Raw genomic sequence first — 123,508 nt, 5'->3', positions numbered from 1 at the left:
TTAAACTCCTAGCTCAGAAGACGCTGTTTACTGTTCCTTCCCAGGGCTTCCCATCTTCAAATGTTGGGCTTCATCCCAACCACAGACCTCAGCTCAGCTCCCCTACCCTCCCCCTCGACTCAGTGGGTCTTCTTCCTACATGTCTCCAAGTCAACACGGATATGTTTTCATTGTAGCATGTAACAGAAGTTACAGTTCTCTTGTCTGCTCCTTTCTGACAACTGCTGCCCTCAGTAGCCTCTAAACTGAGGGTACACACATTTCATTCGTTTTAGCCTCCTCTGGCACATACCAGCTACTCCATATACTTTATTGAATGAGTGAATCATTGATTAAGATAAAAATCAGTGAGAAAATCAGGATGAAGATAAAATAAGAGGAGAAAATATACCATGAATTCAGAGGAAATGTCAGAGTACAAAATGCAAGTGCAAGATGCTTTACCTTCGCTAAGGGAACATAAGTTTGGCCTTGAACTTTCTCACAGCTCATGTACAGAGCAGTACTCTCAGTTATGTGATTCAGGCCCCTGAGATAAAGATCAGACCTTTTACAATCAGGAGAGATGCAATTATTCCTAGAAATTGCCCCTGAGAGAGATTTCTCTTGGGGGTCAGGTAGAGCCTCGGGACATCCTAAATCAATATATTAGCGCTTCAGTGAAATTTCTGCTTAATTGTAGCTGCTTTCTGCTGAAAGCATCTTCCCATGTAAGCCCCTTGAAGAAGGACCATATTTATTTGTTGTTATTTATTTTAATTTTTCCCTAAATGGAAAAGTAATGTATTACTATTTCTGATTATAAAAGTTATTCGTGTTCACTCTAAAAATCCCAAACCTTTGAAAATGTATGAGTTTTGTTAGCTATTCTCCTACACCTATTAAAAAGGGGATTATTCAGCAAATTCTGTTATGTGAACTACTTTTTTCTCCCAGTAATGTTTTTGGATATCTTTTCTTGCCAGTTCACATAGATCTCCATAGTTGTTTTAATGCCTGTATCGTATTCTATTCTGTGGTTCTACCATAATTCATATGACCAATCTAATTTTTGTCCAGATATTTTGCTCTTATAAATATCCTAATATTTTTTGCTATTATAAAGGTATAATATTATACCTATAGCTTTATTCACGCGTCTAATTATTTTCTGAGGATGTGTTTTTCTTTCTTTTTTTCCTTCATTTTTTTGAGACAGAGTCTCGCTCTGTCACACAGGCTGAAGTGCGGTGGCACAATCTTGATGCACTGTAACCTCCGCCTCCCGGGTTCAAGTGACTCTCTGCCTCAGCCTTGTAGCTGGGACCACAGGTGCCCACCACCACACTCAGCTAATTTTTGTTGTATTTTTAGTAGTGGTGGGGCTTTGCCATGTTGGTCAGGCTGGTCTCGAACTCCTGGCCTCAAGTGATCTACCCACCTTGGCCCCTCAAAGTTCTGGGATTACAGGAGTGAACTATCATGCCTGGCCTCTTTTCTTTCTTTCTCCCTTCTTTACTTCTTATATTTCTTTCTAGCTACTCCTTTGGCACCAGTTTGAAAATTTTTCCTAAAATTAATTCTAGGAAAAGGAACTGGTAGGTCAAAATGTGAGTATAATTAACATTTTAATAAATATTTCCAAATTACCTTCCCTAATGATGAATCAGTTCATACACTCACTGGTTGTGACTGAGAATTTTCATTTTTCAGCAGTCTCCCAAACACCACGCTTTTTTTTTTTTTTTCATTTTGCTTTTTACAGCTTTATTGAGGTATAATTGACATATACTAAACCACACATATTTAGCGTCATTCTTTTAAACTTTTGCCTGGTTGATGACAAATGATATGTTATTGATGTAATTCACATTTCTTTATTTACAAATGAGATTTAGCATCTTAGCATATGTTCATGGAACATTATTTTGAGTGTTGCCTGTTCTGTGGCCCATTTTTCACTTAATTTTTAGTCTTTTTCTTAAAGATTTATGATTGAAACTCAGATTTGGATTTGCCATTAAAATCAAGTTAAAGTTAAAATCTCAATTTGTCCCCCAGTGACTTGGCTGACGTCTGTGCCAGTGCCTGCCTTATCTGATGCTGTGACATCACTAACCACCAGATAAGTAAGGGTGGAAAAAAGGAAAATGACATCAGTTGCATAGAAGGCTACTCTTGGTCACTGGTTTGTGGTGTGCAGGTCTATGCAAACCAACCCGCAAAGGCCAAGGGAACTGAGAGGCTGAAGAAAGAGGCTGGGAAATCTAGTTTCTCAGAAGCATTTAATAGGGACTTATGAACAGAAACAATGTCTTGGGCAGCCGTGAGACAGTGAATCCCCGTGCCTGCCCTCCAAAAAATATCATTTATATAGCAATCTTTTAAGGTAGAGACACATGCAGCTGATCATATCTCAGACTTTCTTGCCAGGACTAATGACCACTAGGGAGGTTAGATGAGCATCTTTATGAGGAATTATCTACGCCGCAGGCATTGTTTAAAGACCTTGCTGAAGATCACCTTGGTCTGCAGGAGTCAAATATCTGCCATCATGGCAGTTCCACTTCAAGATGGCGTCACTCTTGTCATGCAACAGGCTGTTTTCCTAGAGTCAGTCAGGGTTCTATCAGAGAAACAGACCTAGTAGGACACACACATACACGTTCATTTGTTTGTTTGTTTGTTTCTTGACTGATTGCAAGGAATTGGGTTACATGCATGTGGGATTGACTAGCCAAATCTGAAATCTTTAGGACAGGCCATCAGTTCTTCTTCCTCAGGGAAATCCCAATTTTGCTCTTAAAGCCTTTCACTGGCCAGAGCAGGTCCACCAGACTATCCAAGATAATCTTCTTTCCTTAAAGTCAGTTGATTGTGGATGTTAATCACTTCTACAGAATACCTCCACAGAAACACCTACACTAATGTTGGATTAAATAGCAGGGTATTATAACCCAGCCATGATAACACATAAAACTGACCAGCAGAGTTGTCAATCCTCAATCATCTGAGAAAAGAAGCATGAGATTCTCAACTAAGGAGGAATCTGGGTAGGAGGGTAGGGTCAGGACCAAATGGTATGAAGATGAGAGGAGAAAACAGGGTTTTCATAGCTCTTGTAGAGACAGCAATTAAATCTGCAAACCACTGGGAAAATCTTGAATTTAAGATGTTTTCTGAATCACTCATCTTTCATCCAGGACATCAGAAAGCACCAAGCCACTGGAAGGAGTTATACTTTCCTGAAACACAGATATCTTTTATTTCTTCCTTCCACCTCTTTCTCATCTCTTCCTTCCCCACATTACTTCCTTCTTCTCAAGAATTTAATATCTTACGTGGACGGCTGGTTGATCTTAGAACCAGAGTAGCATCCTAGAAAAAAATAGAAGGAACCCAATGGAGCCAGCTCTGTGAGGACAAATACCATCATCTTCATCAGAATGTTCCATCATCTATCTACTGCTGGCAGTGTTTTTTCTTTTCTTTTTTAAAGTATAATAAGAATTGTAATACACTTTGTATCAGATTTTAAAATTTTGCATAGCATTTTTATATGCACACTTTATTATATATTTCATACACAGTTCACAACAGCTCTGTAAGATTAGATTTCATTATTTCCATTTTACTGTTGAGACAACTGAGGCACAGAGAGATGCCTGCTCAATGTCATCCAGCTAAAAAGTAGAAGAGGAAAAAGAGCACACATGCAGGTGATTTATCCCTTAATTGCCCTCCGTCTACTGTGTTTCGTGTTGGAATATTTATATGCTCTATAATTTACTTTTTAAGGCCTTTAGCTTATTCAAAATAAAGGGTTTAGCTCCTTGGATGAAAAGCCTTTTAGCTATTTTGACATAAAATAATTGAATAAGGCCTGGGTCAGTCCATTTTGTGTTGCTATAAAGGAATACCTAAGGCTGGGTAATTTATAAGGAAGAGAGGTTTATTTAGCTCATGGTTCTGCAGGCTGTACAAGAAGCATGGAGCCAGAATCTGCTTCTGGTGAGGCCTCAGGAAGCTTTCTTCATGGTGGAAGGTAAAGGGGGAGCAGGCACGTCATGTGGTGAGAGAGGGAGCAAGAAAGATCCCATGATCTTTGAAATAACCAGCTCTCCCATGAACTAATGGAGTGAGAACTCACTCATTACTACAGGGATAGCACTAAGGTAATCATGAGGGATCCACCCCTGTGACCCAGCCACCTCCCATTAGGCCCCACCTTCAACACTGAGGATCATATTTCATCATGGGATTTGGAAGGGCCACACAAACAAATCATATCCCCTGTCTATACACCATAATTTTATTGCATGCACAGGACACATTCTTCTACTGAGCAGGTATTCTAGGAAACCAACGTGTTAATCAGATAATTGCTTGCATTGTTGAAAATTGACTAGAAGGAATGGAATGATATTACATGATATATCCGTGGAGTTATAGAATCTTATGCAATTTTTTCTATTAGGGATATTTGTGTCTAAAATAGAGAACTGGTTATTTAGAAGCAAGGTTCTCCTCCCATAAATGGACCTGGGGTCCCACTGACAATAGTATTGGGTTTTTAGGGGTACAAATTAGTTGTAGTCCTGCCTTCCACACTGAACTTGGAAATAATTGAGAGACACATGAATCAGACAGATATTACTGATGGAACACATTGCTGAGAAGGCTTAATCAATCTTCAGCCTTGAATTAAACAGACCCTTTGAGTTCCAGTCTCCTGCCAGCCTCCATCTCATGGCAGAGCCTGCCCAGTAACCTTTGGCGTATGGGAGAGGGAAGCAGGCAGGCTGACATCAGAGAGAAAGCCCAGGTGGCTCACTGCAGCCATCGAGTTCCTTCTCCCAAACTCACCCCAATGACAAGTCGTTCTTCTTCCTCCTGGGTCAGCCCCTACACATGAGTGTGGCTGTACCAGTGGTGACAATACTGGAATACTTCCATGCTGCTGAGAAACAGCATCCTGTGTCACCTCCAGCCCCTCCTTCCGACTCATAGACCTCCCAGCAACAGCACCTGGCAGGAGCACCAAAGACCCCCTCCAGGTGGCATCTTTTCTGATTGGTGGTGACCATGCTTCACTGGTTGTTAAATGTCCTGACTGTCATATCCTAGGTGTGGAGAAAGGGGCCAGGAACATCCCCCGCCTCCTCTTTTCTATCAGGGAATCATGATTCCCTGCTTGGTATGAAAACCTGAGGTGTAGGAAAGTGTTTCCCCCAAATAATGTTACTTTCCAGCACTCCTTTTCCAAAATTCAACGATCAACCATTAAAAGCCTTTATTTGTGTAGCAGTGGCTTATTATAGAAATGATCGTACATTACAGAAATATTGTTTAGTTACAGCGTTTAGTAATCAAACTGCTATCTCTGAAAGCAATTCTAAACCCTTTAGAGACCTGGAGGAGACACCCAGTCTTAAGAGTTGTGTGTTATCTAGGCCAGGCACGGTGGCTCATGCCTGTAATCTTAATACTTTGGGAGGTCGAGGCAGATGGATCACCTAAGGTCAGGAGTTCGAGACCAGCCTGGCCAACATGGCAAAACCCCATCTCTACTAAAAATACAAAAATTAGCAGGGTGTGGTGGTGAACGCCTGTAATCCCAGCTACTCAGGAGGCTGAGGCAGGAGAATTGCTTGAACCCGGGAGGCGGAGGTTGCAGTGAGCCAAAATTGCACCACTGCACTCCAGCCTGCGCAATGGGAGCAAGACTCCATCTCAAAAAAAAGAAGAGTTGTGTGTTATCTCCTGGAAGTGAAAGTTCTGGGGAGAATTTCCATAGTTGCTCTTTCTCCTGTCCATTAGTTGGGTTGATTCTCCTTATCTCAATCAGAATCCTTCCTGAACTTGCCCCAAGATATGGGATGAGCCATCAGTTGGGCCAGCAGCCCAGTGAAGACATTGCAAGTCCTTGATTCTCTCTCCCGGTCCAGACTGAGAAATTGTTGGAAATCCATTATTTTAGCTCAGCATAATGCAGACCATGGTAATACTCATCAGCTTAACCTGACTTTTATACGTTCTTGCATGTTTTCTTTCTACTTTTTAAGCTTCAAAGTTCTGCATGTGCTGCAATGAGATACCACTGTACACCCTCTCAAACGTTCACAACTTGAAAGACTGACAATACCAAATGCTGGCGAGGATCTGGAGCAATAGCAGCTCATGCATCACTGGTAGAAATATGAAATGGTAGAAACACATTGGGAAACAGTTGGTCATACACTCACTACATGACCTAGAAATTCCACTCCTACATATTTATCCAAAAGAACTGGGAAAAAAACCCAAAGTCCATTAACAGAATGAATAAACCAATCTTGTTATATTCACACAATAGGATACTACTGGCAATAAAAAGAACAAACTGCTGATAAATCCAAAAGCCAGAAGCAAAAAAGAACATACCGTATGAATCCATCTACATGAAATTCTTTAATACGCAAATCAATAGTGAAGGCATATCTTGTAATCACACTCTAAACTCTCAAATTGGATACTCCAATTATATACAATTTATTCTCCAACAAATCTTCATGATGTCCATGTGGATTTCCAAGTGACTTTTTTTCAGAAATCACGTAGAGAACTTTAAAATCAACTGTATTGAAGTATAAGTTGTAGAACATTTAGAATCTGTGTGTGTGTGTGTGTGTGTGATGGAGTCTCACTCTGTTACCCAGGCTGGAGTGCAGTGGCGAGATCTTGGCTCACTGCAACCTCCACCTCCCAGGTTCAAGCAGTTCTCATGCCTGAGCCTCCCGAGTAGCTGGGATTACAGGTGCCTGCCACCATGCCCGGCTAATTTTTGTATTTTTAGTAGAGATGGGATTTCGCCGTGTTGGCCAGACTGATCACGAACTCCTGACCTCAAGTGATCCGCCTGCCTGAGCCTCCCAAAGTGCTGGGATTACAGGTGTAAGCCTCCGCACCCAGCAATATAGAACATTTCTGTCATCTAGCAAACAAAGTCCTAACTGGAACCCCAGAGGATCTCGTTAAAGAAGCAGGGTTAAACTAAGTTAGGCTGTGGGTTCCATCCATAGTGCCCTCTTTCTACACACACACAGTTGCCCCTACAGTTACCCACACCCTGCATCCCTAATTTGTACCCACAAATGGCCGGGTGCAGTGGCTCACGCCTGTAATCCCAGTACTTTAGGAGGCCTAGGCGGGCGGATCACCTGAGGTCAGGAGTTCGAGACCAGTCTGGCCAACATGGTAAAAGCCCATCTGTACTAAAAATACAAAAATTAGCTGGGCTTGGTGGCAGGCACCTGTAATCTCAGCTACTCAGGAGGCTGAGGCAAGAGAATCGCTTGAACCCGGGAGGCGGAGTTTGCAGTGACTGGAGATCGCACCACTGCATTTCAGCCTGGTGGACAGAGAGAGCCTCCATCTCAGGGGGGGAAAAAAAGGCAGTAGTAACCACACCACCTATTGCATAGGGATGTTGTGAGGGTTAAATTAGGTAACGTCTGAGATGTTTGTAGATCAGCACCCAACACTTAGGAAGCCCTCAATTAAACATTAATCATTATTATGAGTGTTGCTACAGTTTTGTAATTTCAAGGTATTGTGGGTTTCAGATCTGCCCACAAGAGGGCACTGGTGACACAGCTCTGCCTCAAAAGGTTTCCGGTTGAAAGACCAGGCAGCTTTGCTTGTGTCTAAGGAACTAAGGGTCCGATTTCTCATGAACTGCTGAACCACAGATTTTAGAGCTGAAAGACACACTGCAAGTGATCTAATCCAATCATCAGATGTTGCAGTTATAAGCCACAGGGGGGTAAATGTGGACCAGGTGAGTACGACTTACAAAACCAACAGTCACAGGAAAAGCAACTTCACATGCGTTCTCTGTGGAGTTGAAAGGTAGGACAGAAACACCATCTTTCTGGGAATAAAAATGCACCAAAAGTGTTAACAGCAGTGCCAGGCTGAAATGAAAAGAAGGCAGTGAGGCGTATGTATATGTGTGTCTGTGTGTGTGAGAGAAAACCAGAGAGAGAAGAGAGAGGTCATGGAGATTTTTTTTTTTTTTTTTTTTTTTTTTTTTTTTTGAGATGAAAACAACAGATACCGGTTCTTTCTTCTGGACTAGCTCAGGAGACCAAAATATTCAAGATTGTCTTTGACAGGCTAAGCCTGAGAATGTCTTCCACACCCTTTCTCTTCTAAGGGGGAACTGTCCCACTTGCAGCCCCTGCAACTCAGCACCTGTTGGATCCCTCCCGCTCCTCTTCAACCGCACCTGACCCCAGGGTTCCCTTTCCTTAACCTGGCCTGGGACATTCAGCTCATCACCTGGTCTGAAAGATGCGTTGGGCCAGTGAGATCCCTGCTTTTCAAGATCTAAAGGATCAGAAGATGGCGTGGTGAGCAGTGAGAGCACAAACTAAAACTTCAAGGAGCAGAAAGGCTGCAGGGTGACCTGGTGGCCTCACACAGGCCAGCGCATGAGGGAGCCGGCCTAGGTGTCAGCCATAGAGGAGAATAAGCCCACCGCAAGAAGCAGAAGGGCTGCGAGCCGAGACGAGACTGCATGCCCCTGGGTGAACTGGAGGAGGTAGCAGGGCACCTAGTGCATCCCTCATTCCCCTTTTTGAAGCAACTTGTTTGGGTCTCTAGTTTCCCACAACTGAATTCCATACAGAGAAAGTTGTGAAAGCGTGATCCGATTGAAAACCACGTGGCAAAGGAACATTGTGTTTATGTAGAGACATCTCATTGTAAGAGAGCCTGCAGGGGTGTGTGTGGAGAGGGAAGAGAACAGGAGATGCTGCTGCTGCTCCTCCTTCCCCTCTTCCTTGTCCTTTTCCCTCCTTCTCTTCCTCCTCTTCCTTGTCTTCTTTCTCCTCCTCCTCCCCTCTTGTCTTTTTCTTCTTCCTTCTCTTCCTCCTGTTTCTCTCCCTCCCCCTCCTCTTTCTTGTCTTCTTCTCCTCCTGTTTCTTGTCTTTTTCTTTCTCCTCCTCTTTCTTATCTCCTTCCTTCTCTTCCTTAACTCCTTCTTCTTCCTCTTCCTCCTTCTCCTCCTCCTTTTTCTTTCTTTCTTTCTTTTTTTTTTTTTTTTTTTTGAGATGGAGTCTTGCTCTGTCTCCCAGGCTGGAGTGCAGTGGCGCGATCTCAGGTCACTGCAAGCTCCGCCTCCCGGGTTCACGCCATTCTCCTGCCTCAGCCTCCCGAGTAGCTGGGACCATCGGCTCCCGCCACCACGCCCGGCTAAATTTTTTTTTTTTAGTAGAGACAGGGTTACACCGTGTTAGCCAGGATGGTCTTCATCTCCTGACCTCGTGATCTGCCCACATTGGCCTTCCAAAGTGCTGGGATTATAGGCGAGAGCCACTGCCCCGGCCTCTTCCTCCTTTTTCTTCTGCCTCCCCTCTTCTTCTTCCTGAGCTCTAAGAGGAATTAGAAAAAAACTTTTTACTTTAAAATCATTTCATAATTAGAGAAAGTTGCAAAAGTAGTACAGAGAATTCCCATACCCTTTTGCTCAGATTCCCCAAATGTTGACATTTTTATGATTAAGGAAATTGTGAAATATTTGTACAATGCAATGCAAACCGTAATTGGCCACATTAGCTAATACAAACCCTAATGAGCATATGGCTAATTAGCATATGGCTAATTAGGGTTTGTATTCTATTGTACAAATTTTAACACTTGACAAAAGTTAAAAACAAAGTTGAGCAAAAGAGTTGAATCATGGAAGACATTCAATAGCGATCACTTAACATAAATTTCACAGACAAAGCCAAGCATTACGTTGTTTACACTAGAGATCTACCCATAGGTGGTAGAAACATTTTTTGTTTTTGTTTTTCAAAGCAAGTGAATGATGAACCTAATGCAACATAGTGGTTGTCACAGGTGGAGGGTGGAGGACAGGATCAGGGAGAGGCACTCCAGATCTTTGAAGGTACTGCTGATATTCTTTATTATTGACTGATTTGTTGGTAATTTAAAAAATTTACACATAGTAGTATATATTTTAGGGGTACATAATGATGTGATATGTGTAATATATAGTGATCAGATCAGGGTTAATTAGCATATCCATCATCTCAAACATTTATTATTTCTTTGTGTTGGGAACATTTAATATCATCCTAGCTATGTGAAGCAATATTGTTAGCTACAGTGATTCTACGATGGTATAGAACACTAGAGCTTGTTCTTCCTGTATAGCTGTAGTTTTGCATCCTTTAACAAATCTCTTCCCCTCCCTCCCTCACCTCTACCTCTCCCAACTGCTAGTATCCTCTGTTCTGCTTTCTACTTCTGTAAGATCAACATTTTAAGCTTCCACACATGAGTGAGAACATGTGGTCTTTAACTTTCTGTTTCTGGCTTATTTCACTTAACATAATGTCCTCCAGTTCCACCTATTGTTGCCACAAATGACAGGATTTCATTCCTTTTTATGGCTGGATAGTATTCCATTATGTATATGTGCCATGTTTTCTTTATCTGCCGTTGTCCACCTAGGTTGACTCCATATCTTGGCTGTTGTGAAAAGTGCTACAATAAACATGGAAATGCAGAAGTCTCATCAATATACTGATTTCCTTTCCTTTGAATAAATACCCAGTAGTGAGACTGCTGGAGCATATAGTAGTTCTATTTGTAGTTTTTTGAGGAACCTCTACACTGTTCTCCCCAGTGGTTGGACTAGTTTACACTCCCACCAACAGAGTGTATGAGTTCCCTTTTCACCTCATCCTCAACAGCATTTGTTATTTTCTGTCTTGTTAGTAATAGTTATCCTAACTGGAGGGAGATGATGCTTCATTGTGGGTTTGATATGCATTTCCCTCATCAGGGAAATTAGTGATGTTAAACATTTTTTCACATATTTGTTGGCCATTTGTATGCCTTTCGAGCAAATATCTGTTGAGATCATTTCCTCATTTATTAATTGAATTGTTTAGTTGAATTAGTTGAATTTTTGCTGTTGAGATGTTTGAGTTCCTTGTATATTCTGGATATTAACCCCTGTCAATGAATACTTTGCAAATATTATATCCCATTCTGTAGACTGTCTCTTCATTCTGTTGATTGTTTCCTTTTCTATGCAGAAGCTTTTTAGTGTAATATAATCTCAGGTGTTTATTCTTGCTTTTGTTGCCTGTGCTTTTGAGATCTTATTCATATAATCTTTTCCCAGATCAATGTCGTGAAGTGGTTCCCCATTGTTTTCTTCTAGTAGTTTTATAGTTTCATGTCTTCCATTTAGGTCTTTGATCCATTTTGAGTTGATATTTATATAGGGTGGGAGGTAGGATTCTAGGTTTTCTTCTGCATGTGGATATTCTCTTTTCCCAGCACAATTTGTTGAAGAGACTGTCCTTTCCTTAGTCAATGTTCTTGGTACCTTTGTCAAAAATCTAGTGGCTGTAGATACATGGATTGATTTCCAGGTTCTCTATTCTATTCCATTGGTCTATGTGTCTGTTGTTACACCAGTACGATGCTGTTTTGTTACTATAGCTTAGTAGCATAGTTTGAAATCTGGTAATGTGATGCCTCCAGCTTTGTTCATTTTGTTCGGGATTGTTTTGGTTATTCAGGGTCTTCTGTGGTTCCATACAAATTTTCGAATTTTTTTTCTATTTCTGTAAAGAATGTGACTGATATTTTGATAGGGATTGCATTGAATCTTTAGATTGCTTTGGGTAGTACAAATGTTCACATTTGTGTGAACTTCTTTCTCTCTGTGTTGTATATGTGCGTGTGCATATTGTACTTCTGAGATGTCTGAGTTGAGGATATGAAATGAAGTTTCTTTACCTCCAAATATTTTTATATTTCAATGAGTATTGCTGAAAGATAAGATATTCTTTTACATAATGAGACTTCAGTGATCAAAATCAGAAAATTAACACTGGTATGATAGTATTATCTTTTTAAAAATCTATACATTATTCAAAATTTGCCACTTGTGTTCTAATTCAAAATTTGCCACTTCTAATTCAAAATCAGACGTCGTATTTTTTGTCATAACCCTTTTATCTCCTTTAATGATCCTTCAGCGGTCCCCTTGTATTCTAAGAGTTTCTGGACCTGACTTCTCATGCTTTTATCTTCCACTAGGTTTCTACACCTGTGTGTGCCACTGTGCTTTGGCCTTGTATCAGATACAGGCATGAGGCTCATCTCTGTCACCATTCCCAAAAAAGGAATATGAACATACCATTTGTGAGTGTAGGAAGCTCACTGCAGATGTGAAATCCCATGAGAAGAGACCACATGGCCCATTGCCTGGCCTCCTGCCCATCTGGGTCCAGTGTGCTTGTCCCTTCACACAATGCTGCCTCTTGAAGTTTATGCATGCTACCATTCAGGCTTACTTACCTATATGAACTGTCATTCATTCGTGGAAGCTGAAGACTAGGAGTCGGAGTTGGATCAGGCAGCAGGTGTGGTGGGTGGTGGGAAAGGTGGCTCTGTGGTCAACCAACGTGACTGCTATACAAGCAACTTGTTAAGCTTGTCCAGACCCTGCACCCATGTGGGTGACCGCCCCTGCCCTGCCTTCTACTTTATCAACCTCATTGCCTGTAGTATTTTGTTTTTCCACATACCTCATCCATGCACTCCTGAAATCACACACTCCTGAAATCGTGATATCGTCATCACCAATCATTGCATCATCTCTGAAACCTCAACTCCAAGCCTCTCACCGTCTGAGCACTATCCTATTACCTCCAGCCCATTCACTCTTCTCGCCTCACTCAGGCGATTTGACATTTTGAGCCCTTGATATCTTGAAACTTGTGCTCTCTCACCATCAATAGCCCTATGTATTTCAGCCCCTCCAACCTCATTTTTCTCTACCCTGCCCTGCTTGCTTTGTTCCAGCCATGCTGGCCTCTCTTCTACCCTGGGAGGCGTCTAGCTTGTCCCATTTTATGGCCGTCGTACTTGATGTCTCCTCTGCCCAGAATGTTATCCTTGCATTGTTTTGGTTTTGGTTAAAAACACTTTTAAACATCTAGTTAATAATTAATCCATACATTAATGAACTAATTATTAATCCATAATTATAACTTATAATAATAAAATAATTTATATTCTTATTTATAATAATATAACATAAGCTAATCATATTATTATATATAAAGACAAAAAATAATTTATAATAAATATATTTATAATTAATGAATTATTAATCCGTTAATTTATGAACTAATGCTATATTTATAAAATGCACATCACGTTTAGAGAACAACAACATATCTTACATTCATGGACCTGCTAACCATTTCAGTCATTTACCACAAACTCTGTGAGTTCCTTCCTGATCTCAGCCCCTCTCCTACTTAGTCTGAGACAAACATTAGCCTAAATTTTGTGTTGAGATTCTCTTGCTTTTCATTATAGTTTTACCACATCTGTTTCTATCTCTAAGCAATATGTTGTTTGGATTGAATGTTAGTGGAATCACAATACTTCTGCCACTTGCTTTTTCACTCTGCTTTATGTTCTTAAGATTCATCGTGTTTGTGTGTAAAGCTGTAATTCATCCATTTTCACTGCTGTGTAGTATTTCATTACATCAAAATACAATTATCTGTTCTACTGTTGATGGACATTTGAAGTTTTCCAGCTTTTTGCTATTACGATAAACTAAACTTTCTGAAACATATCTCCTAATACACATGTGCAAGGTTGATTCCGTATAACTAGGTATAGACTTGTGGGTTCTAGGATGTAAGCATATTCCTTTTCTCTAAGTAACATAAAATTGATTTCAAAATGGTTATACCAATTTACAATCTTATCGTCAATGAGGAAGCATTCCTATTGCCCTATACTCTTGTCAATATTTGGTATCACCTAACTTTTCGAGTCTTGCCAGTCTGGTAGTTATAAATGATATCTTGTGGTGCTCTCACTTGCATTTTGCGATTATTTGTCATGACTTCTGCAGGGCTAGCTGCTTCTTGTCATTCAAATTTGAGCTTAAACACCTGGAGTCATCTTGTCCTTCTTAACTATGTCAACCTATTTTAATTCCTACTATCTGATATTTTCCTTCCTCTCTTTTTCAAAAAATGTTTGTTGGTCTATTTTAGTTCCTCCTCTACAAAGCTTGCAGATAGTGGCTTCTCGATAGATACTTATTGACTATTTATTGAATAAATAAAATGTGCTAACTTTAGTTCTGTTCAGATCAATACTTGCTTTCTTCCTGCTTGGTATATGTTCTTTCATCTTGCTTTCAGTTTCATCTTATACTTTCTCAATTGTCTTTTACTCTCCATTAATGTCTACTTTTGTGTTTATTCTCATTCTTGCTAACTTCTTTCTTCCTAGAGAGGTCTCTCTCTTGCTTCCATGCTTGTTGCCAGACTTGAAACTTCAGGAGAGCTTACTCATATTTTTCAAAGTCAGCTTTTCAATTTAATAACCCCTGTACCCAGCTCCCACCCCGCTACTTGCCACCCCTGGGCCTTGGTCAGTCAGAAGCAGCCTGACTCTAGAAGACACAGGAGACAAGAGCCAACAAAAATCATCAGTCATTCAAATCATCTGCCAAGGATCCTAAAAGAAAGAACCCTGAGGGTCCCTAACTTTTGTTAGAGGTGCTCAACTCTAGAAGCAAAAGGACGTCTTGTCTAGAGCTCATTTCAATGTAGCCTTCCCTCACGTTTCCTGTCAAATTTCACAACTTTGATATTGCAATAGCAGCAAATTCGGGTAAATATGTGTGGAAGATAGAACCACATATCACCCAACAAAGTTTTAAAGATGAATGAGGCAAAAATATAACTTATCTTCTGAAATAGTGAAAGTAATCTTTTTTGTGATACCTTTTATGAAATATGATCTCGTGTTACTTCTATATTTGAAATTATGTAAGACAAAAATTCCATTTTCATCATATATTTAAATATTTTTTTAAAAAGATTGTTTTATGTTGCATAAGCATGGCAAATTAACTAAATGTGCTTTCCCCCTCCCTCCTAGAACTTTAATAAAATATCTGTAAAGGAAGTAAAAAAAATATAAAAGTCCAAGAGGACAAAGTGGATTGAATATGAAACAGCATCTGGTGAGAAAATTTTCAACAAAAAATTTGATTGATGGAAGATTTGTAACAATGTTGGTGTCTATAGAGGGGAAGTTTGATGGGAAATGAGTGATTCCTCTTCAGAGGCACAAAAAGGCTTAAAACAGGTGTGAGATACCATGAGTCAAAGGTGGGAATGGGGGCATTTTCTGGAAAGCTGTATGTGGAGTGGTTAGACATCCCCCCCTGTCCTCATGAAGCTAGGCAAGTGCCGTCTCAGAGCCCAGGCAAGTGCAGTGACACGATCTCAGCTCACTGCAACCTCCACCTCCCAGGTTCAAGCGATTCTCCTGCCTCAGCCTCCTAAGTAGCTGGGACTGCTGTTGCGTGCCACCACGCCTGGCTATTTTTTTTTTTTTTTCTGAGACAGAGTCTCACTCTGTCACCTAGGCTGGAGTGCAGTGGTGCGATCTCAGCTCACTACAACCTCCATCTCCTGGATTCAAGTGATTCTCCTATCTCAGCCTCTTGAGTAGCTGGGATTACAGGCACATGCCACCACACCCGGCTAATTTTGTATTTTTAGTAGAGATGGGGTTTCACCATGTTGGCCAGGCTGGTACCAAAGTCCTGACCTCAAGTGATCTGCCTGCCTCAGCCTCCCAAAGTGCTGGGGTTACAAGCAGGAGCCACGGCGCCTGGCCTGGAGGTTTATTCTCTATGGAAACTGAACTTGAGAAACTCAGGAGAATCTTGATGAACGTGAGTGAGAATAGATGGGTACAAGTTGAAAACAAGAAAATTAACTTACAATCTGCACATTGAATAGTAGACTCTCAATACCCTCCCACAACGCTCTGTTTTAAGGAAGCTAGCAGTCAGGCTTACAATTCTCCCCATCCCTGGGGAGATTGGAAGCATCTTCTCTAGACTATGTGAATAAATCTAGAGAAAACATCTCAGGCACCACCATTTGGAGGACCCTCTGGCGATGAAGAAGTTGATGCTCCAACTGATCTCCCTGTGGTGGGTCCTACAACCATGCACAAGCTGACCCTGCAATTCGCTTCAAGCTTGAATATGATTAATAGTCAAGACTGCCAGACATTTGTAGGTAGCTTCCAAAATGAAAGAGCACTAGAAAAAAAAAAAAAAAGGACAGAAAAAAATAGAACATGAAGAAAAAATATCAGGCTGAAAACAGAAAAAAATACATTGATTTTTACTGTGGTGGGGGGAGTGAGGGTGAGTCTGTTAAGGGATAGCATGAGGGAGATCTTTGTGGTGATGACACAGCCAGGTGGGAAGGGGTCCCCAAAGCAATCCCAACTGACTGGTGCACTGGAGTTCCGCCGTGTGCATTGGGGAGGAGCTTGGCCCCTCCTCTTCCTGGGTGGAATCTGGAATTCAATCTGCGAGGCGGGAAGCACACTAGCAGGGACTCTGGATTTGCGGAGAGGCCCTGTTTCCCTTTTTTCCTTTTTGCCCAATAAATTCCATTATTCTCACCCTTCAAATTGTCTGTAAGCCTAATTTTTCATGGCCATGTGACAGGGACCTCGTCTTTAGCTGAACTAAGGAGAGAGTCCTACAACAGTGATGTAACATAGAAATATACATGCGCATTGCCCCAGTATCAACTTCCTGATTTTGATATTGCATTATAAGTATGTAAGATGTAACCATTGGGGGAAACTGGGTGAAGGGTACTTGCAACCTCCCTGTTCTATCTTTGTAAATTTGAATCTATAATTATTTAAAGACAAAAAGCTAAAACAATAAATATCCCCAGTACATTAAGATATTGCATCTAGAATAAGAACCACTGTTGGATGTGGTTTGTTAATACTTTGTTGAGGATTTTTGTATCTATGTTCATCAGGGATATTGGTCTGTAGCTTTCTTTTTTGTTATGTCTTTGTCAGATTTTGGTATCAGAGTGATGCTGGCTTTGTAGAATGAGTTAGGGAGGAGTCTCTCCTCTTGCATTTTTTGGGAATAATTTCAGTAGGAAATTATTTTTTTTGTATGTCTGGTACAATTCAGCTGTGAATCCAACTGGTCCAGGGCTCTTTTTGGTTGGTAGGTTTTTTTATTACTGATTCAATTTCAGAACTCAATATTCATCTGTTCTGGTTTTGATTTCTTCCTGCCTCAGTCTTGGGAGGTTGTGTGTTTACAGAAATCTAGAGATTTCCTCTAGATTTTCTAGTTTGTGTACATAGAGATGTTCATAATAGTCTCTGAAGAGTCTTGGTATTTCTATGGAGTTGGTTTTGATGTCACCTTTGTAATTTCTGATTGCACTTATCTAGATATTCTCTCTTTTTTTCTTTGTTAATCCAGCTAGTGGTCTATTGATCTTGTTTGTTCTTTAAAAGAACAAGCTTTTGGTTTTGTTGATCCTTTGTGTGGATTTTGGGATACATGAAAAATAAAAAGAAATATTTCTTTGAGATTAAAAATGAGACATTTCTAAATAATGAGAGGACTGAAAGATAATATTGAAGAAATCTCATGTAAAATAGAAGCAAAGTTAAAGTGATAGAAAATATGAAAGGAAAGAAAATTAGAGGATCAGTCTAAAAAGTCCTATAGGAGCTAATAGAAGTATCATAAGGAGAAGTAAAAAAATTGGAGGAAAAAATTATCAAACAATAAAATGAGATCATTTCCTGTAATTGAAGTCTTGAGTTCTAGGTGACAGGACTCACCAAGGGTCCAGCACAACAAATGACAAAAGACTGTCAAAACTTGCCATTATGAAATTACAAAACACAAAAGATAAAGATTCTAAAAGCTTCTAGAAACAACAACTCACAAAAGAGTGTGAGTCAGACCAATAGCAGACTGCTGACATCAAAAGTTAGGAGACAATGGAGGCCTTTCTTCAAATTCTGAGTGACAATGATGTTCAATCCAGAATTCTGGATTCTAATATACCACATACACTGATATTAGAATCAAGGCATTTTCTGACATACACGTCCTCAAAACAATGTTCTCCCATTTACAAGTTATTGATAAGTTACTGGAGGATGTGTTCCACTAAGACAAAAGAGTAAGCCAAGAAAGAGGAAGGTAAAATAAAAGATCTAACACAGGACAATGGCATAAGAAAAGTCCTGAGATGACAGTGAAGGAAAGTGACAGGATAAAACTTGTATAACCAACTTGGGAAGAAAACAGTCCAAGCTGAAGCAGGAGGACAGAGGACCCCAGAGAAAACACAAAAAGTTATTGATACAGTTGAGTATCTGGAAAATATTACCGATGAGTATATAACAATGATAAAAGAACATTAAGAAAAATTAGCCACCGGTGCATAAAGTATCACAGATGAAAACAAGCAAATGCTTATTCTTAGTAAAATGGAGGATTATATGATAAAGAGACCTAGTCATAGTTCACAAGTCATGGACGGGGGATGATATTTGACTTCACCAAAAGCTGTGTCATAACTATACCAAGGTAATGTTAGGAGGGGAATTGGGAGTAGGAAATGTAATGGGTAAGTTTTTTTCTACCATGACAGAAAGTCAATAAATACTACCTAAACCAGATAGAACAGAACATTTATAGTTTAAGCATATCATTTGGAAATATCGAGGTAAATACCAGTAGAAAGAGCCAGAAAAGTCGAGAGTGGTTGCTGCTGGAACAGGATGTGGGGAGACAGGGCATATGGCTATGGATTTCATTATAAGACTTTTTTTTTTTTTTTTTTTTGAAGACAGAGTTTTGCTCTTATTGCCCAGGCTAGAGTACAATGGTGCTATCTTGGCTCACTGCAGCCTCTGCCTCCTGCATTCAGGCGATTCTCCTGCCTCAGCCTCCCAAGTAACTGGGATTACAGGTGTGTGCCACCAGGCCCAGCTAATTTTTGCATTTTTAGTAGAGACAGGGTTTCGCAATGTTGGTCAGGCTGGTCTTGAACTCCTGAGCTCAGGTGATCCACCCCTCTCATCCTCCCAAAGTGCTGGGATTAGAGGCGTGAGCCACCACGCCTGGCCAGCCTTTGAAATTTTTTTTTTTTAAGTTTTAAAACTATGGATCTATATGTATTTTAAAAATTAATATTGATAATGTCACCAAAATCTGTATAAGTATTGTGTGTAATTAAAATTAATAAAATAAAAATTAAAATCACTTAAAATTAAAATGAGGTAAAACCTCATGTTTCTATTGCGTTGCTATAAAGAAATACTGGAGGCTTGGTAATTTATAATGAAAAGAGGTTTAATAGGCTTACACATCTGCAGGCTGTGTAGGAAGCATGGTACCGGCATCTCCTCCTGGAGAGGGCTGCAAGAAGCTTCCAATCCTAGTTGAAGGTGAAGGGGCAGCAGGCATTTTACATGGCTAGAGAGTAAGCAAGAAAGAGAAAGGGAGGACATACCACATTCTTTTAAACAACCAGATCTTGCTTGAACTCAGAGCAAGAACATGCTCATTACTATGAGGAGAGCACCAAGCCATTCATGAGGAATCTTCCCCCATAACCCAAACACCTCCCACCAGGTCCCATCTTCAACATTGGGGACCACACTGCAACATGAAATTTGGAGAAGACAAACAGCCAAACCATATTCCCTCAATTACTCAATTAATTTTCACCGGAACTTCAATAAACATTCTTTTTATCTCTGTACGTGAAATATAAAGGAATGATAGAAATTAAAACCAAACAGCTAATCCAAGAGATTGTATTTTTAAACAGCAATTTCCTGAAGAACCTTGTGGGATCGTCAGCCCAGCTTCCCCTGTCTTCTTCTCTATTGTATTAAATCTATGTCTTCAATGAGATTAGTTTTAAAATTTTCAGTCATCAAGAAAACTCCAAGTATGTTCAATCTATTTACTTCAGAGAACAGACCAATACATTTAAGACTTTAAAAATATCAATAGTTGATATACTATTGATATTTTAGGGGCCACATCTATCTTATGTGTTTCTGTAATCCCAGGTCTAGAACTGTGCCTGGTGCATTGTAAACACTCAATAATTTCTCATTGGGTCAATGATTATTATGAACCAAGGAAGTCATTTGACCAGAAGATCCTATTCTCTTTGCATTCCACTTTCTCAGACTTTTAACAAATGCACCAAAGTGACATTCCATATTTCTGACTTTAATACAGGTTTGGTTTTTGCCAATTAAAGAAATTATTTCATTTTTAAAGATTACAACAAATAAACCACTAATCTGTCAATCTTCAAAGTCCTCCTGAAAATAAGACTAGTTTCTCTTGCACGTGCATTGCCCAAGTTTCATGCTACAGAAATCTGCCCTCCGCAGCCCTGCAAGTGTGAGTCAGTGGAGCACCAGCCGCATCCTATGGCATGCCACACTTATTTTCTGGCATCTGCTAATCTGATGAGAAAGGGAACCTGACCTGAGGGAAGGCAATCCATTGGCCAGCCAGCAACCTCTGGTACATTAAAATGAACTGAGCCAGTCGAGTGCTCTGTCTTAAAAACTTGGACTCAGATAAGGAGAAATGTAGTCAATTTGTGCTAGTGACAAACACGGAAAAGATCACAGGACAAACACGGAAAAGAATAGAGTAGGGACCATAAGAAGAAATGGCTGTGTTCCAGTCAAAGTTACAAAGAAGCGGAAACTAAGTAAGTAGAGCAGTTAGTACTAGGACAAGAATAAAAGAACCCAGATTGTAGATAAAGTCGCATCAAAATTAGAGCCCTAGAGAGTATGCCAAGGTGTAGGAATGTCTGAGTGGCAGCTCAAGTCCCTAGAGCAGCCACAGATCTAGAAACCCTCTCTCAATCTAGTCCCTATAACAGTTTTTGTTTTAAAATTTCAGAGACAGTTAATCTTTCCTATTTGTATCTTCATATAAATTCCCTTAACTTGAGCTATCTGGAAGAGTTTATGTTGCTTGCAACCAAATGAGTCTTATCAGAAGTAACTTGGAATACGTTATTGAGGCTGCGTCATTTTGATGTTGACAAATATATTTTTGTTATGGGTTTCATACAAATAAAAAAGGATAGCAAATGCAAATGCATATGCAGATAATACTGTAGTACAAAGAGGACAGCCAGTACAGAAAGTATTGATTTCCCTAGGCAAGTGAATGGTAGGTATTCTCTTTCTGTATCACAGGAAATCACATCGATTCTCTCCTAGGTTGAGGGAGATATATACTCTTTCACTGTTGACTCCAGGTACCTGGCATAATGCCTCACACGTATTAGTTGCTCAATAAATAGTTGGGGAATGAGTGAATTCTGGTGTGTCCTGACTTCATGTTATGAGAAAACAGGTGCAGCAATATTTATTTGCTGAAAAGAAAGAAAGGGGGCCGGGCGTGGTGGCTCACGCCTGTAATCCCAGGACTTTGGGAGGCTGAGGCGAGTGGATCACCTGAGGTCAGGAGTTCAAGACCAGCCTGGCCAACACGGCAAAAACCCCCGTCTCTACTAAAAATACAAAAATAAAAATTAGCCAGATGTGGTGGCAGGTGCCTGTAATCCTAGCTACTTGGAAGACTGAGGCAGGAGAATCACTTGAACCCAGGAGGCAGAGATTGCAGTGAGCTGAGATCACACCATTGCACTCTAGCCTGGGTGACAAGAGTGAAACTCCATCTCAAAGAAAAAAAAAAAGAAAGAAAGTAAAAATTCACATATAGGCCGGGTGTGGTAGCTCATGCCTGTACTCCCAACACTTTGGGAGGCCAAGGTGTGAGGATCGCTTGAGCCCAGGAGTTTGAGGCTGCAGAGAGCTATGATTCCACCACTGCGCTTTAACCTGGGTAATAGAACAAGATCCTGTCTCAAAAAAACCCCCAAAAACAAAAAAAGGACATTTGTCAGGAGACATTGCAATGGTTGCTCATTAACTCATTATTTATTTATGACACAGCTTAGGCTGGTACTGTGTTTGAGGCTAGGGCTAGAGAGCAAAAAAGCCACCAGTGGTCCTGGTCCTCAAGGAGCCTATGACCAGTAGGTATCACAGAAATTGAATAAATGATTACACGGGCTCTGAGTATGTAAAGGAATGAACAAGGTGCCACAGAAGCATCAAAAGGGGAAGTTCTAATCCAGTCAGGAGGCCAGGGAACTTTTTTCAAAAAAATTTTGTCGGTACACACCCCATAGCAAGTGTATATGTTTATGGGGTACATGAGATATCTTGGTACAGGCATAACAATGCATAATAATCACGCCACAGAAAATTGAGTATCCATCCCTTCAAGCATTGATCCTTGGTGTTACAAACAATCCAATTATATTCTTTCAGTTATTCTTTAATATACAATTAAATTATTATCGACTATAGTCTCTCTGTTGTGCTGTCAAATACTAGGTTGTATTATTTCTATTTTTTTGCACCTATTAACTATCCCCACTTCTCTCCCCCTCCCCCTGCCACCTCCCCACAACCCTTCCCAGCCTCTGGTTACCTATGTCCATGAGTTCAGTTGTTTTCATTTTTATATACCACAAATAAATAAATGAGAATATGTGATGTTTGTCTTTCTGTGCCTGACTTATTTCACTTAACATAATGACCTCCTGTTCCATTCATGTTGTTGCAAATGACAGAGTCTCATTCTTTCTATGGCTGAATAGTACTCCATTCTTTTTTATGGCTGAATAGTACTTTATTTTCTTTATCAATTCATCTGCTGACAGATATGTAGGTTGCTTCCAAGTCGTGGCTATTGTGAACAGTGCTGCAGCAACACACGGGAATGCAGATGCGCCTTTGATATACTGATTTCCATTCTTCTGGGTATGTACCCAGCAGTAGGATTACTGGATTGTATGGTAGCTGTATTTTTAGTTTTTTGAAGAACCTCCAAACCGTTCTCCATAAGGGTTGTACTAATTTACATTCCCACCAACAGTGTACAAGCATCACGGAATGTTTCTTTGAGGAAGTTATGTTTAAGCTGAATCGAACAAATTAGTTAACTGAAGTCAGGCATGGTGGTTCACACATGTAATCCCAGCAGTTGGGGAGGCCATGGTATGTAGATCACTCGAGCTCAGGAGTTAGAGACCGGCCTGGGCAAGATTGCAAATCTCCATCTCCATGGAAAAAAAAAAAATGTAGCTGAGTATGGTGCACACCTGTATTCCCAGCTACTCTGGAGACAGAGGTGAGAAGATAGCTTGAGCCCAGGAGATAGAGGTTGCAGTGAGCCGAGATCACACCACTGCACTCCACCCTGGGCAAAAAACAAACAAACAAACACACACCAACGAAAAAAGAAAATTAGTTAGCAGAGGCATGATTCCAGCATGTGTAAAGGCCTGGGAACTGGAAAAGTGTGGCCCATGTGAGGAAATGGAAGAAACGCAGAATGATGCAGTCATAGACTATGAGATGAGAGTGGCGTGAGATGAGGCCAGATGAGGCTGAGCTGGAGCCAGAACAATCATGCTGAGAAAAGGTGTTCGAAACCCACTGAATAACTTTTTACAACAGAAACTGTATTTTATTAGGTATTTTAAAACATTTTATTCAAAAGACATGTTTATTTATTTTTAATTAACACATAATAATTGTACATATTTATGGAGTACCTAGTGATATTTTGATACATATGATGTGTAGTGATTCGATCAGAGTAGTTAGCACATCTGTTATTTCAAACATTTATGATTTATTTGCATTGGGAACATTCAAAATCCTGTCTTCTAGCTATTTGAAAATATATAATATATCATTGTTAACTAGAGTCATCCTATACTGCTATAAAACACTAGAACTTGTTCCTCCTATTTGGCTATAATTTCACGTTCTTTAACAAGTCTCTTCCTCTCCCCCTCTTCTCTTTCCTATAGTAACCTCTGTTCTGCATTTTATATCTATGAGATCAACTTTTTTTCAGTTTCCACATATGAGTGAGAACATGTGGTATTTAACTTTCTGTTTCTGGCTTATTTTACTTAACACAATGTCCTCCAGTTCAATCCATGTTGCCAAAAAGGACTGGATCTCATTCTTCTTATGGCTGAATGTATTCCATTATGTATATATCCTACATTTTCTTTATCCATTCATCTGCTGTTGTACACCTAGGTTGATTCCATAGCTTGGCTACTGTGAATAGTGCTGCAATAAACATGGGGGTTCAGCTGTTTCATCAGTATACTAACTTCCTTTCCTTTGGTTAAATACCCCGTAGTGAGACTGCTGGATCATATGTTAGTTCAGTTTGAAGTTTTTTGAGGAATCTCCATACTGTTCTCCATAGTGGCCAGACTAGTTTGCATTCCTGCTGACTGTGTATATGAGTTCCCTTTTCTCCTCATTCTTACCAGCATTTGTTATTTTTTGTCTTTTTGATAATAGCTATTCTAACTGGGTGAGATGATACTTCACTGTGGGTTTGATTTGCATTTCCCTCATCAGAGGAATTAAACTAATTAAATTAAACTTTTTTAAAAAACAAATTTGTTGGCCATTTGTATGTCTTCTTTTGAGCAATGTCTGTTGAGATCATATGCTCATTTATTGATTAGATTGTTTAGGGGATTTTTGTTGTTGAGATGTTTGAGTTCCTTATATATTCTGGATATGAATCCCCTGTTGATGAATAGTTTGCAAATACTGTATCCCATTTTGTAGACTGTTTCTTCACTCTGTTGATTATTTCCTTTGCCATGTAGAAGATTTTTAGTATGATATAATCTCAGATGTTTATTCTTGCTTTTGTTGTCTGTGCTTTTGAAGTCTTATTTATAGAATCTTTATCCAGACCAATGTCCTGAAGTGTTTCCCTATTGTTTTCTTCTGTAAGTTTTATACTTTCAGGTCTTCCATTTAGGTCTTTGATCTATTTTGAGTTGATTTTTATATAGGGTGAGAGGTGGGACCCTGGTCTTTTTCCTTCTGCATATGGAAATTCTGTTCCCAGCACCATTTATTGAAGAGACTGTCTTTCTCCAGTGAATATTTTTGGCGCTTTGGTCAAAAATCAGTTGGTTGTAGATACATGGATTAATTTCTAGGTTGTCTATTCTGTTCCATTGGTCTCTCTGGTTTTATGCCAGTACCATGCTGTTTTGGTCACTATAGTTTTATAGTATATTTTAGTGTCTGGTAGTGTGATATCTCCACCTTTGTTCATTTTGTTAAGGATTGCTTTGGTTATTCAGAGTCTTTTGTGGTTCCATATACATTTTAGAATTATTTTTTCTATTTTTGTGAAGAATGTCATTGGCATTTTAACAGAGATTCCATTGCATCTGTATATTTGGGTAGTATGGTCATTTTAGCAATATTCTTCTAATCTATGAATATGGAATGTCTTCCCATTTTTTAAATGTTCTCTTCAATGTCTTTCATAAGTATTTTATAATTTTTCTTACAGAGAGCTCTCATTTCCTTGGTTAAATTTATTCTGAGGTATTTGATTTTCTTTGTAGTTATTGAAAATGGGATTGCTGTCTTGATTACTTTTTCAGGTAGTTTGTTGTTTGTGTATAGAAGTACTAGTGGATTTTGTATGTTGATTTTGTATGCTACAATTTCACTGAATTTGCTTATCATTTCCAAAATTTGTTTTGGTAGATTCTCTAGGTTGTTAAATATATAAGACTATATCATCTAGAAATAAGGATAATTTGACTCTCTCATTTCCAGTCTGCATGCCTTTTATTTCCTTTTCTTGCCTAATTACTTTGGCTAGAACTTCCAGTACTATATTGAATAAGAGTGGTGAGAGTGAGCATCCTTGTCTTGTTCCAGTGCTTAGAGGAAAGCTTTCAGCTTTTCTCCATTCAGTATGATGTTAGCTGTGGGTATATCATATACAGCCTTTATTGTTTTGAGGTACTTTCGTTCTATACTTAATTTACTAAATATTTATTATGAAGGGAAGTTGAATTTTATCAAATGCTTTTTCTGCATCTATTGAGATAGAAATATGGTTTTTGCCCTTCATTCTGTTGCTGTAATGTATTACATTTATTGAGCTCAATCAACATTTGCATATGTTGATGAGGCACAGTGGCTCATGCCTGTAATTCCAGCACTTTGGGAGGCCAAGGCGGGTGGACCACTTTGAGGTCAGGAGTTTGAGACCAGCCTGGCCAACATAGTGAAACTCAACCCCATCTCTACCAAAAAATACAAAAATTAGCCAGGTGTGGTGGCAGGCACCTGTAGTCCCAGCTACTTGGGGGGCTGAGGTGGGAGGTTCCCTTGAATCCAGGAGGAAGAGATTTCAGTGAGCCAAGATCGTGCCACTGCACTCCAGACTGGGTGAACAGAATGAGATACTGTCTCAAAAAAAAAAAAAAAGGTTAACATTTACATATGTTGAACCATCCTTGCATCCCTGGAATGAATGCCCCACTTGGTCATGGCGTATGATGTTTTTTGACATGCTGCTGGATTCAGTTTGATAGTATTATGTTCAAAATTTTTGCATCTATGTTCATTATGGACACTGGTCTGTAGTTTTTATTGTGTCTTTATCTAGTTTTGGTATCAGAGTTAAGTTTGCCTTTTAGAATAAATTTGGAAGCATTTTCTGCCCTTCAATTTTTTAAAATAGTTTGACAAGAAGCAGTCTCATGTCTTCTTTGACAGTTTCGCAGAATTCAGCTGTGAAGCCATCCAGTCCTGGACTTTTCTTTTTAGGGAGACTTTTTATTGCTGATACAATATTGTGACTCATTATTGGTCTGTTTGGGCTTTCTATTTCTTCTTGGCTCAATTTTGATAGGTTATATATGTCCAGGACTTTCTATATTTCCTCTAGGTTTTAAAATTTATTGGCATATAGTTGTTCATAGTAGTCTTCAGTGACCATTTGTATTTCTGTGGTATCAGTTGTGACGTCTACTTTTTCATTTCTGATCTTGTTTATTTGAGTCTTCTCTCTTTTTTTCATAGTTTGTCTAGCTAATGGCTTGCCAATTTTATCTTTTTAAAAAATCAGATTTTTGTTTCATTGTTCTTTTCTGTTATTTTTAAGTCTCAATTTTATTTCTGCTCTGATCTTCATAATTTCTTTCCTTATAATTTTAAGTTTGATTTGCTCTTGCTTTTCTTTGAGATGCATCATTAGGTTTTTTTTTATTTTTTTAATTTGAAATCTTTCTTTTTTTTTTTTTTTTTTTTTGAGAGAGTCTTGCTCTGTTGCCCAGGCTAGAGTGCAATGGTTCGATCTTGGCTCACTGCAACCTCTGCCTCCTGGGTTCAAGCAATTCTCCTGCCTCAGCCTCCTGGGTAGCTGGGATTACAGGCATGCACCACCACACTGACTAATTTTTGTATTTTTAGTAGAGACAAGGTTTTGTCATGTTGGCCAGGCTGGTCTCCATCTCCTGACCTCAGTTGATCCACCCACCTTGGCCTCCCAAAGTGCTGGGATTATAGGCATGAACCACTGCACCTGGTTTTTTTCTACTTTTTTGATGTAGCTATTTAATGCTATAAACTTGCCTCTTAATCCTGCTTTTGTTGCCTCCCACATGTTTTGGTAGGTTATGTTACTATTTTCATTGATTGCAAGAATTTAAAAAGTTTTCTTTTTAATTTCTTTCATTACTCTTTGGTCATTCACAAGCATGTTGTTTCATTTTCATGTATTCATATAGTTTCAAATGTTCCTCTTGTTATTGATGTCTAGTTTTATTCCAGTACTCAGAAAAGATACTTGATATGACTTCAATTTTTTTTAAATTGAAACTTGTTTTGTTTCCAAACACATGGTTAATCCTGGAAAATATTCCATGTGCTGATGGAAAAAATGTGTATTATTTAGCTATTGGGTGAAATATTCTGTAAATGTCTGTTAGGTCCATTTGATCTATGATGCAATTTAAGCCCAATGTTTCTTTGTTAAATTTTGTCTAGATGATATGTCTAACACTGTGAGTGAGATGTTAAAATGCACAGCTACTGTTGTATTGGAGTCTGTATCTCCCTTTAGATCTAATAATTTGCTTTATATATCTAGACTATCCAGTATTGACTGCATATATATACAATTGTTATATGTTCTTTCTGAATTGATCCTTCTATTATTATATAATGTCCTTTGTTTCTGTGTATAGCTTTTGAATTAAAGTTTGTTTTATCTGATATAGGCATGGCTACTCCTCCTTGCTTTTGGTTTCCATTTTCATGACATATCTTTTTCTGTCCCTTCACATTAAGTTTGTATTTACAGGTGAAGTGAATGTCTTGTAGGCAGCATATAGTTGGGTCTTCTTTTTTTTTCAATTTGGCCAACCTATGAGTTTTAACTGAATAATTTAACACATTTACATTCAAAGTTATTATTGATAGGTGAAGACTTACTCTTATCACTTTATTGATTGTTTTCTGGTTGTTTTGCATATTACTTATTCCTTACTTCCTCTCACTGTTTATTTTTGCAGTTTAGTCATTTTCTGTAGTGATAAAGTTTGATTCCTTTTTTTTTCTCCTTTGTGACTACTAAATGAGTTTTAAGCAGGGCAATAATGTGATTAACTTTACATTTTGGAAAACTGACTCGTGTTTGTTTGTTTGTTTTTGAGATGGAGTCTCGCTCTGTCGCCCAGGTTAGAGTGCAGTGGCACAATCTTGGCTCACTGAAAGCTCTGCCTCCCAGGTTCACACCATTCTCTTGCCTCAGCCTCCTGACTAGCTGGGACTACAGGTGCCCACCACCACACCCAGCTAATTTTTTGTATTTTTAGTAGAGACAGCGTTTCACCGTATTAGCCAGGATGGTCTCGATCTCCTGACCTTGTGATCCGCCCACCTCGGCCTCCCAAAGTGCTGGGATTACAGGCGTGAGCCACCATGCCTGGCTCTGACTTTTGTAAAATTATATAGAAAGTTAGCTAGAGTGGGGGAAGAGTTGACATATATGGCCATACCACTTAGTAAATTATCACAATTGTCCAGATAAGAGATAATGATGGCCTGGAATGGAATAGTGGCAGTGGAATCAGAGACATTGGAAAGACATGTAAGAGGTAGAGGTAGAACTGACAGGACTTTGTAAGTTATTGGAAGTGGAGCATGGCTATGAAAACATGAAACACCTGAACCATTAAACTTAATCCAGGGTGTGTGTGTGTGTGTGTTGGAGGAGGTGGGTATACTCTCAGCAATAAAAAATATATTTGCTTGGGGGTAAACAATGCTACTTTCATTGACTTCATAATAGCTGTAGTTTCTGCTTTGCTTTTTGAGGTAAAGCAGTCCTGACTGGGCCATGAGGCTATTGAGGTAAAAGCTTTGTTGTACTTACTGATACAAAGAAGAATGCACTAGTAATTAGATAGATGCAAATCAAAACAACAATGAGATGCCATCTCACACTGGTCAGATTGGCTATTATCAATAAGTCAAAGAATAACAGATGCTGCTGAGGTTGCAGAGAAAAGCGAATGCTTATATACTCTCGGTGGGAGCGTTAATTAGTTCAACCATTGTGGAAATCAGTGTGGTGATTGCTCAAAAAGCTAAAAACAGAGCTACAATTTGACCCAGCAATTCCATTACTGGGTATAAAGCCAAATGAATATAAATTGTTCTACCATGAAAACACATGCACATGTATGTTTATTGCAGCACTATTCACAATAGCAAAGACATGGAATCAACCTAAATGCCCATAAATGGTACAGTGGATAAAGAAATGCAGTACCTATATACCATGGAATGCTATGCAGCCATAAAAAAGAATGAGATCATATCCTTTACAGAAACATGGATGAAGCTGTAGGCCACTTTTGTAAGTAAACTAATGCAGGAACAGAGAACCAAACACCACATGTTCTCACTTATAAGTGGGAGCTAAATGATGAGAACACATGGACACAAAAATGGGAACAACAGACACTGAAGCCTACTCAAGGGTGGAGGTTGGAAGGAGGGAGATAATCAGAAAAAGATAATGATTGGGTAGTAAGTTTAGTACCCAGGTAACAAAATAATCTGTACACCAAACGCCCACGACACAAGTTTACCTATATAAAAACTTGGACATGTAGCCCTAAAACAAAAGTTTTTTTTTTTTTTAATAAAAGATGAATAGAAAATACAAACAAACAAACAAACAAACAAAACAATGATAGTGTAAGTTAGAGCCTGTAACAGATAACCTCCATTTACTCCTCCATATCTACTCACTGCCTCCTCTCCACTCTGCTGTCTGGCCGAGGAGGTAAAGGTGTAAGTTCTGTGTCGATAGATCCCTACCCTTATAGCTTTCAGGAGGGTCTGGATAATTAGAAACCCTGAAAGGAGACCTAAGAAAGGAAGGAGAGGGAAGTCATGACAATTGTTCACCCTGGTTTTTACTTGTGAGGCTGCCTTGGGATGGTCATGCTCCTTAACCGAAGGTCTCAGCATCTCTCAAGGTAGTTATTCTACATAGATCTCTCTACTTTTGGGTTTTGGAAACTTTCATTCCTCTCATCCCTTCAGGCTAGGGAGTAGTGAGAGTTCTGCTGCTGCTAGTCCAGGTTCCTCCAGCATCTCACGATCAACTGTTCCCTGTATATACCTTTGTGAGCACACGACATTTATGTCTGCCTCCCTACCTCTAAGTCTCCAATCCTGTTGCTATGGATGATTTGCAGAGAAGTGTGTGCTCCTGCTGTGGAGCTGTACTCATGCCACATACAGAATGTGGTGAAACTGAAGGAACAGTCCTGTGGGAGCTTGAGGAGCTGTGGACCCAGCCACTGCCCATACATGAAAGTGAGTCAGTGGATCCATGAAAATGTACATGAGAGGCAACAGGGTCTGACCTACATCAATCTTCAGAGAGGAAACATGGCTAATGCCTCATGCCAATATCTCTTCTGGCCATCCCTAACTAGAAATATACGGGAAGAGAATTCTGAAAAATAGAGTTCAGCTTAGCAAACTTGACACATAAAACCACCACAGGAGTGCTGCCATTATTCATTTTTAACTTTCCTCATAATATTTCTAAGACACCAAACTAAGATGATGAATTAAGGTTAAGAAAATGTTTGGTTTTAACAAAACCTTAGAACTGTGAAGGAAGTGACCGGAGGCTGCCAACTCTGGTGAGAGAACTTTGGGATAACAAATTTTCAAGCCTCAAACACAGCAGAATCTGGATTTTACCTTAAGAGAGAAAAATGTAGGAGCAAAATCCAATACACATTTGAAAAATTTTGTCCATTTGCTTGAAGAAGTTGTGAGAACTTTTACCATATCTTTGGGCACATGGGAAAAAAAAATCATCTGTGAAAAGTAAAAACCCTGTACATTATATCGAAATATGTCCTGTTTGCATGCATTGGGAAACTCAAGCCAAGAGATGAACATGCATAATGAGCCACAGCCATTGATATTTTTAGAGTTCTGACCAAGTCATATGAAAGTTTTTCATCACTCAAGACTCATAGGACTACCATGGAAAAAAATCCCTACTAAATATGAGTACAATAAAAAAAATCGCTAGCCGAAACAGGAAATCATCCACTATGAAGGAGAGTCAGCATACATATCAAACAGGAGAGCAGCACATTGAGAATTTGAAATAACAGGATAATCTGAAAGGCACTATAAAAGAAGCATATTTATAATGATTAAATAATTTTAATAGGATTAGAAATCATAATAAAAGAATAAGTGCTCTGAAAAAGACAGGGTTGAGAAAGAATCAAATAGAAATTTGAGAAATAAAGTCATTAAAAACAAGAATTCAGTGTGTGTATTAAACATCTTATTAGAAACAGCTGAAAAACTGGAAGATAAATATAAGGAAATTATCTTGAATCTAGCACACTAAAATAAATAGGTGGATATGTAAATGAGAAGGTAAAAGACATGGAAGACTAAAGAAAAGGCTTCAAATTACATCTAGGAGGAACTCTAGAAGGAGAGCATAGAGAGAATGGGGGAAAAACTAATGAAGAGCCATTAGCTAAGAATTTTCAGGAAAGAAACAGAATGCAGCTTTAATTTGAAGAAGCACACTAAATACCCAAGCATAATAAATAAAATTAAATTCACACTAAACACGTCATGGTGAAACTTTAGAATGTTAAAGACAAAGAGCAAATATTAAATGCAAGGAGAAGATGCACAGGTTTCCAAGAAAGGAATAATAATGAAACAAAAAAAGACTTGTTATTAATAACAATAGATCCCAAAGATGAATGTCAAAGTACTGAAATGAAATAGCCATCAGCCTAGAATTCCATTCTCAGCTAAATTATAATTTTATAGGTGAAGTGAAATAAAGGCGTTTTGTACATAAACACCTGTCACATAAGATAACTTTTTCCTGTATTGAAAATATATTTGTTTTTAAAATTAGTTTTCTCCCATAATATGCTTTATACATATTAGTATTGCTGATTTAATTCTCTGAAGAAAATAAAAGCTGAGATAAACAACACCAACTTTCCCAAGTTTACCAAACAAATTGAAGATAAAAAACCTTGGATTATTATGTTCTGAACCACAGATATAAAAATATCAGAAAGAGCTTTCCTTATCACAGATATACAACCTGTATTAGTCAGCATTTGTTAGGTTAGGTTGCAGTAACAAAGAATTCCAAAATCTCAGGGACAATGACAAAGGATTATTTTTTGCTTACAATACATGTCAGCTAGAGTTGGCTGTAGCTCTGCTCTACATGTCTTCTTCATTCTGGTTTATAGGCTGAAAGATTCACCCCTACCTAGGAAGCCCCCTTTCTTCCCCCCCAACCCCCACATTTTTAAGAAAAGAAAAAAAGCCATCGCTGAACTATGCAATGATTTTGTTGTTGTTGTTGTTGTTGTTATTATTGTTGTTGTTGTTGTTGAGATGGAGTCTTGCTCTGTCACCCAGGCTGGAGTGCAGTAGTGCAACCTCCACCCCCTGGGTGCAAGCAATTCTCCTGCCTCAGTCTCCCTAGTAGCTGGGACTACAGGCACGTGCTACCACACCCTATTTACCACACAGCTAATTTTTGTATTTTTAGTAGAGACAGGGTTTCACCATATTGGCCAGGCTGGTCTTAAACTCCTGACCTCAAGTGATCTGCCCGCCTTGGCCTCCCAAAATGCTAGAATTACAGGTGTGAATGACTTCTAAAATTTCTGCTGAGACATGGTATAAGTTATCTGATCACATTCCATTAACCAAGGCAAGTCCTTGGACTCAAGTCTGATATAAATAGTGGGAAGAAATATATTCCACAGGAAGGCTCATGACAGTAGACCTGGATGTATAATTTTCTTACAGGGAGAGTGTAAATAATCTGGAAAAAATACTGCAGTCTATCACAGATCCCAAATATAGTTTCATCATTTGTATTTTTACAAATACTTACTGGATACTATTCCTGTCTGTGAGGCAACAACAACCAGCTGTCATTCTCTAAAATTTTTCTGATATTAAACACATATTCACCTCTGAACTTTGAAGTTTTTTCTACGTCAGCATTATTCGGAATCTCATCCAGGAACTACTTGCTAACAATCTGCAATGAGATGAGAAGATTGTGCCAGGAAGTCAATCAACACACTGCTTCCTTCATCACAAAAGCCTTGCTACAAAAAATCACGTGGCAGCAGAACTGAACAGCGCACTTACTGATGTAGTTGGTTAACATTTTGGTTTAAGCTCCTTATCTTGCCATGGACAGGTACCAAATACTCTGTCGACTGACAGAGGTCGACAAACTATGCTTTGAGTGGCACTGTTCTGCAGCACGATGGTTTTACCCATAAGACCATTCAATTACAGAATTTTAGAACTGAAAAGTGTCTTAGACACCATCTAGTCCAAGTTCCTGGTTTCACAGCTGAGGATCCTTAGAACCTGAAAGTTTTAGCAAACTTCCCAAAGTCACGTTGTGGTTGTGATGCAATAAGAAGTAGAGGCCAATTGTCCTTACTCTTTCCGATCACCAGCGTGCCCTGAAAGTCCTGAAGGAAGAAGAATTTCCTCTGAGGTTCCTGCTGAGTCATATGCAGGTTCCATCTGATGTAGAGATTCAGTAGAAGGGGCCAGTTTGCCTCCTGATGGCGGCAGTGTGTGGAGGATGAGCCTGGGCTTACATGGCAGACAGATCTGGTCATGCTCCAGCTCTATCTCCTACTTGCAGAATGTCTTTGGGAAAATTACTTACATTCTCAAAGCCTCAGATTTTTACTTTGTCAACATTCCTTCAAGACTGCTGTGAGGATGAGATATGCTAAACTGAAGACTCTGGTGTTCCCTTTTGTGGTAGGGAGAATAATAGCCCCCCTAAGATATCGACATCCTAATCCTTGGAACCTGTAACTATGTTATGTCACATGGCAATGGGAGACTTGAGGTTCCAGACTGAATTAAGATTGGTAATCAGCTGACCTTGAGATGGGGAGACTATCTGGGATCATCTGGGTGGGTCCAGTGTTATCACAATGTTCCTTATAAGAGAGAGGCAGGAGAGAAAAATCAGACAGACAGCAGCATGAGGAAGGCTCAGCCTGACATTGCTGGCTTAGAAGATGGAGGAGTGAGGCCATGAGCCAAGGAATGCAGGAAGCCTCTAGAAGCTGGAACATGTCCCTGCTGACACCTGGACTTGCACCAAGTGAAACCCATTTCAGACTTCAGACATCCAGAACTGTGCAGTAATAAAGCTGTATTGTTTTAAGCCACTGATTTGTGGTAATCTGTTAGAGCAGCAATAGGAAAGGAATTCACCATTCATCTGAACATTGTTATTGCCTCCCTAGAGCAATTGTTACATCATCTTTTGGAAGATACAGCTTTTTTGAGGACACATTTTATAGTGGTATTATTTGGCAGAATCTGCTCTAACACAGGCTAGCCAAGGTAGGAAGTCTGCTTCTTTAGAGGGCATAATTTCTCTCTTGCTGTTTCTCAATCTTTTTTAGCTATTTTAGTCATAGCTGGTCAAAAACAATGGTTTGCTTTTAGGGGTCATTGCACTCGGGAATTTAAATGTACTCTAAAATAGCTGATAATCTGATTTTTTCATCTTGCTTGATCATCAATTTTAGTTAGAGCCGCAGTCTTTCTAAAAGTGCTGCTCTTTTGCACTGTGTCAGACACTATTTGCCAGGAAAGAATTGAGGTTACATGGTGCCTGGCAGTGGTGGCAGACAGTTTGTGGTCTCCATACCTTGCAACACTCATCATCCTGTTTGATGCAACTCTTTGACGCAGTGTGAAAAGGCACTGCAGCAGGAGGAGGCGTTTCTGTTTGACCTATTTCCTCATATTTGAGCAGAGGTATTAGGATTTGAATGCTTGATAATCACATATTCACTAAGTTGCATAAAATTCTCAGCATGCACTGACACAGTAACATCAGTGATGAGTCTGTTAGAAGAAGAGAAAAAGCACAGAGTGAGGCTCAAACCAGCTTTGACACATACATATCCACATGCTTCCCATCACGTGTTCTGGACTCTTAGCTTCTCTTGATAACACAGGTGCTAGCGCTGAAGCTCTGACAGTTGAGAAGAGGAACAGAGCAAGCTTCTTTCTGGTTCCTCAGAGTAAAGAAGCTGTTCCTTTTTCTGGAACAAACCATAGAAGTGTGGGAGGGTCTGACACTGTTAGATTTTCCCTTTTCTAAGTTTTTCTTTCCTTTTTTTTTTTTTTTTGAGACGGAGTCTTGCTCTGTCACCCAGGCTGGAGTGCAGTGGCCGGATCTCAGCTCACTGCAAGCTCCGCCTCCCGGGTTTACGCCGTTCTCCTGCCTCAGCCTCCCGAGTAGCTGGGACTACAGGCGCCCGCCACCTCGCCCGGCTAGGTTTTTTTTTTTGTATTTTTTAGTAGAGACGGGGTTTCACCGTGTTAGCCGGGATCGTCTCTCGATCTCCTGGCCTCGTGATCCGCCCGTCTCGGCCTCCCAAAGTGCTGGGATTACAGGCTTGAGCCACCGCGCCCGGCCTTTCTTTCCTTTTAAAAATAAAATACCTATGTCCATTTCCAGGAAAAATAGTGAAGCATTTCCTCTTTTTATTTAGGATTTATGCCATGCTTACTGCCTACAAGACTCAGAAGGACTAGAAAATCGAACAACTGGAAAACAGAGAATTTAAAACAAAGACCATTAAAATAACCACAAAAAGACACTACTTTCCCATATGAAGGCATTAAATATTTCAGAAGACAATCCTTAATGTCTTGCTTAGTATGCAGTGGGAAGAACAAGTAGGTAGCACGCTGGGAATGTACACTAGCAGGAACACAGTTTTCAAAAAACAAATTGGCTTCTCGTATGAAAAACCTTAAACATGCTTACATTTATAACCTTGAAATTACACTGTGTGGAATCCACTCTTTTTTTCTGAGATGGAGTTTTGCTCTTTTGCCCAGGCTGAGTGCAGTGGTGTGATCTTGGCTCACTGCAACTTCCACCTTTTCAAGCATTCTCCTACCTCAGCCTCCCAAGCAACTGGGATTATAGGCACCCCCCACCACACCCAGCTAATTTTTGTATTTTTAGTAGAGACGGGGTTTCACCATGTTGGCCAGGCTGGTCTCGAACTCCTGACCTTGTGATCCACCCGCCTTGGCCTCCCAAAGTGCTGGGTTTACAGGCGTGAGCCACCGTGCCCAGCTGGAATCCACTTTTTCTTAACTCTACTTGCTTCAGTTTACTGACCTATAAAACAGAGATATTAATAGGAGCCATTTCATAAAGTGATGTGAGAATTAGATCATAGATAACTGGCACAGTGTGTGCCCGACAAATGTGAGACATCACTATTAATAAAAAAGTAAAAATATTCTTAGGCAAAAATGATTACAGCATCGTGGCATAGAAATTTAGGGCACTGATAGCTCCATGTTCTGGAGTGAACCTGCAGCCCAGGTTCCAGGGGTTTTGAGGTCCTTGGGTATACACTGTGAAAAAGTACCCACTTGTTACTGCTGCACCTTGAGTTCCTGTTTCAAAAAGTCCCAGAAAGAAGCTCAGCCTCTGCAAAACAAAAACCTGGTTGAATCGGGAGATGCCTGCTGTGTTGGAGATGAAATTTGGGGAACTCTCCTCATTCCCATACTTAAAAAACCTGCCCAGGGAGGAGCCTGTTTGCCATTTTCTGAACATGCAACATTATTTTATTTTATTTATTTATTTTTTTGAGACGGAGTCTCGCTCTGTCACCCAGGCTGGAGTGCACTAGTGCGATCTCGGGTCACTGCAATGCCCACCTCCCAGGTTCAAGCGATTCTCCTGCTTCAGCCTCCCAAGTAGCTGGGACTATAGGCATGCCCAGCTTTAATAGAGACGAAGTTTCACCATGTTGACCAGGCTGGTCTCGAACTCCTGACCTCAAGTGGTCTGCCCGCCTCAGCCTCCCAAAGTGTTAGGATTACAGGCATGAGCCACCGTGTCCGGCCACATGCAATATATGGAGAAGCATGAACAGCGACTGTACCTGTGTGGCCTAGACTCCCCCTTTACTTACAGTAACTCAACTATCCAGCCCAATTAAAGCCCCGTTTTCACTTTTGTTATGAAAGGCACTGTTTTGGGGAACTATCCCGGCTGTCTTCCTTACCTGTTGCAAGTAATAAAATCCCCTTGTTAAATCCTCCATGATTGTGGTCATTGGACGGCCACCCACCAAGAGATCATACGTGCCCATTGTGTGGGTAACAAACATAAAACCATTTGAAAAGAGCTCCGGCTGTCTTGTGAGCTTTCCACCCACCCACTTCCCACTAAGTTCTGGAATAGGTCTCTTAAGACGTCTGAAAGTTATGTAAATTGGTGATCACAATTTAATTCAGAGTTATAAAAACAGTTAAGGACATCTTTGATATAAGAAAACTACACATGTTATTTTTATGGATTGCTTTGGGGGCATACAGTGTGCTTCTGAGGGAACATTCTAGGGTGGACTCTGTTACCTGGAATTGTGTGGTTAGTGTGGGCTTATCAACCTTCACAGTGGGCTCTCTTGTAGAAGTCTATTTCTCTTGTATGAGTCTGAGTCTATTTGAAAGTTTTCAAGGGCTTTGAAAATGGAAGCTTCTTGGTTCTTAAGGAAAGGGGGTCCAGATTGTTTTGGGCTAGCCATGATTGGGCTGTGGTGATTGGGCTGTGGTGTAGACGAGCAACTCAAGCTCTGTTGTGAATGAAGGGAGAATACAGCTGTTTAGGAAAGCTGTGAGAAGGGCGTGCAATGGAACCCACAGGATAGAGAGGAGGGAGATGCACCAGTGGTTGTAGGATGGAGACCTAGTTTTCTGACACTTGAGTGAGAGGGAATTGTCGGAATGGGGAAAGACGCTGTCCGTGCAGTGCGGGAGTGGGGCAGCATGTTGGGAAGGGTAGACTCACAAGAGGCCTAATGCAGGGTCCTCTTCTCACACGCTCAGGAGCTACTTTGAGTGGTGTCTTCGTCGCTGACCTCCCAGCCTTCATGCATGTGGAGGTCTCCCTCTCCTCCTCCTGACTACACACGGACCTCGGCTCCACCCACCCCTCTGCCTCACCAGTTAACTGACTAGCAAAAGTGACCCCAAGCAATGCCACAATCTTCGTCATGTGGACAACTACCCAAGATATCTACAAACCCAAAGGGGACCCTCATAGCTTAGTGTTCTCAGAGTTCCCTGTCCTGTGCTTGGGCCAGAAGTCCTAGTGAATTGAGCAAAATTTAGACCCTCAAGTTGGGACAGTGCTTAACAGGATTCCATCACCTTTTTAAGGTAATGCTGTTTTTTTGTTTTTTTTTTTTTTGTTTGTTTATTTGTTTGTTTTTTCTTTTTTAGAGCTAGGGTCTCCCTCTATCATGTAGGCACAATCACAGCTCACTACAGCCTCTACTTCCTGGGCTCAAGCAATCCTGCTGCCTCAGTCTCCCAAGTAGCTGGGACCACAGGAATGTACCACTACACCTGGCTACTTTTTTTTTTTTTTTTTTTTTTTTTTTTTGAGACGGAGTCTTGCTCTGTCACCCAGGCTGGAGTGCGGTGGCCGGATCTCAGCTCACTGCAAGCTCCGCCTCCCGGGTTCACGCCATTCTCCTGCCTCAGCCTCCCGAGTAGCTGGGACTACAGGCGCCCGCCACCTCGCCCGGCTAGTTTTTTGTATTTTTTAGTAGAGACGGGGTTTCACCGTGTTAGCCTGGATGGTCTCGATCTCCTGACCTCGTGATCCGCCCGTCTCGGCCTCCCAAAGTGCTGGGATTACAGGCGTGAGCCACCACGCCCGGCCCTGGCTACTTTTTTATAATTATTTTTTGTAGAGACAGGGTCTTGCTTTGTTGCTCAGGATGGTTTCAAACCCCTGGTCAAGCAATTCCCCGGCTTTGGCCTCTCAGAGTGCTGCGATTACAGGCTTAAACCACTGCAGCTGGCCTTGTTTTCATACTTTTAAACTTATTTGTCTTACACAGGACATCTTTTACACTTGTGTCCACTGAAGACTGCAAATAGCTGTAATTCCATTTGCCCTGTATAAAGTGGGGGACAAGGAGATAAACCTAATAGTTATGATGATAAACACCTCTAGCAACATCATGAGAGGAATTCAGGCAGAATCAAAATACAAGAAGAGTTAAGGGTTCTTTGAGCTTTGCTAAAAGGAATACCATAGATCATTTCTTTTCTTTCTTTTTTTTTTTTTTTTTTGAGACAGAGTCTCACTCTGTCGCCCAGGCTGGAGTACAATGCTACGATCTCGGCTCACTGCAACCTCCGCCTCCCGGGTTCAAGCGATTCTCCTGCCTCAGCCTCCCGAGTAGCTGGGACTACAGGTGTGTGCCACCACACCTGGCTAATTTTTATATTTTTAGTAGAGACAGGGTTTCACCATGTTAGCCAGGATGGTCACGATCTCCTGACCTCGTGATCCGCCCGCCTTGGCCTCCCAAAGTGCCGGGATTACAGGCATGAGCCACTGCACCTGGCCCCGTAGATCATTTCTGAGTCTCTTTTTTGGTGTATTGCCAAACAGAAAAGGAAAATAAAATTGTAAAGTTCCAATTAGGCAATTTGTTCTGTGATGTATGACGTTACAGAGAAATGCCCTTGTCGGAATGCTGTTTCAAGGATAATCTATCATCATGCTTTCTGGGCTAAGAGAATGCCCAGTTAAGGTCGGCGGGAAATCTGATGTCCCAGCAGATATTTCCAATTAGATAATGACTTTGTGAAACTGTCTGTATCTGGCCCAGGCCTTACGGAGACTATTGATCTGCTCGTTGAGCCAAATTTTGCATTACTATAAATTACTTGGGCAATGCTTACATCTTATTACCTCACTCCTGAATTAAAAGTGTCTGACAGAAGCAAGAGTGACCCAGGGATCAAAAAGTATAATTGGTGAGCATCTCTTTTTAGTTAAAAAAAAAAAAAGAATACAACCCATAAGCTATATGCAATTGGGCGAGGGAAAAGTACAGGAAGAAAATCAAACTGACTATTATTTGTACAGTTTTGGGTAAGCCCATGGTTCTCACTAAGCTTTTTATAATTACGGCAAATGGCTTGTCTGAGTTCCCGCGGAGTATACCAATTGGCCTCAAGAAGTTTCAGCTTTAAAGAAATCTAGTAGTAATAGTTTTCCGGAGACACCTCTAACTTCTGCAGAATTTCCTAACATCAGCTTTCTTTATTTGAAACATAGTGAAAATGTAACTTGTTTAGATTTTCCCAGTCATCAAACAAATGTATGTGGTGTTGTTGAAATGTTGTGAAGGGGGTCAGACGTTCCAAAACTGATGTGGCACTGTTGAGTAGACTGATTCTTATTCTTCTCATGCTCCAGGCATCAGGAAATAGCCTTTCCCACATTGAGGGGCAATCGTGGAGGAATTTCCTCAAAACGGACAGGTAGCTCCAGTTCCTGGGCCCACACATTGCCTAGGGGCCACATGGGGACTGAGGGAGAACACAATGTGGCTGCTATTTTTTTTAGCAAGTAGGACCTAAACAGGGGTGAGGCATGGGAGGCAGAATGGAATAACTTGGTCCTTTGTCTCATGGCCCTTTATACCAAAGGCCAGTTCCTTCCCTGCCTCTGCATGAAATCTCTGGTAGAGCGCAATGCTCTACCTGCTTTTTTGTGTCATAAGAGCAGTATCATTGCAGCAACAAAATGTCCAGTCCAGTGTAATAATCACACTCCAAGCTCTTAAGCAGGTGAGACCAGTACTGAGTTGGACAGGAAACCTAGAGTGGGGTAGAAGTGGTGATCAGCTGCGTCTGTCCCCCCTCGCTCCCCAGTCCCATCTTGCTCACCCATTGGCTGGCTGTAGTTTCTGACCCTTTCAGAGTGGTGCTCCAGGGGCAAAGGAGATTAGGAGAAACTGGCACAATCTTGCGTCATGATCTGGCATTGTGTCATTTGGGTCTGGTGGATGCTCAAGGCCGATTGTCTCCGGACAATCCTGTGGGTTTCTTGAAGAGTCTCCTAAACTCACCCCACCAGGAATCTCCCACTGCAGCTCCCACCATCCTGGTGGTACTTCCTTCAATTGCCACTTTCTGTCCCCTCCATTAAGCCCTGCACCTCCAGTAGTAGATCCCCCTGTAACGTTTGGCTCAATCTCCAAGCAGACCTCCTAAAGAGAACCCTCTCAACGTGACCCCAGGCCTGATCCTCCCTCTGGTCCACCTGACTCAAGGGAAAGCTGACACATCCTTGCCTCTCTTTGGGGTCTTGCTGCTTGTGCCTAAGCTGACCTGGGTCTGTTCTTTTTAGTTGGCCATCTTAGGCCAATAGCCACAGTCTCCTCCCTTTCGATTTCTGTGTATGTCCTGCGCCAGTGCCATGTTCCTGAGCTACAGGGAACACATTAAAAACTCATCAAGCAGACCTTTGAAGTCTCTCCCACTTGGCTGAGGGCAAGGGGAAGCAACCACCGTGATTCCTGGAGCTTTAGTTCTGCAACTGTTCTCTCTAAAGGAATTAATTTCTGTGTTTCTTCGGGTCTTGGTGGACCTCCCACACACCTCTTATGTGTTTTTCAGATTTCTGGAATATATGTTTTTATATATATATGTGTGTGTATGTGTATATATACATATATATATATGCCACACACACATATATACACATATATATGACTAACTCACAAAACTAGTTTTAACCACCTTCTTTCCAAGTTCTTTACAACATATCATTCGTGAAACTTATCATCTTATTTTAAGCATTTGGCCCCCAACTAAAATGAAGAGAATGCAAATCTTATTTTAGTATCCTGTTTGAGTTGCTAACCATTACCAAACAAGAGCTCAGTAACCTAAAAAGAGGTCGTATAAAATGCATTTGTAAGCACTAACATGTAAACAAAGAGAAGCTTAGTCTGATAGGTTATACTGACAAAGATTCAGGGGCACATCAGGGCCTAGCAGGCAAGAGTGTCAGGATTGATTAGGAATGTCTATAGTAAGCTGGAGAATATGATGATACCTGGCTAGAAATTCACCATCCCAGTAGATGTTGAGAGACTCAATAACAAATCAGATTTTGCATGCAGTTCCCAGGTTTTCCTGGTTTGCTGATTTAGGACTTTTTTTTTTTTTTTTTTTAAGAAGTATACAGAGATACAAAAAGGAAATATAAGTTGACCAGAAGTGGTTGATTTCTCCCTGGCCAGTAGGTCATACAGACCCGTGTCAGGGGAGGTGGGAGAGCTCAGCCCCCTGCCCCATCCCACAAGTGAGATCACAAAGAAATCAGTTTGCTCAAGTTTTCTCCAGCCTCACATGTAAATCTGACTTACAACAGGTTTAGAAGATAGCCAAGAGCCACTGGAAGGGAAAAAGGAGTGAGTTAACAACAGATTTCTCCAGTAGGGGGAGTCTAACTCTTTGCTGGTGTCACTGATTAGTGTCTAAAGCAGTATCTGTGAGGATTAGATTTGGCTGGATAAAACAGAGACCCAAAATACCAGTGACTAAAACAAGATAAAAATCATTTTCTCTCACATGTACAAGATAGGGAATACCAGGTCTGATACTGTGGCTCTGTGATGCCATCGGGGGCATAGGCCTCTACTCTCTTTATTTGCAAGGTCACCTTGTAGTCCAAAATGGCTGCTGGAACCCCAGTCATCCTGTCTGCATTCTACGCTGGAAGAAAGAGTAAAGACCAGAGGGTAAGAAAGATCCTCCCTCAAATCAATCGCCTCCCTTTCAACAACATTCCTGGAGTCTGACACATACTTTCACTCATGTTATTGGCTATTGTATAGTGGCCAGATTTAGCTACAAGGGAGCCTAGGGAAAGTAGTAGTTTCTACCAGGAGGCAATTGGCCCTATCCAAAAATTGGATTCTGCTCCTAAGGAGGAAAGAGAGAAAGAAAATGCCATGGGTCATCAGTCTTCTGCACCACACAGGTAATACTAGAAAAACAGTGGCTTTAAAATTTCTCCCCTCCCTTGGTATATGAAAGTGCTTTGCAAAACTCTGAACTGTGTAGGCAACATAACTTGGTTTATATTGGTATGTAAGAGTTTTAAGTGATGCAAAGGCAGCACATTATTTGATGAGAGATTAAGGGAGGAAATTAGGAGTATTCAAATCATAGTGTCTTTTTCTCCCAACAAATGACTATATATCTGATTTTAAAAAAAATACATAGTCTGGCATCTCTTCTGAGTCTGACAATAAATCAGAATATTAAAAATGGTGAAATCATTTACACAACATATTATTGGAGTCACTTTCTGGTTTTGAGAATTTATTCAGCTGAATAAATCTATAGAAAGTTCCTGCTATGTGCAAAGCACTGTGCCAGGAAATACGTAAAATTGGCAGAATGAATAGCATATCCTATTTCTTAGAAGAAAAAAAGTTATAATCCATTAGAGTATACATTCCATGAGGATGGAAAATTTTATCTGTTTCATTCACCGCCATAACTGAAAAGTATAAGATAGTGTCTGGCAGGGAATGGGAATCCAGCACATATTTCTTAATTGAGTGAATGAATGAATCCTAGAGAATACTGATCTGCCACTTACTCTAAAAAAATAAAATTATCTTGGGAAAAAATAAATCAGTTTGAAAGTATGTGTATGTCGGTTTTTAGAAAATGAATATGTTTCTAAGGAATAGTACATTAAATCATATTTATAGCTGACAGTTTCAAAGTGTCATATAAAGATTTATTTCCTAGAACAAATAATCACTTTATAAAGAGAATAATTACCTTTGTTTACTTGACAAATCTGGATTTTTAAAAATCTGTCACATTTGTATAAGGTGGCATAAAGTCCACTTTAGTACCAAGAAGAGAACAGCATATGAATTAAAACTAACTCGTAGTTTTGCAATATCAGTCCTATAAAACTATTTTTTTCTATAAGAAATTTATAGGTTTAGTGAATTGATGAGTGAAGTAAAGCTTTTTTTAAAAAATTTCTTCCTCCATAGGATGCAAATTAAGCAAATAGTCCTAGAAACTCCCCTTTCTCCCTCATGCTCTACATCCAATCTGCCAATTTTATATTCTAAGCATTTTTTAAAATTTCTGCTCCTTCCTACTACTACTGCCATGCCTGGTTGGAAACCTTAACATCTTCTCTGAATTTCCTCTGTACATCTACCAGACTAATCTATTCAGAATACACATTAGATGATATTATTCCTCAGTTAAAACCTTTCCGTGACTCCTTAACAGCTAATAACAGTCCTTACATGGTATGTGACAGCCTTGTGACCTGGCCCTGTTTATTTCACTATTGTCTCCCGTAATTCTCTGCCATGCATTTTACAACAGCAATATTGCTTTAACTAATGCTTCCTCAGAAAGTGAATCCCCGGAGGTGGCTCTGTGCTGCTTCACTGTGCTTCTGTGGCATGCTGGGCACACCTCTGTCATGGAAATTCCACATTACACTTTATGCAAAGGACCTAGCATGGTGCCAGGCATCTAGAAGGTGCTTAATAAATAACCGATGAATTGAACCAAGCTTTAACAATTGTGATCTACAGAGAACACTAGTTTGGAAGTTTTACCCAATAGTTAATATAGTTGTTATTTTCTTCCACTATAAAGCAACGAATCTCCACGATTCCCCAGAGCTATACAGCAAAAGAACACTCTGAACCATTTGGCCTCACTGTACATATGTCCTCCTACAACTGTTTTCTGATCAAACACACACCGCATTTCTTGATGAAAAATAGGGCTTCCTGATATGTCCTGATGGAAATATTAAAAGAGTGGCTAGGTAGTCAAAATGAGTTGGTATTCTTGATTTGTGGATGTATGGATTTCTGAGATTAATTACATTTGGAACATTTGCATTGCTTGCTAGCTAAAGGAATCCCATTTAAAGATTAGAAATGCTTAACTAAGCACAGCTTGGAGAGAATATAAAGAAGAATCAATTTTTGTCATTAGTCTCTACCTCCTGTCCCTCCCCTAAATGTAATGAAAACAACAAATGAAAAAATCAGAGATCCTCAACCGACATTCAATCATTTGAAAAGGTCATTGTGCTTATCATTTAAAAGTAAAAGAAACTGGGAAAACGCAGGTTTAAAATCTATTTTAGAAAAACAAACCATAATGTCCTTGAAGGCAGCCATCATGGTACAAGAGAAAGGAGGATGGGCTGGGCAGACACAAGTTCTGACATTAAAAATAAGAGCTACCCTTTTCTGAGTCTGTACCTTGTGCCAAATCCTGCATCAGGTGCTTTGCAAGTCCTGTAAGGAGATGAGGAGCCTTGGATTGTGACTTATTTATTTATTTATTTATATTTTTGAGAAGGGCCTTGCTCTGTTGCCCAGGCTGGAGTGCAGTGGCATGATCATGGCTCACTGCAGTCTTGACCTATCGGCTCAAGCGATCTTCCTGCCTCAGCCCACAAATACCTGGGACTACAGGCATGCACCACCATATCTGGCTAATTTTTGTATTTTTCTGTAGAGATGGGATTTCACTATGTTGCCTAGGCTTCTACTTTCCTTTACCTTATTGGAAGTGAGGACCCTGAGTCTGGGTTCTGGAAGGGGAAAGAATCAACTCCCATCCGCTCACCTCCTCACCCCCAGGGGCTGCCCAGGTTGACTTGTCCATCTGCTGAAGAACTCCACATGTATTTGTGACTCTGTTGGAGGGTTTTTTTTTTTTTTTTCCCTTTCTTTCTTTTTTATTTTTCTTTTTGAGACGGAGTCTCACTGTGTCGCCAGGCTGAAGTGCAGTAGAGTGATCTCAGCTCACTGCAAGCTCTGCCTCTTGGGTTCAAGCAATTCTCCTGCCTCAGCCTCCTAAGTAGCTGGGATTACAGGCACCCACCACCACGCTCCGCTAGTTTTTTTTTTTTTTTTTCGTGTTTTTAGTAGAGACTAAAATAACAGGGTTTCACCATGTTGGCCAGGCTGGTTTCAAACTCCTGACCTCAAGTGATCTGCCCACCTTGGCCTCCCAAAGTGTTAGGATTACAGGGGTGAGCCACTGTACCCGGCCTGTTGGAGGCTTTTTAACTGGGTATTAACCCACACTTGTGGGAGCGGGGACGAGAGAGAATTTTGGGAGGGACCAAGCGTCAGTAGAAGAGGTGGTTGGCCTGGAGAGGGCATAGTCACCACCACTACAGAAGGGAACCTCATCTTGCCCTCCTGAGTAAGCAAACTCCAGAGCCTCAGCAGCTGTCCTCCTGAGCCTGCAGGAAGCCAGGCCCTTGGGTGGTGTCACCACGAGCTCTCATTGGTGCTGCACCAGCCTGGCTGCCTTGGTTGAGGATTGGTCCTTCCCCATCCCTAACCCCACCCTGTCTCTGGCAGACAGTGACACCAGGTAATATCTTTAAATCGTCATTCATGGTTGGTTGGTGGTGGCAGTTTATGGGAGTCAGATTATCAGGGTAGAGGCTCAGGCTGCATGACGTCAAAGATGTGAAAGTAAAGCACTGCCTTGGTGGGTAGCTTATGTTTAAACAGTGATACCAGTAAGCTCCTTTATTTTATTTATTTATTTACTTATTTTTTGAGGCAGGGTCTCCTCTCTCACCCAGGCTGGAGTGCAGTCTTGACTCACTGCAACCTCTGCCTCCTGGGTTCAAGTGATCCTCCCACTTTAGCCTCCTGAGTACCTGGGCCCACAGGCACACACCAACACGCCCGGCTAATTCTTGTATTTTTTGTAGAGATGGGGTTTCGCCATGTTGCTCAGGCTGTTCTCGAACTCCCAGGCTCAAGCAATCCACCCACCTTGGCCTCCCAAAGTGTTGGGATTACAGATGTGAGTCACTGCGCGTGGCAAGCAAGCTACTTCTTGAGTGCCTGCAGCCTAGAGGATATTTAATATCCCTTGTGAGGTACACAGGATATTATACAACCCTTAGATTCTAAGCACAAAATGATAATCCCTAGTGAAGGGGGCTCAGAACACCTTGCCCTGCCTTCTCATCCTTGCTTTTCACCACAGTCAGCTGAGAATGCCCGCTCCACACAGAACTCTGATAATGGACAAGAGGACAGAGAGCAGGCAGAGCTGGCATCCAGTTTGTCAGAACAAGGCAGAGTATTCCATGGAGATATATCGGGCAAAACTCTGAGCTTGGAAGTTATACATTTTTTTTTCTTTTTTCTTTTTGAGATGGAGTCTTGCTCTGTTGCCCAGGCTGGAGTGCAGTGGCCGGATCTTAGCTCACTGCAAGCTCTGCCTCCCAGGTTTACGCCATTCTCCTGCCTCAGCCTCCTGAGTACCTGGGACTACAGGTGCCTGCCACCTCGCCCGGCTAGTTTTTTGTATTTTTTAGTAGAGACAGGGTTTCACCGGGTTAGCCAGGATGGTCTCAATCTCCTGACCTTGTGATCCGCCCATCTCGGCCTCCCAAAGTGCTGCACCTGGTTGGAAGTTATACTTTTTGAGGTTGGAAGTTATACTTTTTGAGTAAACGCATAAGCATAATATCCAAAAAAGATGCAGACAAAAACCGCAGACTGTATTGTTTTTACCATAAAAAACATGGATCATAGGGAAGTGAATTCCCCAATGACTGAATTATCACGATCATGATCATTACCTTAGTGAAGCTACACAGTACGTTACCGGATGGGAGACTCTAGCCGGTGTGGCTGTCAGTTCTCTTCAAACCAAAGTAATCCTAACCACAGTCCAAAACAGTTTATGTGGTATGGGAAAGGGAGATAAAACAAATTAATTGTAAGGATTATAATAATTATTATAGAAAAACAAAGTTACAAGAATAGCTAAGAAGTTTTGCATAAGGATAGCAATGAGTTGGAACTTGATAAATCAGATATATTGAGGCTTGGTTTTGGTTACAATAATTAAAACAGTGTGGTATTGGCATTAGATAAACAAGTTAATGAAACAGAATAGAAAGTGGAGGAAAAAAATGGCCTAACCATGTAAGAATTTAGTGTATCATAAAGTGGCATTTCAGATTGATGGGGTAAAGATTGAGCAGATAATGGCTGAGGGCACAACTTCCCAGAATTCTAGAAAGACTTGAATTTTGGAAGCACGCATCATGTACCATACTGAGGTAATTCTGAGGTGAATCAAAGACGAATTCTGAGGTGAATCAAAGATAAAAATGTAAAATAAGTAAAGTTTAGGTCAATATGTAATTTGAGGATTGAAAAAGGACTTATTAAGCTTAGCAGTAAGAAGACACACAAAAACTAGATCGATAGATTTTATCATGTAAAATTTACATTTTTCTTTACGTCAAGAAATCTCACTTCAAAAAGGCAGGCAGTAAACTGAGAAAAATATTTTCATCACACGTGACAGAAGGTTAATACTCTCTCTATCCATATATATATAAGCTGTTACAAATCAATAAGATGAACAAGTATACCAACAGAAACGTGAGAAAAAGATGTAAACGGAAAAATCAGAAAAGATAATAGGATCATGATTATTTCACATGGAACCCAAATCAACTTTATTAGTAATAAACAAAATCAGTCACATTGTCTAATTGGCAATGAATATATTAGTCAATTAATTAATACCAGTAATGTGGGCTTAGGCAAAAAGGGCATTTTATACACTACTGGTGAAGGGGTAAACTGATATGAAGAACAATTTTATCATACAAAATTTATATCAAGCCGGGCACGGTGGCTCATGCCTGTAATCCCATCATTTTGGGAGACTGAGGTAGGAGGATCACCTGAGGTCAGGAGTTCGAGACCAGCCTGACCAACATAGAGAAACCCGATCTCTACTAAAAATACAAAATTAGGCAGGCATGGTGGTGTGTGCCTGTAATCCCAGCTACTGGGGAGGCTGAGGCAGGAGAATCGCTTGAACTCGTGAGGTGGAGTTTGCAAGTGAGCAGAGATTGAGCCATTGCACTCCAGCCTGGGCAACAAGAACAAAAACTCCATCAAAAAAAAAAATTATATCAAAATCAAATGAAAATGGGTAGAGATTTTGGCAATGATTTAGCTTTAGAAATTTTCTTTATCAAAATGTTGTTTATAATGGAAAAGAAAATGAAGGTAATTTAATTAGAGAATATTAGATAAGTCAATTGGGCACTTCCATAATGACATATCAATATTGGAATGTAATAACAGAAAGATATTTGTGATATATGGTTGAGGAGAGAAAAAAAGTGTCACCATTATACGATCCCATTAAAAGTTAAAGCATTTTTTATTTTCCTAAGAGTAATACGTAATTATATTAAAAATTCAAACAATCAGAAGTTCATCTAGCCAAAAGCAAAGGACCCTATGATCAGACCCTAGATTGTTTCCCAGACACAACCGTAAATTCATTGTTTACCCTTCAGGTGGCTTCTCTCAAGCTTTTTCTGTGTGTATGCAGACACTTGTATGCACACATACTCACTGTTGCAGGATGACTTTGCAATTCTCTTGAGTATTTTACAGACAATTTCCATTATTCCTAGTCCCCCTGCATGTCTTAATTTAACAAAGCACACTTTGCACTAGGAGTGAGAAAAAGAAAAAAAAGAATGAAAGAAAGGAACAAGAGGAGGGCAGGAAGGAGGCTGGAAAGAGAAGGAGTGGAAGGCAAGCAAGTCAAGGAATAGGAAGGATAAAAAAGAGCCTGGATATTGCGATGTTTTCAACAACAATCAAGAAAACCTAGAAACAGAAGCATTCACTCATCTCTCTTCTTTCTCTGGTGCTCCTGGAGTTTTGGAAGTTACAGGTAATGTGGGGCTTATGGTGATGACCCAGTGGTTTACACTGTTTGATATGTGAATGTTTAACCAGTCCTGCAGCCGGGCACAGTGGCTCATGCCTGTAATCCAAACACTTTGGGAGGTCGAGGCAGGAGGATCTCTTGAGCCCAGGAGTTCGAGACCAGCCTGGGCAATATAGCGAGACCCTGTCTCTACAAAAAATATAAAAATTATCTGGATGTGGCCGGGCGCGGTGGCTCAAGCCTGTAATCCCAGCACTTTGGGAGGCCGAGACGGGCGGATCACGAGGTCAGGAGATCGAGACCATCCTGGCTAACACGGTGAAACCCCGTCTCTACTAAAAATACAAAAAACTAGCCGGGCGAGGTGGCGGGCGCCTGTAGTCCCAGCTACTCCGGAGGCTGAGGCAGGAGAATGGCGCAAACCCGGGAGGCGGAGCTTGCAGTGAGCTGAGATCCGGCCACTGCACTCCAGCCCGGGCTACAGAGCAAGACTCCGTCTCAAAAAAAAAAAAAAAAAAAAAAAAAAAAAAAAAAAAAAATTATCTGGATGTGGTGATGCCTGCCTGTGGTCCCAGCAACTCGGGAAACTGAGGTGGGAGGATCGCTTGAACCTAGGAGGCTAAGGCTGTGGTGAGCTGAGATCGTGCCCCTGCACTCCAGCCTGGGTGATAGAACAAGAACTGTCTGAAAACAAAGAACAAACAAAACAAAACAAAAACCAGTCCTGCATTCTTAGGATCATTTTTATAGATGATTTTGTCAGTGATGATGATGTATAGTTGAGCCTTATGAGAAGATAATGAAGTATGTTACACCAACACCTGCCTCTCTTGAATCAACACTTTGGTGTGAGCGTTCTGACCTCTGGAGAACAGTGATTCTCAATCTTAGCAAGCATTAGAGTCACCTGGAGACCGGGTAGTAATTAAAATTCCTGGATAGTATTCCCAGAGATTTTGATTTAGTAGGTTGGAGGTAGGTCTGAGAATCCATACTTTTAACAAGTGTATGAATGACACTAATGCCGTTCTTAAATTATATAATGCAAAAAAAAAAAAAAAAACCTACTGGAATAAGGAAAATTCTTCTATAAACAGCTACATGCTTATAGGTACTTAGTGTTTAAGTAAATGCAAGAAGCTGCTTAACAATATTTGGGCATCTGAAGGAAATTAATATGAAATAGACTTTTCACTATTAAATATTTTTTGAGTTGGGTAAAGTATGCTGGTATTACCTATTTAAAAAGCAAATACATATTTTTTCCCAATTCCGAATTAAATATAAATGAACATACCTTTTGACCCAACAATTTACTTCCAGGGAAATGTACCACAGATATATGTAAACATATGCAAAGGACAAACTTATTCATCACAACATTTTTTTCCAAGCAAGAGGTTAAAAAGTTAAAAGTCCATTAAGCAGTAAACTAGTGAAATAAGCTACATGTGTTACTCAATGGAATAATATAAAACCATAAAGAAAGAATATAAACTAATAATGTACTGATCTGGAATAACCTCTATGACATAATTTGAATGGAAAGGTGCAGAAAGGAGTATATATTATGCTAATATTATACAGATAAGGAAGAAATATATGTATATGTCAGCATACATATGCATAAGCTATCCTGGAATACACAATGATTGATATTATTGGTTGTCTCTGAGAAGGGAAAAGGATGCCAGGCATCAGGGTTAAAGAAAGAATTTTTATCCTATATACTCTTTTGTACCTTTTGACTTACGTGACTGTGTTACCTAGTAAATATTTTTCAAAAACTACTTGGTAGATATCTTTCCGTTTAAGGAAACAGAGGTATCTAATTTTTAAATGACTGAATGATATTGCCTTGTATGGATTTACCAGATTTAAACAATTCCCAATTGATGAACTCTTTGAATGTTTCCGGTTTTTCACTATTGTAAATATCCTGGTGGTAAATATACTTGAATATATTTTTAGACATACATGCAAGTATTTTTTAGCAGAAAATTATTAGACTTATGGTAAAAAACAAAAATTAGGCTGGGCGTGGTGGCTCACGCCTATAATCCCAGCGCTTTGGGAGGCTGGGGTGGGTGGATCTCCTGAGGTCAGGAGTTCGAGACCAGCCTCAACATGGAGAAACCCTGTCTCTACTAAAAATACAAAATTAGCCGGGCATGGTGGTACATGCCTGTAATCCCAGCTACTCAGGAGGCTGAAGCAGGAGAATCGTTTGAACCCGAGAGGCAGAGGTTATGGTGAGCCGAGATCACACCATTGCACTCCAGCCTGGGCAACAAGAGCAAAACTCTGTCTCAAAAAAAAAAAAAAAAAGAATTAAATTTTGATTGTTATAGCTATATAAATATTAAGCTCATCTTTTTGTTGTTATTGGTACTTGTAACAGCTAATTGGATGTTAGGAAGTTTAGAGGTCTCTGACAGTTCCAGTTTTAGCTGCCCAAAACACTTTTTCTTCCCCTAATTTTCAGTTCTAGAATTTTTCTTTCTTGTGGAGAATCTAATTAGTATGTTTTGGAGGGGCTAATTCTGCCTTACCTAGTTCCAGAGACGGGCATGTGACTCAGGCCTGGCCAGGGTATACCATCCATAAAACTCTAATGATTTGTTGGGATTTGTGACCCAGGTTGAGCCAATGAAAATCATCCCTAATGTATTTTACAGTAACAGTTGGGATAGATAGTGTGTTTTCCTCTGAGGTTCCTGAGATTCTTGTACATGAACCTGGAATGATTAGCGGCCATCCATATTACCTGGATATGAGACAAAATTTTTAGAAAGTAGTGGTAAGAGATAGATGATAGATGATAGATGATGGATAGATAGATAGAGTGAGCTAGATTAGACAGAAAAATAGATAATGCCTTGATGACACAGTTTGAGTCCTGAATGAGTTGTGTGCCAGGAGGCACATGCACAACATATATATATATATAGTTGTTGTTGTTGTTGAAAACCTCATTCTTTGCTGGTCATATATACTATAGATATTTTCCCCAGTGTGCTGCTTGTCTATGTTTTTGGTTATTTTTGCTCGACAGACATTTAAAAAATTTTTACATGGTAAATTTGTTCATCTTTGAGGTTTCATTACCCACTTAAAAAAAAATCTAAATCTGATTTTTTAAAGACCATAGTTATTTATTTTCATGCTTTCAACTTAGACCTTTAGGTCTAAAATTGGAAATTAATCTTTGGTGTGTTGTGAGGCAGATAATCCCAATTTTTAAAAAAGAGCAATACATTATATAAATGTGTGTATATACACATACACATGTTGAGATGATTATCTCTGGCTTTCATTGGGTAGTGGTGTAGCCGAGTACCCCATTTTTAAAAGGAAAAAATGATTTTTTTTTTCTTTTTCCTTTTCCCCTAGTTCCTACTTAGCTCTTTAGGAATGCAATTATAACCTTTACCTTCTCTCCATCCCATCAGGTGCGGCAAGCTTATCTATGTGTTTACTTAGAAGCTCCAGAGACCAAAACATGAAGCAAATCAGGCCCCTCTGGAACTCTCACCCACTAGGAGATTGCCTCAATTTACAACATAGCTGCCTGCCATGGCGCCAGCCAGACCACATGATAGATAAGACATCTGAAGCAAGTCACACAGACCCCACACCTCTTCCCCTCCTCCCCACCTCCCTTTAAAAGCCCTTGTCTTCTGCCCTGAAGGCTGAAGTGGTATCTCAAGGCAGGAGCCTGTACTACTTCCCCTCGGGTAGCTCTTGAATTAAGTCACTTTTTTTTTTTTCCACCAGACCTTGCTCTTGTTATTCAGACTCTGCAAGCAGTGGATGACTGAACCTGAGTTACAGAGGCATTGCAAGGAGGATTTTGTTTTCTTCTTAGGTTTAGTTGTATTTTCTAATATTTCTATTAAGGGAGGAGACCACCCCTCATATTGTCTTATGCCCAATTTCTGCCTCCAAAGAAAGAAGTAAAAACCAAAAGGCAGAAATGAAATCCACAGGCAGACAGCCCGGCGCCGCGCCCAGGGCCTGGTAGTTAAAGATCGCCCTGGGCCTGGTAGTTAAAGATGGACCCCTGACCTAATTGGTTCTGTTATCTACAGATTACAGACATTGTATAGGAATGCACTGTGAAAATCCCTATCTTGTTTTGTTCCGATCTAATTACCGGCACATGCAGCCCCCAGTCACATACCCCCTGCTTGCTCAATCAATCACGACCCTCTCACATGCACCCCCTTAGAGTTGTGAGCCCTTAAAAGGGACAGGAATTGCTCACTCGGGGAGCTCGGCTCTTGAGACAGAAGTCTTGCCAATGCCCCCAGCCGAAGAAACACCCTTCCTTCTTTATTTCAGTGTCTAAGTAGTTCTGTCTGCGCCTCCTCCTGCTACATTTCTTGGTTCCCTGATCCAGAAGCGAGGTGATTGGTGTCTGAGTTTTGTCTGCGGCTCATCCTGCTACACTATAAAAAATATGTCTTACTTTCATTAAAAAATACTGTAAGTTACTTTTTTTGGAAGATCTATAAGAGATCAGTCAGATTCAAGGTTTATACTAAGCATGAAGAGATTGGGTTCTAAGTATATTTCATATTTGTCTAAGTATCTAGGTATATTTAGTTTTGAAACATCCCTCAGAATTTGTCATTTCCCTTGAAAGCTATTCTTTTTTATTTCCCATTTCAATGTGAAACTACTCAGTTAAACTAAAACCCAACATGTTTTGAATAAATAAATAAACATATTTCTTCCCCAAGAAATATTTGAGGAACAAGGGTATTAATAAGCTATATGCCACAGGGAGTTAGTATTATTTTCTTCATCTTGTTTTCTAATTATGAATATATTACATTTTAATGAATTAATTTATCGTACTATAAATATCCCTTTCTGTATACATGTGTAATATGGTAGTTACTTCTTTCATTATAAATAATTTTATTCTTACACTGGAAAATACAGTGTATATTTATCAAGCAAAGCAAAGTTTACCTGATTCTGCTGAAAAATGAAACAAAGTCTCAAGGAAAAGCGTGTAAGCATCGCAATTTATTGAAATCAATAGAAAAATTATTTTGCCTGATTTATCTTTATTTAAATGATATCACTAAAAGATACACACAAACATGACATAATGTATTTTTCTGACATTAACGATAAGATAGCTGTGTAAATTTAAATCATTTCATATCACGAAATTTAATTAGCAATGATTTATTTGAGATTTAAGTGAACTGCGTGTAAAAGATACATGAAATAATTCTATGCCATTGTAAAGTTGTTTGTATATCAAAATGCCCTTTTATCTTTCTCTTACCAAACGTTAATTCTTAAAGGAAGTTTCACTGCATGCAAATGCTGCTTTGCAATGTTATTTTGTAAGTTGTATTTTGTTTTCCTGTCAGGCTATCACTGTAGGCCTTGGTAGATGCTGGTGCTAGCCTACGGAATCAGGCTAATGTCCAGTTTCTCAGCGTTAGGAAATGAAGTTCAAGGTAACAATTAAAGACTGTACCAGTTCTCTAAGAACCTGGGAAATTAATTTAAACAAACAATTGGGGATAGAATTAATCTTTTATTCCCCCAAACAACCTAAAATTGAGATGGTAGGCACTGGTCAGATGTCCGCAGAAATGCACAAGCATTGAGCACTTGGATGTGTGACGTTGAAGCTGTATGCAGCACAAACCCCACTGATGGCTCTGCAATGCTATCTCGTCACTTAGTATGGATGCATGAAAAGACCAGTTGTAAGATATAACCCATTTTGCAAAGGATTCTAACATTTTTCCTTTTATAGTAAACAGGCTCTGAAAGAAATTTTCTAGATCTGTATTCAAATCTAAAGGCTTTACTAATCCTCCTTGAGTAATTATTCTGCAACAATTCCCTAACAATCACAAACTTTTATAAGGAGTTAGAATTACAAAGATAATTCATATGAGAAGACACTTATGTCTTCCAAACAGAACCTCTACTTTCAAAGAGATGGATTACTATATGTAGACATATATGTAGTAAAAGCCAGTGAAGTTTATATATATATATATGATAAATCATTGTACTATAATTCTTTTGACAACTCCACATCTAGAGCTATTCTTCTACTAGGACTACCATCTAAAATAAAACTGCTTTCCTTTATTCTTCTATAGCAAGAAGAAGAACAGACATGAAACATAACTGGAAGCTGTGATGCTCCAAAAATATCACAGGATCGGATGACACGAAAACCTTCACCAAACTTGGGACCATGACACCATTCACACCTGGATGTGCTGAAATGTAGGAAACAGCAAGTCAATATTTAATACATTTTTACTAAAGACTCTGTGCTATGCAAGACTCTAAACAGTATAAAATACAGCCCTTATCTTCATTGAGCTTACCACCTAGATAAGTGCTACCCCTTAAGTGAAAGACTAAATGCTAAAAGACCTAAACAATACAGTAGATATATTTATAATACAATCCTAGCTTTTTAAAACAAAAAAGTATATATGCATAACAAGAAAAAACTCTAATGATAGATCCCAAATTGAAAATAGTTATTATTCTTGGGAAATGTGATCACAGGGGATTTTACATTTCTTAATAATGTGTTTATTTTCTAATTTTTTATAATAAACATGTAATTTTTATGATACAAAATAAATATATCATTTAAAAAAAAAGGTACTATCATAACCCGGTATGGAATTAGAGTCCATAATGTATTTTTAAATGGTTAGAAATCAGTTACAAAATATTAATCCATTAGTACATTAACATTAGTACAGGAATAGACTATTCACAGAAGAAGAAAAAAATGAATGTCAAGAGAACATAGGTAAAGCTTCTCAATCTCCCTAGTAATCGGGAAGTACAAAATAAATTAGCAAAGAAATACCATTTCACAACCATTAGATTATAAGAATATGTTTAAGTATTTAAACAAACTATAAAACCATTAGAAGAAAACATAGGGGAAATGCTTCAGGACATTGACCTAGGCAAAGATTTTATGGTTAAGACTTGAAAAGCTTAAGCAACAAAAATAAAAATAGACAAATGGGACTAATCTCAAATTAAACACCTTCTGCACTACTAAGGAAAAATCAACAGAATCAACAACCTACGGAATGGGAGTAAATATTTGCAAAGTATTCATCTGACAAGGCACTAATGAATATATGAGGAACTTAATTCAACAGCAGAAAAAAAAAATCTGATTTTAAAATGATCAAAGAATAGATATTTTCAAAAGAAGACATAATAAATTGGCCAATAAGTATATGAAAAAATGCTCATCACGAATATTTAGGGAAATGCAAATAAAAACCATAACAAGATATCTTACTCCAGTGGGAATGGCTATTATCAAAAAGATAAAAAGTAAAAAATGCTGGTAAAGATGCAGAAAAGAAGCAACTTTCACACACTTTCAGTGGTAAATGTAAATTAGTCCAGCCGTCATAATGGAGTATGGAGGTTTCTCAAAAAACTAAAAATAAAACTAACTTACTATCCAGCAATCTCATTACTGGGTATTTATCCAAAGCAAAGAAGATCAGTATATTGAAGGGACATCTGCACCCCCATATTTATTGCAGCACTATTCACAATCGCCAAGATATGGAATTGATCTTAATGTTTACCAACAGATGAATGGATAAAGAAAATGTGGTATATACATACACTGGAATACTATTCGGCTTTAAAAAGAATAAAAGCTTGTCATTTGTGGCAACAGGGATGATCCTAGAGGACACTATGTTAAGTGAAGTAAGTCAGGCACAGAAAGGCACTCACATGTGGAAACTAAACACAAATTGAGCTCATGGAAGTAGAGTAGAATTGTGGTTATTAGAGGCTGGGAAGGGTAAGAGGAAGAGGAGGATAGGAGAGGTTAAAAATGGAAAAAAGTCACAGGTAGATAGGAGTTTTAGTGTTCTATAGCACTGTAGGTGAATATAGTTAACAATTTACTGTGTATTTTCAAAAAGCTAGAAGATTTTAAATGTTAACACAAATAATAAATAAGGTGATAGATATATTAAGCTGATTTAACATTACATACTAAATACATGTATTGAAATATCACCCTGTATGTTATAAATATGTATAATTATGTGCCAACTAAAAATAAAAGAAAAAATAAAAACAAACAAAAATTTCTATTATTCTCATGCACTAGGAAGTCAAGGTAAACTTCTGTGGAACATGAGTCCTCTGACCCCACTCTCAATGGAAGTGGATTCTCTGTCTGAGGTGATACAATGTGGGTAGAGAGACAGAGAGAGGCAGACAGCAATGATAAGTTGTACAGGACAAAAAAGACATACATAGCTGCTAATTGAGAGGGCAGCCATTGAAGTGAGAGCAGTAGCTGAGCTTAGAGTGACTTTAGTGCAAGCCCACAGGTGAGCCGCAATCCAAAGAATTCAGCAAAAGTAGGACAGTACCGAAATTTTCAGGAGTTAGAAATTCAGGATTAAAGCCAAGGGTAGACATTGGAGGATGACAGTGGTTGGGTGACAAATCCCTCCCTCACTGTTCTTATTTTTACTAATATCACAGTCGTCTATGATGAGGTTGAACCCGTAGTCATTTTTCATCCTCCCTTTCTCACTTGGCCCACATACCTAGGTATGTTAATTTTACCTCCATAATTTGTCTTGTTGCATTTCCCACCTGTTCATACCCCTGCTTATTACTCTGGATCAGTCCCTCCTTACCTGTTATGGACATGAGTGTTTTAACTGACCTCCACTCAGCTTGCCCTGCACTAGTCCATCTTTGACATACTGCCAGGTCTATTTGTACTATTTGGACTCAGTGACTCTCAAGGCCTGAAGAAGAAACTTCCAATGCATTCAGTGATCTCTAATGGACAGCTAGCTAACTCTATTTATTTCTTCTCCGTCTTTATTTTTTTATGAAATGGAGTCTTGCTCTGTCACCCAGGCTGGAGTCCAGTGGCATGATCTCAGCTCACTGCAACCTCTGCCTCCTGGGTTCAGGTGATTCTCCTGTCTCAGCCTCCCAAGTAGCTGGGATTACAGGCATGTGCCACCACGCCCAGCTAACTTCTGTATTTTCAGTAGAGACAGGGTTTTGCCATGTTGGCCAGGCTGTTCTCGAACTCCTGACCTCAGGTGATCAACCTGCCTCCACCTCCCAAAGTGTTGGGATTACAGGTGTGAGCCACCATGCCTGGCCACCACTACTCTTTTTTTTTTTTTTTCGAGGCGGATTCTTACTCTGTTGCCCAGGCTGAAGTGCAGTGGCACAATCTCGGCTCACTGCAACCTCTGCCTCCTGGGTTCAAGTGATTCTCCTGCCTTAGCCTCCGGAGTAGCTGGGACTGCAGGCGCGTGCCACCACGCCAGGCTAATTTTTTGTATTTTTAGTAGAGACGGGGTTTACCACATTTGCCAGGATGGTCTCGATCTCCTGACCTCATGATCTGCCCACCTCAGCCTCCCAAAGTGCTAGGATTACAGGTGTGAGCCACCGTGCCCGGCCCACTACTCTTTATGGATGTTTTGTTCTGGCTAAATATTCATTTTTCTCTTTGTCCACATCCCTCTTTTCCCATTTTGTTTCCTCTTTCTGGAAGGTCCCTTGAACACAAGACATAGTTCCAAATTTTACTGGTCCTTCAAGACCCTTCTCAAATACTATTTCATCCCTGTATCTTTCCCCTGTGTCCCCAACTATTTGTCATTAGCTCCTCCTCCAGCTGCTTTTATTTAAAATTCACTTGTATCAGTTTTTATTTACATGAAAATGAGTCCTTGTAAAATTTCCAAACAATATAGAAATATATAGAGAAAAACACAGAGATTCCTGCTTATTCTTCTCTTCAGTCACTGCAAGTCCTCTCCCTAGAGTAACTAAAGCTCTTGGCTTGGGTTGCCCCCTCCAGCTCCTAGATACGTAACTGTTTCTTACATAAATGGAATCTTTCTCACGTGTGTGCTCCCTCACTCTGTATGTATGTGTCTGTGGGAATAACTTGCTTTTGTAATTTAATGAAATGTCTTGGACAACTTTCCAAGTCAAAGCATTTTTTTGACTTGGAAAGTTTAATGAAATGTCTTGAACAACTTTCCAAGTCAAAACATTTTTTTGACTTGGACAACATTTCCAAGTCAAAACTTAAGAATAAAACTTCATTCTTATTAATAGCATCATAATGTTTCATAGTATGAATATGCCGTAAGTTATTTTACCACTCTCTGACTGATGCAGTTTTAGGCTGCAGTTATAATCCCCGTATCTAACTTTGTGTTTACATGTAACTATTTCTGTAAGACAGATTCCTAAGATTTAAGGTGCTATTTTAAAGACTAAGAAACTGTCAAATTGCCTCCCAAGAAGCTTTCACCAATTTATAGTACCAACAATGATACATGATGATAGTCATATTTTCGGGCATCCAAAGCTAGCACAATATCAATCTTGTAAATTTTGATAAAATAGGTAGGTTAAAAAAAGCTTGTTGCTATTTTACATTGCAGTTTCTTGATTACTAGTGAGATTTCACATTCTTCATGTTTATTACCTATCTGTGTATTGTCATCCATGAATTTCACATTCCTATCACTTATCTACTTGTCTACGGTTTATATCTTTTCTTATTGATTTATGGAAGATATACAGTAGTGTCCTCTTATCCAAGGTGTTGCTTTCCACAGTTTCAGTTATCAACTGTGGTCCAAAAATAATAAATGAAAAATCCCATAACTAAGCAATTTGTAAGTTTTAAACTGCCCACCTGGGACAGGAATTATCTCTCTTTGTCCAATGTATCCACATTGTAGACTCTACCCATTGTTGCCCTCTGAGTTTTCAAATCAACTGTTGTGGTACTGCAGTACTTGTTTAGGTAACCCTTATTTTACTTAATAATTGCCCCAAAGAGCAACAGTAGTGATACTGGCATACTGTTATAATTGTTCTACTTTATTATTAGTTATTTTATTAGTTATTAGTTATTGTTATTATTAATCTTACTGTGCCTAATTTATAAACTTTTTTTTGTATAAATGTATATTTTATTTAAAAACAGGGATATTGAAATGTATTTATGTGTTACAGCCCTTACAGAAAGATGACAAGTTTTATAGTCCTTTTATTTGAAATTCAGTGTAAATCAACCTTAAACTATAAATTCATAGTTGTTGGAGGTTTTTTTTTTTTTTTTTTTTTGTTTAAATGATGTGAAAGCATTTGTTCCTTTCAAAGGCTTCCATGCCTTTGCATGACATATTCTCAGTAACTTATTTGCTGGTAACTAGAGTATGTGAGACTGAGTGACTACAATATGCATATTTCAAGAATTAGCTTCCCACTGCATTCTAATACATTTCCTAGGAAAGCTGTTGTATTGTTCAGAGCCTTTTCACATGTCCCTCGTTTCAGCAGTCACAGTGTTGCAGTTTTACTTTGTTTCCGAGGGGAAGGCCACCTTGTTGGCATAAGGAGGGCAGAAGATATAGTCTGCACTCTGGCCTCTTCCCTACAACCTAAAAGGGAGAGGCGTTGAGGCAGATGGGCTGGGACTAGACTTTTTGGTAGTCACATTCTAGCAGATTGGGTAAGAAAGGTGGGTTAGGTTTTCTCAAACTTCAAACTAATAGGACAATGAGGCAAAAGCAATAACCATACTATAATGTTCAAACAGAAGTAGGTTAAAATGTAGTACGGTTATCCCTTGGTTTACATGGGGGATTCCTTCCAGGACCTTCCACATATACCCAAATCCACACATAACTCAAGTCCTGCAGTCGGTCCTCTGGAAACTGAGTAGATGAAAAGTCAGCCTGCTCTATAAGTGGGTTTTGTGTTTGGTTAATGATATATTTTTGATTCGTTTATGGTTCCCTCTCACAGTTCAAACCCATGTTGTTCAAGGGTCAAATGTATTTACTGCTGGATTATGGGATAATGAGTAAATTATTTTTACTTGGCTACTTAAAACTTTCCTATATTTTCTAAATTTTCTTCAAAGAGCTTTGTTTGCTTGTTTTTAATCAGAAAAACATTCCTTGCACGCCAGTTGTTAGAGAGATGCAAGAGAACAGGGTGAGTAAAAGGGCAGGCTAGATCTGGCAGGCTGAAGACAAATGGGAACCAAGGCTCATTACGAAAGCCAGAGAGGGAAAACGAAGTTCAGTGAAGCACTAGGCCTCCCCGGCGTATGGCTGTGAAGTATGCGTCACATATACTGGTTCTCCTTCTGTGGACTGATGGTGTAGGTCAGGTAACAAGAATCCGGCTTTGCTTTTTGCTCCATGTCAGTCCTCATGACGTTGATGCATGGCATTAATGCATTTTCACCATGACTTCTTCATACTGTTTTTGTGTCAGTAACCCTTCTGTTATGTTTTTACTTTCTTCAAATTTGGGTAACTCAACTGCAATGTAGCCTTCAGTGGATGGCTTTTCTTGAAGAATAGATGGCTTATGGAGAATGTTTTCAATCACTTCCATCGAACATCCTCTAACACAACTAGATACAGTATATGCTTCACCATCTGAACAGTAAATCTTACAGAGCGGTGCAAGTTCTGTTAGAAACTGTGCCCCCTGCTTACATTTCCCAGAGACCTTGTTCTGAAGTCTGCTACAGTTGGTACTGATCTGACAGGGAATGCTTTTAATTGTTTTTCCACTTTGAAGAACTGGATGAGATTCTGTCAATGTGGTAACACATATTCGGTTAGAGTGCTGTGGTATACAGTGGTCCTCACAAGATTTTCCTTTGACATCTGCTTTGTACCAGTGAATGAAGTATCGATCCACAAACAAAGGTACCACTGGCTCTGCGGTTTTGTGCTTGGTAGCCATGGTGACCTCAGGCGCCACCACCCCTATAAATTAAACTTTATCATAGATATGCATGTATAGAAAAGCACAATGTATATAAGGTTCAGTGCTACCCATGGTTTCGGGCATCCACTGGAGGTCTTGGAATGCATCTCCCAAGGATAAGGGATGACTACTCTCTCTCTCTTTATATATATGTGTGTGTGTGTATATATATATATATAGTAATAATATATATATATTATTCAACTATTTTAAGCATTGCAATATCTTCTTCCAGTTAATGGCTTGTCTTTTAATTTCATTGATAGTATCTTATATTTATGTAAATATTACACTTTTGTCAAATTTATAAAACTTTGCTTTACTGTTTATATTTTTTGCATTGCGTTTAAGATATGTCTGCCTACCATGAAGTCATAGAGAGCCTTCTACATTTGCTTGTAAAAGCTTTAAAGTTTTGCTTTTCATATTTAAATCTTTAATCAAAATGGAAATGATTTTTTTGTGTGTCTGATGGTGCCATATATATAGCAGGAATCTGATTTTATTGTTTTTTCCTTGTGGATGACCAAATGTCTCAGCATCATTTATTCAAAAGTCTATTCTTTCACTACTGATCCACAGGGCTATTCTGTCAAATGTCAAGTTTTCCTACAGGCATCAGAACAAAATAACTGGGTTGTTTTCTCTTCCATTGATTGATTTGCCTTTCCTTGAACTTAATACCAACCTTTATTGCCTTCTCTAACTTTGTAGTAAGTCTTGATGTCTGGTGGGCAAGCCTCTTATGTTAGGCTTCTTTTTCAGGTTTCTTTTGGCTATTTTGGAGCCTCTGCTTTTCCACATACATTTTAGAATAAGCTTATCAAGTTCCTGAGAACATTCTATTGGCATCTTCACCAGAATTGCATTGAATTTATAGCTCTATTTGGGAATAACATGTGTTTTTAGTACTGAATCTTATTATCCCTAAGTATCTATATCTCTTCCATTTAATTCAGCCTTCACTATTTTATAAAGATTTAGCTTTTTTTCCATAATGTTTCACACATTTTTCACTTAATATATTTATACATTAGGTTTGTTTCTTCCTATCATAAAAAGTATCTTTTAAAAATTATATTTCTAACTGTTTGATGTCTGGTTTTAGTTATATTTCTTAAACCCCACATTTGTTATTAGGATTTCATAGAGATCATGTTTGTTTACCTACATATTTTCCAACTGCTTTTCTCACCATTCCTTCTTGCCTCTCAGAACTTGCTTCCGGAATCATTTTTCTTTTGTCGATGTACACCCTTTGCAACTTCCTTTGGTGAATATTTATTGGGAGCAAATTCTGTTTTGGTTTATATAAAAATACCATGTTTTCTCTTGTTCTTGAAAGCTTTGCTGGGCAAAATAATATTTTTTTTCAGTCACTGGTCCACTGTTGCTGGCAGTTGATTTGTTGTTTTTTGTAAGTGATTTTTTTTTTCCTGGCTGATTTTAGGTTCTTATCTTTGTTTTTGGGGTTCTTCAGTTTTGCCACAAGGTATTTTACTTAGCTTTTATAGAGCTCCTGATGATGTCTGTGAATTCACATCTTTTACTTCTAAGAATCCGTAGCCAATATCTCATTGAATAATGACTCCCACCATTCTCTCTGTTCTCACTTTCTGGGTCTGTAAGTGTATGTTAAATCTTGTCCTTTTTTCTCCATTCTCTTTACCTCCTGTCTGCATATTTACTATAATTTCTTCAGATCTCTCTTCATGTGTGTATAATCTGCTGTTTAACTCACGCATTGAGTTAATGTTAACTATTATTTTTTAGTTTCTAGAATTTCATTTTACTTAACATTTCTTTCTCATGTTTTTCTGGTCACAGTTGCAATACTAATATCCTAGGTCCTTGGAAATTAGTATCTGTTTGATTGTTTTTCTTTTTTCTTGGTGGCTTGTTTCCTCATATATTTGGAAATTTCTTTAAGCTGTGAGCTAATATTCATTTGAACATAATTTTCTGGAACGTTTACAGTCTAAATGGAGGGTGTTTCTCTCAAAAACATTTTTTTCTGCTGGGAGAGTTAGTTCACTGCTCTGGGACCATTAAGCCTCTTTTGGAGTCCACATTTAATTCAGGAATCTCAAATTCAGCTTCCCAAGTACCTTGTGGTGAATCCAAATCTCATGATCCCATATCTGTTTACCACACACCAGTTAGGTTATAATTCTTCAAAAAAATTACTGCCTTTGTGATTTTTCTTACTTTCTCATGTGCATTCACTAATATTGACATCTTAATACGTTAAAATCAAAACCTTCTGGGCCTAGTTCCTTTTTCATTGGTAGATTTTTAACCACTGTTCAATTTCTCCAATAGTTACTAGGCTGTTTAGGTTTCCTGCCTTTTATTGAGTCAATGTGTATAATTTATATATGCCTGGGAAGCCATTTTACTTAGGCATATAGCAAATATTTGTTAAATTAATAACCTAAGCACTGATGGCCAGTAATTCAATAAAAGTGGTCTTCTACCGTCTGAAGAAAATAAGCGACAAGCCTAAGTGGACTGTAAGGATGTGGGAGTTTAAGTCCCCTGGTCTTGAGATTAGGCAATGATTCCAACGCTGGTCATTGATACCATGAGGGAGGTTACTCCATGCATGCCTGCTCTATTCCTGGTCTCCATGACGTCACAGTGGAGTGAAACACCTCCCAGAATAGTGTGCCTGAAGCCAAATAATTTTTTTGGAAGGATCCACTTCTATGAACTCAGAAATTCATAGAAAAGATTTATGCAACCACCATATAGACAACTCACATTTCACACTGGAGTTAAGTAACAACTTGAGAATATCACACAATGGGGTTGGATTCAGACTACATTATTATACCTGAAGAACTGGGTGGAGCGATGTCAAGAATTGTGTGTATGGTTTTGTGTGTGTCATGGAGTACGTGTGCGTGTTAGTGACACTGTCATCTAAGCCTGTAATGAAGAACGTTTTAAATGCTTAAAGATATATTTTGGTTAAAAGGGCTTCAGCATTTGCTCACCAGTTTAGTAACTTCTGAACTTCTACTGGGATCTTATCATAAAATTTATGTAGTTTATTTTGGACAATGAACAAAGAAATAATTTGAGTAAGTTGTTGTGGATTATTCAAAGAATTCTCTCTCCAAAAACAAGGATGAGTGAAATTATTCTCAAACTGAATTTTTGTCAGGTTAAGCTTCAAAATTCCATGTGGGAAAAAATTCAGTTCATTCCCATCAACGGTCAGTCTTTCAAGTGATCTATAAATAAAGGACACCATACTTTAAAAGGTATTACACAATTCATAATATTAAAGTAAAATTCTGCCTCAATCGTTCTTAAAAATTGGCATCAAACCTAGTACCAATAAAACACAAGTATGAATTTAAGTATTTCTTTAGAATCAATAGAATTAATTTCTAAAGCAACTGAACCAATATAGTATTATGCAAATAAGTGCATTTGAGCAAATAGCACAGTTTTAAGTATATAGTTTGGATTTTTGCAATATGTCATCACTATGGAACAAAAAATATCCACAAACACAAGACTAATCAATGTCATATTACATAAAATATAGTATAGTATGAGCCACAGAATATATTTTCATAGACAAATTAAACATTAATACATATATATTTTTTCATTCAAGCCCAATCAAAATAGTGAAATTTATGCTATCAAAACATATTATGTGCTATTTTGTGCTTTAACTTTTCATTAACTGGGTCCTCTGGGTTTTTTCTGTGTCAATTACTTCTAATAACCCTTATTCTTTATTCAAACAGAGCCAACATTACTGATTTTCTTATTTTCATTTGCCTCAATGGTATTTTTGTACAGTCGTGTATCTCCTTTCTAATTAGTCCTAGAAGCAGACAGAAAAGAGTCTATTCATGAGAGACCCATCAAAATCAAATCGAAGGCTGGTCCAACTTGTCAAATGTATTAGAGGTGAAAAGGCTGATATATGAACTTTAGGAAACAAATTGCTGAGGGCCTCTAGATTCTCATTTACAGTCTAGTTTCACATCTTATATCCACACAGTGTAACTTATTTATGACTCCTGCTGATAACATTAAAATGTGATCAACAAGGGTATTTAAAACAATGAGGCTAGGAAGATGGCACCTCAGCTCTCTTCATCCCTCAACCAGAGTTTGACAAATTCACCTCTCATGGTCTGAAAAAGGTGAGCAAGATCCTGGACTCTGCCACAGTCCTGAGAGAGCTGGCATGGCCACCTTTTTCTTCTGCACAAATCACAAGCCTAGGGGCCAGCAGGAGAGAGTCCTACTCTGGTCTGAATGTTTCTGTCCCCTCAAAATTTAAATGTTGAAATCTTCACCTTAAGTTGATGGTATTTGGAGGGGGGGCCTTTAGGAGGTGACTAGGTCAGGGTGGGAGCCCTCATAAGTGAGATTAGTGCCCTTATAAAAGAGACTTGAGAGACCCCTCACCCCTTCTGTCATGTGAGGTTAGAGTGAGAAGATGGCTATCTATGAGGAAGGGGGCCGTCACCAGACACCACATCAGCTGGGGCCTTGATATTGGACTTCCCAGCCTGTGGGAAATAAATTTCTGGTTTTTGTAACTTCCCAGCCTATAGTATTTTGTTATGGTAGCCCAAGCTGAGAAATACAAACTCTAAGTGGACAATCACAATGAGTGTGGCACACCCTAGGCAAATGCTAGTGAAGCTTCACCACGGCTCACCAGAACAGCCATGGTGAAGCTCTCCCTGTCTGAGTTGGTCTACCTTGGAGGACCAACTTTAGCTGCCCGTTTAGCTGCCTCCTTCCCCTCAATGAGTTCTAAGAGAGTTAGGGGGAGGCTAAACTTTTTTTTTTCTGTTTTGTTTTGTTTTTGAGATGGAGTCTCAATCTGTTGCCCAGGCTGGAGTGAAGTGGCCTGATCTTGGCTCACTGCAACCTCTGCCCCCTGGGTTCAAGTGATTCTCTTGCCTCAGTCTCACAAGTAGCTGGGATTACAGGCGCCCGCTACTGCCACGCCTGGCTAATTTTCATATTTTTAGTAGAGACAGGGTTTCACCATGTTGGCCAGGCTGGTCTTGAACGCCTGACCTCAGATGTATACCACCATGCCTCGCTAATTTTTTAATATTTTGTAGAGATGGGAGTCTCACTATGTTGCCCAGTCTGGTCTCAAGCTCCTGGCCTCAAGTGATCCTACCACCTCTTTTTTTCTATCTTATTAATTTTGGCATTCTATTGTACTTCCCTAATCTGTTAGTGGTTATCAGGCAATCCACCCGCCTTGGCCTCCCAGAGTGCTAGGATTACAGGTGTGAGCCACTGCACCTGGCCGCTAAACCATCCTTAAAGCTAGAATAGCTCTGTGTTGAGACAGCCTTGGCAGTTGAGCACCCTGGGGTGCAGAGAAGCTTCCTCCTGGTCCACCACTCGCTTTCTTAGCATTCTGAGTAGTGTTCTGTGACTGCCATTGGACTTGCATGGAAAAAAGAGTGGCCAGAAGAGAAAAACACATAGAATAGACAAAGCAAAGGTCCTGGGACAAGCACCTTCTGTGGAGGGATGGATAAAAGGTTGGGGAGGGGCAAACAAGATTCAAATACAGCACACACAGAGATGTTCTAGAACCAAAATGCATGCTTTGTAAAACTAAAAAGTTAAGTGGATGAATGAAAGAAGAACATGGTCTTCATGGGGATCCAAATTAAAGTCAAAAACAAAGTAGAAGAAATATTTCAAAACAAAAAAAGAAAGAAAGAAAGAAAAACCACGAGGAAAAATCTAGTACCATGGAAGACAGATCTAGGGGATCTAACATGTAAATATAGGCATTTTAGGAAGAAAATATGAAACAGATGAGGAAATAGTTAAACATAACCAGAAAAGAGAAGTTTGAGCTGGCTGATTAAAAGAATTCACTGAATTCCAGGAAAGACAGATTTAAAAAAACACAACTTGTAAGCATAATCTAATACAATTCTGAAAAGTCAAAGATTATGGGAGAATCTTAGTCTTTCCAGTTAAGAATAAAAGTCACTTAGGGAGAAAAAAGAATCAAAGTGGCATTAGGTGCCTCCCCAGTACCCTGGGAACTAGAGGAGGACACAATCATGGAGGTTACTGTGAAACACGCTGAATGCAAGCTTGTCCATTCACTCCGGACATCATTTATTTGTCAGGGTTAAAGATTCCGAGAAAAATTACCTATGGATTCCATCTGAGGAAAACACCTAAGGAAAAAAGCTAAACAGCCAATGAATCAAAAGAGACAAGGCCAGGTTCCAGGTGACATGAAAGGAGTGAAACAGCTGTAAACAATGAGTCTTGAAATACATACAGATAAATACAAAAGGAGAATGAACTAAAATGCTTGTAAGATTTAAGTGCTAAATAAACATTCTTTAATAAAAAGAGACATGATGCAAAGGAAAATACTAATGAGAATCTGAAACAAAAGTTTCTAAACTATTTCAGCAAAGCCTAGAGTTGGATAAGGGGAAGATGAGTTTGGAAAGAAAGCAGGAAAATAACAGTGTTCTAAAGGTCTCAACGAACAGCAGAAGAAGGCAGCAGTGGGGAGATAGACCATCATGGTGGGGGAAGTAGTTTTTATTTTGCCTTTATAAAACATTAAAGAAAATGTGTTTGATTATGAGTTTGGGAAAAGGAAAGATCGCCACTAACAGATTAGGGAAGTACAATAGAATGCCAAAATTAATTAGATAGAAAAAAAGGGCCAGGCCCGGTGGCTCAAGCCTGTAATCCCAGCACTTTGGGAGGCCGAGACGGGCGGATCACGAGGTCAGGAGATCGAGACTATCCTGGCTAACACAGTGAAACCCCGTCTCTACTAAAAAATACAAAAAAAACTAGCTGGGCGAGGTGACGGGCGCCTGTAGTCCCAGGTACTCGGGAGGCTGAGGCAGGAGAATGGCGTGAACCCAGGAGGCGGAGCTTGCAGTGAGCTGAGATCTGGCCACTGCACTCCAGCCTAGGCAAGAGAGCCAGACTCCGCCTCAAAAAAAAAAAAAAAAAAAAAAAAAAAAGAGGTGGTAGGATCACTTGAGGCCAGTAGCTTGAGACCAGACTGGGCAACGTAGTGAGACCCCCATCTCTACAAAATATAAAAAAATCAGCGAGGCATTGTGGTGTACACCTGTAGTCCCAGCTATTCAGGAGGCTCAGGCAGGAGAATTGTGGGAGTCCAGGAGTTCAAGGCCATAGTGAGCTATGATCGTGCCACTGCACTCCAGCCTGGGCGACAGAGTGAGATCCTGTCTCTAAAAATTAAAAATAAAATAAATTCAAAAATTTAAAAAGAGAATAAACAGCATCCTAAAAAACTAGGTAGGAAAGGGGGAAAGTAAATAAATACTAAGTACAAAGTAAAATGAAAAGCAAAAAATTAAATATGTTGGTCATAATAAATATGAACAGGCTGAATTCTCCTACTAAAATATAGAGATTCTCACATAGGAAATTAAATAATTGATTTAAATATTTTAAAAGCAGAGGTAAAATTATCTCATTCTGCTAAATGGAAGATTACGTTCCTAGGAAACAGAATAAAATGCAGTAAAACTAAATCAGAAGAACTAACAGGAGAACTTGGTTACATACATTAGTTTTAAGTTAATATAAAGAAGTACATAGCTTTTCTCTATTCTGTGCTGAAAATAGAAACAAGTGGAAATAAGAGAAATATCACATTACATTCATAGTAACAATCACAATTATAAAACACTTAGAAAAGGTTATTAGGAAAAATATGAAGTGACTCATAAATTCTTATGAAGAACATAAAATGAGATCTGAAAAAATGAAAAAAATGTTTTAGAGTGGAAAAATTTATCATCAAAAATATAAATTCTCCCAAATTTATGAGTAAACTCTATGCAATTGCAATTAAAATTCTAACTGTGATTATGTGTGTTGCTGGATGTGCTAGACATTACACAAAATGATCATAAGGATTATGTTCTAAAGAGAACAGTTAAGAGACTATTATTGAAAAATAATCTCCCTACTAGTTATTAAAAATTATTCTGAAGTCACAATCAAAACAGTATGATACTGACCTATAAGGACATAGGTAAACTTCAGAGTTTTATTAATGTTAGAATTGAAGCTTTGCACAAAAATTATATTTTGTATTATTAGCATTTTGCGTACATGTATTTCCTTACAAAAAATAAATGAAACATAGTAAGAGTCACAGGTACACAAAGAGACAAATGGACATAAGTAGCTTATCCATTCTGTTAAGTAGTCATCTGTACTGTTCTTTAAATCCTGAAAATGTTATGTCTTAAAAATACTGTACACCAATCATTCAAATTACATGTTTGGTAAACTTTGTACTTCACAGATTACATTTTATGGCTATTAAATAAATGAAAGGACTCAATTTTCTCCATCACAATCATTATTAAATATATAATTAAGGGGCATATAACTTTCTATGTACTTCCAAAATACCTGAGTTTCTGAATTTCATTTGGAATAAAAGTAAGTTCATTATAGGAAACATCAAGTTCTTCAAGATAAGACAAGGAAAATAACCTTAAATAGAAAGAAAAAATTAATTGTAGAAATGATTATGTATCATCACTGGGAATAAATAAGTACTTGAGTAAGTAGGCAGGAATATAGAAACCAGATTTCTAAGATCTTGAAATTTATATCAACTTCTTTTCATTATAGATGGTGTAATTACTGTGAAAATTCCTAAGAATTACTCATCTATCCATTAAGACCAGTTTGAGATTTTTGGAGTGGACAAGGCCCTATTTAGAAAAAGTCACCTGAGAAGTTTTCATTATCACTTACTTTTTTTTTGCTTGTCGCATTAGTTTCCTAGAGATGACATAACAAATTACCATCATCTGGGTGGCTTAAAGTAACAGAAATGTATTTTCTCACAGTTCAGGGGGCCAGAAGTCCAAAATGAAGGTGTCAGCAGGGCTGGTTCCCTTCGGAGGCTCTGAGGGAGAAACTGTCCCTTGCTTCTCCCCCAGCTCCCAGTGGTTGCCTGCGACCTTTGGCATTCCATGGCTTGTGGCAGCATAATTCCAACCTCTGTCTTTGTCTTCACATGACTTTCTTATAGAGACAATAGCCATCGAATTTGGGACCCACCCTTAACCAAGTTAGTATAAGTATGACCTTATATTAACTAACTGCATCGGCAAAGACCATATCTCCAAACAGGGTCACATTCTAAGGTTCTATATGGACATGAATTTCTGAGAGATGCTAGTCAACCCACTACAATTGCTTTAAGATTTTTCTAGTAAAATACCTCTGATCTTTCTTTCCATCAAGACAGGTACTTAAAGGTGAGAACCAAAGAATACAAACAGTCTGTAAAAACATAGTTGCGCTGTCACAAGCCGTGACTCCTAGGGGATGGAAGTGGGAATTGCTTCTTGAAGACTGGAATTCAAGGCCTCAGTATCGTAGTCATCATAACCCCTAGTAAACACCCCCTTCTTTGTATGTGCTGTTCTCAAAGACTTTCTTGTTTTCCATATAAATAAAAGGTGAAAAGTTATTTGTATGATTTTTAAGGCATCATGAGCAGAATTTTTCACTAACTTCTTACTATCTTAACATGGCATATAAGGTCCTCATGATCTGGTCCCATGCTACTTGTCCCCCATATTCCTCTGTGGTCCAGCATTTATTTGCTAAAATTCCCTGAATTAACCAGTTATCACATATCTGTAAATAACACGTAAAATTTCCCCAAGCTTGACTCTTTGATCATTGTCTTTTCATTTTTTGTCTTGGCTCAGATATCATCCAACAAACTCTTCCCAAATCCTTCAGACTGGGTGAGACACCTCTTCTTTACTTCTCTGCTCACCCTCTCATAGTACCCATCACATTGTGCAATAAATGTCTGCCTCCTAAAATTATGAGCTTCCAGAGGACACGGATTCCATTTTATATTTCTATATATCCAATGCCTTACACAGCGTCTAGTACATGGTAAGTGCTGAGTAAATCATAACTGAATGAAAGGAATGGTGACCCCAGTTAATTTAAAATAATTTGCTCTGAGAAGTTAATGAGATTGACTAGGAGAATAAAAGAAATGCCTTTTCAATTCAATGGTCATCTCTGACTTCTTATCATCTCGGTAAAGAAAATGTTAATACCATTTGCTCTGTCTTTCAATTCAATATCATATCATTTTCTTGCCTCAGGCAGTTTCCGGAGTCATTCCATCTTCCCGTATTTCTTTGGCTCTGGCAACCTAGTTTGGTTCCAGGCTTTCACTATGGATGACATATTCCTGCTGACTGTGAGATGTAACAGGTGTAGGCAGCACTGAGGAAGCTGAATAGGTTCTAGAGTTGAAGTTTATGTCATTTATATATGGTTTTTACAGAGAAAATCTGTTCCGACACCCTCAGTTTGGTCTGATACTCTATGCCCCACCAGTACCAAATCTATCACATTTTTTAGTATATGTAAAATTTTTTACATTTATTTCATTGCTTTATTTAGTAGCATATTATTGGCCAATGAGCTGCTTAAACTAGAGCCCTTCTGTTAGCTTGCAAGATTAGACTAGCATTAATAATTTCATGTATTATCAGCAATGACCACCACACTGATATAAGTATTTATTAAAAGCCTACTATATGGCAATTTAGAATGATCTTTTACCATACCAATATAGGATTGTTGTTTTTTACAGATTAAAAAAAATGGAAGCTGTAAGAGGTTAAGCAATTTATCCAATTTGGTATGAAATAAAATGTAGCTATCCCTTTTCATCAGATATGTGGAGGCAAGGCAATTTAATCCCCTTCTTTAATAAATAACAATATGGGGAAATAAACGTGTACAATTTCAGAATCTGCTCTTAAGACAGGGCTTTCAAGTAGGCTGTTAGGTTCCTTTTGTTCCAAGTAGTTTCTCTTTCCCAAAGAACGTACCTGCCAATTAAAGCAAATTGAATCAAACAAGTAAGGCAAAGATTTGACTCCCTTAGTTGAAGTAGCTATTTTCTATGTCATTTTTCTCCTGCTATCCACTGAGGAAAAGATAAAGACTTTTTGTTTTAACCTTTGCCACAGTTGTTTCTGCATAACCTCAGGGCATGAGTCTAAAACCTGTCTCTGTCCTTTACTTTTCTTCACCCCACCTCCCTTTTTCTCCCTTTTTTATCTTTTATCTTTTCTACAAAAGCTTTGGGAAGAGAAAAAAAAATTTGGATTTTTGAAGTGATTCATTAGCTTCATTTTATAAGAGAGTTGAAAAGACAAATCAAAGAGCTTTTTATAGTAATAAAGTTCCAAGCATAACATGGGCGTGTCGATCCACCCGCCCCCAATAGGAGGCCCCTGTTCTTCCGCGGAAGCTGAGCTTTCCTGCCTCCATGCTGCGTCACACAGTATGCCCTAAGCAGCTCAAAGCAAAACCTTAGGAACAAAAATGTAGGCCTCAGTACGTGTGTGCTTTACTCAAATACAATTTTTTTTCTTTATTAACTTCTAATTTGCCCTACATTGAAACAATCGTTACATAATTTCAAAAATATTGCACCTTTTATTTTATTTTAGAAATAAAGGAAAAGAGACAAATCTGTGAAAATAATTGAAGGATTTTAAAAATAATTTACGAGATTTTTTTTTTTTTTTTTTTTTTTTTGAGACGGATCTCACTCTGTCGCCGGGCTGGAGTGCAGCTGCGTGATCTCAGTTCACTGCAACCTCCACCTCCCCTGGTTCAAGCGATTCTCCTGCCTCAGCCTCCTGAGTAGCTGGGATTACAGGCACGTGCCACCATGCCCGGTTAATTTTTGTATTTTTAGTAGAGATGGGGTTTCACCATGTTGGCCAGGATGGTCTTGATCTCCTGACCTCGTGATTCGCCCACCCTGGCCTCCCAAAGTGCTGGGATTACATGGTGAGCCACCACGCCCAGCCAATTTACAAGATTTTCTTACCTAATTTTTGTAACATCCTTGAAGACAAGTGTTAGTTTTCTTTTTTTCTTTCTTTTTTTTTTTTTTTTGTTGTTGTTGTTGAGACAGAGTCTCGCTTTGTTGCCCAGCAGACTGGAGTGCAGTGGCCGGATCTCAGCTCACTGCAAGCTCCGCCTCCCGGGTTCACGCCATTCTCCTGCCTCAGCCTCCCCAGTAGCTGGGACTACAGACGCCCGCCACCTCGCCCGGCTAGGTTTTTGTATTTTTTAGTAGAGGCGGGCTTTCACCGTGTTAGCCAGGATGGTCTCGATCTCCTGACCTTGTGATCCGCCCGTCTCGGCCTCCCAAAGTGCTGGGATTACAGGCTTGAGCCACCGCGCCCGGCCAACAAGTGTTAGTTTTCTAAACTTTCAGATGGAAACTGAAGTTAAGAGTAAGTCAGGGTCTGGCACGGGGGCTCACGCCTGTAATCCCAGCACTGTGGGAGGCCGAGGTGGGCGGATCACGAGGTCAGGAGTTCGAGACCATCCTGGCCAATATGGTGAAACCCAGTCTCGACTAAAAATACAAAAAATTAGCCAGGCATGGTGGCCATGCCTGTAATCCCAGCTACTCAGGAGGCTGAAACAGAAGAATTGCTTGAACCTGGGAGGCAGAGGTTGTGGTGAGCCAAGATCCTGCCGTTGCACTCCAGCCTGGGCAACAAGAGCAAGACTCTGTCTCAAAAAAAAAAAAAGAAAAAGAAAAAAAAAAAAAGAGTAGGTCAGTGGCTTGCCAGAGTCTATAGCACATAAAGGGCAGAGCTTGCCTCTGTAAGTATCTTGCTTTTTCTACTCTATCACTTTGAGTCTCATGAAACTTAGCAAGATCTTGTTAGGAATGCAAAGATAACAGTGAAAGTACTCCATTATACTTTTAGTAAAACTTTGAGAAGGTACCAAAATAATAAATCTGGGAAAAAATATGTGTGCATATTTTAACATACGGAAACTATAAGAAAAAGACTAATAATGAAAAGAATTAAAAAGACAATCTTTTAAATACAATACTTAGCCACCAAAATAAACAAGAGTTTCAACTCCCCACAAGAGTTGAAATCTTTGACTGGTTTAGTTTTAGTTTTAGTTTAGCTGTTACTGCCATAACAAATTGCAACACAAACAGTGGTGTACAACAACACAGATTTGTTAATTATAGTTATGTAGGTCAGAAGTCTGCACAGGTCTCACCCTACTAACATTAAGGCATCAGTAGGACTGCATTCCTATCTGGAGGCTCTAGAAAAATCTGTTTCCTTACTCATGCAGGCTATTGGAAGAATTCAGTTCTTTCCGGCTGTAGAACTGAGGCCCTTGTTTTCTTGTTGGCCGTATGCTGAAGGCCATTCCCAGGTTTTCAAGCTGCCTCATTCCTTGACTCATGGCTCCCTTCCTCCATCTTCAAAACCAACAAAAGCAAGCCAAGTCCTCAGGTGGTATCTGACAAATGCTCCTGCATCCCCCTTCCATTTTTAAGAGCTCATGTGATTTGACTGGGACCACTCAACTAATCTAGAATAATCTCCCTACTTTAAGATCAGCTGATTAGAACCCTTAATTTCATCTCCAAACGTAATTTCCCTTTGCCCTGTAATATAACATATTCACAGGTTCTGGTAGAATACAAACATCTCTGGGGACCATTATTCTGCCTATCACAGTTCATCCCTAAAGATTCACATCTATCCCACATGCAAAATGCATTCACTTATCTCAATCTCCTGAAAGGTCTTAACCCTTTACAGCATCAACTCAAAGTTCAACATCTCATCTAAATCTCCGAAGTCTCATATCTCATAGGTGTAGGTGAGGTATAGGTGAGGCTCCAGATATAACCCATCCAGAAGTACAACTTTTCTCCATTTGTGGATCTATGATATTAAAGAAACAAGTTATCTGCTCTCAAAATACATCTGTGAGACAGGCATAGGATAAGTTATAGATATTCTGGTCCAAAAGGGAGAAAATGAAAGGTAAACAGGAATTACCAATCCCAAGCAATTCTGAAATAGGACTGAGTAAACTTCATTTGGTTTCCAGGCCTGGGAATAATGAGCAGTAGCTCCCAGCTCTGCCGCCTACTTTCCAGTTTCTGCCCTCCTGGCTCCTGGCTCTGTCTTTTGGAATCACAGCTCCACCTTCTGTGCTCCTGGCTTCATCCTCCCCGGTTCCTGGCACCACCCTCTGAATCATCCTCCCTTTTTCATGAAAGTTGGCACACATATTCAGCTGTTTCCTGACCATGGAATTTTGGAGATCTGTCAGCGTTTTTTCATTTCATACTGTCTTTGTCCTTAATACACTCTGGCAACATTTCTATTAGTATAAAATCTTCAAGAACCTGTTGGGGTTCCCATGTATTTCATGGGTATCATTCCATAAGACAAAAGACTTGTCCACAGATTTCATTCCCAGTTAATCCCATTTCTATTTTTGACTTTGCTGAAATGGCTGAGGCCATGTGACATGAGGTCATCATTAAAAAGGAATGGAATACTGATATATACAACATGCGTGAATCCCCAAAATTTATGTTGAGTGAAAGATGTCAGACTCAAAAAATCATTTGTTGTATCAATCGACTTTTAGAATTTTCCAGAACCGTCTCAGCTAAGCCCACAGCATCGTCTCTCAAACATTCACTTTTCTGTGCTCTGTTCTTTTCCATTCCTCTCAATATCAATACTAAATCATCACAATTTTCTTTAAAATTTCTTTTCAATCATTATTCTTCTTGCTCTCAAAGATTATCTGAAGTTATTTCATAGTAATCTCTCTCAACTGATGCATTATAGGAGCTAAATAAATCTTTGCTGACTAAATGAATTTCCTGTTTTCTTACCCCTATAACTATATATTTTACATGTTCATTTTTAGGACCTACCTCCAGTTTTAGAAGATAAGGGTTACTCCTCCTGTTCAAGACCAGAATCTCCACCTGAGCTGATGACTTCTTCCCCTCCCATCTCCTGTGAAATTCTGCATCATCTATCATCCTTCCACATCTTCCATCTATTCCCTATTGGTTTCTTTCCAACATCCTGTAAATATGCCTGAGTCTTTAAAAATCTAACAACAAAAATGTTTCTAAGATCTCACATTCTCTATAGCTTTTATCTAATTGCTCTTCTCACATTGCCTCTAAAGTTCTACAAAGAATGGTCTACACTATTACTAATTTCTCTCTTCCCATTCCATCACAACCCACTGCAAGCTGGCTTTTATTGCCATCATTCCACTAAAACTGTTCTCACCTTTACTCTTACTGAGCTTCTCTATTGTATTTGATACTGTTGGTCATCCTTCTTTTTCAAAATAATCCAAATAATCCACTTCCCTGACTTCCATGATACACTTGGTTCTCTTTATGCAATTTGAGGCTTTTCCTCAGTCTTTTATAATTTCTTCTTTATCTGTCTTTGAAACACAGACATTTCTCCAGAAATATCTCCAGCACAAAACTCTCCTGTGAGGTTAATATGTCTAAGTCTAGATTTGTGATGGAAAACAGAAATCTAAAACCAATATGTTAATCTAAAACAAAACTCATTATTTTTCTTCATTCAAACCTCCTCAGCCTTGTCACTCTTGTGCTTAAAAACAACCAATGGCTTCTCAATGCACTTTAAATAAATTATAAATGTCTCACCTGACCCTCAGAGCTTCATGGGATATAGTCCCCATCCAACTCCTAAACCTCACCTGAGTTTTACTCTAAGCCATGCTGGCTTCCTGTCAGCCTTTGTGGAGTCCAAGCCTTTCTACCTCACATGTTATTCCCACTGCATGAATATTCTTTTTCCTATTCTTGGCCTGGATTCATAAACTTCTGCTTAAATGTCATTTCCTCAGATACGCCTTTCTTAGTGACTCAATTTTTTTTCTCCTGACATCATATTGTTCTTTTCAGTCAAAGCCCTTAGAATGTTTTATATTTATATATTCATATATTTATTATGGCATTTATTAAAATTCCTGTATCCTTCTCTGGATTCTAAACCCCGTGAGGGAAAAGATCATGCCCCTTTCTTTTAACAATCTAAACCCAATGCTTAGGACAGAGCCCAGTATTTAATAAATACTCAATAAATATATTTTACATGATTGAATTGTTTCACTCTAACTAGAAATCTGGGTGTTACCTTGAATTGACTTTTTTTTTTTTTTACTTTGATTCTTCTGTTCCTTATAGCCTCTGTGTCTCAATTCTAGGTATTACAGGTTTTACTTCAATTTCATAACAATTTGTTCCTCCTTCTCCATGCTCACTACCATTGCCTTGGTCCAAGTTCTCTTCATCTCTTGCTTGAACTACTGCAATGGCTTTCCAACTGATCACCTTTAATTCTGTTTATCCTCTCACATCCATCCTCCACACTGCCACTAGAATAACCTAAAATGTAAGTTTGACTCTACCACACACCTATGGAAAACCTGTAAAGGTTTCTCACTGCATACAGCATAAATTCTTTACCTTAGTTCACAAGGCTTCCCAGATAATCTGTACCATTTATTACCACTTGGCATTGCCCTCTAAGCTTCAAAAACAGCAAACTGCTTGTATTTCCCATCTCATGTTATATATGCTGCTTCTTTTCATATATGTTGTAACTTTTCATTGAAGAAATATCCACCCTATTATTGGCCCAACTATCCTTTGTTGTCTCTCCTGTTTAATCCACCTAATTCACACTCAGTCATCTTTGGATCAAATACCACATCTTCCAGGGAACCATCTCTCACCCTTTGGAATGGGTTACACATAACTCATACATTTTACTGTGTACATCTCCATTATTTTACTTTACTCAGTTGTATTCAATTATCTGCCTTCCTTTTAGGTGGTGAGCTCCTAGGAGCACACGATATTAAAATAGATGCTTCATGAATATCTGCTGAATTAATTACAAGAATGAAAGTATAACATTCAAAGTGTATCACTGCAATATCTAAAAATATTTGACTTTAAAGTTGATGGTAATTATATATTCGATCTGGAGAAAGTAATTTAATCATTCTTGGCCTCAATTTCCTAATCTATAAACTAAGGAGATTGGCTTATATGATATCTAAGACCCTTTCAACTCCATAGGAATGCTGATATTTGGACATAAAAGAGATGGATTTCTTCCCACGTATGGACTAGTAATTATTTAACTCCTAATGAAAGTTTTAAACCAAAACCTTAACCAAATGTCAAACAAGATACTTATTCCAATTAGAATTTAACAAATTGAATCTCTAAGCACAAAGAGAGAGAGGGACTCATAAATAGTTGAATAATACTTTGCAAAATAAGAGTTTTATTTGTGGTAACTAAGGAATTGCATCCAAATTCATTTATAAAGATGTTCATTCAGTTTTGTTTGTAATTAATGATCTAACAAATTGTACATTCATTCCAAATTCAGTGCTCTTTCCATATCCAAAAAAAGGCTGTCAAGAGATAGATGCAAGGCTCTCACCTGAACTGCTTTAGATAATTCCTGTTAATTTAACCCATACTCAGATAACATATTTCTAGATGTATAGTCACTAGACCCATATTAATTGCTCTGTATGTAGCTAGTAGGATTGTTTTTAACACCATAAGAAGAAGCATATTAGCTAATTAGAATAGAATACAAATTACTAAATAGAAGTTGTTAGCTGCTTTCAAAGGGGAAATTTATCTTTTTCAAAATTATAAATTATTTTCTGTGTTTATAATCTCAGACTATCAACCTTACCCAGTTGGAAGAACAGTAATTAAATTAAAAGCAATGGTGAAAATTCTAAGGAACTCAAGTTGTTGAATTTCAGAAGGAATTTCTTTGATAGGATTATTTCTCAATTTCAGTATTTGTAAATTTTTAAGACACAATATCTGGGGAACAGAAAAGAGAAACAAACATGAGCAGAATAATAAAGTATGCAAATTATTATTTGTTACCTTTTATAAACTCTCTGAACTAATGTAGAATCATTATAGCAACATTAATTGGCTATATCACGTAACTCAGTAAACACCCTCGGTCAACCTTCAAAACAAGTGACCAGCATTAATATGTATGATATGGTGAAATAGTGCAACCACTGTACTCATACAACTTTGACTCAAGAATGATCCTTTTCTAAGTGTGAAAGTCACCCTTTCTGATCAAGCTCACGGTTTCATATGAGGCAATCACGGAATAATGAGGGAGGAAGGAGATATCTGCAGAACCAGGAAGATAGGTGGAATTAACCTTAGTCATCAGAGAAGTATCAGATGTCATAGCCAGATTATTTTTGATATCACAGTAATTTCATATACACTGATTTTTCATGTGAAGTTTTAAAAATAGAATAAACCATTTAAATCTATTTTTTTCCTCTTAAATGGATACAAATTTTAAAAAGAAAAACAAATAAATAACTAAATCTATGATCTTTATATACATTGATTAGTATATACATTGTATATAAATGTAGTATATACATTATATACATTGTATATAATGGTAGTATATATACTTGATTATATATTATATTTATATATAGTTATATACATTGATTAGTATATTTCTCTCTGGTGAATATTAATAAGGTCTTACATTAGTTCTGTTTAACATTAAATTCAACCTTGTTATCATCATAAAGGTCCAAAATTGGTGGAGTAGAGCAGGTTCATTCTTGTAATCAGGAAGCATCAGTCTCCATGTTTGCCTTTCTCTTCAAAATTATTTTGGCTCTTTGTAATCCTTTGCATTTCTATACAATTTTTAGGATAATGGAGTCATTCATATTTTCTAAAGTCCCTTCTTGTGCCTTTGTAGGAATGTGTTCATTTCACATAAGTTATTTAATTAGTTGGTATACAGTTATTTATAGTGTTTTCTTTAAATTTTTTAAATTTCTATAAGGTCAGTAGTGATGTTTCTTCTTTCATCCTTGTCTTTAGTAACATCAGTCTTCTGTCTTTTTCTCTTGTGAGTCTACATAAGGTTTGTCAATTTTGTTGATTTTTTTAAAGTAATAACTTCCGTTTTAAAATTTTCTCTATTTTTCTATCTTCCATTTCACTAATTTCTATACTAATATTTACTATCTCCTTGCTTATTCTTTGTTTAGGTTTAGTTTGCTCTTTTTTTTCTAGTGGCTTTACATGAAAAGTTAGTTTGAGATATTTCTTCTTTTTTAAAAGATTTACATTTACAGCTATAAATTTCCCTCTGAGTACTCTGTAATGCAGCTCGGAAATTTTGGTATGTTGTGCTTTCATTTTTATTTATCTAAAAATATTTTCTAATTTCACTTATAACTTATTATTTGACCCACTGGTTATTTAGGAGTATGTTGCTTAATTTCCATATATTTGTGAATTTCCAAATTTCTTTCAGTTTTTGGTTTATAATTTAATTCCACTGTAGCCAAAAGTAGACTTTTGTGATTTTTCAATCCTTTTAAATTTATTGAGACTTATTTTGTAGCCTAATATACGATTTATCCTGGAAAATGTTCTATATGAACTTGAGAATTGTGTATTCTGCTGCTGTTGGTTTGAGTTAGACTCTAATACATTCCATACAGATTTATTAGGTCTAATTGGTTTATAGTGTTGTTCAATTCTATTTCCCTCTTGTTCTTCTGACTAATTTTTCTATTCATTATTGAAAGTGGGATATTGAAGTGTCCAATTGTTACAGTTGAATTTTCTATTCCTCCAATTCTTCTAGTTTTTGTTTCATATACTTTGGGGTTCTGTTACTAAATAAACACTTGTTTATAATGTTCTATTATCTGATAAATTGACAAATGTCCCTTTTTATTTCTAGTAACTTTTTTTGCTTTAAAATACATTTTTTCTGATATTAGTATAGTCTCTCCAGCATTTCTATTGTTGCTGTTTGCATGATATATATTTTCTCATGCTTTTCGCTTCAACCTCTTCAATCTTAAGTGTGTTTCTTTTAATCTTAAGTGTGTTTCCTGCAGACAGTGTCTCACTGAATCTATAAAAGAACTTGTATAATTTTGTACAGTCTATCTGTATCTTTTGAGGGATTGTTTGATATATTCACGTTTAATGTTATTATTGACATGATTGGATTTATATCTGTCATTTCACTTTTAGCTTTCTATATGTCATATGTTCTTTTAATTCCTCCCCTACTACTTTCTTTTGCATCAAGTGAATATGTTCTAGTGTAACATTTTATGACTTCAGTAAGTGTTTTTAGTATGTTCTCTTGAGTTCTTTTCTTAGTGATTGTTTAGAGGTTATAATATATACCTTATCAGAATTTACTTCAGATTTATACTAACTTAATTCCAGTGAGATATGAAATGTTCTTCATATATATTCAATTCCTTCTTCCTTTTGTGTCTATAATTTCCATGTATATCATATCCATATATGTTACAGACCTAACAACACATTATTATACTTAGTATTATATTTGATTTTATGACTGTTTAAGAATCTTAGAGAAGAAGACCGAGTATATGTATATAGAGTTTGCGATATTAATCTTTATTTAACATTTCTGCTTCTACCTTCTCCCATCCTAAACTATTTTAGTGGACACTGCACTCAGCCTGATTCAACCATCTTGAATTTTCCATGAAACCGGTAATAATTTGAATCACCCCACTTACCTCAGTCCCCAGCCTTCTATTCATTGCCTTTATGCCATGCTAACAACTGGTCCTCATCAGCCTGTCCCCAAAATAGCCCCTCTAAGCCTAGATAGTACCATCTTCATTGGAATATTTTACCTATAGCTATATAACACAGACCTGCATTTTAATGACAAGTTGATCTCTGCCACTTTAATAATGAGCACTTCATATCTTACATGTGACTAGCCCTCTTGTCTTCACACATTTATTTTTTAGTGGATGGAATTTTCTTTGGCAGATACACAAATATTACCTGTATCTACTTAGAAGAAAAGTTAAATTAGTGTGAAGAACTCAGATCTCTATATTCCTTGGGAATTCTTGTCAATTTCTCCCAGTCATATTAACAAAACTGGTGTAACATATTAGAAAAGAAATAATTTCTCCAATTGAAAATAAAAACATGGTATTATAGAGAAAGTATGGAAAATATATGTTTTCAATAGTATATGATTGAAATAGGAAGAAAGTACATTTGCCAAAAATCAACTCGCTGAAAGACAATACTCTGGAAATCAATTCACAAAACCACCAATTACCCAGTAATCAATGAAACAATGACTAAAGACACTAAAAACACAATTTGTCCTAATTATTCATAATGATTCATTCACTTAAAATGATATTAAATTAGCTAATCCCATATCTGATTATCCTTCATACATTTTATTAAGCAGAATATTATATTTTATCCTTTGGTAATTAAAATTTGTTACAACACTGCATGTTTGCTTTTAAAGCTTCCAATTAGCATATAAATAAGGTTTATTTTAGATTACATTCAGAGTTAGAAGAATAAATATTTAATATACATTATAGAATTATGAGAACACATTTGAGAGCCTCATTATAACATATTGTTTGAGGATTACATCATGGGACTTCCTAAGAAAGATGTACTGTACATTTTGTGCTTCTGAAAATAAGCCATTCAAAAGATGCAATCCAAAATACATTTACAGCACTTTATAGTAACTTCGAGGTATTAAAAGATGTCTATTTTTATTATAATTATTATACACAATAAGTTACATCAGTATATAACAATAAAATGGACTCACTTCTGTGGGAAAGTAACGAAGATCATTAAATGACAAATTAAGATATATCAACTGGAAAGCTAAAGGTGTTAAGTCTGGACAATGTAGTATAAAAAAGCCCTAAAAGAAAGTGACAAGAGATAAGAAGTTAATCATGAACAAGGCACAAAATAGTTTATACAAGAGTAAAACAAAATCAGCACATAATTTGAATGAGAACGTTTTACACAATATACTAACAAGCCTATACTCGTCATCTATTAATTTTTTTTTAGTCTGTCGTGTTAATAATTTCTTTGGTATGTAAAAGATGGAAGCAAAATAGAAACACTATGCATTAGGCTGTTCTCACACTGCTATAAAGAGATATCTGACACCGGGTAATTTATAAAGAAAAGAGGTTTAATTGGCTCATGGTTCTCCAGGCTGTAGAGAAAGCATGGCAGCATCTGCTTGGCTTCTGGGGAGGCCTCAGGAAACTTAAAATCATAGCAGAAGGTGAAGGGGGAAGCAGTCTTACACGGTCATAGCAGCAGGAAGACCAGGGAGGTCTTTAAAACTAAGAGATCTCATGAGAACTCGCTTGCTATCAGGAGAACAGCAAATCCATCCCCATGATCCAATCACCTCCCACTAGGCCCCACCTTCAGCACTGGAGATTACCATTTGACATGAGACTTGGTGAGGACACAGACCCAAACCATATCAGACTAAGTATTTATGTGTGTGACAAGTGTAGTATTATATGCGTGACAGAATTAGTTCAATCACTAACAAGCAAACATTGCTTTGTGCTGAAATATAATTGAATCTATTTTATATATAATTATTTTCTTTACTCCTTTTTATATCTCTACCTTTATTTCTCTGATTTCTATCTGTTAATCCAGCATCTACCTGAAACTTCTTGTTAAATGTGCCAATTTCTGTACTGTCTTCATTGTCATTCAGTTTAAAACATTTCTGATTTCCTTGGTGCTTTCTTTCTTGACCTATTTTTTAATTAGTGTGTTGTTTCATTTCCAAACACTTCGTGCTTTTTAATATTTACATTAATATTTAGCACAAATATTTGGTACTTTTCTAGATATCTTACTGTGACTTCTATTTTATTTCTGTTGTGGTATGAGAACTACAATATTTCAATCTTTTAAAATTTCCTGAGATATGTTTTATGGCCCAACATATATCTTGAAATTGTTCTATGTGTACCTAAAAAGTAATGTTTATTCTGCAGCTATTGGATGTATCATTCTATAAATGTTAATTAGGTCAAGTTAGTTTCTGGAGTTATTTCAGATCTTCTATATCTTTACTGAATTGTTTTTTACTACACATATCAATTCTTGATCAAGATATGTTAAGTCTAATATCCAGTTATGATGGTGAATTGTTCTACTTCTCACTTTAGTTCTGTTAAATTTTGATTGACGAATTTTGAGGCATTCTTATTATATCTATACACATTTAGATTGTTCTGTCTTCTTGATGAATTGACCGTTTAAACATTTTCACACTTCTCTTTATACTTGGTAATACTCTTTTTCTTTAGTATTATTTTCTACTTAGTCAGCTAATACAGCCCTAAGAGCTTTATAATGCCTACTGTTATCTTTTTCCAGTTTTACTTTTTAACCATCAGTGTCTTTATTTAAGTACGCTTCCTGTAAATAGCAAATAATTGAGTGGTACTTCATTGGCCAGTTTGACGATCTCTATTTTTTTATTGTGATGTTTAACCCATTTACATTTAACAAAATTACTAATATGTTTAGGCTAAAGTTTACCATTTTGGTGCTTTTTTCTGTTTGTCTGATCTGTTTCTGTTCTTCTATTCTCTATTCTCCTTTTTTTTTAGAGACACGGTCTCGCTCAGTCACCCTGCCTGGAGTCCAGTGGCACAATCATAGCTCACTAAAACCTCAAATTCCTGGGCTCATGTGATCTTCCTCAGCCTCCTGAGTAGCTAGAACTACAGGTACATATCACCATTCTTGGCTAATTTCTAAACAGAAAATTTGTAGAGACAGGGTCTTGCTATGTTGCCTAGGCTGTCCTCAAACACCTGGCATCAAGGAATCCTCCTGCCTTGACTTCACAAAGCACTGAGATTACAGGCATAAGCCACAGCACTCAGCCTTATTCCTCTATTCTTTTCTTGCCTTCTTTGCTGTGAACAGACCATTTGTTCAAACATCATTTTTTTTTAAATGACTTTCTTGTTATTCTCCTTAGTGTTATTAAAAAAGTGACTTCTTTAAAGATCACAGTATGTGCCTTAACACAACCACCCTTCAAAAAATATTCTACTACTTCATGATTAAAGAATCTTTCAGTATCAGCACCATAGAAAAGGGTAAGAAAAAAAAGAACCTTATAATAGATACATACATTTAGCCCCTTTCAAACTTTTGTACTCCTGTTGTCAAATATTTTACTTTTATATTAGCTATAACACCCACAATATATGGTTAATGTATTTATTTTAAATAATCAGTATTCTTTTAAAGAGATTTCAAGATTGTTTTAAAAGGTCCTTTATATTCACTGATGTATTTACCACTTGTGGTGCTATTCATTATTTCTTAATTAACTAGGTTTCTATTTGGTCTAATTTTTTTCTTTTTTTAACTCCTCAGGCTTTTTTCCAACATTTCTTGTAGTAGAGATAAGCTTGAGAAAAACGAATTCAGCTTTTCTTTGTCTGAAAACATCTTATTGCATATTCATCTTTTAGTGATATAAGATTTATTCTTTATCAATGAAGAGTTTATAACTTTAAATAGTTGCTAGAAACACAGTCTTAAGGCAGAAATGTGCAAAATAGCAAACAAATTCTTTAAAGCTTATAACCAAGGACCGGGTGTGGTGGCTCACGCCTGTTATCCCAGTACTTTGGGAGGCCGAGGTGGGTGGATCACCTGAGGTCGGGAGTTCGAGACCAGCCTCTCCTCTTGATTTTTATACGATGGCCCTCCTTGTCTTACCATTCTTGACTTAAAGTTTACTTTATCTGATATAAGTATAGCTGCTCATGCTCTTTTTTGGTTTCAGTGTATGTGGAATATCTTTGTCCATCCCTTCATTTTCAGCCTGTGTCTTTATAGAGAAAGTGAGTTTCTTATAGACAGCATATAGCTGGGGCTGATATTATTTATTTATTTACTTATATTCAAGGTTTTTATTGATAGGTAAGGGTTTCCTGTTGTCATTTTGTTATTCGTTTTCTGCTTATTGTGTGAATCCTTTCTTCCTTTTTACCTCTCTTACTACCTGACTTTGTGTTTAAGTAATTTTCTCTAGTAATATGTTTGGATTCTGTGCTATTACAGGTTTATGCTTTGTGGTTACCATGAGGCTTACAAAAACCATGATATAATAGGTAATTTTAAACTGATGACAACTTAACTTTGCTCGCAAGGAAAAGCATCAAAAACAAACTCCACACTTTAATAGCACCTTCTACATATTTTGACTTCTTGATGTTTCAATTTACATCCTTCCATATTGCCTATCTCTTAACCAGCTGTTGCAATTGTTGTTTTTAATAGTTTTGTCTTTTAGTCTTCATATTTAAGATGTAAGTGGTTTACTTACCACAATTACAGTATTAATACGTTCTGAATTTGTCTAGTTTTCAATTTTCTTATTTTCAGCAGTGAGTTTTATATTTTGAAATGTTTTCTTGTTACACCTTACAGTCTATTTCTCCCAGATGGAAGGACTCCCTGTAGCATTTTTTGGACAGGTTTGGTGTTCATGAGTTCCTTCCGCTTTTGTTATTTGGGGAAAGTCTTTATCTCTCCTTTGTGTTTGAAGAGACACTTTAATGGGTATAGTAGTCTCAGTCAAGAGGGTTGTTTTTTTTTTTTTTCCTCCCCTTCAACACTCTCTCCTAGCCTGCAGGGTTTCTGCTGAATAAGCTGCTAAAAGCTGTACTGGGGCTCTGTTGAATGTCATATGTTTCTTTATTGTTTGTGCTGCAAATATTCTTTCTCTTTGATTTTTGCTAATTTGATTATGATGTACCTTGGGAAATTCCTCCTGCATTGAATCTAATTGGTGACCTTTGAATTTCCTGTATTTGGGTGCTACTGGTTATCTCCAGATTTGGGAAAATCTCAGCCATTATTTCCTTAAATATGTTTTCTAGGTCTTTTTTTTTTTTTTAATTTAGCTTTTATTTTAAGTTCAGGGATACACATGCAGATTTATTATATAGGAAAACTTGTGTCATGGGGGTTTCTTGTACAGATTATTTAATCACCCAAGTATTAAGCCTAGTACCCATTAGTTATTTTTCCCAACCCTCTCCCTCTTCCCACCCTCCACCTTCCAATAGGATCCAGTGCATGTTGTTCCCCTCTATGTGTCCGTGTGTACTCATTATTTAGCTCCCACTTATAAGTGAGAACATGAAATATTTGGTTTACTGTCCCTGAGTTAGTTTGCTAAGTATAATGGCCTCCAGCTCCATCCATGTTCCCACAAAAGACATGCTCTTGTTCTTTTAAATGGTAGCATAGTATTCTATGGTGTATATGTACCACATTTTCTTTATCCAGTCTATCATTGATGTGCATTTAGGTTGATTCCATGACTTTGTTATCACAAAGAGTGCTGCCATAAACACACGCATGTGTCTTTATAATAGAATAATTTATATTGGTTTGGGTATATACCCAGTAATGGGATGCTGGGTCAAATGGTATTTCTGTTTTTAGGTTTTAGAGGAATTGTCACACTGTCTTCCACAATGGTTGAACTAATTTACACTCCCACCAAGAGTGTATAAATGTTCCTTTTTCTCCACAACCTCAACAGCATCTGTTATTTTTTTCGTTTTAGTAATAGCTATCCTGCCTGATGTGAGATGGTATCTTATTGTGACTTTGATTTGCATTTCTCTAATGATCAGTGATGTTGAGCTTTTTTCATGATTGTTGGTCACATGTATGTCTTCTTTTGGAGTGTCTGTTCATGGCCTTTGCCCACTTTTTAATGGGGTTGTTTGTTTTAGTTCCTTATAAATGCTGGATATTAGGCCTTTGTCAGATGCATAGTTTGCAAAATTTCTCTCCCATTCTGTAGGCTGTCTGTTCACTCTGTTGATAATTTTCGTTGTAATGCAGAAGCTCTTTAGTTTAATTAGACCCCATCTGTCAATTTTTGCTTTTGTTGCAATTGCTTTGGTGTCTTTATCATTAAATCTTTGCTCATTCCTATGCCCTAAATAGTATTGCCTAGGTTGTCCTCCAGGGTTTTTATAGTTTTGCATTTTACATTAAAGTCTTTAATATATCTTGAGTTAATTTTTGTATATAGTATATGGAAGGGGTCCAATTTCGATCTTCTGCATATGGCTAGCCAGTTATCCCAGCACCATTTATTGAATAGGGAATCCTTTCCCCATTGCTTGTTTTTGTCAGCTTTGTCAAAGATCAGATAGTTGTAGGTATGCAGCCTTGTTTCTGAGTTCTCTATTCAGTTCCATTGGTTTGTGTGTTTGTTTATGTACCAGCACCATGCTGTAGCCCTCTAGTATAGTTCGAAGGCAGGTAGCATGATGCCTCTAGCTTTTCTCTTTTTGCTTAGGTTTGCCTTGGCTAGTCAGGCTCTTTTTTGGTTCCATATGAATTTTATAATGGTTTTTTCTAGTTCTGTGAAGAATGTCACTGGTAGTTTAATAGGAATACCATTCAATCTATAAATTGCTTTTGTCAGTATGGCCATTTTATTAATATTGATTCTTCCTATCCATGAGCATGGAATGTTTTTCCATTTGCTTGTGTCATCTCTGATTCCTTTGAACTTTGTGTTTCGTAGTTCTCCTTGTAGAGATCATTCACATCCTTGGTTAGCTGTATTCCTAAAGATCTTATTCTTTATGTGGCAATTGTGAATGAGACTGTGTTCCTGATTTGGCTCTTAGCTTGACTGTTGTTGGTGTATAAGAATGTCTGTGATTTTGGCACATTGATTTTGTAGTCTGAGATTTTGCTGAAGTTGTTTATCAGCTTAAGGAGCTTTGGGGCTGAGACTACGAGGTTTTCTACATATGGGATCATGCCATTTGCAAATAGGGATAGTTTAGCTTCCTCTCTTCCTATTTGGATGTTCTTTCTTTCTTTCTCTTGCCTGATTACCCTGGTCAGGATTTCCAATACTTTGTTGAATAGGAGTGTTGAGAGAGGGCATCCTTGGCTGGGTACAGTGGCTCACGCCTGTAATCCCAGCACTTTGGAAGGCCGAGGCGGGTGGATCACGAGGCCAGCAGATCGAGACTATCCTGGCTAACATGGTGAAACCCCGTCTCTACTAAAATTACAAAAAATTTAGATGGGCGTCATGGTGGGCGCATGTAGTCCCAGCTACTCGGGAGGCTAAGGCAGGAGAATGGCGTGAACCTGGGAGGTGGACCTTGCAGTGAGCCGAGATCACACCACTGCACTCCAGCCTGGGCAATAGAGCGAGACTCTGTCTCAAAAAACAAAAAAAAAAAAAAAAAAAAAAAAGAGAGAGAGAGAGAGGACATCCTTGACTTGTTCCAGTTTTTAAGGGGAATGCTTCCAACTTCTGCCCATTCTGTATGATGTTGGCTGTCAGTCTGTCATAGGTGGCTCTTATTATTTTGAGGTTGTTTCTTCAATACCTACTTTATGGAGAGTGTTTAACATGTAGTGATGTTGAATTTTATTAAAAACCTTTTCTACATCTATTGAGATAATCATATAGTTTTTGTTTTTAGTTCTGTTTGTGTGATGAATCACATGTATTGATTTGCATATGTTGAACCAATCTTGCATCCCAGGGATAAAGCCTACTTGATCATAGTAGATAAGCTTTTTGATGTGCTGCTGGATTCAGTTTGCTAGTATTTTGTTGAAGATTTTTGCATCAGTGTTCATCAAGAATATTGGCCTGAAGTTTTGTTGTTTTTTGTTGTTGTTGTTGTTGTTGTGTCTCTGCCAGGTTTTGGCATCAGGATGATGCCAGCATCACTGAATTAGTTAGGGAGGAGCTCCTCCTCCTCAATTTTTTGGAATAGTTTCACCAGAAATGGTACAAGCTCTGCTTTGTACATCTGGTAGAATTCAGCTGTGAATCTGTGTGGCACTGGGCTTTTCTTGGTTGGTGGGCTATTTACTACTGATTCAGTTTTGGAGCTCATTATTGGTCTGTTCAGGGAATCAACTTCTTCCTGGTTCAGTCTTGGGAGGATGTATGTGTCTGGGAATTTATCCATCTCTTCTAGGTTTTCTACTTTGTGTGCAGAGAGGTGTCTGTAGTTGTTTCTGATGGTTATTTTTATTATTGTGGGGTCAGGAATAACTTCTCCTTTGTTATTTCTAATTGTATTTGGATTTTCTCTTCCTTCTTTATTAGTCTAGCTAGTGTCCTATATTACTAATTTTTTTTTTCCCCAAAAAATCAACTCCTGGATCTGCTGATCTTTTGAATTCTTTTTTGTGTCTCAGTTTTCTTTAGTTCAGCTCTGACTTTGGTTATTTCTTGTCTTCTGCTAGCTTTGGGGTTGGTTTACTCTTGCTTCTCTAGTTCTTTCAGTTTTAATGTTAGGTTACTAATTTAACATCTTTCTAACTTCCTGATGTGGACATTTAGTGCTATGAATTTCCTGCTTAACATTGCCTTAGCTGTGTACCAGAGATTCTAATATGCTGTATTTTTATTCTCATTAATTTCAAAGTACTTCTTTTCTACCTTAATTTCAGATTTACCCAAGAGTCATTCAGGAGTATGTCATTTAATTTTCATGTAACTGCATGGTATGAGTGATTTTAAAAGTCTTGACTTCTATTTTTATTGTACTGTGGTCCAAGATTGTGTTTGGTATAATTTTGGTTATTGATATGGTTTGCCTGTGTCCCCACCCAAATATCATCTTGAATTGTAGCTCCCATAATCCATGTGTCGTGGGAGGGATCTGGTGGGAGGTAAATGCATCATAGGGGTGAGTTTTTCTTGTGATGAAAATGAATAAGTCACGTGAGAGCTGATGGTTTTATAAAGGGCAGTTCCCCTGCACATGCTTGCTTGCCGTCATGTAAGACGTGTCATTGCTTCTCCTTTGCCTTCTGCCATGATTGTGAGACCTCCCCAGCCATGTGGAACTGTTAGTCCATTAAACCTCTTTTTATTTATAAATTACCCAGTCTCGGGTATTTCTTCATAGCAGTATGACAATGTACTAATACAATTATTTTTCATTTGCTGAGACTTGTTTTGTGTTCGATTACATGGTTGATTTTAGAGTATGTGTCATGTGGAAATGGGAAGAATTCTGTTGTTTTAGGGGTAGAGTTCTGTAAAGGTCCAGATCCATTTTTGTCCAATGTTGAATATCTTTGTTAATTTTCTGCCTTGATGATTTGTCTAATGCTGTCAGTGGAGTGTTGATGTCTCCCACTATTCATTATGAGGGAACCTCAGTCTTTTTGTAGGAATCTAATAATTTGCTTTATGAATCTGGCTGCTCCTGTATTGGGTGCATATATATTTAGGATAGTTACGTCTTCTTGTTGAACTGAGCCCTTTAACATTATGTAACGCCTTTCTTTGTCTTTTTTGATCTTTGTTGGTTTAAAGCCTGTTTTGTCTGAAATTAGGGTTGCCTGATATTAGGCCCATCTGGTCCTGGATTTTACTTTGTTTGGAAGTTTTTTGTTACTGACTTAATCTCATTACTTGTTAAATGTCTGCTCGGATTTTTATTTGTTCTTGAGTCTGTAATTTGTGTTTTTCTAGAAATGTTTCCATTTAATCTAGGTTATATTATTCATTAGTGTACAATCATTTAAAGTATTCTTTTACAATCCCCTTTATTTTTGTAAGACCAGTTGTAATATTTCAATTTTCATGACTAATGTTAGTTATTTGTACATTCTCTCTCTCTTTTTTACTTAGTCTAGCTAAGGATTTATTTATTTTGTTGATCTTTACAAATAACCTAACTTTGTTTTCATTAATTTTCTCTACTGTTTTCCTATTCTCTATTTCATTTATCTCTGCTCTTATCATTATTGTTTTCTTCCTTCTGTTAACTTTGGGTTTAGTTTGCTCTCTTTGTTCAAGTTTTTTAAAGTGTAAAGTTAAGTTCTTAATTTGAGATTTGTCTTCTCCACATACCCCTTTGCCATATGTACCTATAGCCTTCTCCCAACATTAACATCCTGTACAACATGTTGGTATATTTGTTACAATCAATGAACCAACATTGGCACATCATTATCAACCCAAGTCCATAGTTTACATTATAGTTCACATCTTGTGTTATATATTCCATGGGTTTTCAAAATACATAAGGAAATAGACTCACCATTACAGTATCATACGGAATCACTGCCCTAAAAATTACTCGTGCTTCTCCTATTCATCCTTTCTTCCCTTCTGCCACAACCCTGAAAACCGCAGGTACTTTTACTGCCTTTACACTTTTGCCCTTTCCAGAATGTTTTGTCATTGTTGGTTTTGTTCGTTCCCTTCATTACAGCCTTCTTTGTATTTAATGAATTTTCTGTAGTGTGCCACATTAATTCCCTCCTCACTTCCCTTTGTGTATGTTTTAATATGGTTTTTTAGTAGTAGTTACTATGGGATTGCACTTGGCATCCTAAATTTACAACAATCTAGTTTAGATTGATACCAAATTAACTCTAATGGCATACAAAATCTCTGTTCCTATACAGCTTCATCTCCCTTCTGTTTTGTCACAAATTAAATCTTTAAACATTGTGTGTCCATTAATACACATTTATAATTATGTTTACACACTTGTCTTTTAAGTGATATAAGAAAAATACAAACTGATAACCAAAATAATACTGACTTTTATATTTACCTATGTAGTTACCTTCATCAGAGTTCTTTATTTCTTTTTAAGACTTTGAGTTGCTGTCTAATGTTATCTCACTGTAGCCTGAACAACTCTCTAGCATTTCTTATAGGGCAGAAATGCCCTCGGCTTCTGCTTATTGGGGAATGTCTTAATTACTCCTTTGTTTTTGAAGGATATTTTCTGGTTATAGACTTTTGGTTGACAGATTGCTTTTCTTTCAGCACTATAAAGATGTCATCCAATTCCTTTCTTGCCTCCATAGTTTCTGGCAACAAACTGGCTGTGAATTTCATTGTAGAGCCCTTGTACATGACAAAACACTTCTTGCTTGCTGCTGTCAAGATTATTTCTTTGACTTTGGCTTTTGACAATTAGATTATATGTCTCATTGTGGATCTCTTGGCAATTATCCTTCTTGGAGTTGATTGAGCTTCCTGGATGTATAGAGTTGTGCTTTTAATCAAATTTGGAATATTTGGCCATTATTTCTTCAAATATTTTTTCTGCCCTTTCTTCTCTTTCCTTTTTTCCAGAGACCCCATTAAATGTATGTTGGTATACTTGATGATGTTCTGGAGGTCCCTTAAGTTCTGTTCATTTTTATTTATTTATTTTTCTTTCTGTTCTTCATACTTGATCATTTCAATTTACCTATTTTCTAGTTTATAATTCTTTATTCTGCCTAATCAATATTCCTAGTATTGAAACTTTCTAGAGAAGTTTTCAGTTTGGTAATGTAGTTTCCAGCTCCTGAATTGTTTTTTTTTCTTTTGTCATTTCCATCTCTTTATTGTAATCTCTGTTCACGCATTATTCTCCTTATTGAAATCTCTGTTCACACATTATTCTCTTTAGCTCTCTGTCCATAGTTTCATTTAGCAGTTTGAACATATTTAAGACAATTTATTTGAAGTCCTTTTTCCAGTAAGTCCAATATCTGTGCTTCCTCAGAAGTAGTTTCTAATCCTTTAGTAGTTCATAAGCATGATGATTGGCTTTTTATGCTCATGAATAAAATATGCCTCCCTCAAGCCTTTTTATGACATTGGCACATTACCCGTCTGATGTGAAAAAATAGAGCTTCTGTTAGTTTCTTCTGTGAACAAGCCATATTTTTTGGATATTCCATAATTTTTGTTAAAAACTGGAACTGGCTGGGCGCGGTGGCTCACGCCTGTAATCCCAGCACTTTGGGAGGCCGAGGCGGGCGGATCACAAGGTCAGGAGATCGAGACCACGGTGAAACCCCGTCTCTACTAAAAATACAAAAAATTAGCCGGGCGCGGTTGTGGGCACCTGTAGTCCCAGCTACTCGGGAGGCTGAGGCAGGAGAATGGCGTGAACCCGGGAGGCGGAGCTTACAGTGAGCCACTGCACTCCAGCCTGGGTGACAGAGCGAGACTCCGTCTCAAAAAAAAAAAAAAAAAAAAAAACTGGAACTGGACGTCTTAATCATTATAATGTGTTAACTCTGGAAATCACATTTTTCTCTCTCTTTGGGGTTTGTTTTGTTGTTTTGCATTCTATTTCTATTTTTATAGAATAGAAATAGATCAAATCTACTGCCTGATCAAATCTACTATTGAAATCTTCCAGTGAGGTTTTCATTTCAGTTATTGTATTTTTCAGCTCCAGAATTTCTGTAGGCTTGATATGAGCTATAGCTATTGAGTTGTTTAATAATTTTCTAAACTTTTTTTGTGAAGTCTGTATTCTTTGTCACATGTTTTCTTTAAAATCTCTGCTCTTTTAACTCGGGTTCAGTTATTGTTTTGACAGAGATTTCCTTACACAACAGAAGACAGAGAGAGGAGGAGAGAGAGAGAACTCCACCTTTTCAGATGGACTCTGTGCTAAGGCACTCCTTCAATGCTTAGCCAGGCCATTTACAACCACCTTTGCCTTTACTTCCTGCTTGTACTGCATTTAGAGGTCAGCCAGATGTGAAAGCTTAGGGCCTTCTCAGGTCTTTTCTAAGAATGTGTCTAGCCCCAGCCAAGCATTTGACTTTCCAAATTTCCCAGTATATATGGATATTATTTTAATGCCCTAATTTTTCAAAGAAACTCTCTGTAGCTTTTCCTATTTTTACAAATTTTCTATGAGTTAGAACTTACCTCAAAATAAAACTTAAAATAAAAAAGCATAGATTTTGAGGCCAAAAGGTTCTGGGTTCAAACCCAAGCTCTACAACTTGCTTACTGTGTGATCTTATACAAGTTACTTTCATTAAGCCTCAGTGTTCTTGTCTGAGGATAAAGATTATAATACTTTACATAATTATGTATTAGGAGTAATGTGTACGTGGCACGTAGTGGATACTTAACAAATGATAACTAATATTATTGCTATTCATGATATTGAGCTTGTGTTCAGTGAAAAGCCATCCTAATACTAGATTTGTCACAGAGCCAAAGATTGCTAATAACTTAAAAATACAATAAATCTGAATTCAAATTCTCTTATGCTAAGTAATTTTTAAAAAGCACTGTGATTGACTTGAACCTCAGAATCTTTTTAAACTGAAGGCAAACTAGGAATATAGGTTTTGAGATGCAATTTGAATGTGTTCCTAAGAAATCTCTATTGTAATAGGAAAATTCCCCTCAATACCATGGAAACTAATCTATATTGGGAAATCTAAAGCAAAAATAATTGATAATACAGGAGGACACTGTCATTAAAAAGATCCAGCATACCTTCAGATTAAGTGCATTTCTTCCATATACTTGACAGTTTACTATGGCCAGGTTGGTCATGGCTGCTATTGTTTCATATCGTGTTGCTGCAACAGTCTTAAAACCTTCACCACGCACAATCTGTATCTCTGATTCTATTTTTTCAGTTTTGGTGAGACCTAAATAAACAAAACAAAACATAAAATTTAAATGTGTTATCACCTAGAATGAAAGTTAAGAGGTATTTATCTTATGAAAATATTGAGTTACCCTAAGGGCTTAAGTGCACACATCCTCTGGCAGGGATTCCCCATAGCCTTCATCTACCCCAAACTCAGTTCTGTTTGCCAAATTGGGTGTTGTTTTGTTTTGTAATTTTAGGTGCACCATTATCTTCCCCAAAGTAAACCATATGCTCATAGATTTCTATCTGGATAATTTAGTTTCCATCAATATCTGTCTTTGCATACTATGTGTAAAAATATTTTCTTAAAATTTACTATGAATTACATAAAGAACTTCTTGGCTCATAAAATTAATAGGCAACGTCATGTAAGAATACCTCAGCAAGACATCAGCCTCACTTTTTCCTTAGTATCACTTTGATGTACAATTCAAATGCCCTATGTAATTAAACTCTTCCTTTAGCTGGTAGATCCCCCATAGGAGACAAACAGACATCTCAGGAGTAAACCAAAGAAAGACCATCTAAATTTAAATTTACTTTATTATGACCCTATGGGTTTCACCTTCCATCAAAAATGTCCCATGCAAGTATACACCAAATGTGGCAGGAAAGTATTTTAACATTTTATATAATATATTTTACTTTTGCAGCCAGTATTGCTGCATTGTTTGCAGAAACATATTTTATAATGTCAGTAATTCTTATGTTACTGCTTCGATGAGAGAAAATCAGCATCCTAGAACGAAGAAAACAAAAAAAGGTTTTTAATTTCTAAAACAGAACCTCTGTGCCCATTTCAGATCAAGAGACGTGAAAGCTTGAATAAAGAAAGATATATAATGTAATATAGAGATACCTTGGCTTGGGAGAAAGAATGGAGCAAGAAGGGAAAGAGAGTGAGTTAAGACATAAGTCTGTGGCCTGCTGCCTGCTCTAAGCCCACGCAGTCGGTTGTTGAGTAGAAATGAGGAAGATGGAGATGAAGAGGAGGTGATTGCTCAAGAATCTGGGGATTCTTAAATTTTCTAAGAAGGAAACCACCAGAGAAGAAACTCAATAAAGCAAATAATGGCAGAATGACATGGAAGAGACCTGGAAGTTAATTGACATCATAGACAAGGATACAAAAGTTCTGGGAGGAATGGCGGGTTATGGTTGGAGTGTTCTGCTGTATATAACCTTTTACTAAATGCAGCTATTTGAATTGTTAATTTGGTATATTATTTTTATTGTTCTAGAATTTTATTTGACTCATTTTAAAAAACAAAAATACCAGTTCTGTGGTGAAATTCTCCAATGATCTCTTTGCTTTCTTGGACATAGTAATCATAGTTACTTTTAAATCCATTTGAAACTCTAATATCTGAATCAAATATAGGCCTGTTTTATTGCCTGTTTCTTTCTACTGTTTTTCAGATATTTTATTTTATTTTTAGAATGTGTTGTAATTTTTTAAATTTAATGCTGGACTTCAAAGATGAACTATTTTAAGAAGTCTGGATAATATGCCCTCTCTCTCTTTCTTTCTCTTTCTCTCAACATGTTAGGTTTTCCTTGATTAGGCAGAAAACACCATTATCAAGGATTGGTTTGAGTTTTGTTAGGGCTCGGCTATTTTAGTTTTGTCTTCTTTCCTAGAACACCATCTTTATTCCTAAGGCATGGAATTTCAACTGAAATTCCAATGTGTTTACAAAGGCCCCAACACTTCGGCAGAGCTTGAACTCTATTATCCATCTTTTGTGCAATCACAAAACTCTATGATCAATTTCTTATCTTCTCAGCTGATGTTTTCTACTCTGTTTCTTGGAATCTTGTTCTATACATTCACAGCTTAGAAATCAGCTAGCACCCTTGAGGGAGTTTGTATGCAGATTTTTTTTAGGAGACTGTGATATAGTTTGTATGTTGTCCTCTTTAAATCTCATGTTGAAATGTAAATCCCAATGTTGGATATGGGTCCTGGTGGGAGGTGTTTGGGTCATGGGGGCAGATCTCCTATGGCTTGGTGCTATCCTTATGGTAGTGAGTGGAATTCTGATCTTGTTTAAAAGTGTGTGGCAGGCCAGGCGCGGTGGCTCACGCTTGTAATCCCAGCACTTTGGGAGGCAGAGGCCGGCAGATCACGAGGTCAGGAGATCGAGACCATCCTGGCTAACAAGGTGAAACCCTGTCTCTACTGAAAATACAAAAAATTAGCCAGGCATGGTGGCGGGCGCCTGTAGTCCCAGCTACTCTGGAGGCTGAGGCAGAAGAATGGCATGAACCCAGGAGGCCAAGCTTACAGTGAGCCGAGATCGCGCCACTGCACTCCAGCCTGGGTGACACAGCAAAGCTCTGTCTCAAAATTAATAAATAAATAAAAAAGTGTGTGGCCGGGCGCGGTGGCTCACGCCTGTAATCCCAGCACTTTGGGAGGCCGAGGCGGGCGGATCACAAGGTCAGGAGATCGAGACCACGGTGAAACCCTGTCTCTACTAAAAATACAAAAAATTAGCCAGGCGTGGTGGCGGGCGCCTGTAGTCCCAGCTACTCAGGAGGCTGAGGCAGGAGAATGGCGTAAACCCAGGAGGCGGAGCTTGCAGTGAGCCGAGATCGCGCCACTGCACTCCAGCCTGGGCGACAGAGCGAGACTCCGTCTCAAAAAAAAAAAAAAAAAAAAAAAAGTGTGTGGCAGGCCAGGTGCAGTGGCTCACATCTATAATCTCAGCACTTTGGGAGGCCAAGGAGGATCACTAGAGGTCAGAAGTTTGAGACCAATCTGGTCAACATGGTGAAACCCTGTCTCTATGAAAAATACAAAAACTAGCTATGCCTGCAATCCCAGTTACTCAGGAGGCTGAGACAGGAGAATCACTTGAACCTGGAAGGCAGAGGTTGTAGTGAGCTGAGATTGTGCCACTGCACTCTGGCCTGGGCAACAGAGTAAGACTCTGTCTTTAAAAAAAAAAAAGAAATTGTGTGGGACCTCTCCTTCACTCTCTCTTGCTTCTGCTTTTGCAATGTGATATACCTGCTCTTGTTTTGCCTTCTGCCATGAGTAAAACCCACTGAAGCCTCCCCAAAAGCCAAGGGAATGCCATAACTATGCTTGTATAGCCTTCAGAACTGTAAACCAATTACACCTCTTTTCTCTATACATTACTCAGTCTTGGGTTTTTCTTTGTAGTAATGCAAGAACAAACTAACACATAAAGTTGGTACTGAGGAGAAGGGCACTGCTATGAAGATACATAAAAATGTGGGAGCCACTTTGGAACCAGGTAACAGGCAGAGGTTGGAAGAGTTTCTAAGGCTCAGAAGAAGACAGGAAGATGAGGGAAAGTTTGGAACTTCTCAGAGACTGGGTAAACAGCGTGACCAAAATGCTGATATTTATATTGACAGTGAAGGCCAGGCTGCCAAGGTCTCAGATTGAAATGAGGAACTTATTTGGAACTGGAGCAAAAGTTACTCATGTTACGCTTTAGCAAAGAGCCTGGCTAAATTCTATTCATGCCCTAAAGATCTGTGGAAGTCTGAACTTCAGAGTGATGATTTGGTATCTGATAGAAGAAATTTCTAAGCAGCAAAGCATTCAGGATTTAGCCTGGCTGCTTGTAACAGCCTATGCCCAGATGTGGGAGCAAAGCAATGACAAAGTTGAAATTTATATTCAAAAGGGAAGCAGCTTGTAAAAGTTTGGAAAATTTGCAGCCTGGCCATATAGCATGGAAAGAAAAAGCTTTGGGAGAGGGATTCCAGCAGGCTATAGAGTAACCACTTGCTAGAGAGATCTGCATAACTAAAAAGGATCCAAGTAGGAATAGCCAAGAAAATGGGAACAAGGCCTCAAAGACATTTCAGAGACCACTGTGGCAGCCCCTCCCATCACAGACGCAGAGGACCAAGAGGACTGAATAGTTTCGGGGGCCAGGCCCAGGGCACCACTGCCCTGTGCCACCTGAGGGGGCTGCTCCTTGTGTCTTGGCCATTCTGACCCCAGCCTCAGCTCAAAGGACCCCAGATACTGCTTAGGCTGCTGCTTTGGAGAGTGCAAGCTGTAAGCCTTGGTGGCTTCCACATGGTGTTAGGCCTCAAAACCTGCAGAATGCAAGAGTGAAGGAGGTTTGGCAGCCTGCACCTACATTTCAGAGGATGTATAAGAAAGCCTGGGTGCTCAGGTAGAAGCCTGTCACAGCGGTGGAGCCTTCACTGAGAACCTCTATTAGGATAGGATGGGGGAAATGTGGGGTTGGAGCCCCCACACAAATACCCCACTGAGGCATTGCCTAGTGGAGCTGTGGGAAGTGGGCAGCCACCCTCCAGACCCCAGAATGGTAGCACTGCATGCAGCTTAAATCGTGAGGCTGGAAAAGCCACAAGTACTCAACTCCAACCCATGAGAGCAGCCACAGGAGCTGTACCCTGCAAAGCCACATGGGTGGAGCTGGGAAAGGCCTTGGGAGTCCACCCCTTGCACCAGTGTGCCCTGGATGTGGAACATCCAGTCAAATATTATTTTAGAACTTTAAGATATAATGTCTGCCCAGCTGGGTTTCAGATCTGTATACTTTCTACATTTTCATTTTCTGTTATAGGAATTTCTAGAAAAAAGAAAAAAACTGGGATGAGTTTGGATACGTGTAAAAATTCATTTGAGGGTCTTATGACTTCAGTATAATCGTTCATCATTTAATGGATTGCAATTATCCATGAAAATGAATAGGGTCTGTAGCCCCTTTCTTTTTGCCAATTTCTCCCTTTTTGAATGGGAATGTTTACCCAATGCTGGTACCCCTCCCCCCATTGTATCTTGGAAGTAAATAACTTGTTTTAATTTTACAGGCTTGGAAATAAATAACTTGTTTTAATTTTACAGGCTTCTAAGTGGAAGGGTGTGATGGTTAATACTGTCAATTTGATTGAAGGATGCAAAGTGTTGTTTCTGGGTATATCTGGGTGTTTCTGGGTGTTGCCAGAAGAGATTAACATCTGAGTCAATGGACTAGGAAAGGAAGACCCGCCCTCAAGAAGACCCACCCACAATGTGGGTACCACTCCACATTGTGGGATGTGTGTACCACATTGGATGTATGTACCATCCAATCAGCTGTCAGCACAGCTAGAAAAAGCAGGCAGAAGGTCGAAGAAGCTGACTTGTTGAGTCTTCTGGCCTTCATCTTTCTCCCATGCTGGATGCTTCCTGCCCTAGAACATCAGACTTCAAGTTCTTTGGCTTTTAGGCTCTTGGACCTACACCAGTGGTTTGCCTGGGGCTCTCGGGCCTTTAGCCATAGACTGAAGGCTACACAGTCGGCTTCCCTACTTTTGAGGTTATGGGATTCAGACTGAGTCACTACTGGCTTCCTTACTCCTCAATTAGCAGACGGTCTATTGTGGGACCTTACCTTGTGATGGTGTAAGTCAATTCTCGTTAATAAACTCCCTTTCATATATACATATATCCTATTAGTTCTGTCCCTCTAGAGAAACCAAACTAATACAAAGGGACATGCCTTGTCTAACATGAGACTTTGTACTTTTGAATGAAGCTGAAATGAATTGAGACTTTTGGGGAACTATTGGCAGGGGACGATTGTATTTTGCAATGTGAGAAGAACATGATATTTGAGAGGCCAGAGGTGGAGTGATATAGTTTGGCTGTTGTCCCCTCTAAATCTCATATTGAAATGTAACTCCCAGTGTTGAACATGGGGCCTGGTGGGAGGTGTCTGGTTCATGGGAGTGGATCCCTCATGGCTTTGTGCTGCCCTTATGATAGTGAGTTCTTATAAGATCTGGCTGTTTTAAAGTGTGTGGCACCTGTACCTCACACCACTCTCTTGCTCCCACTCTCATCATGTGATGTTCAAGCTCCCACTTTGCTGTATACCATGAGTAAAAGCTCCCTGAGGCCCTAACCAGCGGCAGATACCAGCACCACACTTCTTGTATGGTCTGCAGAACTGTGAGCCAATTAAATCTCTTTTCCCTATAAATTATCCAGTCTCAGGTATTTCTTTATAGCAATGCAAGAATGGCCTAACACAGACTGAGTCTCACTATGTTACCCAGGTGGGCCTCAAACTCCTAGGCTAAAGTGATACTCCACCTCAGCCTCTCAAGAACTGAGACTACAGCTGCGCCCCACTGTGCCCAGCTTGTATGCAGATTTTTTGATTCACCTTCCTTCAATTCTTTCCTCGCCAAGATTTTCTCCTTCAAGTCCCAAGTATATTGGCTGCTCTGAAGTCTGACTGCTAGCTCCTCAATCCACTAAAACCACCACATTCTACTTGTAATCCATTCTCCCACACCACAAACACCCTCAGGCAAAAGGCAAGGCAAAGGCAGAGCTTCCCTTCTTTCAGGAATTGTAACATCCACATTGGTTACTGTCCAGCTCTACTCAAGTCACACCCACATTTGTTACTGTGCAGTTCCTTCAATGGCGACTTTATATATTTTTGGCAGCGTTAATAGTCGACTTTGGTAAGGTTAGTCCAATACAAACTACTTAGTAATGGAAAAAACCTAGAAGTCACCAGGTTATTTAAAAATGTGTCCAATAATTCTAATACCAAATAATCCTGTGGATATGTTTCTACTCTTTATTGTTTCTGCTAGTTTTCATTCATTTTGTCTTTCTCTTTGTGTGCCTGGTAATTGTGAATTATTTACCACACACTATATTTGAGAGATTGTTTGTAGACATAATGTAAATCTAGGATGGTGTAATCTTTCTTCAAAGATATTTTTCATTTTCATTTGTTTCTTCTAAGTAACTAAGGTCAAAGCACTTATAACAGTGCCTGGCACATGGCAAATAGTTAATTCATATTTTTGTATGTCTGTTCACCCCACCCAGATTAAGAGTACATCAGCTTTTATATTCTCAACATCAATATGTTTGGTTCATAGTCAATATATTAAAAATAGCTGCTCCATAAATGACTTAGGGATCCGAAAATGAAGTAAGACATATGTGTGTTATGCATGTGTGACTCACACACATAAACACACAAAATCATTCATAATTTTTTAAAGATATAATCTTATATACAGTTTCTAAAAGAATTGCATAAATCTAGCATTTACCTTCAGGTGGTCTTGGTAGGATTTGCTTTGGGACACTTTCTACATTTTCATGTTCTGCTGCAAGAGTTTCTAGAAAAATGAAAAACAAATGGGATGACTTTGGATACATGTAAAAATTCATTTGAGGGTTTTATGACTTCAATATAATTGTTCATCATTTAATGAATTCCAATTATCCATGAAAATGTATTCATGAAGGCATCTATCAGCATTGGCATTCTACTTCTGGAGTTCATCTAGATCACCTTTTGAATGATTGTGTATTCTCACTGCTTCTGTATATTAGCTTTTCTGATGCTTTGAATTCCCTTGTTGGTTCCCATCATCACCATCAGAATGGAGTACCCAGTCTGGCCTTGGCAGATCTGCAAGGTCAGGACTTCTGTTACTGCCCTATGGCTCAAGTATTACATGTATAGATAAAAGGTGATTCCATCCTCCCACTCTGCAAACCCAAACGGGGAGGGGTACCATTAGCTTGCATGCCTTCTCTCCCCTTTGCTCTACTTGACTCTGTAATTACACCATGTTCAGATCGTATTTACCTATCACAGACTGCCCATGAGGTTTTCTTGGTAAAATTGGTGTTGGCAAGGAAACAAAACCTGGAAATTGAGTAACTTTTAGTGTCAATGTAGCAGTTGGTTTAAAATGTTCAGGCCACTGTCCTTCTGGTTTCACAGGTACAGTTGTAGGTAGAGGGCTTGGCACTCTTGCACGTAAATCTCTCGAGATGTGCTGATAAGTATCGCCTGGACTCTCCAGTAAAGGTTGATGCTCAGGGTGCACATTCTCAAGTTTGTGAGTGATAACTAAGCCAGGAGCACTTCCAGGTTTGGAAAACTTGGAAGAAAGAATTAAAATGTTTTCTAGCTTTTTTTCAGTATAAACATCTTTCATAGTTTTCAACTTTCTGGAACTTTCCATTTTGTTTGTTTGTTTCCCAAAAATTCGAGTAGAAGCTGAATGACAACGTGGAAAAAATATGGAACCAGTAGCAGTATCTGGAATCTGCTGATAGACATGCTTAGTAGGTTTTTGGGGTGATGAAATTGCAGTCACTCTTTCTTGTACACAATGACCAAAAAAGATATTTTGGATACTGATAGGTGTTAATGATTGACTTCTTAAAACATCAGGAAAATGAGTTTTATCCGTTTTAATGGAAGTGGTTTCATCTTCAGTGAATGTTACGTGTAGTGACCCAGTTTTACCAGTTTTGGCTAAACCAAAAGAAAAAAAGAAAAATTAAATTATATTTATCAATGTGTCACAGACAAAATATCTTAGCATTCACAACTTTTCTTTACCCACTCACCCCTTTCTCACCTTCTAAAAATGTTTCTGTATATACTTGCTCAGCTACCAGGATGTGTGTTGACATGACTGGTATAAAGTTTGAGTGAGCAACTGGAGAAGTGAAAAGGCTAAATTGTATTAGAGTTTTAAAGGGTAGAGAACTATCCTTGGAAGAACAGAATTGGTAGAGAGAAGGGAAGATATAAGCTCCAATAATAGACGAGATTTTTGAGAGTTTATCACTAAAACTCTGGCAATAGGGATGGATACAATTGATGAAGTTTTGCTATTTATCATACATCATTAGCTCTCCCTCATTTGAAATTTTCTTGACCAAAGATTTACATTTCTTTTAAATGCCACATGTCAGACCAATGTGTCTTTTGAAGATGGTAACAATCTGATAGTGGTTACAGGTGCCATAAGCTCATTTAGATTATAACAACAAGTATTCTTTTCTATCTCATGTCCAGAAAATGCACTGAGCTTGCATTCTTAGGCAGGAATCATATATGCCTTTTCTTTCCTATGCAACAGAATGTGAAATGACATTTTTCTGTTCCCTCAGCTGAGTGCAATAAATGATGAGGATCTGTACATTCAAATGAGGAGATAATAGATTGCCAAGGGGTGGCCAAAATAAGTCCTTCAGCACTTCACCCTTCACCCATCTGTTGTCTATATGGGACGGCTGGAGACTGATCTGAGTTTGGAGAGAGTATCTCCTCTGAACAGAGCTATTGGAGTTGTATGCATTTCCCTGATTTTTCCCTCCCCATTGAGGGTGTAGGAGGGATGATGTCCCCTATCTCAAACCAAGTGAGGGGGACTTTTTATAAATAAGAGGAATATATACCACAGGTAGAAAGTAACATCTCACTCTTCCCCTATCCACCTCCTCCACTGATACTTGCAGAACAGCAAAATGTATTGGTTTATCCATTGCTGTTTCCTGATCAGAGTAATATAAGGGAATCATTTTAACTACTTGACTTGTATCTCCTGACATTTCCGTGGGGTATAAGACTGATGCTGATTCTCACTTTAATTATTAACTTTTTAACAACATAACTCTTCCCCACACCTTGCCCCACTTATGGAGGAACCAAAAACTATAATATGAGTTGAAAAAAAGAGTAGGGCCAGGCACAGTAGTTCATGCCAGTAATCCCAGCACTTTGGTATGCTGAGATAGTAAGATCACCTGAGGCCAGGAGTTCAAGATCAGCCTGGGCAACATAGCAATACTCCTATCCCTGCAAAAAAAAAAAAGAAAAAAAAAAATTAGTCAAGTGTGGCAGCATGCTCCTGTAGCCCCAGATACTTAGAAGGCTGAGGTGGGAGGGTACCACGAGCCCAGGAGACTGAGGTTACAGTGAGCCATGATTGCACCACTGCACTCCAGCTTGGGTGACGGAGCGAGACCTTGTCTAAAAGAAAAAAAAGAAAAGAAAAAGGAAAAATGAAAAGAATAGAAAAAGAGAGTAAAAAAATGGGGTGGAAGAACTGATCAGGCCCCTCCTTCCCTTGGCTTGTGTAAGAATTAGCAGGCCTAGGTTGAGCTGGGAGAAGGGACACAGTCTGATTATATACTATATGGAAGTACTAATTTAGATGAAACAAGTAATTTAATATCTGAAAATGAATAGAGCTAATTGACAAAACTGACTAGAAATGCTTTTAGAGAGATACATGTGCCACGTGAGTTTGAAGGACAGTAGTAAGAAAATAATGTTTGCTTCCCACTTAAGTGGAACTAATTGAAGGTAACCGATTCAATAAAATAGCTACACCAATGTATTTAAGTTCATTTTCTCTCTATTAAAACAAAACACATTAACACAGCAAACACTTCAATAGACTCCAGAACTCGTTCCAACTACCACCATCTCACCATATTTATCCTTCCCTTTAATGGCAAACTGAAGTAATTTATACTCATTAGTTTGATTTCCTCTCCCACTGGAAGAAGAGTCTCTGCACTCAGGCTCATACATAGAGAACAGGACATCTCCTCCTCCTCCACACACCCACTTCTGCTGCTGCTGCTGAAGGCTGGGGCAGGTGATCCAGAGACCGGCCTGACTGAGGTTCTAAGTAGTGACTACAACCTCACAGTGTAACATGGCCTGCATGCCTGGGATCTGGAGTGAAAGCAAGGTTCTTCCTCCCTGACACATGGCACTATAGCACTGCTGCTGCAGAGAGCAGAAGAACCTGAGAACAGCATGTCTGGAGCTGTGGGTGGTGACCCATAGCACAGCCACCACCAACATGAGCCCATACCATGCAGGACCCAGAGGGTCATTCCACCACCTCTACTGCCATGACCCATAGCACAATTGTTTCCCAGGACATGAGAATCTGTTCAGTGACCTAGCCCACTGTTGCCACTACCAGCAGCCATGCAAGCCACCTAAGTCCCAGGAACTGGCCCACCAGTAACCACCAACACAGGTGCCAGCATATACCACTCTGGGACACAAAGATAGGTAGAGTCAGCCTACCCTTGGGGCCTGTCCCCAGCACAACTTCACCACAGCCTTCACTAATAATTGCAGCCTAATCCTCTAAGGAAATCACAGAAAGCACTAATGCTATTTACAGCCAAAGAAATCATACAGAGACTACACTACTACATGCACCCAGAATCAAAGTCAAAGTGCCTTACCCAACCAACACCACAGATACATCTTCAGAAAAAAAGTCCTACCCTATGGAAGTGAATTAAAAATAGGAAGATGCAACTGTTACACCAGATACACAGATATCAACATAAAGACACAGAAAACATCAAAATACAATGAAATATGTATTATTTCCCTTTAATATGAAATATGAATTATTGTTTTCCAAAGGAAACAATATTTCCAAAGGAAATTGTTTTCCTTTGGAAAACAATAATTCTCCAGCAATAGATCTTAATCAAAAAGAAGTTGCTGAAATCCCAGAAAAATAATTCAAAATTTCAATTTTAAAGAAGCTCAGTTAGATACAAGAGAATTCTGGAAAATACAAAGAATTCAGAAGAATAATTCAGGACATGAATGAGAAATCTACCAAAGAGAGAGATAGATATTTTTAAGAAAGACCCAAATAGAAATTCTGGAGCTGAAGAATTAATTGAAGAAAATATAAAATATATTTGAAAGCTCCAATAATAGACTAGATCAGGCAGAAGAAAGAATCTCAGAACTTGACGACACATCTTTTGAAATAATCCAGTCAGACAAAAATAAAGAAAAAGAACCTAAAAGAATCCACAAAGACTTTGTGACATTTGGGACAACATAATGTGATCAAATATTCAAATTATTGGCATCCCAGGGGCAAAGAGACAAAGGAAGGACTATAAAACCTATATAATTAAATAATAGAAGAAAACTTCCCAAGTCTAGCAAGAATTGTAGATGTTCACATTCAGATATAGGAACTTCAGCAATCCCTAGGCAAACACTGCAAAAATGTCTTCCCCATGGCACATTATAGTGAGACTGCCTGAAGTCAAAGATAAAAAGCATACCCTTTAAAAAGCAAGAGAAAAGCATCTAGTCACCAATAAAGAAACCCCATCAGACTAACTAACAGTGGATTTCTGTGGGATTTTTTTTCGTTTTTGTTGTTGTTGTTGTTGTTGTTGTTGTTTTGTTTTTGTTTTTGAGACAAGGTCTTGCTCTGTCGCCCAGGTTGGAATGCAGTGGCACAATCTCGGCTTACTGCAACCTCAGCCTCCCCATATTCAAGCGATTCTCCTGCCTCAGCCTCCTGAGTAGCTGGGATTACAGACCCACACCACCATGCCCAGCTAATTTCTGTATTTTTTTTTAGTAGAGACGGGGTTTCACCATGTTGGCCTGGCTGGTCTCAAACTCCTGACCTTGTGATCCACCCACCTCGGCCTCCCAAAGTTCTGGGATTACAGGCGTGAGCCACTGTACCTGGTCTTAACAGTGGATTTCTTAGCAGAAACTTTACAGGCTAGAAGAGAATGAGGTGATATATTCAAAGTACTGAAATTTAAAAAAACAAAAAACAAAAAAAACCTGTCAGCCAAGAAGAGTCTATCCAGCAAAATTATCCTTCATAGATGGAGGAAAAATAAAGTCTTTCCCAGAAAAGCAAATGCTGAGGGAATTTGCTACAACCAAGAGAGACCCTATGAGAAATGCTCAATGGAACAGAATACAGAACCCTGAAATAAAGTCACATACTTACAGCCAACTGATCTTCAGCAACACTGACAAGAACACTGGGGAAAGGACACCCTCTTTAATAAATAGTGTTAGGAAAACTGGACAGCCATATTCAAAAGAATGAAACTGGATCCCTATCTCTTACCATATACAACATATAACTCAAAATGGATTACAGAGTTAAACTTAAGACCCAGAACTATAAAATTACTACAAGAAAACCTAGGTAAAACCCTCCTGGACACTGGTTTAGGAAAATAATTTATGACTAAGACCTTGTTGAGCGGGAGAAAATATTTGCAAATTATCCATACAACAAGGGACTAATATCTAGAATATACAAGGACCTCAAACAACTCAACGGAAAAAAAAAATCCCCTTAGGCATGACATGAATAGACATTTCTGAAAAGAAGACATACAAATGGCCAACACTTATATTTTAAAATGCTCAACATCACTAATGATTAGAGAAATACAAATTAAACCATAACGAGATATTATCTTACCCTAGTTAGAATGGCTGTTATTAAAAAGATAAAAAATAACAGATGTTAGTGAGGATGCAGAGAAAAAGAAACCCTGAAGGTATGTGTTCTCATCAGCTGTTCACTATACACCTGACAACCTTCCACTCTGAGTACAATATCAGCCTGGCCATTCCATGTTGCTCTAGGGGTCTGCTTTGGCAACTCCCAACAAATAAACTATATTGAAAACATCCAAGGCCTGAGATGGGTTCTGGAAATCTTCAGTCCTCCACAATCATTCACACCAATGTCCCTTTCTTTCTTCCAATAGACCCCAACTCCCCAGCAGCAATGGGTTAACCTCTGCTGACTCAGAACCAAGTCTTGAACTTGAAGACAAAATTTGAACTTTGATCAATATGGCACTTGAGAGACAGCAAAATATCACAGTCCCATATACTTATGAACCCCTCTCTTCAAACCCAATGTCATGAAAACAAAACAGGAAAATAAAAATTTAAAAAAGGTTTTCCCCTGATCATCACTGCCATCGTCCTAGTCTTCAGAGTTAATTTCCCATTGGTTTTCTGATATTGGCATACCATGTTTTCACTGAATTATCAGAATCGGTATTAATTCAGATTTCTTAGTTTGGCATATAAAAATCTAAGTGAACAGGAACTACTTTACGCCACCTTTTTGTGAGATGACTCGTTACTTTCCAATATGAAGCCTTAGTTACTGCAATTATTTCTGACAACCAAAAAGGCCTAATTGCTCATATACGACTTCATTTCACATGTCTATCACGCTATGTGGAATATCTTATCAACCAGTTCAAATCATTTTTTACTTTCAAAGTCTACCTTAAACCCTGTGCAATCCATCCTTCTTTGATAATACAACACATATTTATCATTCTCATCAATTCATTCAATGAATATTTAACACCTACCATGTGTCAGCTGTACACATAGTGCTGGGGGTACAATGATACAACACAAACCTTACTACCAACAGATATCTCACAATTTAGTATAGAAACTAGGCAGGTAAACAGTTATAATAAGTGGTTCGTAGGGGTAAATATGGAATACTATGGGAGAAAGGAGAAAGGCAGTCTTATTGGGTAGAGAAGCGATGCTTAAAGAATTTTTCCCAACATGTAGGGTGAGCCAAAGCAGGGTGTGGTGTTGCCTCACCTGGGAAGCACAAGGGGTCCGGGAACTCCCTACCCTAGTCAAGGGAAGTCATGAGGGACTGTGACGTGAGGAATGGTGCACTGCAACCCAGATACTACGCTTTTCCCATCATCTTCACAATCCCTAGACCAGGAGATGCCCTCAGGTGCCTATGCCACCAGGGCCCTGGGTTTCAAGCACAAAACTGAGTAGCCATTTGGGCAGACATCGAGCTAGCTGCAGAAGTTTTTTTTTTTTTTCATAATCCAGTGGTGCCTGGAATGCCAGTGAGACAGAACAGATCATTCCCCTGGAAAGGGGCCTGAAGCCAGGGACCAAGTGGTCTAGTTCAGTGAACCCAACCCCCACAGAGCCGGGCAAGCTAAAATCCACTGGCTTGAAATTCTCACTGCCAGCACAGCAGTCTGAAGTCAACCTGGGACACTTAAGCTTGGTGGGGGGAGGGGCATCTGTCATTACTGAGGCTTAAGCAGGCAGTTCCCCCCCCCAACCCCCGCACAGCGTATACAAAGCCACCAGGAAGTTCAAACTGGGTGGAGCCCACTGCAGCTCAGCAAAACTGCTGTAGCCAGACTTCCTCTCTAGATTTGTCCTCTCTGGGCAGCCTTTTCTGAAAGAAAGGCAGCAGCCCCAGTCAGGGCCTTATGGAGAAAACTCCTATCTCCCTGGGACACAGCACCTGGGGAAAGGGGCAGCTGTAGGTCCAGCTTCAGCCAACTTAAAACTTCCTGCCTGCCAGGTCTAAAGAGAGCAGCAAAGCTCCCAGCACAGTGCTTGAGCTCTGCTAAGGGGGACAGACTGCTTCCTCAAGTGGGTCCCTGACCCCCATGCCTCATGACTGGGAGACACCTCCCAGCAGGGGTTGACAGACACCTCACACAGGAGAGATCCGGCTGGCATCTGGCGGGTGCCCCTCTGGAACAAAGTTTCCAGTGGAAGGAGCAGGCAGCAATCTTTGCTCTTCTGCAGCCTCCACTGGTGATACCCAGGCAAACAGTGTCTGGAGTGGCCCTCCAGCAAACTCCAGCAGACCTGCAGCAGAGGGGCCAGACTGATGGAAGGAAAAAATAACAAACAGAAAGGAATAGCATCAACATCAACAAAAAGGATGTCCACACAGAAACCCCATCCGAAAGTGACCAGCATCAAAGACCAAAGGTAGATAAATCCACGAAGATGAGGAAGAACAGCACAAAAAGGCTGAAAATTCCAAAAACCAGAATGCCTCTTCTCCTCCAAAGGATCACAACTTCATGCCAGCAAGGGAACAAAACTGGATGGAGAATGAGTTTGATGAACTGACAGAAGTAGGCTTCAGAAGGTGGATAATAATAAACTCCTCTGAGCTAAAGGAACATGATCTAACCCAATGCAAGGAAACTAAGAACTTTGAAAAAAGGTTAGACGAATTGCTAACCAGAATAACCAGTTTAGAGAAGAACATAAATGGAGTGATGGAGCTGAAAATCACAGCACAAGAACTTCGTGAAGCATATATAGTATCAAAAGCCAAATCGATCAAGCAGAAGAAAGGATATCAGAGATTGAAGATCAACTTAATGAAATCAAGCATGAAGACATGATTAGAGAAAAAAGAACAAAAAGGAATGAACAAAGCCTCCAAGAAATATGGGATTATGTGAAAAGACCAAACCTACATTTGATTGGTATACTGAAAGAGACAAGGAGGATGGAACCAAGTTGGAAAACACTCTTCAGGATATTATCCAGGAGAACTTCCCCAATCTAGCAAGACAGGCCAACATTCAAATTCAGGAAAGACAGAGAACATAACAAAGATACTTCTCAAGAAGAGCAATCCCAAGACCCATAATTGTCAGACTCACCAAGGTTGAAATGAAGGAAAAAATGTTAAGGGCAGCCAGAGAGAAAGATCAGGTTACCCACAAAGGGAAGCCCATCAGACTAACAGTGGATCTCTCTGCAGAAACACTACAGGCCAGAATAGACTGGGGGCCAGTATTCGACATTCTTAAAGAAAAGAATTTTCAACCCAGAATTTCATATCCAGCCAAACTAAGCTTCATAAGCGAAGGAGAAATGAAATCCATTACAGACAAGCAAATACTGAGGGATTTTGTCACCACCAGGCCTGCCTTACAAGAGCTCCTGAAGGAAACACCAAATATGGAAAGTAAAAACTGGTACCAGCCACTGCAAAAACATACCAAATTGTAAAGACCATCAACACTATGAAGAAACTGCATCAACTAAAGGGCAAAATAACCAGCTAGCTTCATAATAACAGGATCAAATTCACATATAACGATATTAACCTTAAATGTAAATGGGCTAAATGCCCCAATTAAAAGAGACAGACTGGCAAACTGGATAAAGAGTCAAGACCCATCAGTGTGCTGTATTCAGGAGACCCATCTCACATGCAAAGACACACATAGGCTCAAAATAAAGGGATGGAGGAATATTTACCAAGCAAATGGAAAGCAAAAAAAAAAAAAAAAGAAAATAGCAGGGGTTGTAATCCTAGTCTCTGATAAAACAGACTTTAAACCAACAAAGGTCAAAAGAGACAAAGAAGGGCATTACATAATGGGTAAAGGGACCAGTGCAACAAGAAGAGCTAACTATCCTAAATATACCCAATATAGGAGCACCCAGATTCATAAAGCAAGTTCTCAGAGACCTTCAAAAAGATTTAGACTCCCACACAATAATAATGGGAGACTTTAACACCCCACTGTCAATATTAGACAGATCAACAAGACAGAAAATTAACAAGGATATTCAGGGCTTGAACTCAGCTCTGGACCAAGCAGACCTAATAGACGTCTACAGAACTCTCCACCCCAAATCAACAGAATATACATTCTTCTCAGCACCACATCGCACTTATTCTAAAATTGACCAGATAATTGGAAGTAAAACACTCCTCAGAAAGTGCAAAAGAACGGAAATCATAACAAACAGTCTCTCAGGCCACACTGCAATCAAATTAGAATCAGGATTAAGAAACTCACTCAAAACTGCACAACTACATGGAAACCAAACAACCTGCTGCTGAATGACTACTGGGTAAATAATGAAATTAAGGCAGAAATAAATAAGTCCTTTGAAACCAATAAAAACGAAGACACAACGTACCCAAATCTCTGGGACACAGCTAAAGCAGCGTGTAGAGGGAAATTTACAGCACTGTGCCCACAGGAGAAAGTGGGAAAGATGTAAAATTAACACCCTAACATCACAATTGAAAGAACTAGAGAAGCAAGAGCAAACAAATTCAAAAGCTAGCAGAAGACAAGAAATAACTAAGATCAGAGCAGAACTGAAGGAGTCAGAGACATGAAAAACCCTTCAAAAAATCAATGAATCCAGGAGCTGAGTTTTTTAAAAGATTAACAAAATAGATAGACCACTAGCCAGACTAATAAAGAAGAAAAGAGAGAAGAATCAAAGAGACAGAATAAAAACACTGATCCCACACAAATACAAACTACCATCAGAGAATACTATAAACACCTCTACGTAAATAAACTAGAAAATCTAGAAGAAATGGATAAATTCCTGGACACATACACCCTCCCAAGATGAAACCAGGAAGAAGTCGAGTCCCTGAATAGACCAGTAACAAGTTCTGAAATTGAGGCAGTAATTAATAGCCTACCAACCAAAGAAAGCCCAGGACCAGACAGATTCACACCCGAATTCTACCAGAGGTACAAAGAGGAGCTGGTATGATTCCTTCTGAAACTATTCCAAACAACAGAAAAAGAGGGACTCCTCCCTAACTCATTTTATAAGGCTAGCATCATCCTGATACCAAAACCTGGCAGAGACACAACAAAAAAAGGAAAATGTTAGGCCAATATCCCTGATGAAGATCAGTGTGAAAATCCTTAATAAAACAGTGGTGAACCGAATCCAGCAGCACATCAAAAAGCTTATCCACCACGATCAAGTTGGCTTCATCCTTGGGATGCAAGGCTGGTTCAACATATGTAAATCAATAAACATAATCCATCACATAAACAGAACCAATGACAAAAACCACATAATTATCTCAATAGATGCAGAAAAGGCCTTTGATAAATTTCAACATCCTTTCATGCTAAAAACTCTCAATAAACTAGGTATTGATGGAATATATCTCAAAATAATAAGAGCTATTTATGACAAACCCACAGCCAATATCATACTGAATGGGCAAAAGCTGGAAGCATTTCGTTTGAAAGCCGGCACAAAACAGAGATGCCCTCTCTCACCACTCCTGTTCAACCTGATACTGGAAGTTCTGGCCAGCACAATCAGGCAAGAGAAGGCAATAAAGGGTATTCAAATAGGAAAAGAAGAAGTCAAATTGTCTCTTTTTGCAGATGACATGATTGTAGTTTTAGAAAATCCCATCGTCTCAGCCCAAAGTCTCCTTAAGCTGATAAGCAACTTCAGCAAAGTCTCAGGATACAAAACCAATAAGCAAAAATCATAGGCATTCATATACACCAATAACAGACAAACAGAGAGCCAAATCATGAGTGAACTCCCATTTACAACTGCTACAAAGAGAATAAAATACCTAGGAATCCAACTTACAAGGGATATTAAGGACCTCTTCAAAGAGAATTACAAACCAGTGCTCAAGGAAATAAGAGAGGACACAACCAAATGGAAAAACGTACCATGCTCATGGATAGGAAGAATCAACATCATGAAAATGGCCATATTGCCCAAAGTAATGTATAGATTCAGTGCTGTCCTCATCAAGCTACCACTGACTGTCTTCCCAGAATTAGAAAAAACTACTTTAAATTTCATATGGAACCAAAAAAGAGCCCATATAGCCAAGACAATCCTAAGCAAAAAGAATGAAGCTGGAGGCATCACCCTATCTGACTTTAAACTATACTATAAGGCTACAATAATCAAAACAGCATGTTACTGTTACCAAAACAGACATATAGACCAATGGAGCAGAACAGAGACCTCAGAAATAATGCCACACATCTACAACCACCTGATCTTTGGCAAACCTGACAAAAACAAGCAATCGGGAAAGGATCTCCTATTCAGTAAATGGTGCTGGGAAAACTGGCCAGCCATACACCGAAAACTGAAACTGGACCCCTTCCTTGCACCTTATACAAAAATTAACTCAAGATGGATTAAAGACTTCAATGTAAGACCTAAAACCATAAAAACCTTAGAAGAAAACCTAGGCAATACCATTCAGGACACAGGCATGGGCAAAGACTTCATGACAAAAATGCCAAAAGCAGTGGCAACAAAAGCCAAAATTGACAAATGGGATCTAGTTAAACTAAAGAGCTTCTGCACTGCAAAAGAAACTATCATCAGAGTGAACAGGCAGCCTACAGAATGAGAGAAAATTTTTGCTATATACCCATCTGAAAAAGGTCTAATATCCAGAATTTACAAGGAACTTAAACATATTTATGAGAAAAAAACAAACAACCCCATCAAAAAGTAGGTGAAGGATATGAACAGACACTTCTTAAAAGAAGACATTTATGTGGCCAATAAACATATAGAAAAAAGCTTAACATCACTAATCATCTGAGAAATGCAAATCAAAACCACAACAACATACCATCTCACGCCAGTCAGAATGGTGATTATTAAAATGTCAGGAAACAATAGAGGCTGGCAAGACTGTGGAGAAATAGGAACACTTTTACACGGTTGGTGGGAACGTAAATTAGTTCGACCATTGTGGAAGACAGTATAAGGATTCCTCAAGGATCTAGATCCAGAAATACCATTTGACCCAGCAATCCCATTACTGGGTATATTCCCAAAGGAATATAAATCATTCTACTGTAAAGACACATGCACACATATGTTTATTGCAGCACTGTTCACAATAGCAAAAACATGGAACCAACCCAAATGCCTGTCAATGACAGACTGGATAAAGAAAATGTGGTACATATACATCATGGAATACTATGCAGTCATAAAAAAGAATGAGATCGTGTACTTTGCAGGGACATGGATGAAACTGAAAGCCATCATCCTCAGCAAACTAACACAGGAAAAGAAAACCAAACACCGTGTGTTCTTACTCATAAGTGGGAGTTGAACATTGAGAACACAGGGACACAGAGAGGTGAACAACACACACCAGGGCCTGTTAGAGGGTGGAGAGTGAGGGGAGAAAACTTAGAGGATGGGTAAATAGGTACAGCAAACCACCATGGCATACATATACCTATGTAACAAACCTGCACGTTCTGCACATGTATCCTGTTTTTTTGTTTGTTTGTTTGTTTTTTAGAATAAATAAAAAAAAAAAATTCAAGCACTTACTATGTGCAAAGCCCTTTGTCAAGAGCCTTTGGAGCAGGAGAGCTCTGCTTTCCCCACCAAATAAGGAACCATCCAGCCCAAAATGTCCATAGTGCCAAGGTTGTGAAATTCTGTACTAGAAGATAAACTTTAAACAAAAGATGAATAGAGAAACTACAAGATAACTGGTAATCTTGAGCTGTAAATCTGCATACTGTATTATTACAGAGCAGATTGTAAATGCAGAACATTCTAGAAATGTAGAAATGATGATGTAGAAATCATGTAACAAAAGTTGGGAGAGAAAGTAAGAGAGGAAATTGTGGCAGTATTACAGGTAAGTTGAGTTACATATTGTTAATAGTCATAGGTCAAAAGATGATAATTTAACATTATAAATCAAGTTATAGACTAGGTATATTTGAACAGTATAAATGTTGACACTAAAACTGCAATCAACTAAAATCAGATGGAAGAGGAGACTAAGAAGGGGAAAATGAGAAAATATGCTAATTGTATTGCTTATAATAAGGAGGGAATAGAAACCATACACAGAAATAGAGGATTAAGTATTATATAAAGTTATAGTTATAAAAGTGGCTCATATTTACTTTATAGCACTTATCACAGGGCAATTTTACATTCACTTACATGATTGATTGATTACAATCACTATCCCAGTGGGTAACTACTGAAGGGAACTGGTAAGGTCTGTTTTTGCTCACTAAATATATTCAGTCCTCGTTATTTGTGGTAGTTCTGTTCTGCAAACAATGAATTACTCATTACTCAACCATTTCTCCTAGGAGAAATATGGGGCTAGGTTCCTACAAACCTCTGGTTTCAACATTTTCATCAACTGATCAACATGTAATTTTGTTTTATATTTGTTTCTATTTAAAGACACTTTAATAAATATATACAGTTGATTTGTTAACATTGAACTCAGGGCCAACAACACTACTCATGCCTGAAGGAAGCTTATCTAACACATATCTTGTTCTCTGTAAGGCCCATCACAGCCTTCTTGTGCTCAGGAACACTAGACAGTACTTCAGCACTATGCTTGGGGCCCACAGTGAAATCACTAACTAAAAGCACAAAACATTCAAGAAACATAGCGCTAAACAGACAGGGAACACAGTACCTGTTTACAACATGAGAGCTGAAACAAGAAGGCAGAGGTAGCTTTGTTCCACCTCAGCTGGGGCATGGGTGTTGAGTGACTCAAATTTTTCAGTGCTCTGCACACATCCACGCACGACTCAGAAAGCCCTATGAGTACCAATTCTGGTGTTAGAAGTAAATTTTATCGATGAGGTAAACGTGAACCTACTAAGTCCACCAATAAGTATCAATAAATGCATCTGTAGGCTTGAATTGGATGCTTTCATCTGACAACAAACATTTGTAAGTTATTAGTGAGTGTATTTATTGCGATTCTGAGCTGTGCAAGTCAAGGAATTTCTATGAAAGATACATAAATGTTAATACACATATCTGATTAATACACATACCTGTACGGGTTTTTATCTCATGTAAAGACGGCTTAGTGAATTTTGGAGGTAAGGGTCTTCGAAGAAGTAGTGGGGGCTTTCGCATTTTAATGAAGAGTAAGTGCTGTTTTTCATAATCCTTGGTGTAAGTGAGAATTGAAAAGGTTTTGAATATGTTTGAATTGTTGAGAAATAAGAATTTAGATTACATCTTAATGAAAATCATTCTGTTGCAATATTCTACTGAATCCAAGCAGAATTCCTTTATGAAAAAAAAAGAGGGTAAGAAAATAATTCTTTAAAACTTCTATTAATAGAAAGAATCCAGTTAAAATGTAGGGTTATAAGTAAACATTTAATTTTAAAAATATGTGTATTATTACTACCCAGGATCCTTCTACAATTTTCCATGCTAGTACAAAGTTCAATTTGCCAATGCTGTTTCAACTAGTAAATACTGATTTTTCAGAATAGTCGAAATGACATTTTTTTCTCTCCCTCCAAAATGTTATCACTATAAATGTAGAAAGAATTTGGTCAGAAATGTGTAGACGATCTCTTCATTAGATAAGCCTCTGAAGACCCACCATATCTAACCATTCACAAACAAATTGTCTTCTTTCTGTAATGGCTTGTTTTTCAACAAGCCATTTGCTTGGGCCAAAACCATTCAATCCTACAATAAGATAGGTTTCACTATAATGAGGTTTCCCAGGGCTGCTGGATCCCAACTCATGCTATTTAGAAATGATGCCAGAAGATGCACCCCCAAAATGTGCTTTTAGTTTGCAGGGCAACATCAAAAGTGCCTGGCACGGCACTACTCCATTGATAGCCTAGAAGGGAACACCCTGGAACTGCACAAATGGGCCGTTTACCGCCAAAAGATAACTGCACACAAGCGCTCAAGGTGTACTCCCTGGTCATATATTCCACTCGATGCTGGAAATCTCCCTTCCGTAGTACCCAAAGAGGTGCACGGAAGTGCTGGACTCCCACACTACCCTTTAGGATAATCAGCCGCTTCCCAAACCAACTGGCTTTTCGTCTCCTATCTCCTATTCCTCGGAATCTAGGCAGCGAGGTAAAGGTCCAGCGAGGTGGCGGGTCTTCCTGCAGGAGGCTGTTCCCGAAGAAGCACCACGGATCCCCACCCTCTAGGAGGCCAAGGAGACACACCCTAGCAACCGGGATCCGCTAAGCCAGCCCAGCCACTTGACGCGCAGGCGCAGGGGCGGGGGCGGGAGCGGCGGGGCGGGCCCCGGGAGGGGAGGGGCCCGCCCAGCCCAGTGCGCGGCGCGCTCGAAGTCCTCTCGCCTTACTCAGCCGCCCTGGGGGGCTGCAGGGGAGGCTGCGGGCCGTGGGGGCCGGAGGAGAAGCCGGCTCCACGTGCAGCTGCTGTACGGAACGCCGTGGTGACAATTGTTATTACTATTCTTATGCTTAATGGCAATAACCACTATTATTTATTATTTACTTCTCTCTATTGCAGGATGCTTTACTTGGGTGTCTAGAATATGGGCTGGCATTCTTTAACGCTGCACTTTTGCGCAGCCGGGTCCCGGGGCTAATTTTGCAGTGCTCTCGAAAAGCGGGCATTCGGTTTTCTTTCTCTTCCTTTCATGCAACCTGTTTTGTCTTTCTGATCCTTTAAAGTTCCTGGCTGAGGCTGGATTGTGTAGAAATAAGGGCATTAGGGATCCAAGCGGGCTGTAAAAGAAACCCATTTCTCACTGTCATCGTCCTCTGTTCCGGTTATCATATTGTGAAGTGTCGCCTCTGTCATGGTGTTGATGAACCTGTGTGTGCAGTGATCGATACATCGTGTGTGTCTGCAAAAATGTGCGTGTTTCTCTGGAGATGTGAGGGGGAAAGAGCGCTAGAAAGAACTTATCTGATAGATGTGGAAATCCGAACTCAGAAAGTAAACTAGGTAGAGCTTCCTTCCAGGTTTGGTTTTTTTCGAAGTACAAGTGCAGGAACTTTATAACAGAAGTTGGAAAATGAGAGACTTCTGTATAGATCTTTCTAGCTTTGGGGATCTTTCAAGATTCACACCATACCCATGTCTTCCTTTTTCTCTTAAGTAGCAAATGCATTTTAAAACAATGAAAAAAATAGAAAAGTTTAAACAAAAAAGTAATCAGACTCTGGAAAATATTATGCAACTCGTTTTCCTTTATAGTGCTAGTGTACTGTTTCTTTTCATCGTAAGATTACTGTGTCCCAATTATACTGCTGCCCCAGACTATGAATTTATTTCCACTTTGGCTGTATCTGCACCATAGATTCATTAGTTTCTCAGAAACACAAAGCTGAAAACAAAAGGCAGCTCTGATGGCTAAGATTAGTCTCAAGTAATATATATCGGGCATATTTTGTAAATGTGAAAAAATGTTTATATTTTTAAGCATAAAAAATGGCATAAATTGAGTCAGGTACCTATGCTCTTCAAGATCATTGGAACCAGGAGAACTACGGGAATTGAGTTTTACTGACTGACGTTTGGCCTTTAAAATGTATGCTTTGTTTTGCATAGTCGAAAGCAAGCCTTCTGAATGCTTTTTTAAAAAAATGCTTTGTCACACGTGGAATCCGCAGGCATCCAGGTTTCATTCCTTGTAGATCTCTTCCAGCAAGTATCAGACTAAAACCTCGGGCGGTTTAATATGTAATCTTCTCAGGTGTGAACATTTTGTTTTCTATTTCTACCACTTAGTACCAAACATTTAGGCAAATGAGATAGTTATGAAAATTAAATCCATGGCTTAGTATGTTTTATATGTATATATGTTATTCTAACACATCTGACCCGCTTTGTCTATAGAAATGATGTATCGGTGTAGGATGGGTTTAGACAGGACAAATGAAATTCAATTTAGATTATTTTATAGTTCTTATATTTTTGAAAATATTATCCCCTCTATTTTATTTCTTCTTTTGTAAAATAATGTGTTTTTGAAATAATGAATAGCTCCCTGTTTGATTTTAAGGGTCTGCTTTTTCTGATGTACGCACAGTCAGCCTATTTATTTGTTCCATCCCCTTTGCAATTTGGCAGAACCTTATGAAGAAGCTTCCCAAACTGAACCACAGTGCTTTCACTCTATTAGCAAATTGTACTAAAGATGCCAGTGTAATGATGAGTGCCAAGGTTATAGACATCCTGCATTTTTTAAATGTTGCTAAAATGAGATAAAAGCCTTATGCAAAAGCAACCGCAGGCACCCCGCAGGTAGTGCTATCGATTTCCCTAATAAGTGGGAAATGCTTGGGGAACCTTAGATTTGCTGTTGGTTCTGTTGAAATGATGTAAAAAGTGTTGCTAGACATCTTCTTTATTTTCCATAGACCTGTCTCTTATTTATCTATTTACCTTTGAAATAGGACAGAAGTTTACTAAACAGTTTGGCCATTATAGTTTTAACCTAATATTTTACCTTATGGAAATAATGGAGTAATTTGTGTTTTTATGTTCATATTAGTTTTTTTAAGTACTGTTAAAGAATGAATAGTTATTTTTGAGCACATATTTGTTCAACTACTGAGTCTCCAGTGTAACACAGGGCACTAAAATGCTTTTGAGAAAGAGATGTTTTATTGGTCTGAATTTACCTGTTTATATTAATTATATGTACGGGGAAATGTCTTCTTCACCAGTCACAGTGGCTTAAATGTACCCACTTATTTCATGTGTTTTCATGCTGTTGCCTAGAGAATCATTTTATATTTTCTCAAATGTTAATAAAGATATTTTGAAGAAGCTGCTACTTTTTTTATCCCCATATTTCACTGTAAAGACAAACACTTCGGTTTTTAATTATTTTAGCCAATTATTTCTTTTTGTCTTTCAAGGTGATAGTTATTTCCTTTGTTTGAACCGGAGATCCTGGGATTCCTTTACAAAAATTACTAATAAGGAAATGTCATGCAACCTTTATCATGGAATTAAAAAAAAAAATCCAAACACAAGGAAAGGACAATGTCTGTCTGTTTTCAAAAGTGCCTTTATGAATTTAGTCATTCATTCCAGAATCATTTATTGGAAACCTACTATGCATAAGTTACTTCACTAGGTGCTAAACTTTTAACTTTATTAAAACAACTTACAATGATTAATTTGAGGCTTTATAATTTAGACATCAAAATGAAATTTTAAATCATTTCCGAAGACTACACTTATCTGTATTATAA

At 38.6% G+C, this 123,508-nt stretch overlaps 1 protein-coding gene, 1 non-coding gene and 1 pseudogene across 2 annotated transcripts; 1 reads left to right on the top strand and 2 right to left on the bottom strand.

Annotated features, from left to right (window-relative positions):
• Positions 1-56,137: 56,137 nt before the first annotated feature.
• Positions 56,138-119,552, bottom strand: LRRC63 (leucine rich repeat containing 63). Its single transcript, XM_015121039.3, has 9 exons — positions 119,336-119,552; positions 104,916-105,593; positions 104,371-104,439; positions 97,125-97,282; positions 84,591-84,689; positions 80,616-80,752; positions 71,386-71,469; positions 65,934-66,173; positions 56,138-56,351 (listed from the first exon to the last, which is right to left on the bottom strand). The coding sequence occupies exons 1-9, from the start codon at positions 119,418-119,420 to the stop codon at positions 56,138-56,140; spliced, it is 1,764 nt and encodes a 587-aa protein (XP_014976525.3). The 5' UTR covers positions 119,421-119,552.
• On the bottom strand, positions 62,386-62,910 carry LOC106994256 (protein Abitram pseudogene; annotated as a pseudogene).
• LOC114673627 (small nucleolar RNA U13) lies at positions 95,389-95,492 on the top strand. The gene has a single exon (XR_003724401.1). It is a non-coding gene; the product is annotated as a small nucleolar RNA U13 (small nucleolar RNA).
• Positions 119,553-123,508: the final 3,956 nt, after the last annotated feature.

This window comes from Macaca mulatta, chromosome 17 (genome assembly GCF_049350105.2).
Source record: "Macaca mulatta isolate MMU2019108-1 chromosome 17, T2T-MMU8v2.0, whole genome shotgun sequence".
In the NCBI taxonomy this organism is placed as follows: Eukaryota; Metazoa; Chordata; class Mammalia; order Primates; family Cercopithecidae; genus Macaca; species Macaca mulatta.
The sequence above is the reverse complement of the archived record's forward strand: the minus strand, read 5'-3'. Positions and strand labels throughout refer to the sequence as shown.

What these genes read in the sequence shown, in the direction of transcription:
- LRRC63 (XM_015121039.3), bottom strand. Translation starts at nt 119,420, where the DNA reads ATGCGAAAGCCCCCACTACTTCTTCGAAGACCCTTACCTCCAAAATTC. An exon ending in TCATGGGCAGTCTGTGATAG is followed by an intron (nt 104,440 to 104,915) that starts GTAAATACGATC and finishes TCATTTTTCTAG; the next exon opens with AAACTCTTGCAGCAGAACAT. An exon ending in GTTCAGAAGTTACTAAACTG is followed by an intron (nt 56,352 to 65,933) that starts GTGAGCAAATGC and finishes CCTACATTTCAG; the next exon opens with CACATCCAGGTGTGAATGGT.